This window comes from Anopheles coustani, chromosome 3 (assembly GCF_943734705.1).
Source record: "Anopheles coustani chromosome 3, idAnoCousDA_361_x.2, whole genome shotgun sequence".
In the NCBI taxonomy this organism is placed as follows: Eukaryota; Metazoa; Arthropoda; class Insecta; order Diptera; family Culicidae; genus Anopheles; species Anopheles coustani.
The window spans coordinates 58,244,798-58,388,976 of NC_071288.1; the positions used below are offsets into that span (position 1 = coordinate 58,244,798).

Below are 144,179 nucleotides of genomic sequence, written 5' to 3' on the forward strand. Positions count from 1 at the left end.
TCTATTTTCTATTAGCAAAAACGACTATTTTCAACCAAGCCTGCCCCTTATAGGCTAATTAGGGTTTTTTCCTTAGCTTAGGGTCTTCTAGCCCCATGAAGTAGACAGTGAGGCTCATGTACTATCAGCGAATAGCAATAAATTGAAATTTATCCACCAACCAAGATGACCAGTACTTCCTAAGACTTTTTTTAAGTTTACCGATCGTTTGTAACACAACGATTAGCTATTTCTAGCCCGAAAGACACCTTGTTGACCAAAGCCGTTGGCGGCCCCAATGTTCGGTTTCAATTAACTGCCAAATGGGTCTCATTGATTTGTAGTCTCGTTCGCATTCCCCACATTCTATGATTACGGGATGCTGCGGGGCGGATGCTCTCAACACTCAAACGAAAAGATCGTCAGTTTTGTTCTGCACCCGCGGTATTGCGAATAAACAGTTCCCTACAAAACGCTGTGGACTTATCTCTTGCCCTTTTTAGCATTTGAAATGTTGTATAAGCTCTTCAATTATTCAATATCACGCATAATCGTATAAAAATACAACGATAGGCGAGAAGCTAGCAGATCAAAACGTCGCTAAGAAACTAAATACTTGCTAAAGCATGTGAGCACATAAATAGAAAATAAGGTCAATTTCTCTGGCTCTTTTACTCTCTCTTTCTATACCGCTTTCTGTCCGGTCCTCGGAACACTCCTGCGCCCGTTTCTAACCCGTCCGGGTTCCCTGCAATATGCGCACGAACGAGCGCACCCCTGCACCTGCGATCGCCACCCCAGAGCTGCTCAAAAAAGTGGGCACGATCTTCGTCGCGGGTGTGCACTCTCCCGTTGTGGGCAATTGGACCACATAGACATAGCAGTGCGTTAAGGGCGGGAGAGACTTGGACACCATTAAACCAGTTGCGGGGGGATTTAAATCTTATTAGTGCGCGCGCTCGTAGGGCGGTTCAACGGGCCAACGACCGGCTAAACTATAAACCAGCACGAGTTAAGTTACAAGATTGAAAAGAGCCGAACAGCTGAGTTAGTTACAGTTTTACCCGAAAAATAATAAATAATGCCGGAGCTGCAAAACAAACTCTACGCATGAACTAAGCTCAAGCGATCGCGTACGAACTGAGGTCGTTCTGCTCAGACGTCATCGCAGCCCGATGAGAGAGTGTGTACTACGGCCGTCTTACGATTACGCGCCTTGAATGAATGAAGCGAAAGTGAGTCGGGCCCCAACGACCCGCGCGCGCTGGTCCACGTGCTGCTGTGAGATCCCGGACGACGCACGCGGTCTGACGCCGGAGAATGTTCACGCTGGTAGCCAGTATGCGGTTAACCGGTTTGAATAGACGCAACCGCTTAAGGCTGGGACGAGGGCTTGGTTGAACGAGAACGGAGCGCTCCCCGTTGTTCCAGCATTTACACCACCGAGACTAGTTTGCCTCGAAACGAGAGTGAAATCATTAGTTGGAGTCAGTTGCGCTCAAGACAAGTTGTGTAGGTACGACGCTCTGGAACAGGTGACTCAATGACTTAGAAGAATCAACCTGCTTTATTAGGCTTCACGTGGTTTGCGACATTGGGAATATAGAGTGGGATCATTAGTTTACAGAGGCGAACATTGTGAAAACATGTTTTACTAATATGTTCAAATTATTCTGCTTTATTTGACCGCTAAGAACGGTTTATGTTTGGTGTGAGAAGAGACAAAATATGCAATTTTAGTGAATTGCACTGGTAACAACCTATTGAAAGTGGAAACGTATCCGATTGACCTACATTTGAAAATCGAATAAAACCAAATTAGGTAACGAAACCACTAACAACGGGATGTGATTTGGTAAAGTCACAGTATTGATTAAAATGAAATGATCACAATCTTAAACATAAAATTAGCTTCAAAGTACAATCAGGAGATAAAAACTGCAAAATAACTGATCCATCACGGCCTTCCCTGGGATAGTTTGAGCTTTAAAATTATTGCTGCTATCGTACAGCAACAACGAAGCCTTTCTCCATGGCTTCGTGGACTAACCCAGACTAGCGTTTAAGTTAGTTAATTTGTCATTTATGGAGCCCACAGCAAACTATCCATCAGCCAACGACTCCACAACTCGCCCGACTGTCAACATCCATGCAAAGATCCCATCTATGATGATCGTCACGCCCTGAATAATTGCATGCACAGCTAGACAACTCGCTTGCTCAGCCTTAACGCGTCGCCGTCGAGTGGGGTCCAGCATTGTCTGGTCTTGTCTGGTGCGGAAACCCCAGATTTCAGTGTTAGTCGTCTGCTTTCTCCCGGAGATTCCCGGTTGTGCCAGATACAATGAGTTGATTGAAAAAAGAAACAAAATAAAGGGGACTCCGTCACATCACTTTCTCTTTGAAGCCCTGAAGAACAGCCGGGCCTCCGGGAACGGTTTGAAGTCGTCAAATATGGCACAGTACGTATAAAAAACTTTATTTCTATCTTTTTACAAATTCGCTATCCAGCTGTTCAATTATTTTGTATAAAATAAAGTTAATAAGATAAGGTTTTTTGCTTTTTGTTTTAGCTTCGTTTAAATATCGATTTTGTTTCAATGTCAAATGAAAGGAATACATAAATTAAGAAATAAATTACAAACTTGTATTAGGAGTTCAAGATTTTATTCAGGATTTTTTAACAAGACATATAGTTAAAAAATCTTTAATAAAATCTTGAACTCCTGGAGAGCATAATTCAAAGTGCTCAAAAGCAAACGTATTTTATGTTTAATTGAAAGAAGAAATCAAAATTATCTGTTTCAATCCCAAACCAGCTTATTGATGGAAGACATAATTCTTAATGGGTACGCATTAACAAAATTAAAAGCTAATCATTAAACGGTGAGCGGTGCGTCCTTATTAACGTATTACTAAAATTATTCCATAAGATATTATTGTATCAAAATAATTTGTATGATTTTTCCAGCTTTGTTCATACTGCAGACATGTTGAAGAGAGATTTCATTTTATCTGTAAAAGTTCCATTTCGTTTTTAGAAGGGTTAAAACTCCCCGTAGAATGGAGACATTACAAACCATGATAAATAAAATTCGTGAATCACCTCAAAACAGTGTATGTAACAAGAAGAGTTTGTTAATTTCTTGGTGTTAATGTTATGGTACCTACATTGGAAAAAAAAATTTCTTCTTTTATTCTCCTCACTATTATCTCACTACGCGCCCACATCATCCACACTTATCTTCTTCTTTCGCATGCTGCGAAGTAGCTTTAAAAGAAAGCGAATTGAAATATTCTCCTAACTGCGTATTGGTGGTGTCCCGCAGTGTGCTGTACGAACTCTAGTCTGCTCTTTCGCTATGGCGTTTTCCGATCCGCGAAGCATCTCTCTTTTATTCTTACCCCACTAGCGCTACCATCGTGTCAAACCAGCGATGAATTGAGAGCAAAATTAATTCAAACGAGGTCAATGAACTTCCATCAGAATTGTATCGGTTTATAGGTGGAAGTGAGGCGAGGCAAGGGTGCACACGTTGAATAGAGCTCCCGTGTCCTCTCCTCTGATTCGCTTTGTTGGCCCAACTATGATCGACGTATGCGTGCTGACTATTTTGCCGGCATGAAAAACAAAAACAACAAACAGTCGCTATACGCACGGTGGCGCGCAATAAATACTTCGCATGAAACATATTCATTTTTTACTGTATTTTGCTACTGATCCTATGATATGTCCATTCGATTTTAGGCATAAATATACTGAGATGCATTAGAGAATACGAGTTCGTTCCTCATGAGTCGTGAGTAGCAAGAATGAACTCCAAAGGGTCCATACAACCGCTTGCTGTGACGTCATGACCTATGTGTGTTGGTTTGGTTGTATTACCAGCACCTATACCAATCCATTTATCAAGGGTAGGAGAAGAACTGAACCGCGCTTCAAAATTCTCCCCAACTAAGAAACCACTTGCAACTCCTCGATGCAACTGCAGCGATGTCGAGTGCTGTAGTGCAACACCGCTGAAATTGAAATCAGCTGACAGTAGCAGATTTATTAACATTCCCCTTCCCTGTGTACAGCTGGCGAAAGAGATGTTAGCCAAGGGAAGGGATAAACTACAAATCAGTCGCACATAGCGTTAAGAGTCGGAGAGAATCGAAGCTTGGGAAATTCAATTCAAATACAGACATTTGTACGATTTTCAAAATTGACTACAAGCAAGAGAAAGCTTGAAATCACTGTCAGATTTGTGCCTCTAGTTCAAGGACAGAAGTTTATTTACGCATTGATTATTGAAGCAATTTGCTCCTAGTTCAAGTGGATGAGCTCTGCACATGTTACATAAAAAACTATTGTTCTAATAATTATACTATTTATACTAAACAAAAGATTTGGTCATTCTTGCATATAAACTGAAAATACCAAAAGTGTGGATGACAGTGCATTTAGAAAGGCAATCGCTCCTCACTCAATGTATTTCACGCAATAAGCATAGAAAACATATCAAAAATAAAAAGCTAGCAACACAAATACGAATTATTTTTTTTTGTTAATTCAACATTTCTCAACTAACTTGTATTAGAAAAGTTAAAATTGCTATACAACGAGAATAGCGTTGTGAACTTAGTGCTGAGTAGAATATAACATGTTAATTTTTCCTTCCTTTCTTCCTGACCTCAATGGAGACGCCCAGTTTTCCATGCAGCATGCAAAGTTCTCATTCTTTGGAAAGTGGTAGTTTTAGTTATTATTTTCGTTCCTGATTCAATTTTAAACATCAAACATTATACACTGAAAAATCTTCTAGCTCGTTGACAATTTATGATATATGTTTGAATTTTTGAATTATTAAAATGAAATATCTTCATGCTATACAGGCAGTAATTTCGTGCAGCACAGTTTTAACCGTAATTTCGATGTAGCTCTTGCACTTCGCATTATCAGGTAAATATGTACTGCATGGGCAAGAGAGGGTTAGATAACGGATGTAGGTTATCATTCAAATTACAATGATATAATGACGCCGATCAGTCAGGCTCAGTATCAGGCCAAGTGGCAACTTTCCAAACTTTCAAATCTTCGAAAAGGGAACAAACCGTCTCAAGTCTACCCGATCCAGACGGGCCGCGAAACTACCCAAACACTGATGGATCGCTCATTAGGCCGATCCGTGTCAATTACGCCATGGCAGCCCGCCGCTCCACGTCTCGCAAAATGAGGTCAGAGCAGCCGCGCGCCACTAACAGCTCTAGCAGGGGTGTTAGACCTGCAAGTGGACAACGACCGCAAGTTTGCAAGCGAGACAGAGCGAGATCTAGGCAACGCGAAACACCGACCAAATGCGTGGAGAAGGTATTGGCGCGATGGCGACTCCTTCCAGTCAGCAGCTTTGTGCTTCCGAGGAGCCCGACGAGGAGTAGGGGGAGGAACGAGCTTATGCAATGTGTGAGCCTTATGCACTCAACAAATCGTAAAAGGTCGCGGCTTAAGTGGGGATAGACCGTGCGAGAGAAAACTTTTCGAGAAGGCTTATGCGTGTTGAAACCGGTACCGTCAGAAGTTAGAAGTAGACATAAATGCGATATTTCAATGTTTTGTTTTAGTCGTCCTGTTTTAAGAGAAACAATTTTTTTTTTGAGTCAAAATGTGGTATGGACAAATGAAATATAAATTATTTCGAAAAATAAAAAACGAGTAATTAGTATGAACACAAATTATTAAGTAAATTGTGAATTAAACGTGTTAAGTTAAAAAAAACTTTAGAACTAAAAGACTTACTTAATACAGTGACAGCAAGGTGTATTTCGATTTGTTCGCACTGTTGCATAATGCGCCTCAAACCCGAACCACTGCAAAGGCCGATTGTGTGCGCGTTTCACTCTGTCATAACCTGTCGCACTTCCTTCGGCTAGTGGTGAGCGAAACCAACACCAACACTGCCGTCGGCGTCCGTTTTACGAACGGATGCTGCGAGGAAAGCGAGGGTGCCCGGCGATGAGCTTTCGTCAGTCAGTTTACTCTTTGCCAGTCTGCGATTTTGGATTACGCACATGCACAATGTGCATCGAGTGTCCGTTCATGGCGAGCCGAGTGTCACACTCTGTCACACGCAGTTACGCATCCTTCCTAAACCCGTGAATTGGCACCGGATGCTTCGAGACCGAAATGGATTTCGTGGTATTTAGCATTCAGTGGTGCAATTGTTTGCAAATCCGTTACGCATAGTTCAAGCAGTTTCATTTCAGTGCTGAAGCTTTACAACTTTCGAAACCAGGCAGTTGCAAGCTGCACCAGATGCCATGGATACTTCAGGCCTTCTTCCCCTTGGAATGGAGTACAAATGAGCGGCTACTGCATTTCTACGGCGCCTTTAGCGTGGGGCCTTCGAGTGAATCCCGATTTGTCCCAGTGTGAGCTCCGCCCGTTCATCTCTCAAGCCATTCGAGCCGGGCTGGTATACGCACGCGTTTTGCAGCTGCCCCATTATAATGTGGTTTCGTTGTGGAGGTGATCGGCGAGCGCTCGCGGAACGGTCAGCACAATGGTGGGGAGCCCCGGGTGCTATGGCGTAACGCCCCGGAGGGGAAGGTGGCAATAGTAAACGAGGGAGAACGCGCGACAAATCAGGTCACCGTACCGAAAACCATAACCCCCCTCAATGTGCTCCGCTCGCGGTGCGAACCTCCCTTAGGTTCAACCGACGGCCGGACGACCGCACGTGGTGGTGTTGGTTCCTTCGGATGGTGGTAGGTCGACGACTTCTACTTAGTGTTATCTGGCCGTTCGCTAACCATTGCGCTTTGACACAACCAGCGTGCGGTTGTCCCGTTGGAAAAAGTGCTGCAGTCGAACCCTTTTACGCCCTTCGCGCGCATTTTTGTGAGTGATGACTCAGTTTATTCCCCCTTTTTTTACCCCCGCCATCTTTTTAACCCTTTGCGCTCGAAAGCTTTTTCGCCTGCGCGAACCAGCAACTCGAGGCGAAATTTAACAAACTGGTATACGCAGTGGCGGATTTTACGGTGCGGGGACTGAGCGGCCGCGTTGGGCCCCGAGCTCGTAAGGGGCCCAGAACCTTCAAGGGTTCCCTTCATACTTTAACAAACATTCTATAGACTTCATTGGTTTTCTTCTATTATTGACTAGTAATAAATCGTAACCGGTCAATAATGGATACTTTTACTGTAAAATAAATAAATATTATTGCCAAGAACCATGAGGAAAAATGAAAAGATGGTTCGGTATATAATCAGAGTTGAAGAGTATCAATTGGAAACAATCCAATTTATCATTTTTTACGGTGTAGCGAAGGGACCCGGTGAACTTTACCGCTTAGGGCCCTAATGAGTGTGAATCCGCCACTGGGTAAACGTGTTATACGGGGGCACGTAAACTGTTTTCAAGAAAAAAACGTAGCAAAAGTTTACAGTTATGTAGTTTATTCATTAATTCATTCATCGTAAATATCAAAATATCACTTTGAACGTAGAAGCGCATGGATCAAGAACTCCAAATTGAGTAGGACTATAGTCTAGTACTAGAACGGCTCACCCGCTTCAAACGGCTTGGCGCCGTAGCAGCGCCGCTCGAGTTGGTGTTACGCTACGGCTGGGCGCCGTATCGGCGCCGCTCGAGTGCAAAGGGTTAACACACGCGGGCTCGATCACTCTCCATCGCGTTGGTTGCTTTTCTTTTATTTTACACTCTTCCGCACAATTTGTTTTCTCTTTCCTACCCGGGGAACCATCGCAATGCTTGCCCCACACCGAGCAAACAGATGTGTGCGAGCAGCTTCGAGCGAGTGTGAGTGTGATCAACATCGCGATCACCTGTAGGAATATATAGGTCAGTAATGTTAAATCTTCTTCGCGCCTTTTTTGCCCTTCTGCTTCATTCACTTTCCCACACGCTCCAATCTAGTTCTTCTGTTTTTCCTCTTTTTTTACATCGCCTCACTTTACACATGGCTACCAGTTTTTCGTCTGTGTGTGTCTATGTGTGTGTGTGAGTGTGTGTGTGGGAGGGGAGAGAAGCAATGAGCGGGTGAAAGGGGCGGAGGGGGGGGGGTATAACTCGCGTCTTCACATTTCATCGCTCCTCTACCTTCTCCGCCATCGCTCACCCTACTTCCTGTGGCCCATATCTTTGGATCTGTGCGCGATCGCGATCCGATCGAGTTGCGCTAGGCTTTGCATTTCGAACTCTTCGGCCATTGAACAGGCAATTGCGCCCGTCTATGCGCAGGGCGGAGAGATAAAAATGCGCGAAAAGTTACGCTGGGATGCTCCGTGTCGCAACTGGAGGAAAAATGATCACGCGGTCTTTCGCTAAACGGGCAGGAACAAAACAGAGACGAGGGGCGATTGAATGAAATACAGGCGAATATTCATGATTGGTTTGTTTCAGTCGATGTGGTTTTTTGCCTTTAATATATTGTACTTCTCTCATCATTCCTCACCTCGGGCGAGAAAATCGGTCATCGGACGGTTTTGCTCCATTTTTTCGCTTTCCTTTCCGTTTACAAGCCGAGCATCCGGACGAACAAGCAATTTATGGGAAATACACGAGTCAAAACGGAAAGAGGAAGATCCCATTTAATATCTTTCCATTTTACTACCACATACTTGTTCCACTGGGCTCTGCGTCCCTGTTTTATGACTCAGACGGTACGTTTACTGATTCAGAATAAGGGAAAGTTTGTCGCTCTACCACTGTGAGATAATGAGTCTACGTGGATCAACTAATTGGCTGTGGTATTGAGCATATTCTGACTATACAGATTAAAAAACCGTTGTCCAGGAACGTATACTAAGATATTTTTTCTATTGTCCGGAATCTTTTCGTAACCCACGAAACACGAAGCTTTTAAGAGTAGTGCAGCTTTATCGGTGATCGATTATTTGTGGGTTACAGAAAATCATTAACCGAGATCCATAATGCATAATCATAGGTTGCGCTGGTAGCTGAAGCCCCGCATACATACTCATCCCCTCTATGGGCGGGAAGCGAATCACAAATGCATCAAATTCGATCCCAGACCCACGTTTATGGGCTGTAGGGCAGTCAATGCCGCCACAGTTCCATTTTCAACCAAAACGATCCCAACGACACATTAACACACAAAAGCAATTCGTTCAAACATCAACACAGGTTTGATTAGTATATGTGTCTTTTTAGTACCTTCTTTTTTTGTTGGAACGATCTTATTTCGTGAGCATTTACATTCGAAATATCGAACATAGGCATGACTCAAGGTTCATCAGCTACCAAGCAAAACACATTTTTCTTATAGTAACAGGGATGTGTATTGATTGAATATGTAATTGTTTGTTTTAATTTGGGTAAAATAGAAATAAACTTTAGATAACAAAATGCTATAGTATGGTACCATTTTAATTCACATTCTGATTTATAATACCTGGTAACAAAAACCTATAGCGTAAAAATATTAGAAAAAAAATGACGAGCATTCTTAAAGTAAAAGTATACAAAATGTCATACACTCCAATTTTATCTGTTGTCTTAAGACTTATTGATATCAATTGCTGCAGCTTTTAGCGGAATACTCCCTTCCCATATTGCTATGACGGCAAGGATAGAGCAACGGCGTTACAATTAGCAGCAGCCAGTTTGTGAGGCATGTGGGATCAATTCGCCTCCAAATCAAAACAAACGTGTGCGCAAAAGGGTCACCAACTGACTGCTGGTAAAAGATGCGGCCATCGCGCTATTGCTTGCGGCCATTGAACAGGAGCACGCCACCATTGCAACACTCGCGTTGGCTATCGCAGTATTTCTTTGAACGGGTTCACTATGGAATGGGCGTGTATCGTTGGACGGATTTAGTAAAAGATGAAGATGGTGTTTTAGTTATGATTGTCTCGAAAAACACCATTGAAAACACTTCTGTCTCTCAATCGGACAATATTTTCGCATACAGTATAAGGGGCTTTACCAAATACAAACTAAGTTCAAAATAATGTTCGATTCAACGACAATCTAGACAATCAACGCAGTGTTAGTTAATAACGATTAAAATTGGCCCTTGTGCAATAGTTTTACCAAACGACCTCAATAAAAAAACAATTTGTAAGCACTTACCATAGCATAAAACTTTCCTGCTGGATACTGCGAGCGATGCACTTTAATAATCTAGTTTGATATATCTGCCTTATATTCCGTCTCCACAATCTCAACAATCACTGCTTTGGTACGGAACCATGAAAGTAAATATGTTATTCAATCGATTGAATTAAACAGTTCATGAAATGCGTATGCTCAATACAGCACACTACGACGTGTGAACTGTGCGATTGTAATTATTTTACTATTAAGATTTTTGCTCTTCCATAAAACGAACCTTCGGGCTCGACACAAATTATATACAACAAAAAAAATCATTGTTTTGTAGTGCGGAATATAAAAGAATTGTTATAAAACTGAAAATAATCGAACAATACCAAGCAGTTACATTTCACAAACAAAAACGCGCTAGAATATCACCTTCATTCCACTGGTGTTTACACGACTGCAATCATTGCTCTCTCATACGGTAGAACCGGCTCCAACGCACTTTGTGCACAGCATTCCAGTTCGACACACATGGCTACGCACTTTCTTGGCACAGCATTGTTTTGGCCTTGTGAAGAGATTCCTGGGCATGCTGGGAGAACTGAGACTCCTGAAACCCCAATTGTGTGCGGTTCGCGTCACGGCTAAACGGTAGGAATCGTTATCCTTCCTATGCTTCTCGGTCTGAACGGTTTCTCCGACATTTTACACTTACGGACGTAAGTGACTCAGTGAATGTAACTATTTAACATTTTAGGTTGCACTTCAACGTTTTTTAACTCGGGCTTAGTGCCGTATTAGAAAAGAATCTTTTATTTGATTTTATGGTGTTTTTCATCAAATTTTCCTTTCATTACACTTTTCTTTCTTCCCCTTCCGTACACTTTCGTTCTTTTTATATTTCACTATGATTGGTGCAAACAGTTCGTAACACCGATCAATTTTAGAAAACTATGTCACCTTCATATTGTAGGCGTGCAAAACACCAAAGGCATCAGCACATCACTGCATACACATAGAAATTGGGCGGGGAACTGCACGATGTCCCAGAAAATGATTCCTCTTTTTTCTAAACATTCGCTGCATTCACTATTGCTCTCGTTCCATTCTCGCTCGTTCCTGTGCTCTGTTTCTCTTTATCAAACGGTAGGCTCACTTTCCGTCGGGCTGCCACTTTTTTGTTAAACCACTGTACTTGTTCCTTTTTTTGTGTGCGGTGCTATTGCTTCGTCCTGCAAATAAATTCGCTCACTCTCCCATTGCTAGTACCGCGGAGCCCAAACGCCTGATTCCCTAGGCTGCACCGCGTTTTCCTCTACACGGTACCCATGCATGATCCGCAGGACGTTCGATACTAGATTTTGGGTGTGCTAAATAAATTCACCCATTCTGGTTGTGGAAGGACGACGGCAAACGATGACCTGTTTTCGCAGTAGTTTAATTTTTTGAGTTATCACGAAATCCATCCCCTGCATTGTAGAAGCAATGCCATAGACAAAGCATTTGTTAATAGTTTCGATATCAAAAAATACATTAGGTACAAGGACCCTTTCTACACGTCACTACGCGCACTGTTGGGGTAACATTAGTTGTCGGGAACAATATTTTTTCTTCAATAATTCTGTTCACCAATATCGAATAATCATTTCACTTTATCTTTGTACTTTGCTATTACCATGAGGTTTGATTCACGATCAAAGGATTCGGCTGGATGAAGTAACATTCACGCACATTCGCTTTTACCCATGTGATTTGGTTTCCTGCTCATTTTACGTAATAATGGCCCTCTATGCGAGTGTCACAATTAGCGTGGAAACACCTTCTACAATCGGCTGGTCGGCACCTACGCGCATTTCATTCCATTCGAAGCGCTTTTCGGCAAAGTTGGTAGGTAAACGTTGTAGATGAAATTCATAATTCTTGTTCCATTTTTCCTTTCGGCACCGCTTACAGACTCGCATGCACTTATGTTGGTTACATTTCTGCTCAACCTTTAACTATATCACAGCTTGGGGTTCCTACAGTTAGACGGGCGAGTCTTCGTCGTGTTTTTCTTTGGTCCGACATGACCCGGTATTATCGCGTTTTTTCCGGAGCTTGGCTCGCTCCGGCCATAGCTGCGGAGGGTTTTTCGGAGGGCATTTTCTCTCGACCACTTGGAACTGTCAGATCATTCCGTATGGAGCACACAATCATTCACAGGTTCACGGTAATAGGTACATCCGTGCTCACCAACACACTTCCGAAAAGGGAGAGCCTTACACTGATCTACCGAATTTCCTCCTCTTTGGCATGGTATTCTTTTAGTCGAATCGATAGAATCCCTGGACACCTTGAAAATTTGTTATGTTTAATATCGTCATCCGATTTAGGCGTACGATGTGCACTTCCTCACTGTTGGACTTAAGCAGAATGGATGGCTTTAATGCTAATGATCAGATTGATACTCCTCGACAAGCCTTCGTCAGGGCATTCGCGTTTTCCACTTTATGCAATTTTTGTACATTAGTGGCCACAAAAAAGGCCTAGTTTCATCCATCCATTTGCACTGTAACATCACTTTTTGGGCTGTGCAATGCAACACACATTACTCGTAGAACGAATTCACACTCTCCAATTGGCTTTCCCCTAATCAGCTTTTATTGGGACTTAGTAAAGCGACCCTTCACGTCCCATAGGAAGATAATCGCGAATCGAGCAAATACGATGGTACTGCAGTTCTATTAACGCAGCACTTGGCGATCGCAGAGGTATGAACGATGGTGTTTCTTCCATCATAATGATCCTTCACTGAAGGAACTTGAAGGTGGGCTACGGTTGGTTTGGGCTTCGGTTCGTCCCACGTTTGACAACGGGCGACACTCGAATAGTTAGTCGCGTATATCCTTTCAGCCACGGAACCATACGTGAGCCAACAGAATCTCCCTTGCACACTGGTACAGTGTCCCATTCGGGAGGGGGTGTCTCTCTATTTCTCTTTTTCGACCTCTCTTCACTACTCTCTATCTCTCTGTCCGTTCTCACGGTCGTTTTTGTTTGTCTCTAGTCGTGCCTTGCCTGGCACCGGAACACTACCGAAAGAAACTGCTCGAGAACTCGATTGACATTGGGCTCCGCATGTTTAATATCCTTTTTCTGATATCAGCTGGAATCGGATGACAGTCGAGCAAAAGCTTTCCAGTCATGCATTATTTTAAAATAATTAACTGACATTGAATCACAAACATGAACGTAAACTTGTCCCTTCACAAGTGTTTATGCAACTAAAGCGAGCCAACATGATGATCACCAACAACACTGATGGTCTACTTATTCCTACAAACACATAGGTTTTTTACTCCATACACTAGTTTTTGTTTTCTCAACAAAAGTAATTCAATTCGATCTAAATCGCACAACAACCTTGAATCGATCCCTGACGCGTATGATCAATAGTGGCCTACCGCTTTTTTATTATTGTTTCATAAAGCTTCCAGTTTCCACCACTCTGCTCGGCAGCTTCCCGATTAGTGGAGCACTTGCCGTGCTGCCTGCCTGGAACTAAACAGAAAACCAAGCAACGAAGCAGCGATCCTGCCCCTTGGCTGCGCGGAAATCCCCAAGAAAAACGCTCAAAACCGTCTCGTCTCAAGACACGTTGCCCGCCAGACAACCTGACAGCTAGCCGGTAATGAACACACTGAACGCAACGTGAGCTGCGATTTTCCCCCAAAGGGGGGTAGTATGGCGGGAGCTCACTTTCGGCGGCATTATAGTGCTGCGGGGTTGCGATTCGGCGAAGTGAGTGTGTGTGCTGCGTGAAAGTGAAAACGACCGTTCGCGACGCGCGTCCCACGAATAAGGGCAGCTCGTAGGGGAAATGGGGATCATGCTCTATAGGGACTAGATGAATCGTGCTGCTGTAGCACTCACAGACACTCACGGGTTACCCACGCGGTTCCCGTTCGACGATTGTCCTGGAATTGGGGTGTGCACGTGCCTTCGCCAATCCCCACCAGTGCCTACCATCTACGTCGCTTGCGCTAAGTGATCGCGATGCTACTACGTATACTTACGTCTGCTACGCGTAAATTCCAATCGACCATCATGCGCTTGTGTTAGTAGCACGCCATCGGGTAGGAGAAAGCGCCTCCATTCACTCTTGATGTTTTTGTTCGGATCTCAGCGTTGTGGGCATGCCGCACACATCAATGGGGGGAGCCATCACGTTTTTCGCGCTTTGCAAATGGAGGTACAGCAATGGAGGCGATGCAGAATGAACACAGCATTCTGCTGGCAGCACCATCAGCAAGGTTGTGTGGCTTTAGGATGGATATAGAGAGTTTCGCCAAGAAGCTTTCGTAACTGTCGAACCGGCACCAAGCCTGCCGGCAAATAAGTATTGAAAGTGAAACCTAATAAGCCTGTTTAGCGTGGGTTTTTCTTATTAGTAGTAGTGCACCAGAAAAGGGGAAATGAGTCTTTTTTCGGTAGGACAAATCTATTATGAAGCTCTTCGCTCATGAGGCCCAAACCAAAATGTAAACATCCTGTATTCCATGTAGCACATCTAGATGGGCATTTTGAAAGACAAATGATAAATAACAATAACGCGACAAAAAAAGTTTAAATTGAAATCCAAACATTTTGAAGATTGAATTCGGTTTGATTCTAAATGTTATAATGATTCATAGTGTTTAAATTACAGTGACCGGCAGGGAAAAGTGCCCACTTCGAATTTTGTTGATTTTCGCTCAATAATTTTTTCTCAATCCAACTAAATATACTGCAAGTATTTTTCGTATATTGATTTACATATTTCACATAAAATCCACTAATGAGTAAGCGAAAACAAACATATTTTGATTTTGAGAAAAAAATAATAAAAAAAAAGAATCTAAAAAAACTGTGACAAGAAAAAGTGCCCACTTTTAAAATTAGAGCTTCGCATAAACTTTTCCATTGAGGGCTAACCAATTTATTGCGTTTTAGTATTTTTTAGGTTCGTTAGCACCATTTCTGATATTTATACATGTATGATCACGTGTTTAATTCATATTTGGTTTTATATATACAATTTGTTAATATCAGGTTTTGGTATCTCATTAATTTGAGAGTTACAAGAAATTACCTTGCATAAAATATGTTTTATGACACTCATTTACATTGAAGTAATTCATTCAAAGCACTAAATCCACAAGGCAGCGGTAGGAAAAATCACAATGAAATTTTAAACGTAGGCAGATCGCCCTGGTAGGGGAGACATGTCCAAAACAGATGCACGCATGGACACTAAGATCATTCGTGAGATCAAAAAAATCCAAAAGTAACTGTCAGAGAGGTCATGGAAACACTTCACTCATCAGTTTTCGAAAGAACTATCCGTCGTCGGCTTGTTGCATACGGGTTACAGAGCAGACTTGCTAGGAGGCTTCTTTATATGAGCATGACCAATAAGGCCAAGCGTCTTAAGCTCGCTGAGGAACATGCTGCTATGCCTCTAGAGTCCTGGTAAACGGTTCTGTGGTCTAACCAATCAAAATTTGAACTTTTTAATCGAAGATGGCATGAACGTATACAGCGCAGATCGGAGAAGGCAATGCTGCAAGTTCGCCACATCCAGGGCACAGTATGCCATGAAGGAGGCAATATGGTGGTCTGGTGTTGTTTTTCGTCCAGTGGAGTGGGGAGCCTTGGGAACATTAACGGTGTTAAAACTGCAGATTACAACATAAACATAAACATCCTGCAACAAAATCTGGAGATTTGACTGATCCTGACGGGCCTTGAAGAGATGTTCGTTCTCCCGGCGGGGGCAAGTTTCACGCGGCCCGGCGGGGCCAAGTTCGACATACTGCCAAGAAGACGAAGTCTTTCTTCCCGTCTTGTCGGACAAAACTGTTGAAATGGCCTCCTCAGAGCCCGGTTATTAAGAATTTGTGGGCAGTTCTCGATGCCAGGGTGGACAAAACTGATGTATCGAATAAAAACGACAATTTTGAAGCTCTAATGCGCGCTTGAGAAGAATAAAATCCCCAAAAACTAAAAATCCTAGTAGAAAACATGCCAAAGCGCCTTCAGCAGGTTCTAAAAGCTAAAAGAGAACACATAAAATATCAAAATGCATTTATTATTTCTTATTTTTATGTATAATAATAAATAACTGAAGTGGGCACTTTTTCTTGTCACAGTTTTTTTAGATTCTTTTTTTTATTATTTTTTTCTCTAAATCAAAATATGTTTGTTTTCGCTTTCTCATTAGTGGATCTTATATGAAATATGTAAATCAATATACGAAAAATACTTGCAGTATATTTAAATGGATTGAGAAAAAAATATTGAGCGAAAATTAACAAAATTCGAAGTGGGCACTTGTTCCTGCCGGTCACTGTATATATGACATGAAGGGCTCAAATTTGGTTGTATTCCAAAACTACATAATTAGCTGTAATTAATTGTTTAGTGTTGTTTACCTAACATAATTTCCGAAAGGACTTAAATTACGAAAAGTAATGGTAAATAGTTTAAGACGAAATAAATCGAGTCAAAAACGATAACTTGTTTTACATAATGTATGATCACAGAAAAAACAAATAACATGAAATAATTGAAAACATTATCAAATAGCAATCAAATTTGATTGCATGAGATTTAAATTCAATTTTTGCATGTGTCAAATAATTACAATGATCGCTTTTTCTCAAACTTTTTTTTATCAATTGACCGGCCCACATAAACAAATATCTTAGATCGATTATTGATCTCCCTTTATTGTTGTAATATCAAACAAACAGGTGATAAGAATAGTTTAAGACGGACTGCGTTTGAAGAAAAATGTTATTAAAACCAAAACGCGTATGGCAGGATTGGTCATATAGCGGCGGTCTGTCACGGTGGCTGGCTAGAAGCGGACAGACGATTAAAATGGAAGAATGTCTGGAGAGAACAAACTAGTGCGGAAGCAGGATCTTATGAAGGATTGTGGGATAATACAGGATGATATGTCAGGTGGTGGCCAGTAATTAACACAGTCTCTATATTATTAGTTTTACCAGTAGATTTGCTGGTTTTGTACACAAAACATTTTATCAACTTGATTCCTTGAATCGAAAAGTATAATTTTACTAAATATCAAACTGATTTAGAAGTTTGCCATCTGCATTTGCTGACTTTTGTACACTTATGACAACAAAACGGAGCCTAATTTTCAATTTCAAATATGTTCAGTTTAAAGAAACAAATCAATTCGAATGTGTGGAAAATCATAATTTTTTGTATTTTAAGCTTACGATGTATATCCGTTTGACATATGTAAATAAAAAATTAAAAAATTGTGTAGACACTATAGTCATCGATTATTAATCAGGCTGCATGTCACGAAAATAGTACTCTATTTCCAGTCAAATTAAGAGCTCTTAAGTAACTGCTCCATTGGAGCCACCACCGAATACGCTGCGTCTCGTGGCGGTTGGGTCGATGGAGAATCTTTCTTGGTGCAGATTGAAGCAAATGATGCAGATGTAACCTAAATAAATAATATCCTTTATTTTATGCCCTCAAATGAAATTATTTCAAACGAAAAACAGTTTTCTACTATCTGATTTCGCAAAGCAAACCTACAAATTTGAGTTGAGAAGGTATGTAAATATAACATGGTCATCCAATTATTCTTTTAAGTTATTTACTAAAAAAATATATTTAAAGGACACGGTAAACGAAGCGTAATCGCAGGTCTCTCGTGTATCGTCGATATAAGTCAAGCGTCATCTTTGCTTATGTTTTGCAATTTGGTAAAAATGGCAACATTTCTTGTTTTATTGTTTATTGTTGAAAATAAAAAAAATACACTAAATAATCATAAAAATTTGATAAATAATTGAGAATGAATGAACTATTGATTCGTTTGTTTACGTTCTGATAAGATTACACATGCGATTATAGGCTAGGTAAGCCAAAATTCGTTTTGATAGATTGACCAACGGAATAACACGATTACGCTAGCGATTTCGCTTCGTTTCCCGTCCCCTGTGAAAGTGAACTGCTAAAGTAGACTGTACTTTAGTCCACTCAACGATAATTTAACGAGCTACTCCATTTGAACAACCATGCTTTGCACATTGCATACCTGTAGGCGCAAGCAGAAATGGATTGAATATCACATTTGATTTTTTACTGAAGTTTCGTTAAGTTCATTTAGAGCACCACTTGCTTGATCGTCAGTCATATTTTTACAACCGCGCAGTGAGCATCGTCGTTATGCTGTTGTTGTCAATTAGCTTTTTTTTCATCATCTTACTCGATGACCCACCTGTTTACGTGCACGCGGTTCAGTGTGGTATCCGTCAAATTAAAACCCGACATCTGCTAACCAACGGATATGACACACAGGCCGGTGACTATCCTTGGCATACGGCTGTGTATCAGATAATGCCCACCGAGCAATACATTTGTGGCGGAACACTGATTACTTCCCAGGCCGTTTTGACATCCGCGCACTGCGCTGCGCGACCCGGACTAAATGCGCCACGGCCTTTGGACGACTTGGTGGTCAAATTCGGCAAATACACGCTGGATGAAGACTCTCAGCATGTGCAGCATCACTCGATCGACCGCATTATCCTGCATGATGAGTTTAAAATGGAAGAATTCCGGAACGATGTCGCGCTTCTAATTACAACGCAGAAGGTCACATTCGGAGCCTACGTACAACCCGCCTGCCTGCCAGCAAGCCCTTCCCTGCGTGCTTCGCTTATCGGTACCGTCGTCGGCTGGGGCTACACGGAAGGGAAGAAAGTAGCCAATGTACTGCGTGCAGCTTCCGCCCCAATTGTCAGCCATCGTGTCTGTCTGGAGAGCAATCTTGAAGCCTTTGGGCGCTCGGTTGATGAGACGCTGTTTTGTGCGGGCTGGCGAAACGGTACCAACCCTTGCAATGGTGACAGTGGCGGTGGACTGTTCATTCGCAGTGCCGAATCGGGCAGCTGGACGCTCCTGGGAGTGGTAGCTTTCGCAGCGAGTGATCGACACGATGAAAATTTCTGTAGCACCTCAGACTACACCGTTTATGTGGATGTTTTTAAATATGTAGGATGGATTCGCTCGAAACTAATGGCTGACGGTAGGTGAATCCCCTGTCATAGATTGTGTTATGTATTTACTTACGTCGTTTGCGTTTCTTCAGCCTTTATTGTGGTTGAAGTGAGTTGAAGGAGGTAATGATCTAGCAACGATGATACTCTCCAAACGGGGATTCACAACAAGCGACGCACTCTTTGTTTGTCCACCATGCTTGAAAATTACCGTGATTCGAAGAGCATCGTAAACCTGTTTTCGTGCTTGAGTGAGAATGAGAATATTTCATACTGTCTCGTAAAGAGAGGAATGGTGTATTAGATTGAAAACATTGATAAAGTATTTCAGTGTTGTGCCTTGTATTTACCAGTCATCATCATGCGGAACATAATTCTACCCCAATTCTTACCAGTTTTGCTTGTATTTTGCTATGTGAAAATTATACACGCAATTGTAGTTGACTACGACTTTGAATGTAATATTTGACTTCAAAGGAGCTTTCGTAAAAAGGTTGTAAAGTTTTAACATATTTATTTGTTGTGTTTCCTTTTAGATCGTCCTCCGACCGGATGCAATACCAACGAAGGTCAGAAGCGTTACGTAGTGCATAATAATCGCAACGTTACATTCCTGGAAGCTTGGCGGCTGTGCCAAAGTTTAGGATTTCGTCTTGCTACCATAACCAACAAAGACGACAGTCAGGCGATCGCGGAAGCAATTACCTCATCGAGCAATTCTAAAGGACCCTGGTGGATCGGTGGGACCGACCTCGGAAGCGAGGGACTTTTTGTGTGGATTTCAACAAATCTGGTAGTCGGTTTTCGTTCAGGATACTTGGACTACTCCCCTGGACAACCGGATAATGCTGGAGGTAACGAAAATTGCTTGGAGATCGGACGTTGGGGTGGTGTAGTATGGAACGATGTGCCTTGTGATTGGAAACAAAGATACATTTGCGAGTATACAGTATAGTGAATAAATGTTGATTGCTGAATATTCATATGCTTTATTTTCAGCGAATTGAGAAATACCAAAAAGCCCCAGTACAATGCTAAATGAAAACTATAAAAAGTCATTTTAAACAAAATCTTTAAAAAAAGATGTGTATATGTGTACCATTAAGTATTTAATATTAATATAAGTATAATTAATTTTCAACTAAATTTACATCCTCACAAATACACCGCAACTTTGCCTCGCACGGCATATCATTCCAATTTGCTTTTCCAAATCTTCCTATCTCCAGACAATGTTCATTGTCCTTGTAGTTGTCAGGTTGTCCTGGCGAATAGTTAGAATATCCCGTCTTGTAGCCTACGGGAATATTTGTTGATATCCAGACGAAAGATCCTTCTCTGCCAAGGTCTGTTCCACCGATCCACCAGGTATAGCCCTCGGTAACCCCCACGGATCCATTCACAGCTTGCTCAAGCAGTCGGCTTTCATCGAGTGATGTAACCGTTGCAAGTCGTAGCCCAATGGATGCACAGAACCTCCAAGCTTCGAAAAATGTTCTCGTTTTATCGTTTAAAACAATGTATCGCTTCGCTTCCATTCGGCTATCGCATCGCATCAGCTGATCTGAGGGGAGTTTAGAAATAGTTAAATGAATTTAAAAAAACACTGCAACCAGCAATCTCACCAGACTGGTTCACAGTTTCGCTTGAGACCAGTATAAGAACGTAACTGGAAGCAAACAAAAGAACTACAATTCTCAAGTACGCCATTTGATAACTTCATTCACGGCGGTCTACACACAACTGTTTGTTGTATTTACACATCTTGTCCGACAGACGGACGTTGGATGAAAAGTAACTGTAATTGGTGATAACAAAAATCCCAGATCATTTTATTATTATTTTTTATTCATTCATTTTTCTTATTTTACACTCAATCTATAACCGTAATGATAACGAACTGTACGGCATGAAGAGGGAATGATTTATGCAATTAAACTGTTTTTTATACCTCATCACAGTTCGTTGCCAGAATGCTAAGATGTTCAAAACATTTCTAGTTTTTTTAATTTAATTAAATGGCTCTACTTTAGCTACGCCTGTAACTCACAGATGAACCTTTGCGACCATTCACACTGTGCATCATTCCAAGCTACGCCACCCCATCGACCAATCTCAAGGCAGTGTTCATTGCCGCCTGCATTATCCGGTTGTCCTGGAGAATAGTTTAAGTATCCTGTGGGGTGACCAACTAATTTGTTGGTAGAAATCCATACGAAAAATCCTTCCAAACCGAGATCCGTACCCGCAATCCACCATGGCCCTTTGGTATTACTTGATCGTTGAATGGCTGCGTCAATCAGTTTGCTATCTTCTACGGATGTAATCGTGGCTAGTTTCATACCGAGTACCATACAAAAACGCCATGCTCCAAAAAAACTACGCGGATGCTCGTTTATAACAACGTAGCTCTTTCCACTCGCACCATTGTTACTACTGTCTGCAATAGATACAATTTAAATATTGTTAACTATCATTGTTAGGATCAGTGCACACCATACATACTTAATCTGTTTGATTCTTGAGCTATTGTTCTTGTCGCCTGTAATATCTGCAGACACAAAATAAATATATATAGAAGCTGTGATCGACACCACATTTTACTTTCACCTTTGCTAGATCCTAGACCGGAAACTTCTAACTAAGCACTGTCTCCCCGACCGTGGAGCATCTTCTTAAATATAAGGGAGTAATGTTGACAAAAGCGATAAGGAGGATTTTTTACTGCGCCGGTAACCGCAGTTCTACACTTTCCTGTGATCGGGGTTTCTGCGACCACGGAAGTGTTGCAACGTAATCTAAAAATAGCCTAAGTCGGCCATCTCGTATATCAAAAGTGTCGCAGAAACCCCGGTCGGAGGAAAGTCGCAGGAAAGTCGCAGCAAAATCACTTGGCATGAAATTGCATAGTAAAAAAATCCTTCTTATCGCTTGTGTCAATATTACTTCCTTATATTTAAGAAGATACTACACGGGTGAGGAAACAGTTAGTTATCAAATGGCGTACTTTAACGTTGTGGTTATTTTGCTTGCTTTCAGCTACCTTGTTATTTCGGTCTCAAGTGAAACTGTAAAACAGCCTGGTGCGATTGCTGGTTGTAATGGTTTTTTCAATTCATTTCACTATTTCCAAAATCCCCCCAAGTAACATTTTAAGTTTTATCATGGTTCTAACGATGTTGTTCATGCTCATCATTAAGTCTCATCTTAAGAGTAAAATATCTTAAAGGCTGTGATAAAACCTTCATAAACCCGTTTTAAGTGTAAGAGGGCCCACTCTACAGAATGTTGTCAAAACCATCCTTTAAAACCTTTTCTAGACCTAAAATCACTGATTAGTTTTAAGAGAAGGTTTTAAGAAGGACTTAACAGCGTATTTACAGACTCTTCAAGTCTCCTAAGATTTTAGACTTAATGAGCGGTTTTATAGGTATCCTCAAAAGGTTTTAAGGATGTCAAAATTATTAAAACTATTTTGCCTGCTGAGAAACCTCTATAAAACCAATTGGACTTAGTACACCCATGTTAAAACATTGATAAAACTTGCTGAAGTCTAATAGGTCTTGGAAATGTTACTTGGGTATCCACGCACATATAGGGTAAAAAGTCTCGTAAGCCCTTAACGGGGCAGGCATGACCAATAATGTCGTTACGCCAAGAAGAAGAAGAACTTTACAATAAAATTTACTTCATTCAATTAGCTCTGTTAACTTTTTTCCTATCGCCGATGAAAATTTGTCTATTTTTTTATGAGGCCCCCTACTCGCCGCATCGTCGCCGTTTTTTCCATGTTTGCGCCTGTAAATTATGCAATAGGTGGCACATTAATTCATTTTGAATATTTGAACCGTTGAATTTCCGTTAGAAGCTGTAATGAACCACTCGGTTAAACTAGACAAGATGGACAGCATAAACCAATGAGTTCGACTGAAGAAATGAGTTTGAAACGGCGGCACGCCCGCAGCGAGCTCGAGCGAACTGCGCTAGGTCTACCGAAAAAGGGAGTGTGTTATAAATTTGTGAAATAAGGGGGGCCCGTGGTCCCCATCATACCCCACCTGCTAATAAACTCATGCAAGTAATGCATAAGGGAGTTCATGTTGTACATCCTGTCAAGTACAACCATAATCTTTAATTCAACGAGACATTCAATTCAAACAGTTCTCACGTCATTTGTTTCACCCATTGCATAGCTTTTAGGTACATCCGCCCACAAATGGTGTAGCCACGAGAGCGATTTTGGCTGGGGGGGGGGGGTTTCATTAGGGATTTTACCGGAGTAACGACGACCTGGAAAAACGAAGCCCGAAATTCGTTGTTTTTCAAAGGAGTACAATGGTACAACAGGATGCCGAGAGAGGGAGTTCAAACGCCTACGCGCCGTATACGTGAAGCGGGTAATCTGACGCTGTCCTTGCAATGTATTTAGTAAATGTTGTAGTTTTTGAGCGCGTAGTATTGCATTAGCAATGCAGCAGAATCAAAGAACACGGGGATGCGCAGAAGAATATCACCGGTTCAGACGAGAAGAGAAACGAGTTTTCAAGCGAAAGAAGCAATTGTGGGAGGACGCCAAAATGCGAAAACTCGAGGAAACCAGAGTGCGTTACGGACCCACAAGACAGTTTTACCAAGCGATAGCAAGCCACCGAAGCACCTTTACTCCGAAGGTGACCTGCTGTCGCAGCAAGAATGGAGATCTGGTCAGCAACCAGCCAGAGGTCCTCTCGCGGTGGGCTCAGTACTTCGATGAATTACTAAATGATCAGTTTAACGAGCAGCTGGAGGCTCCACCAGCAGATGAAATCATGCTTCAGCCACCTAGTATTGAAGAAACACGAGGCTATCCGTCGCCTCAAGAACAACAAGTCGCCGGGCACGGACGGAATAACAGCCGAACTGATCAAAAACGGAGGCGCAAATCTAGAGAACGAAATTCATCGACTGATATCTGAGATATGGGATAGCGAATCGATGCCTTGTAATTGGATCTACCCCATATACAAAAAGGGATATAAGTTAGACTGCAGTAACTACAGGGGTATTACGGTGTTGAATACCGCATACAAAATATTCCCCCTCGTTCTTAAAGAACGACTTGACCCATACGCTGAAGAGATAGTAGGAAACTATCAGAGGGGATTCCGAAGAGGGAGATCAACCACTGATCAGATCTTCACCATGCGGCAAGTCTTGGAGAAGATGGCAGAGTACCAACAAAACACTTTCCATCTCTTCATTGATTTTAAAGCCGCATATGATAGCATAGACAGGGTAAAACTGTATCAAGCCATGAGCGCATTTGGAATCCCGGCTAAATTAATCAGACTTGTAAGAATGACCATGACCAACGTCACTTGTTAGGTGAAGGTGGATGGAAAACTTTCAAGTTCCTTTGCTACCACCAAGGGACTGCGCCAAGGGGATGGGCTTGCCTGCATACTCTTCAACCTAGCGCTAGAGAGGGCCATCCGAGACTCGGAGGTGGAAACTTCGGGGACCATCTTCTATAAGTCAATCCAGATCCTGGCATACGCAGATGATATTGATATTATTGGTAGAAGACTCTCCTATGTAGCAGAAGCATACCAAAGGATCGAGCAAGCGGCCTCGGACTAACCTCGGACTGCAGATAAACGAGGGAAAAACCAAGATTATGGTGGCACCATCAGCGGCCCTGCCAACAATTGTCGAAAGCCTACGCGGGGGTGACGTACAAGTAGGTGAACGCAAGGTGTATAAATTAGAAGGTGAAGTCGTCCAGTGTAAAATGACATTTCATGACTTGACATAACACTTCTGGGGTATTCATATGGATTTTGAAGGGGGGTATCGGAAAAGGATTGGGCTTTTGACATAACTCTTCTCAAATATGGCACCCCTTCCAAAGCGACATAAAGTCACCTTCTATATTTATACACCTTGGGTGAACGCACTTTTGAAGTCGTCCAAAATTTCACCTATCTTGGGTCAAAGGTCAGCACCGACAACAACATTGAAGATGAAATTCGCGCTAGGGTGCTGGCAGCCAACCGGTCATATTACAGTCTGAGAAATCTCTTCCACTCACGATACCTGTCAAGACAGTCGAAGCTGGGACTATACCGAACATACATAGTACCAGTGCTCACATACGCCTCCGAGACATGGACTATGTCCAAATCTGACGAAACCCTCTTAGCCGTGTTCGAGAGGAAGATGCTCAGGAGGATTGTTGGCCCCGTATGTGAGGAGGGACAATGGAGGAGCCGCTATAACGACGAGCTCTACGAGCTGTACTGTGACCTTACTGTCGTACAGCGACATAGACTCGCCAGGCTCCGGTGGGCTGGTCATGTCATGAGAATGGCACCGGACGACCCAGCCCGTAAAGTCCTTTTAGGCTGTCCCCAAGGACAGAGGAGGCGTGGTAGGCCTAAATTGAGGTGGAAGGATGGCGTAGACGAAGCCGCCAATAAAGCCGGGATACAGAATTGGACCAGCGTGGCGAGCGACCGTGAGCGGTTTCGGATGGAGCTTCGTCAGGCCAAGACCGCTCAGCAGTTGTAGCGCCACATAAGTAAGTAAGTAAGTAAGTAAGTAAGTAAGTAAGTAAGTATTGCATTTGTCAACATGGTCTTTGATTATGATGATGATGAGTAAAAAAATGAACAGGGACTTTTTATTTTTATTATCTAATTTAACTTAATAGAATGGATGAGTCTACATAGTTTTGAGACACGCGTGCGTAAATGAGGACAATTTGTGGTCATGGCTGTACGAAAAGAACTAATAGTATCTACACATCTCGCTGTAGTTGGGTCCCTTTCTGTTCTTGATAGTGGCATCACATTATCAACCAACTTTAACACTTTGTTGACGGGCGTTTTTTTCCCAAAACTAGCTGCTGTCACCGGGGCCAGCCGCCCCGGTAACGAACGACCGATCGAAACGGATACGACGAAACGAACCAAAACCCGAATGCTCGGCTGTGCAATGGTATACGTGCGACGTACATGTCCGTCTTTCCGTCCTCAACGTTGAGTCAAAAACAGACGAAGATCTTCGTCTCCCGTCAACAAGGTGTTAATTGGCGGTGGGAACTACAAACAGAGCCGAAATATCCTCTTACACTCCGGAAAGTGGCGCCTCGTTAACCTTGGGGGACTCGGCGATTTACCTATCGAGGTGATTGCTCGGGGCCGTTGTATGGAAGGAACAAGATCAGGTCCCTTAAGTAGTACTGGTGGGTTTCACCACACTATCAACCATTGATAGCTGGCGGTGTTAGCCAAAACTGTGCGAAAATACCTGCCCTACTCCGGAAAGTGGTCTCCTTTTTCTAGTTGGGAAATCTAACTTGTACCCCCTTGTGTAATCGATGACGACCGTTGTATGAATGGAGCAGAGTTGGATACGACTGTTCTGGAGAGTAATGCCCCAATGCCCCCTCTCGTTTGGTGATTTATATTTAACCTTCAGGTCTACGACCAAAAATACCTACGTTAACATACGACCGCCTACCCGGGTAGGCCATACGTTTTGTATGGGGGTTTGCATTTTGCTGTGCTTCAAAGCTAATATCTTTTGTTCTAGATGCCGTAGTGAGTTGAAATTTTCAGTAATGATACTTAAGAATGTTTTCTAACACATCCCATTCAAATAATAATATTAAAAATTCGATAAGTAAGTAATTTTTTCATTCAAATATATTTTATCCCATGGATCTACAATCGCCAACTCTGTAAACCATACATTTTCAATAAGTTATTGTGTTTGTTTATACTTCTTAAGTTTCTGGTGAAGTAACTTCTTGGTGCCTTCAACATTTTTGCTTATAAATTGAAATTTCAAAGATGTAGAAATATTTTTCTATTAAATTTTACGTTTTGGAAATGTTCATGTTCCTCAGTAAATTCAGTGGCATATCTGGAGGAAATTCTTCATTATACATTGTTACAACTAATATTTAAGCCTTAACATTTTAAAACTTAGCTCATATACATAAATTCGATCGTTTTGTTTCAAACGATAACATTTTCTTTTGTATTTAATTCAACCCGTTGCATCATGATTTTCTTGCAATTAATAAATTATTATTTTGTGTAGAAAATTATGAAAGTTCACCTAGAATGCTTTCGTTGCCGCTGTGTGGTCCAAAATGTAGCATAATTTGCATATTTGTAGATCGTCTTCGAGTTTATCTCATTACTTATTGTTCGAGGAGTTCGAGGAGTAAAACAGTCTTTCATAGTGTGTCTTAGATAAATTAGGATTGTTTTCAATATAAATATAAAAAGAAAAACCCGAGGGGCACCTCCTTTCACCTACTGGTGGTTTGTCTTGGTACAGAAAAATAAAAACTCTCGTGCAAAACGTATGACTTACCCGGGTAGGCGGTTGTAGATTTAAGGGGTATAAATGGAAAAATGGTGTAAAAAAATACTTAGAATAAAAATAAAAAGTCGGTTTTCGGCAGAATGATACAAAACATGTTGCTTGAGGCATTCCAGGAATTTCGAGTCGATATAACTGTTCAATTCGAAGTAATTGCAAAATAAAAGGGCAAAACTTACCCAGGTAGGCGGTTGTAGATCTGAAGGTTAATATCGTAAGATACTTTCTTCCCTCTCAAACCTATGTAGGGGTAAGCGGTGGGACTCATCATCATCATCATCATCATCATGTAAACAAATCAATGTCGGTCTGGAAATTGTTTATCCTATTCTGAATCCCCAGAATCCGATGCAAATCCGGTAAAAAGGGTCTGGTCCTGATGAAATGGGTTTGGTTGGGTAGAACAACTCGGATAACCCAACGAGAAATTTTGGCGTTATTTTGGGGTAAAAGAATTCTCTTGAGAACTGATCGCTCTTCTTTTCAGAAGTGTTTTACCCCTTCTTTTGCAGCAGATTTCCTATGCAATTTTGGATGTAAAACACTTCTGAAAAGAAGGGTAAAACAATTCTCTTGATACTTGCGGGACACCGCAAAAGAGAACTGTTTTGACAACGTGACTGTGCAACGTGTTTATAACACCTATTTCTGGCTATACGCGTAAAAAACGTATACAGTCTGTTCCCGAGTTACGCGGATAATTGGGACCAGAGAAATCCGCGTATCTCGAATTTCCGCGTATCTCGAATATTGCTTGACACATAGTTTATACTAGGAGTTAAGAGATCGAGCTCTTGTGTACATGTATCATAGAATATTCAAAAATTTTCTTTGTTCATTAATATGAATGCAATGCAAGCGTATTCAAACAACATAAATTGCAACAAACGAAATAAAAAGCGTAAGTTATGCAAATGTGTAATTTATATATTTATTCGTGTGGTTGTTCATCTCGGGAATTTAAATCGATGTAATAAACCCAATCTACTGTCAAATTTTGAAAACCGCGTATCTCCGAATCCGCGTAAGTCGAGAACCGCGTAACTCGAGAACAGACTGTACCCATTCGTAGTAGATTATATGAGCTGGGTTCAGGATATCTTTTCTTTCCCAAAATAATTATTTTCATGCAGGAAAATATTTTTGATTGTTTTATTATTTTGATACAACGATGATATTATATACATATCGTCCGGTTCGGAAGGCAATCAGGGGAAATGTTCAGAAATCGTCCGACGCCTCCTCTGGTTCGTGCTGGCAAACAGCGACCACGGATCGTAGCAGGCTCCTTCAATGTACGATGTGCAGCACCACTCCGTCATGCCCATTGAAAACACGTAGAATGCATTCATGTTTATTTCAAGCCGCTTCTTCCTCCTTGTCGAGACACTGAAATGTGTGAAAAGTGCGGACAAATCATCATCAGTAAGAACTCTCTGCTGTGGGTTCTTACACACGTACTTACTGTCTGGTGCGAGTTAACCCGGCCCCGGTTAACCACCCCGAGTCGGTCGATTCAAGCGCTGCTATCGGACACGGGCCACCGATGCTATGTTACACCCGGTAACAACCGATGATCGCCGTGATGTCCAACCGACACCGACCAACTATTAACACTGAGTTGCAGTTTCGGCGCCTGTTGCTAAGGGTCATCGTCTCATCCTGTTTCCTTTCCTGCCCTTTTCCTACCATGTTTCATGATGTTGTTTAACACATTGTTTAATAAACTTCACTCCGATTCCGACACCCAAACCCGCGAAAGCGTTATTCTTAACTCGCAGCTTCTTCTTCTTTCGCTATGCGAGTCGGGGTATATCCTCCTACGCTAAGTCGAACGTTTATTCCCTTACTCGTAATCAGAGGCGTACCGACTCTGTCCGAACTCCTATGAAGGGGCTCGTCCTTTAGGACCGGCTATAAAAGCCATATGTCCACCCGCCGTCCACGGGAGGGATAATTCCTTCCGTTGTCAGGACACAAGAACTCGTGGTCCGCTTGATTGACTCAAACAGCACGAGATGTGCGGCAGCTAGGATTTGTCTGACCTGAGCTCCAGCTCGGCGTGACCACGCGGTCGTGCCGTAACCTTACTTTTCCGCTAACCCTTTCAGGAAACTTGTGCACTGCTAACCTCCGCTCTGATTCACTACCGAACTGGAACTGTAACTCGCAGCTAGTTGGCCAGACTTGCACAGTAAACAGTAAACAAACAAAGGTTTGACAGCCAGTACCTGTTTCCACTGCGGTGCCTCCCAAAACAAATTATTGGTAGGTTATGAGATGTCCATGCCTACCAAAAATACACTTGGCAAGGTTCTTTTAGGTAGGCATGGATACCTTTGGTAGGCAAGTGCAGCAGGGTTCTCCTTGGGAATGGACATTCTACTGTATTTCTTTGTAAAAAATAGGATCCAGGAATTTTTCTAGAGCAAAACTTGCGAATCGCGTAAAAAACTCAATATATGTCCATTGGACATTCTACCCAACGTTCGATTTGAGTAAACTTATATCAATTACATTGTCTCTAGATCGACTAGTTATGTGACTAATTCGACTCAAATCATTGTGAGTCGATTCAAACAGTTTAAGATCAAGTCAGAATCGAATCGAGTCCCAAACCAATCAAATCTGATTCGAAACCTAAACGAATCAAATCGCTAGAAACCGTTAAATGGGATTCGAATCTTTGGAATCCGTCTAGGGATCGAATCTTCGAATCTTCCGAATCCCGATTTTTGCCAACACTAATATTTACAATTAAGCAACCTTGGTCAATTCTCAAATCCAAAACAAATCAACAATGTGTAGTTGTTTCTTTCCTTAGTTCTGGATTTTATTGGAAGAATATAATTATCAGTGTTTATTTAACTTAACCGACATTGCTCTTGTGCTCTTTATCTCATTTATATAATCATATCATCATATAATATAGCCAGTGGATCATATAATCGACGATGTAAGCGTACATGCCAAAATGAGTTAACTTCGTGAATATTAAGTGTTGATTTTCAATTCTTTCTAAGGGCGGATTACTGGAAGTCCAACGATCGAAAATATTGCGACTTTTGCAAGTGCTGGATTGCGGATAACAAGTCGGTCAGTGTGTTTAACAGAGTTTATAGTTCGTGAGTTGAGTAATAAGTTCTATATTTTGTGTATCTTTTCTCAGAGTGTTCAGTTCCATGAAAATGGAAAGCGGCATCAGCTGAATGTGCAAAAACGCATCACGGAAATCAGCCGTAACAGCTATAAAGCCCAACAGGAGCAACATAAGATAGATGCCGATCTAAAAAAGATGAACGATGCAGCCATGAAGGCGTACATGCAAGATATTTCTGCAGGAGCGGACATCAGCTCACGCGAATTATATGAGAAACAAAAACAAGAAGCAGCCGAAGAAGCTGCTTCTCAAGCCATTGAAAACGCCATGCCATCAACATCAGGCATCGGCCCTGCAGCACCCTCTAAACCTCGTAAAAAAGGTCGTGAAGCGGATCCCTTGTACATGGCCGGTATCGATAGCGATGATGAGTCGGCAGCAAGTAAACGAAATGCGGCTACTAAAAAACGACGCATTGAAGAGGTTGCTAACGCAGGAAATGGATCAATGTGGGTAGAAGCGGAAAGTGACGAAGGTTATCCCTACTTTTGGAACGTGAAGACTGGTGAATCTGTTTGGGAAGCGCCGAAGGAAGGTTTCATGAAAAAGGCAGAGTATGAGAAGTTGTCGAAAATCGCATGGCAAAAACAACGTGAAACGGAGGAATCGACTTCGAAATATGAGCTGGAGAATGCCGATGAAATAGCCGCACGATTGAGGCGTGAAAACATGGCTCACATTTTCAAGCATAACCGAAAAGTTAAAGAAGATCTTGAAAAAATGATTGATCATAAAAAAGAAGCGAAAGTTGATCTTGAACTTGAACGTTCCAAAAATCCTTACGGAACGTGGAAAACTGTTGAAGCGAAGTATGTACGAAATTTTCTTTTACATATGCAAATTTGACCATTATTCCTTGTTTCTGTTTCTTTCTAGAGATGAGAAACCAATTGATTTAGAACTTCCTGTGGCCCCTGCGCCGTTGTATGTTCCTAATGTTGCTCCTGAAATTCCACAACCAAAATTTAAGGAAAAAATTGTAGGTCATATACCTAATGAAGTGAAAGCCACCGTTAGTGACACGTTCATGAAAAAGCGCAAAGTTCAGCGCAATGCTCGACAGCGGCTGGATAATGATTAGTGAAAAATAATAGCATTCAAAGAATATGTATTTAAGCATAAATAATAATAATTTGTTTTACAAAATTATCAAAGTTGCATTATGCTAATGCGGGTTTAAACTTTTTTATCGCACTTCAAAAGTCTATTTACCTTGTCTTGTTAAAATAATCGATGTGATAAAAATCGATTATCGACTGGTTCGAACGAATCGACGACACGAAAAACTGTTATTCGTTTTCCTGGTACCTTTCCTTTCAATCACAGTCGCCTATTGTCTTGTAAAGCACGTTGCCCGCTGCTGGTTCAGTATTGACTAGGCCGTCGCTTGCAGTGGTCAGTTTTAGCAAAACAAAGAAAGCTATAGCAATAACGAATCTTGCTTAGCAAGATGTCTGCGAAGAAAAGTAACTTTCCAAAAAAGGTGAAGGCATTGGTCCAAGCTGGGCCGATTCTAACAGAGGAAAACAGAATAGCAGACGAACAGCGACTGGCGGCGTGTAAATGTAACCGCGGCAAAACCACCATCCATTGCACTCGATGTGGAATGTTATTTTTTGGCAGGGTCCATCTTGAATGTTCAGTGCATAAGAATGTAAGTATTTTCTCCAAGAATAAGTTTTTTCGGCGCATAATTCAATGCATACTTCATTCTGTAACAGGTGGTATTCCTTTATGACTTGCGGCAATGTTCTAGCTGCAAATGTTCATGGAAAAACCTAGAGGAGCTGAATATTGATTTCGAAACGTATAAGAAGTTAATACGTGTGCCGAATCCGGATCTCAAATATAAATGATATGGAAAAATGCAGAATTTTTCGACGAATCATGATTAATAACGCGTAATAGAATTCGAATTTGAATTTAAACATTCTTTTGTGCTCCAACTAATAAAGATTTGTTGTTTGCGAAGAATATGTTGAACTTTATACCATGCAATCTATTTTTATTTAGCAATCAGCAACCATTCTAGGCATCACACACCCTAAAAAAAAAATTAAATTTGAGAAAAAATCGCATATTCACCCTGACTGTAACTTGCACCTCTTTGAAGCTTCTCTTCATTGAATGAAGGCGGGATCAATGTGTAAATATTAGAATAAAATGGTGAAACTACCATAAATCGTGGCGTACTAGGAGAAGATCTACCCGTATTTTAAGCTGTGTTTAGAACAAGTAGGCAGAGTATTATTAACACCCATTGCTATCGAACTATTTATTACGTGTTTATTACGAGGACAACTTTGTACAAGCGTAATTATTGTTTCAGAAAATGCAATCTGTTTTAAATAGAGAACCAACCAGGAGTCCCTGCTCGGTCTTTGTTTTTATCTAGAAATTTCTTATGGTTCTTTTTGGCGTCATCCAAGGATTTTTTATCGTCCTCAATCTTTTGTTTAGCGTCTGTCGGGAACATATCAGGAAACTCGAACTTCATATCATTGGGCTAGAAAGCGAATAAACCATTACGAAGAATCGAAAAACCCGCATAGAAAGCTAGATTCTTACCAGGGTAACGTATGCATATTTGGTATCCTCCTCTTTTGTTATGTATCCTAGAACCATATCGCGCTTCGTATTCCCAAGCGCAATGCGTGTGCGAACGTTGACGACTGGTATTTTGTATATTTTCTGAAGATAGTTCTTCACATCGTGTCTGGTCATTTCCATTGAACATGCAAACTGCACAACATTTGCCGGTTGCTCGTGTTCAGCGCGCACAAGCTTGAGCCAAAAGTTCGGTAAAAACACTCGCAGCTGGGGATTGCCTAGCTGATAAATCGGATACCAACGAGTAGACATTTTGCACCTAACAAGATATAAAACAATATTTTGTTATTCTTGTAACAGCATGCTATGGTAAATTCGATTGAATAACAAACCCAAGGTCCGGAGAAACAAGGCGTCAAGGCGTTCTGTTGTGTCATAAAGATTGTTTTGCTACCCAAATGTCAAACCCGGCATTCTACCCGCTAGGAAGCTCGAAATATCGTTCTAAAAACGTCCTACGCGCGGAACAACGATTGCTCGAAATTGTACCCGCTAGGCGATTTCGAGCAATCGTTCTAAAAACGACATAAAATGAAACAAACATGGAGCAGTTTTGTATGGGAAGTAGCACGAAGTAGCACGACTGCTCGAAAACGGCCTGCATTTGTTGCACCCCCATACAAAAAAGTAGAACGTTTGTTGTGCGTGTAGGACGTTTTTAGAACGATATTTCGAGCTGCCTAGGCTTTTCGAAAGTTGTCAAATCCCATACATTTTAGCATGTCAAAAGCTGACGCGGTGAAGCACTGACAACCTTAGTGAGTGGAGCTAGGTGGCACAGTTGGGCACCATCCAACAATAATCCGCTAGGCAGCTCGAAATATCGGACTAAAAACGTCCTGCGCACAAACAAACGTGTTACTTTTGTGTATGGGCATGAAACAAATGTAGGACGTTTTTCGAGCAATCGTTCTACTTCGTCCTACACACCAAACAAAACTGCTCGATGTTTGTGTCACGTAGGACGTTTTTTAGTACGATTTGCTCGAATTCTTCTTCTTCTTCTTCACTTCGTCGAGGATTTACTCCAGTACGGCTATTGAATCCAGCTTCCTGGGCCTTCGCAAGCTAACCTGGAGACATAGACCTCTTTAGGTTAAGGACTGGCAACTAAAGGCCATATGTCCTGATTTTCTGTGGTTTTCGATTTTCTGTAGGCGTCACCTTTTGACTGCCACCATGCGGCCAGGAGCACTGCTAGCCAACCACGCTAGTGAGCAGTCAAAATGCGGCTGTTCACCCGCCGTAACGAAAGGAATATTTCCTTCCGTTTGTCAGATCGCACGAAACTCGTGATCCGCTTGATTACTCAAACAGCACGAGATGTGCGTCGGCTAGGATTTCTCTGACTTGAGCTCCAGCTCGGCGACACCACGCGGCCGTGCCTAAGATAACCTTACTTTTCAGCTAACCCTTTCAGGAACCCTCGTGCACTGCTAACCATCCGCTCTGATGCGACGCCGAAACGGAACTCGGATTTGCTCGAATCACCTAGCGGGAACAACGCTGGTTTTGACAATTCGTTTCCAAACAAACTTTTAACACAAACAGGACGAGTAAGCATAATACCTTACCGCGTATCTAGAAACCTTGAATGAATCGTCTTTTTGACAAGTTGTTCGTCCGTGCCAGAATCGCTACAAGCAAGGTTTTGCAGGTTTGTGGGTTATATTTTTGTTACGAAATTAACCAACTTTTGCGAAATTCAATGAGTAAAAAATATTGGATATTGAAGAGCTGATTGTTTCCGGCTACTGTCTTACCTCCTTGTTTCATCTGTGCTTCTGGACTGATGTTGCGTTGTTCACAAACCTTCATTGTTATGTAATGATGTTGTTCTTTTAGGTAATTTTGCCAAAAACTCTTTCGGTCAACCATCATGGGTCACGGATTCGGTGAGCTTGCAAAGGTACGTGGAATAGTTACCCACAAAATCTCTCCATTCGAGCAACGCGCCTTTGCGAATGTGATCAGCAAGGGCGTACCAAATACGTTGCGACGAATTCGCTCGCAAATCTTCATCGTCACACCGCGTAAGTTTGGAATTGTTGATTTTGTCAAGTTCTTATTAACATGCTCGTTCAATTTTTCCCCTTCCAAACAACACCAGCGTTCATCATGGGATACATGGTCTACAACTATATCGAAAACCTGCATACCCAAATCAATCGCAAGAACCCAGCCGAATTTGAGAATGATTCGTAAGCTTACGTTCGTACTAAAATGTTGCAAAAGTGTAGCAGTGTAATAAAAATGGCAACAACCTAACTAAAACTGATGACTACATCATCATCTCATTGGTATAGTGATGAGAAAATCCTTTAAATTGTTCAGGACTTTCAGGAATTGTTTCCAAATATGCAGTTTTGCTACGTTGGAAAATCTTCTGATAGACTGAAAAAAATTGGAAATGGTAACTGAAACCCGAACACAGTTTGCCACGTTCCGCATGCTATAAATGCATTTATTTGAATCAGTTACCTCTACCAACGACGAATGCAACACCATCCATTTCCATAGCAACGTCCGACACCGGGTTGCTGGTTGCAACTCTCGCCATTTGTTTGTTCTGTATCTACGCTCAATAATTTGCTTTCATGTTAATAGTATAGTGTAGCCATGTACGCCCTGTAGGACCATTCATTCTTGTTTATCGCGTTCGCCAAATCGACCATTGGCAATTTGCATATGTGGGGCAACGACATTGCCCGACCTCCACCTGTTTAGTGCGTATAGTTCTCTTTAAGCTAATCGTCAATCATGACTTCTGGTTGAAGAACAGAACGACTTTCGATAGACCATTCAGCCGTTATCGATTCACAAGAATGGAGGACATTTTGATTTCCGTTGAATGGCGCTTCAGGATGTACAATTCAGCGTACCTCCTATGAAAAAAGAGCGTGATGCAAAGTTGCGTGACTCCCGTTTGGAAATATTCGAGTGGGCGTTTAGTCCAGCTGTCGGGACACTGTATTTGATGGTGGCACAAATTCACTCGTTCCCGCTGGTTTCTACATTCGGAGCATTCGAGCAACGGAGGACTGGTGACAACTGGTGGGATGTCAACGGAACCGAAGCGAGTATCAACGAACCTTGCCACTATGTACGGCAGGTAAGTCACACCGTCGTCTTGGGCAAGTTAGGTTGCATTAGGACGTTTATCGATTCACACTGGCCCACTGTGGGTGGTAAGAGTAGGATGACGATTTTGAGGTCATGTCTGTGCATGGTTTCGGTGAATACCACTTACCGAATTTCATGGCTTGCTGATTGGGCCTACGACGATTTGCATGAATCGTTGCACGAGTAAGAAAATCAAATCAGCAAACAGAGGTAGCAAAATCGATCTGTGAGTAAACAGAAGTCAGTGTTCGGATGGAGCTGGGTGGAAAGCAACAGAACGACGGTAGTCTCGGCCCAAATTATTACGCTACAAAGCACTGCTTCAATTTTTAGTGCAGCGCCAGCGTTGTTAGAAAGTAGATGAACGGCAGCAAACAACCACGCAAAATGAGAAGAGGTTTGTTTAAAAGTATATTACTTTATTTGTATTCATCTGTTTCGTTTGGGGTTTGAATTAAAAACACGCTAGGCTCGCCACAGGTCACGAACGGATGAAAATTTGCTTTTGCACCGATCTCGACAAGTCGGTACTGATCAGTAACTTCGAAAAGCGAGGCTGGGTGCAGGTAACGGCCGATGATGACTGGAATTTCTACTGGGCCGGGACTGGAACGTGTCGGAACATCTTTAGCGTGGACAGTGGCTATCGAATGCACGATAATCAGCTGATTAATCACTTCCCGAACCATTATGAACTTTCGCGTAAGGACCTACTCGTGAAGAACATCAAGCGGTATCGGAAGGATCTCGAGCGCGATAGCAACCCGCTGGCAGAAAAAACGGAAGCAAACATCCCGGGTGGTTCAAAGTACCTATATTTGGATTTTATACCGATCACGTTTGTACTGCCGGCGGATTACAACATGTTCGTCGAAGAATATCGTAAAAATCCACAGAGCACGTGGATCATGAAACCATGTGGTAAATCTCAAGGAGCTGGCATCTTTTTGATTAATAAGTTGTCGAAATTAAAACGTTGGTCGAGAGAAGCGAAAACTTCATTCCATCCGCAGATTGGCAAGGAAAGCTACGTTATTTCGAGGTACGGGAAAAGAATGGTTGTAAAATTTCGTATTTCTATATTAATTTCGTAAATGAATTTGTTCATCGCACAGGTACATCGAAAATCCCCTTCTCATTGGAGGAAAGAAGTTTGATCTTAGGCTCTATGTGCTCGTTACATCATTTCGTCCACTAAAGGCTTACCTGTTTCGGCTGGGTTTTTGTCGGTTCTGCACAGTGAAATACGATACCAGTGTCACTGAACTCGACAACATGTACGTTCATCTGACTAACGTGAGCGTCCAGAAACATGGTGTAGGTTATCAATCGTCCATAAGCTTACCTTGGGTTCTAACATTTTGTTTTTTATTCTTAAATGTGCTTAGGGCGAGTACAATAATCATCACGGTGGCAAATGGAGTGTACAAAACCTGCGACTTTACCTTGAAGGAACACGTGGCAAGGAAGTAACGGACAAGCTATTTGGGTCCATCACTTGGTTGATAGTACACTCGTTGAAGGCTGTGTCGAGTGTAATGGCAAGTGATAGGCACTGCTTCGAGTGCTACGGTTACGATATCATAATCGATAATACATTGAAACCGTGGCTGGTCGAGGTGAATGCTTCGCCGTCACTGACTTCGACCACAGCAAATGATCGAATACTAAAATATAAGTTAATCGACAATATTCTTAACATTGTGCTACCGCCTGATGGTGTGCCGGAGTAAGTATAAAATCAGCTTCATTGGGCCCATGAGTAGCTAAAGTTATGCCAAAATATAATCCATTCATCTTTGCTTATTTTGCAGTGTACGTTGGAATAAAATCCCTAGTCCAGATATGTTGGGAAATTTTGATTTATTAATTGATGAAGAAATTGCAGCTCAAGACGATAATCTACAAAATAGTGGCAACGGTAAACATCGATCTAACAGTAATCGGTGGAAATGAATTATTGCACAAATAGGGCAGAGTGCAGTTATGCTCGTTGTTTTCCACAGGCTTGTCAATACCGCATTCGTTTTTGTGAGTGAAATTATGGTAGATGTACGAAAGACGACATTGAAATATAAATTAATAAACAACAGGATATTTTTTCTTCTTTTTTGAAAAAAAAAAATTAAGAATTGTATGCATTGTAATGTTGTTTCCGTTAAAAATTGTACAAGTAACACAAAAAAATAATTGTATAAGTAACAACTTTTTGTTTTGTATTAGTTTATTAGTCTATAGATTTGGGTTTCCTCGTAACTATTTTTGTTTTTGTTAGAGTGTTTTTAATTTGCTGAATAGCTTGCCTATTCATTTTTCGAGGTTTCTGTAATGTTGCAGTCATCCAATTGCGTAGGCATAATATCTATTATGCTTGCATTATCTCAACGCAGCTCTATTATTCTTATTTCCGTTGCGGTTTTTAATTGATTCGCTAGTTTCGATTTTATGCCTTCCTTTGTTCAATAGTTTTTGTGCGTCCAATTTATTTTCCTAACCACAAACTCTCTCTTTAGTATTCATACTTATCCTCATGTCTGTATTAGTTGATTTGCGCCATGCTTCAACATGTTTCTAATACTACTTTTAGCGTCTACTTTAATTGTGCAAGAGTTTTCTTACGTGTATTTGCGACTCGTTTAGCCTTTCTTATTAGGTAAAATAAGTCATTTCATTCTTTGTCAACACCCAAATCCTAATTTTTCCTCTGTTTAGGTAAAGTTGCTGCGTCTGACTACAATAAAAAAAGCTCAGGTAAAAGTTTTTATAACTACCCTTTTCTATTACTACATGCAAACCTAGTAGGAACCAGCAGTAACTGAAATTCAATTCGAAAATATAGTAATATGAGAATCTCGAGAAATTTCTAACGATTGCACATAGCTTTCAACAAAATGTAAACTTTCGTTAAGCACATTATCGCTTGGAACTATAGACATTAATAATGTTCTAGTAACGAAAATTACAACGTTTTAAACATTGACACGAAAATAAGATTATTAATGAAAGGCGAAATATAGAAATAATAAACATAAAAATCTAGACAAATATATTGGGACGACTATTAAACGACTTTCGTTATGTACAATGCCACGAAATTTGACGAATGCAGAAACCCTGAAAACAGAAACAAGATCAAAGCGGCACATAAACTATTTCTCTCTCTCTCTCTCTCTCTCTCTCTCTCTCTCTCTCTCTCTCTCTCTCTCTCTCTCTCTCCCCCTCTCTCTCTCTCTCTCACTCACATACACACACACACACGCGCGCACATATGATAGCAAAAAAAATTAAGAAAGAATGTTTATTTGTTTTTCAAATTAATTGACTGACGTTTATTAAAAGAAAGAATAAATGTACGTATTCGTTTAAAATATAAACAGCACAATGAAATAAAAGACCTGCTATACAAATTACGCGAAAAATGGTTTCCCTAAGATTTGTCTGCTTATTCATTTTACAGTTTTGACATATTTTTAACTTTTTAAATACAATTTGGTTTTTTCTTGTAATTTGTTGTTTTAAGTCATATGTCTTGTCCGTAACAGGGTTCGTAGTAAGGGCATCATTTTGTTTCTGCTGATGTTTCTTTTCAACTAAAGGCAACATTCAATATTTAATCCATAAAAATATTTTTGCGTATATCATTAAATTAATTTCACTAAGTACAATCTTACCCCGACGTTATCTTGTTTTTTTGCTGCCCATGAATAATATTTTCACTCGTTGTGAAGCAATTTTGTATTTTTTCTAGATCTAGGTTATTTCTTTTGTTTTATTAGTTTTGCTATTTATACTTCCTCCTTCACACCTAGTGCGTTGTTTTTCATGTTGCACAGTTATATTCATCTTCCACTCAATTTATTTCAAATTTCTAATAACTTTAGTTTAAATATATTGGTTGAAAGATTTAATTTTGTATTGTTTACTATCTATATACATAAGGATCTCTTGCACGTCTCATAAGGATTACATTCCGTATGTGTAGGAGATCCTTAGTTATTCTAGTTGTTTTTTCACTATAAGCTGGAAAATGCCTAATAGTTTCCTCTGTATGAAAGCTTAGCTTATTTCTTGCATGGGGCTATATACAAAGAAATATTTTTTACATTGAAACAGGAAACATAAAACACAGCAAACAGGTGTCTAACAGGACGAAGAGAGCAAATAAATGACCAAGAATCCTATTGAACATTATCATTATAATTAGCATCTCACTAAGTTGCATTTATATTTATAGCAAGCCTTATGAGTGTACTTTGATACATGCTTTTGTATCAATTTTATATCAAATAATGTTAAAACAATATATTTGTACAGTGTACATAGATCAATACACTTATATACTGTTTTATCATTACTCATAAACGTATGTTGTGGTGGCAAATCTATTATATTGTTGCTAATCTCTATTTGTTGAGTCTTAATTGTTACGATTGGAAATAGAGATTCGACATTCTATACTACTAGGCGAGTCTTAAGGTATGTTTATGCTCAATTGATACTTCTGCAGAACTGTTTTGTTAGTTGGCGTTATTTACTACCTCAAGGATTCTTAAAAAAACGAAAGAATGTTGTCGTTGAAAAGCGAATATTTTTCTTCGCTCAACTGAAGCGTTCCTTAGATATCACTTTCAAACGGTATGCATTAGTGGCATGACAATTCAGTCAGCTCAAAACAAACACAAATTTTAATAGGAAAATCTTCTGCATTATTAGTCACATTAGATTTTGCATACGATTCAAAAAGCTAGAAAACAACTAAATTGGTATTTAATGCATACGATTGTTGCTCGTTCATTGAATGTGTTAGCTTCACATCATATGAATCTGTGTTATCATGTTGCGAAGATATCAATCGGAACTTACTATGATTGAAGTTTCTTCTTTTTTTCATAGGAACTGAGAAAATAAAATTCATATTTCATATCCATAAATTACAATTTATGTATTGTTTGGTGTGTGTTTTGATTTTATATTTTTGAATGTTCGACTGATTTTCTGAAAACCTTAATTAAAGAAAATTGCGTTTCTACGATTAGCGTGAATCATGAAACAGACTTCACTGCAGCTAAAAATAAAGATCTTTTGATGAGTGTTTTAAATACAAAAATCATGATCGATATTTAACTTAATTTTTTAGTACTATCTGCAACAAATGATATAGAGTATGATGTCTTATGCCTAAGTGAAAGGATTTTGTTTCAAATCATTCAAACCGTATGCAATAGAAGTAATGTGAGCTTATTTATGGTTGCATTTAAAGTTAATATGTTTTGATTAAGCTTAAATGCAACCATGAATGAGCTTAAATTACTTTTTAATGAAAAACAACCATATTTGAGTAGATATCAATTAGAATGAATACATTACAACTGAGTCATTCAAATAGTTATGGGATGATGAAATAAATAATTAAGGATTTTCGGTTGATCATGCCTTCCATTAATGACTAGAATCAAGCAATTCGTGGCAAATTTAACAGATTCCCCGCATTCAATTTTCGCTGTTTGTTGTTTTAAAGTTCGTTTTTGTTTCGTGCATTATGTGATTTCTCGATGTTGGTTTGAAACGCTGTAAATCGTTTAATCTTGGTATTGGCAATAGAACTAACTAATTTATGCTTGAAATCGTTGAACAAAATTATTATTTAAAAACATGGACATTAAATTCTGTATCGCCTCCTATCCTAATGTTAACTTAACAATAGTATATAACAATATCTTCATTTGATTTAATCGGCCAATGTATAGATTGGTTATGATGTATTTTAGTACCATCGTGCTAAAGCATTACATCCAAGCTTTCGATTTCCATATTTCCTTAATTCAGTTTTGTTTACGTCATTTATATGGGCTGATATAGCTTTTCTGCTTTGCACCCACTTTTGAGCGATTTCGAGCAAATCGTTCTAAAAAACGTCCTACGAAAAACAAACATCGAGCAGTTATGTATGGTAGCACGATTGCTTGAAAACGTTCTACTTATGTTTCACCCACATACAAAAAAGTAACACGTTTGTTCGCGCGTGGCACGTTTTTAGGACGATATTTCGAGCTGTCTAGCGGGCACTGGCCAATTAATGAAGGTGTTTCGCAGGGCTATTTGATTTAGAATAGGTGCACATCATTGTGTTAGGAATGTAAAATACTTGTGACTTGTAGATCATTTCTCTTATCTGGTTATAGGGTGGAGTTGTCTGATTTTAACAGTGTTATTTTTACATTTAGCAACGGAGTTCTTCGCAATCAGGTATGCAGCGTAAATTTGAATGCGATTTCATTGACTGCGGTTTTAAATTGCCAGATGTGAAAAGTGTAAGTATTTGCATATAATTTTATAACGATTTGATTTGCTATCAGAAGAAATGGTTAAAACTTGTGGAAGATGCTTCTACCATCATTCAGTAAAAAGTTTGATATACAGAGTCTATGCGATGGTACGGAATAGAAACGTATTTTGAATGGAACCAGTCATGCCATCTCTCGTGCGGTACCAAGATGGCATTTTAAAACTGTTTCTTTAGACGCCATAAGATATACAGTATGTTATATGATCGATGAACAGGTAAGGCTTTCCGATCGTTAGAGAGAATACCACATTGTATGTTGAAAAGGTAAAAGCGCGCGTTAAAACTTTTACTCTTCACACATCTTTTTATCATGTAAAGTAAAACATTGTGTAACTACACTTACATAAAAAGAATTCTATTCATTCGTTCCATAACTGATAAATGTGCGTTCGATAGAATGACATTAAAAAGTGGTGGTGTTACAGTTGCCGACTGCATTATGTTTTTCCTGGATGTTTTGCTTTATCGTTGTAATTATTTGATTTTCCATTTTGGCTCTAGCGACAATTAGAAACGAGTTCTGGGACAGTTGCGGGTTATGCTTGATTTCCTACACACTGCAATAATACGTTCTTAAGTAAACAATTAAAATACATTTTTCAATTAACACATTGTCGTTATGATTTAACCTCTTTCACTGCGTTTTTCTCTGCGTTTGCTTGAGGCTACACTAGCATAGTCTACGGTGCTCGATGGCAACACCTGCAAAAGTGATCGTTTAAGTCGTGTTTTCGTAACTGCAGTTAGTGTTCTCGACATGACTGCTATTGGCGTTGAAGATCGTTGTGTTGCAAATGAGCTCTCTTCTCGCAAATTATTTGTTCTGCCATGCACGCTATGATCCGGAGCCTCCGGGTCAGCGGCAACCGCAACGGGACTGAGTTGTTGTTTCTGCTTTGCGGAACCTTTTGTGCTCGAGAGTGAAGCCGATTCTTGTAGAGCAGGCAAACTGCTAGGAAACATAAAATCAGCTCGATCGGTGGTGCCACTGTTAACTGTTGGTGTTGTTGGAGTGACCATCGCTTCATCCGCTCCAACCGATTTTGCAGACATGGTAGAAGTAGCATTTTGTTGAAGACTACTGTTGCTTTCCTCAAGTGAGGCACCGCTGATTGTACCCTTAAACTCCGCTGCTCTTGCTGGTGCTGCTGGTGATCCTGGAGCTTGACGAATATTTGTGCCAAATGTTCCGATAGGACTTGTTTCCTGCATTCCGGATGATATAGATTTACTACTCCGGCCAATTCGAGTGCTGCTGGCGCTGGTGATAGCCTGCGTAGCAGAACCTTCTGCTCCGGTTTCATCGAGATGGTAAAGGTGATGTTGTTGGTGCTGCCGGGCGACCATCTTTGCGGTCGTTGTTTGCGATGGTTTATAACTAGCAACGATAAACTGAAGCTGATCGTTCGCATCATAGTCTTGCACCACTCGAAGTGGACCGCTATTGTCAGCATCAGTACAATTATCGTTGTAACGACAGGTGATTTTCCCGTTCTGATAATAGAGTAGCATTTTTGGCATCGTTGATGGGGCGAAGTTGGTGAACATTGATGTTTCCGTTGCCATCCGTTTTGCAAGAGATTGTGTGGATTGTTTTAGAACAAAGGATTGTGGACAGGTTTGAGATGTTTGATATCGTTGGGATTATTTAATATCAAAGAAAAATTTAAAAAGGTGCGTTTAGCGCCATATTTTGCATTTTTGCACATGTTGTTTCGTTTTGGTGTGTATGTGATTGTTTGTTGATAGTTGATTTGCAGGTAGTATACGTAGTAATGTTGCCGGTATTGTTATTTCAAAGTAGCGTTGTGTACGAGTGTTATTATCGGAATTGGTGGTGTTTTGAAGCGCAGGTGCGTGCATGTTTTGTTGATTTTGTGTTGTGTAGTGGAGCGCACAGCAAACGTTGTACACACATCGGTGTGACAATGGAAAGGAGGAAAAATAAGAGATTGAATTAAAATATTATTCAACTACGATGCAATGTTGATGCTTATACTATCTATTTTTCTATAAACTAGATTGTGTTCTACGCTTTGATTGGTAAGGGTGTAGAATCCTTAAAAGATTCCTTAAAAACTTTCAAAGCTGCATAGAATTATTTTATCTCTTTGGCAAAATGACGTACTTTGCAATGCAACAGATTAACGTCTTTTATGAGTGCACCTTCACTATATGTTGCATGAAATGCATTTGAGAGTACGCTATCCTTTAAGATCAATCGCAATAATGCAGTTTACATAATTTTCTGAACTTGGTAATTTCCTCTTTTCACCACATTACTAACAAAGCAATAGAAACTGGTTTTGACAACATTTTAAATGTATTTATGATTTCATAATGATGCTAATCGATTGTGTGAACTTATATTCGAAATACGCCTTTATTGCCTTGCGCTAGGTTCGACTGATCGGTACTAAACAGATTTATTTTTACAAAAGCGAATAGATTTATTCATGCGTGGGAACAGAAATAAAAAAGAGCATGCAATCTTATCGAAATAACGATTCTAATATACTAATAGAATTTTTTTATTGCTACTTTATAATACTTAAAATCAAATATAGGTGCGATTTTCAAAACTGAAATGAAGAAGAAAAAAGAACAGAATTCAAAATATAGTAATATATGAAAAGTTACAAATTTATCCTTAACTATATTTTTAAAGATAGAAACATAGAGGGTATCAAATTTGAAGAAATCAACAGTAGAACAATAAACTGTTGTTGTGAAGTGAAAAAAAATTTGCCTAAAAAGATATTTTTTAAGTTTGTTTTTAAAAGTTATTCTAATCGGACGAACACAAATTTATAGATGAAAATATATGCTCAAATTGATAATTTGAGATTGATGTTGTGCGTGGAAGGACTTAGCACTATAACTAAAAATTCCAAGTGATGCAAGTGTTGAAATAGAAAAACGTGTGATAACGATGTTCGAAAATAACATAAAATTACGACAAGAATTGAGGATATTCTTGTCGACATGAGACATGTACTTCAATGAATTAAAATAAATGTTTACTAGTATGAAAGATTCAAACATTAAAGAAATGTGATTTTTAATGTGCCCAGAAACAGTTGTGTGAATAAAAAAGAAAAGAAATAATCTAGAACATGGAACGTATTTTATAATTTCACTGGCCTATGTTGCTCTAACAAGAAACGTGATTGGTGCGTGATGTTTTTGTTTAACTTAATATAAACAAACACAACGTTAAAAAATTTTTAAAATAAAATATAAACACATTTCAGTTTTTGATGTAGGTTTTCCGATAATTTTTCATCCATAAGGTATTACATAAAGAAAGTTCAAAATCTTATGTACACTCCATCAATTGTGAAGATTAAAGTGATTTTTGATATTAAATTAGAGTACGGATGAACAAGTGTTTATTGCAACAAAGAATTCGTGTTTGTATCCCGAATTGTCTCGTGACATGATTTAAGCAATGCAAATGATCTGTTGCATGATCAAAATCATCATCATCATCATCAAAATAAAAATTTTGCCCGTATTTCTCATGTAAAAGTGCCTAACTGAAGGGATGAATAAGTAAACTTAACGAAGTCTAAGCCACCTGTTGAGATGGAATAAAATGTATCATTCAAAACACACAGGTTTTATGAACATTCTAAATATGGATTGATAATTAAATGGTTAACACAAATAACAAGTTCCATAGTAAATTGAATAAGATAGTATTCTCTTGCTGCATTTCGGCTTGTCTTACATGATTTATAATGAATTCTCCCTTCGATTTTATTATGACATGGGTCTTAGTTTTTAACATAATCGAGTCTTTTATGGTAAAATTTGCACAATTTTTACTTTTATCGTAAACGAGATTATTGCATTGCATGTTTCCAAGACAAACACTACTTTACTCTATTAAGGATATCATTGAAACAGGAACGGAAAATGTGAAGCAAAAGAAAGAAAGCGTACAAAATGAAAACTAAGTAAAGAATATTCAAATGTTTAACAAAAAAGCAAAACTTAAAAACTAGAAACTCATGTTTTAAACACCAGAACTGAAGACAGTTATGTTTTTTTTAATTTAAAACCAAGATAAAAACCAAAACCATACAATTAACTCGAATGTTAGTGTAGTTAAAGAGTGAATTTTTACCGATGCACACAACACGCGGAATTGCTCACCAGTTGGGCACAGTAGGGGACCTGGAATGTAATTTGTTCGCAGGTTGCAGTGTTAAATTAGTTCAGTTATGCAGGTTATTTTTATTATAATGTTTATAATTAGTAAAACATATGGTAGTGAAGATGTAGTAAATGTAAATGTAGCAGCTATAAAAAAAACGAACACATAGTATATTTTAAAACAAATTCAATGGTATGATTGATATAGCCACTGATCAATTTCTTGACCTGATCCGTCGCTAGGTTACATATGCTATCATGCCAATGTTTAATGATTTAACATATTTTAACCTTACCCAAATATAATGGAGCAAACGTTATGTTCAAACAAAATAAGGAATTTGCACTTAGGCTTGTTTGTCGTTAGTAAACAAATTTTAACCTACAAAAAAGTTATGGGTTGGTCACAAGTTAATTTTTGATACACTTAACTCATATATTTTTTTATTCAGTACATGCACATGTTCATATGCTATATTTGAACGGCACGCATGCTAACTAACACACAATATACTCGAAGAGATAAAAAGGATGAATCAAATAGTTCAGCTTTATATGTAATTTGATTATTAAAATTGAAAGATACCCTCAACCCGGTTCAGCAAACACAACAGTCAACAATATCTGAGAGTTTAAGAAGTTAAAACAAAGAAAAAAATGGAGTAAAGATCATACTTTGGCTTCTTCACGGTATCTAGCTTACACTTGCATGTACTAAGGGGTATTGTAGCAAAGATGCTAATACGTTTGAGAGAATATGATACATTTCAATTAAAATTAGCAGAATCAAGTAGGTTCTTGAGTAGAGTTATTTTTAGTCGTTGAATTTTGCCTAGACGTGATGTTTAATGTTGTGTTATGATAGCTGTGAGAATGTGTAATATAATGTTTGTGTATATATTCATGATATTGAGGATAGAAAAATAAAGTAATTCACTCTCACATCTCTTTAGAAGTGTCAATGATTGATGTAAAACGTGTTGTTAACTATAATTTTACAATCGATCCTTTGTACTAGCGGTTCAAAGTACATTGGATCGTTAAAAACATATGTTTAACCATATTTTTATTTTAGTTAAGGTTACGCATGGTTTCTAATGAATGCGTTGGATATAAAAGCTCGCTATAATTCATGCAAGCAAGAAATGCATCCAGATAAAACAAATGCATATCATAAAAAAAAAAACATTAAGCGAAACAAGCTGCCTGGAGAAGAGTAACATAGGGCTCCTTGTAAGTTGTGGTTTCGAAAAAAAATGAGACACATTTTGGTAATAATAATGTGTTGCTGTTAGCAACATTTGTGCAACTTTTTTCCTAAGTGTCAAATGCAATCTCCCATGGCTAATACTGTTTAGTTGTACCCTTTTACATTAACTTGCAATTTTTTCAAATACCATTGCGGACAGTGAAATAGTTTATCTAAAAACCATTACCCTCTTCACATCACTCTTGATATAGACATGACATAGATGTAGACATGAAACAAAATGCCCAACAATTAAAAACATTCAAATTAAAAAGTCACGCAGCAAAAACGACAAGAATGAATCATATAATGTACAAGAAATATTATTAGTTTATATTTATCGTAAGTATATTATGTCAACTGCATTCTTAAACTGTTAAACAAGAAAGTTTACAAAAAAGCAAGGTTTTGTAATGTGAAGAAACCTTAAATTGTCCCTTTGCCTTGATTTCAATACCAATGAAATCCCAATCTTTAAATTTTTATACTTATATTTAAAAAGATTCAAGTCCCTTGGAGATGATATAGAAAGCCAATCTGAAAGACGCTTCGAAGTAGAGCTTTCACCGTTTAACAAAATAAAAAAAAAATAAATATGAACCACAATATCCCTTATTGCTGCTGCTATGTTTCTCAAGGTGCAAGGTGCGGAACGCAGGTTGGAAATAAAAAAATACTCACCTTACAGGAGCAGGTGGTGCAGTCTCTGGACGGATACTTGAATGTCTGTCCAGATGCGTAGATATGCTTCTCGTACAAGCAAGAGCTGCCCACGCCTGCAAGCGCTGTGGTAGAGGGCGATATATTGGTAACGTTCTGGAACCCACATATATCATCAGGGCATCGGGGACAACAACCAGCCGGTCCGGCCGGCACAGGATTATCACAAGAGAGTGGTGGACATTCAAGTTTCCAGCAGTCAAATTCTCCGTACTGAAAAGAAAACAATGGTACAGATATCAATGGATTGCTGACTTATTGGAATATTTACCCACTTACCAAACATTCACACGTCTGACATTGGTAGATCCACTGTTCTCCACTGCGAAATGTAACCTGGTTTAATTCCTGATGCTGGCAGGATTGCTTCGGGTCACACTGAGGACAACACAGCTCACTCATGACACCGGGCCGCCAAGTAGAACAATTGCACGATGGTTCGACACAACTGACTACTCCTTTGGAGCAAGTGCACTCCTTGCACGGAGCGTTGTTTGGAGAAACCCTCTCGCCGTCCTTTAATTCGCGATCCTCAAACATGCAGCTTAACCTACATTCTGGACCACTGTCGGGCGGACATTGACATTCAAAGTGACCTTCTGTATTAACACACAAAGCAGACTGATGACAGCTGTGGGTGTTCAGAGCGCACTCATCTATATCTACACACTCTCTGCCTTTGGTTTCAAAACCAGGCTTACACTTGCAGAAGTACCTAAGGTGGGTCGAACAAAAAAAAATTAAGATTTATTTGCATTATTGCCTTCCTGTTGGGATTCTAGCATACTGACCAGCCTGGCATGTTAACACAGTCTGTTGTCTCCTTACAACGATGGAGACCGGTCGCACACTCATCCAGATCTCGTTCACACGAGTCCCCCACATACCCGGGACGGCAGGAGCAAATCCCTGGAGCTCGGCATTCTCCACCGTTCAAACAAGTTTGATTGCAGATAGCTAAGAAAAGAAATAAAATTTACAAATTGTTTCTAGAAATTGGGATTATCTCTTCACTTACGCTTGCAGTCATGTCCATCGCCAGTGTATCCTTTCTTGCACGTGCAATTGTAAGATCCTAGCGTGTTGGTACAGTCTGCATACTCGTGGCATCTGTGCTCTCCCGATTTGCATTCGTCCACCTCAACGCAACTAAATTTGTTCTGTCGGCGATAGCCAGGCAAACACTCGCACACGTATGATCCAAAAGTATTCACACAACGCGTATTCATCAAATGACAGTGATTACCATTAAGACCACCTTGTTGAGCACACTCGTCCACGTCTAGCAGAAGTGTTTGTAGGTCACAAACCGGAAACGGAAAAAAAAATTATTAAAAAAAAAGAACGGGGAACTAGAATTTCGATGAAGTCAATCACACAAACGCCATTTCGATCCAAGCCCAACAATCTTCCTTTTGTTAGTACTTTTCATTGCTATTTTATCTTTTATAAATGAGTATTACCATGGTAAACTGATTTGAGCCTTAATTCTATCTGTTACATAAGCCATCATTTGTTTTGTGTTGTGGGTATTGCTAGTGAATATACAATTTGTATAAATATCATTAAATTAAATGATAGCATAGAATGTACGTTTTGTAACTTATCTAATTCGTTAGCATTGTATGTGTGTTGTTTATGCTAATTTGTGATTTGTTAAAGAAAAACGCATTCATAAGTGTCAAAACTAGCTGTGGTAATGTATGTGAAAAATTAAATAAACTTATTCAAACAAACAAAAACACAAATTATTTCACCTTCTGCAACTTGTAATTGCACTGCCTGTTCGTGCTTCTTTTTCTTTCCGTTTCTGTTTCTGTGAGTAGAATTCTTGTGATGCTGCCTCCTACCACCGTTGCCGCCACTACCACCATGCGGTCGCTTATGTGGCCGCCTAGATGTAGTATCTTTTCGCCTAGGTGGATTATCTAAATTATTGAATTTATTTATTGAAGATTCTTATGAAGTTAAAGTAATTCATGGTAGCAGTTATTTAAAGGGCCATTACACAGCAATGTAGCAACAACAAGCTTCGTTTTGAACAGTTTTTGTTTGCAGGGCTCTGTTCAAACATTACAATAATGCCACAGAGGAGACACAGAACCCCCTTGATCAACCATCACGCTTTATGAAATGTATGTTATTTCATAATACTCTTACTACTTTCCACGTTTACAATGTAATTCAATTGGGTGATATTAAAATTAATTCAATTATCTGCAACGTTGCCAGAAAATGTTTTCCTCCTCATTTTTCTTCGATCAGGCGATGGTGAGAAAGAGTGTCGAACGATACAGGCACAGCAAAAATCATGGGACAAACCAACTGTTTTAAATATGCTTCACACACTCATGTTCTGATGACAGATCATGAAAAAAAAAACAAATCCAAAACGTTTCCAATTTTAGCATATGAACCGCACCACTGAATCAAGGTCTAACGAACCTTGAAAACGGGGTAGCGGGATTAACTTATTAATGTGTATGAGAGGGAATGCGGACATTATTGGTAAATATGGTTGCATCGCGCAATTGTTGCTAATGGGACAAATTTTTTTTTCGAATTCGTAAATAATCCAAATCATTTATATGGACAGCTTCAAAAATGATTAAAATTTAATTTGTTATGTATGTCCAATATCAAAAATCACAATCAAAATCATAACGTCGCCGCAACGATTTATCAAATAAATCCAATTGCTTTCGTCCATGCCCTTAGTGAATAAAATGCGTGATTATGATGTTATAAGCGATATTTCCGTATTGTTGGATAGCTGCCAATATCTCAATCGTGTTCATAATTGCGAGTCTTCATAAATGCAAGGTACATACAAATAAAGCATTGCAATGGTAATGAGCTGTCGAAAATGAAAAGGATAGCGTTGTGTATGAAAATCGATTCATCAAGTGTTGTGATGTTAAAAACATGATAAATTTTAACAAATGGGTGGCACTAACAGATCATTGAAATCTAAATGGCTGAGTGTACATTTTGATTCAATGGAAACAAATGTATAGTTTACGGCGCATATACTTTTCAATGAGAAAATGTCTCCGCCATATACTTTTTCAATGAGAAAATGCTGTTGTTTACGTGTTAATAAACCATGAACAAAAACCGATTAATAAATGCTGATAAATTGTAACGATGTATTTTTGCTAGTAATAAAATTAAAAATGTAAGATTGCTTAATGTAGTGAATATCAACAAGTTAAGCAGGATGTCCAATATACATTATTTTCTAGTTTGAGATGAGCGAATTAAAATATGCATGTTAAAAAGGAACTTCCATAGTTGTGTATGTATATGTGATAAATCACATCTGACCGGAACGGGCGCAATGAAAAAATTAAAAAAACAGTTGTATGTTATATGTGGTTATGTTTGTTCAATGAACGTGAATCTAGCTAAATTCTATAAATAACAATATGAATGCGTTTTTAAATTTATGAATGTGTATAAATATATATATTTTTACATGAGATTTTCTAGCTGTTTCCTATTTTATAAGATAAGACAAAAGGTTTAGCATAAGTTATCTAATCAAATGACCGAATTGGCCGTACCTATTTCAAAGATTTTAGTAAATCACTAGACAAAAAGTTTATTCAAAATAAGCATTGAACCTCTCGAACCTGGATAAAATGTTTTTGTTATACGTACGATGGGAATGCGCGTTTGCATGAATGGCGAATAATATGTTAGATGTTAAGATCTCTACTTACCGGAACAAAAATACCCATCTCCGTGGAAGCCCGAACGACAGGTACACGTGTACTTGGTGTTAAGATTAAGACACGTAGCGTTAGTGTGACATGCATGACCTTTTGAGCAATAGTCCACGCCTTAGATGTTTTATGGTATGGTTTATATTATAAACATATGGTGAGGAGGCAAAATGAAGCCATATTTTGAATAATTTTCATATTTAAGGGTGTTGGAGAGGACACGAAAGAAGGACGTAATTTTGATAGTAGTTCATATTAGTACATTTTTTGACCAGTCATATCAAAATCCGAATTTAAATGTTTTTCCCGCAATCCAGAGGCAGAATAGTTTTAAAGAAGGAGACAAGAAGCCAGACATGGAAAGAAAGGAGAAAAAAGTCTTGTTGAGTTAGTTGTTAATATAGTAAAATTTTGATCATAAAGCATGTTGAAATTAAGACAAGCAGGAAAGAGATGAGTAGAAGAGTATTAGAGCACTTTAATTACGGTTATAGGTAAAAAATGATCATTTGTACGTTAGTTTTCCATCGAAATTCAAACAGATTCAAACATTTCTCTTCATGTTCTTGTTAGATACAATCCGTCCAAGTACAGTTGTGCTTCCTGATTTGTCGTTGGGTTATGAAAGCATTCTCATTATGTACGATTAACGATTCCCATCGTAGTGATAGAAATTGATGATTGCGATTATTATATTAATCTATGTATCAGGCCTCTTTTTCATGGAGTTCGCAATCGATCACATTGAATTCATTTTAAAATAATCATCACTCAGCTCGCTGATGATCAATGATGGTGACATTAGAGATGAAAATGGATTTAAATTTCATTAATTTATGTCGTGAACGAAAATTAGTGCCACCGAAGATTGGCTTGAATAACAGAATATCGGCAGTCAAATGTAAACCAAGATTCGTTCTTTAACGTATTCAACAATTACGGTCATCGAAAAGCGTCGGTTTCTCTTGAAAAAGTTGGGTTTCGCTTGATGTTATCCTGTTTCTCCAATTCTTCGATATTCTCATCACCAACCAAGTTGAAGACAAAATCTTTCGGTAGTACTTGTTCACCTTGCTCTTCCACAAAATGTATCTGGGAATTAGAGCGATCTTTGGCAACAATAATCATTGAAAGAGTGCGATCATTAATGCTGCTTGTATCTTCCTCCAATTTCTTGTTTGCTTCATGCCGCCGATTGGCGATTTTTTCTCCAGCTGGATGTTGTTGATGTTTTCTTGCATGATGTCGTTTATGATCAACGAATGGAGCTCCGTCGGAGTTCAAACTTGTTTCAATTGTTTCGTCAACATGTTTCCTGCTATCGGGTTTAGTGCTATTATTGTGCGTGGATGGCTTAGTGGAACTCATTTCCAAGCCCGACTCGTACTGACGCAGTTGCGATGATTCCTGCGCATGCTCTAGCCTTTTCTCATGGTACTGATCATCCTGTTGCATCGATTGCTCTTGTTGCTGCTGTTGTTTTGGCTGATTTTTATAGTATCCCTCGGACTGATCGTCCTGGGACGATTCACCTAATGGGAACGATGAAATACCTTGACAAAATTTACAGCATTCATCAGTCACCGACATCTGTTGTTCTGGTGGACACTTCAACTCTGGACATTGTAGGAATTCACAGTGCATATTACCGTCTACACACGAACAGTTTCTACAGCCTAATATTTGGATTTCACCGTGTTCAAAATCCTTTTTTGTTATGTAACAGCTCTCTGTAAGTAAAGGAATAAGCAATAAAAGACAAATAATATAGTGTATTTCCAACCAATACATGAACGCAGTTGTTAGATCCAAAGAAATAATTAATTTTAAGGGTTCAGGAAACTGGTTCAGACTTCCGAGTGATGTAAAAAACAAATTGAATTGAACCAGACAAAATGAAAATTGATTTATAAAATGTCTGTGTGTGATCTTTTATATATATATACTCTATATATTATATATTATATATATATATATATATATATATATATATATATATATATATATATATATATATATATATATATCTCAATCACAAAGTAAATTTCTTGTCAACTGAGTTTTTATTGCGTTGATCTTGCAAGAATGAGACATGATCGTTTCAAATTTATGACTTGCCTATCACCAATCCGTTAAGTTAGTCAGAATTTATTGAAAAACAGTGCTGTTCAGGCTCGGCGTGAACCATTGATGTGTCGTTAAAAACAACTCATTGAAAAGCAAACCTTGATGACACGTATATCTATTCAACGTTCGATATCATACTAATATGCATTCACAAAGCACTGCCGGGGGTATATGCTGTATTACAAGCGGCTGACGGAGAACAGATTTTATTTTCTTCTTTTAAATGACTGTGAAAAGGTCACCAGTTGTAGATACTCTCAATCGACATACATATAGATGTAAAACAACTGTTTTCAACACTTTCAACATTCATTTTATTATAAACGTGTTTGAACGTTGAACAGGCCAGGGTTTTTAATAAAAATATCCAGACATAAAATGTCATGAAACAGTTTTATTCTTACTCCATCAAACAAATTAAATAAATTAAATTAAATTAAAAAAAAGTAAAAAAAAAATATTTGAAAGGCCTGGATATACAAAAACTGGTTCTTTGGTTCTTAGGGGATAAATGATAGTATACAGTATGTTACACAGTATATCTACCACGTCATGAGCGACAATCGATCTAAAACTGTTTTCACAAAAAAATCAATCGCAAATGCCTGTTATGAGAGAATACTAGAACATTTAGAGGGTATTCCTTGTAGTTTCAAAATAGATTATTTGCTTAAAAAAATACTTACTTAAACATACGGGGCAACACTCGCCCTCTTTTAATACTGGATGTTTACATTTAACTGCAGGACATGGTCTTGGACCACACTTAACTTCGCCTTGTTTGCACTCACATCGACTGCAACCTACATTCCAGACTTCTCCGTCATTTTTAGTTGTACCATTTATTAAACATGATTTTTTACAATCACATTCTTCAATATATGAGACACGCTTCTCCGCCTCCACTAGCTGCAAATTGGAAACGAAAAAACAATGTTTAATGCCAACTTTCCTAAATGCGGTTTTGCAGCAACTACGACAATACTTACCCTTTTTGTTAACAGCGACATCGTTTGTTTTAATTCTAATAAAGCGTTCTCTAATTCTAAAAATTGTCCACAAGTAGGACATTGTGCATCCATTAACTCACATTGTGATAAATAACCGTAAGAGCTGGTGATAAGACGAACATCTTTTAGCTCACCCTAGTTGCAGCGACAATATAGAGTGAAAAAAATTATTAGTATATGTTCGGATGAGATGTAGTGTCTGGATATAGTTATATCCATTTGCGTGTGTTTCAATGTTTACCTTAAATAAATAATGACTATTAGAGTTACTTTGTCCGACGAATAATTGCATATTGGAAGCACTAAAATTTCTATCTGGTAAAAACTTCGTCACTCGCTTATACAGTGGATGGCAGTCGATGAAAAGTTGCATTTCGGTGCCGCTGACCGTTAGTGACACCTTGTGCTCGGTATCGTCCGCAAGTCGATACGGAAACGTTTCCACTTTTATATCCGTTTCACCCGCTGCTGTTATGTGTGTGTAATGAAAACGTATTTCGTCACGTCTTCCACTTGATTGTAATTCTAAATACCTTAACATTAATATTAATTATTACAATGTTTCGATTAGGATTAGAGAAAAAAGAAGAAGAATAGTAGACAGAAAAAAATAGAGCAACAACAAGGACAAAAAACGGAAGATACGAGAGGATTGGATGGAAACAGAATATTTGTAGTAAAAGGGACATTCAAGGGATGATTAGAACGCCGAAGGATTTTAAGTTTTTTTATCATCGATAAGTGTGCCTGTTTTTACAAAAAGTACCGAATTGAAAAAAACAATTCAAATTGTGTCTATCAAAATACACCAAAAACTATGTAGTTCGCTAGTAGCTAGAGGGTGCATTCTATTGAATTGAAAATTATTTAACATTAAAGATAAACGTGTAAACGTAAACCATGGATTGTGTCTAGGTAATGTACTTTGTGGATCAGGAGTTTGGGAATGTCGGAAATGGAATGATAGCAAAAAAAAAATAGTGAAAGAAAAGGAAAGAAAGAGGAAAGTATGAACAAAATTGAAACCTACCTATTGTTTCCGTTGGAAAAGGATACTATGGTCCCAATGTTAGATTCTTCTTGCTTTACTACAGCAGAAAATGTAAATTCTGATGATTTTTTTATCTCTTCCACTGCCCGGTGAAAAGCCGCAGCCGGAAGAACAAGATTTCGATTGGATCCTGAAAAGAAGAATATTTCATATTATATTTAAGCGTTGCCAAACGAGTTTATCTGGAATCGTGTAAAATAGCTATCTGTTCTTTGAAAGGTAAAGCCAGTGGAGCTGTGCGGAGAACACATAACGCCCAAAGGACATATGGTATGATTTAGAGTGAAATTATCAGAGGTTAGTAAACAAACATAAGCAAAAGTACACAAATGGTCACGAATTAACCATATGTGTGCGAGTCACAAGAAACAACCTACATATTGTACTTTATGTCGGTCAACATCCTCATCAGATACTAAATTAGTCTCGTCAGTCAATGTAAAGATAAGTGTACGAAAAAGCCGACCAAAAATAACATTACACACGCAATATTATTTATTAGTAGGTAGATCGTACACTTACAGATATCATCCGTATAACCCGCGTTAGCTAATTTTGTCGCAATTTGTCGCATTTTTCGAGGCTTACAATTATTCCATTTGGAACTTTTGGAGCCAAAGTAGAGAAAGTGTTGATTTGTACGCCATGAACTGTGATTGCTATTGCCTGTAGGCAAGGGAAATTGTTTCATATTGCCCTAGGCTGAAGGCGTTTTTTTGGAATTATTTATTTTCTTACTTTGGTATTGAGAAACGTGACATGTTGTAACAATAAAATTGCTAACATTGCAGTCGGAAATAACGGTACATCACAGATCATATTCAGATCCGGCATAGGTTTTTTGAGCAAAAAATATTTAGATTAACTGTTGTCCAAGCAACGCCGTTGCCAAAAGGAATGATTAAAATTGGTTTAATGTAGCAGTTTTGATAGATTCTCCAAAATCTATTATCGCTACTTTTCTGAATATTTCGAATTATTTCATCAATATTTTGTTTTTAATTCTACGATGCTTCCACTTAATTATGTGTGTGGAACTTAAATGTTGGTTTACTATGTTTTCTATCGATTTTGGTATGTAGGAATCCACTTTGGATTATCTGTGTAAGTTGCGCAACTTTTCCAAGTAGCATACAGAATTGACGATTGGAATGTTACCCGGCCGTATCAGAAAATAGGTAAGGACATTCGCTTCCGAAGTCATTATTGCAGCACTATTACCAGTGGCCTCCTGGCATCGGCAGGAGATTTAGCTTGTCCGAGTCATTCTTTGGTCAAAGGCATTGCGATTCAGTTGGTGCCAACTGTCAACAAAACGGTCCGAGTGCATGCAATATGCAAATCAGTACTAGATGACAGTGATAAATGGTTTGGTGGAAGCGGTATTATCTTAATCGAAAAGCACCACTACGGTTGCTTGCCCCATTAGGAGTGATCCTACATTTAGCTTTTTATTGTTACGTTGATTAAGTCGACTGTCTTGCATAGGTAAAGGCTTCCTTGCGCCACTGTAATCTGTGTTTATGGTCACAAAACTGTTCCATCTACTGGTATCTGAGGCAATAGAGTCAATATGCGGGGTTCGTTCAACAGTAGTCAAATACGCAGCTTTACGGAATGTCAATTTCAGGAAATTAAACAGAATATGATTTATTTAGTCCCAGGTTGTCGGACTGCAATGAGTTATGCTTTTCTATTAACAATGCATCCGGCACCAAAGCACATTCAACGAAGAGTATTGTTCTGTACCATATGCAGTTTATCATTACATTGTGAATGACAAATTGTGCACTAACACCGCAGCGACAGATGGTGCCGTTTGCACAAACAACCAATATATCAATTATCCTGTCACGAAGAATTGGTTTTATTCATGTTTTGTCTTTTTCTTAAAGCTACGCCTACAATATCGGAAGCCAATGCATATAAACAAATATAACATACCGACAATTAGGCCTATTGCTAAGAGTATGGTAAAAACAATTTCAAACGAATATTTTACAATAAATGGAACTTCTGCAAAACCTCCCATTACGCTTTCGGTGTTTTTTTGATTCCTTATTACCCACTCGATTGTCCATAAAGCTTTTTTTTGTGGTGGCACTTGAACGTCACGAATAATTTGTGACAGGATGCGGGCAGAACGTCGGTACCTAGAAAAGATCACGTACAGAAACTCTCTTTTATTCTTTCATCTTTTTTTGGTTAGTCTGTTTTGTTTTTTTGGTTAGTATTAACTCTATTTTTATTTAATTTATGAACTAACCTTTCTTCATGGATTAATTCCACTAAGAGTTCTTTGAATGCTTGCGGGCTTACATCTTCTAGATTCAATCGTTTTCCTGCACCCAGCCGCACAATTCGGCGTATATTTTGATATTGATCTCCATAGTTTGGTATTCCCAGCATAGGTATTCCGTACCATGCTCCTTCCTGCACACTCAGCAGTCCACCATGTGTCACAAAAGCATCAATGTTTCCACTGCTGAGAATGTCGTTTTGAGGGAACCAATCCGCAGTGAAAACATTTTCCGGAACAACGCCATCCAGTTGATTGGTTTTCCAAAGAAACATGACGTATGGTAATTGTCGGGCGACAGTGATTAAGGACTGGGTAAAAGGGGTTTCTACACTTATAATTTGAATGTTGCTGCCGAATGACACGTATACATACTTTTCAAAACTTGCATTTTGTGATAGGCCCATAAGATAAGCTTTGCCTTCACGAGGCCTTCGTGTTTCGATATGCAGTCCACCAACATTGATCACTCGCCACAGTTTTGGTTCTGGAGGTGAAAGAATGGCAATCGAATTTAAAAGGACCACAGCAGTTTTCATCTCCAGATGCGATACTGATGACATGCTGGGATAATAGCTTTTGACGAGTTGATCGATCCGAGGATTTATGTTGTATTTTCTGGACATCGATTCAAGGAATGTAATGATAAAGTTGTATACTCGCTCAATATATCCCATAGTTATTGACAAATCGGTTAATTGATTAGGAATTAATCCTGGGAACATTGGAGAGCCAAAGAAGTGTTCCGTGCTCTGTAGCACATCTGAAGCAGAGGCCATTATTAACGGAGGATGATTAAATCGTTCCATTAGAAGCAACAAGCACGGGCCGGCTACATGGTCGTGGATGATCAAATCGAATTTGAAGTTTTCTGGATAGCCCATCAACCGCAAGAACTGATTTGATGTGAGCGCAAGGTGGCAAACTGTAATTTCCAGATCCACAAAAGAAGCATGCAGCTCGGGTAGTGACAACCGGTGCAGTTCCAGATAGTCAATTGGGTCATCCAATGCAAGAAACTCGTCGACTTCGTTGAGTTTCATAAAGTGTAGATTCTCCTGTCTTCCTTCTTTAAAGATGTTCAACAGAGTTACGTTGTGCCCAGTTCTGGCTATTATTTTCGATAACTGCTCACTCCTAAAGCGAATAAGTTTTCAATATTATTACACTAGTCTAAAGTAGTTTAAAAACCACTCACCAAAGAAAATGGCTCGGAGACGCAACAGAACTTATGTAAAGAATATTATAGCTCTGGTAGCCACGAACATTTATCACAGTTAATACTGTTAAAATAGCAACAACTGCCACTACTTTGTTCGACGAACGCTCCATTTCCTAGTGCTGTGCTATGTATGGATTGTTCAAGAAAACCAAAGCATCGTCTCACTTGTTGAAAATCCGCAATCAAACTGACACCACATGTAATGTGTCCGTAAGGCCAACCAAACACCTTTGTCCAAAACACAGTCATTCACAGACGTTTGGTGGACAAAACTAGTAAAACGCTGTATACGAAATAAACGCAATAATCGTTATAACTTTTTTTCTTTTTATCGTATTATTGAACAAAGTAAGTAAGACTGTTTTTATGTCATAGCGTCGAAGCAGAAAAAAAACAAATATAAAAAAACCAAAAGTGTGGTAGTTAGTGTATACATCTTTCCACAAAGGATGGTTCTCATCCAGTGCAATGAAGTGGATGACCAATAAAAAGGGGAGAATGTATAAAAGATTACCCAATTTGAGTCAATTGTGAATGCCAACCATAAGCGTGACTGGTAGTTCATCATTCCCGTGTGGATCATACTAGTGATGTGCGTACTCAGTAAGAAAAAGTGATTGAGTCGAATCTTACTATTAAATGATTGATTTAAATCTTAACGGATAGTGTTTTTTACTCCTCTTTGATTTGAATCTTTCAAGGGATTCGATTCCCAAAGGAGTGAATGTGTGAGTAAAAGAGTAGCTAGTCGTCATAGAGATTCGAATCCCAAGTTGAGACTACTCGCAACTTTTACTCACTGATTCATTCTTTTGGGACTCGAATCCCTGTCAAGAGAATCTCTGTGACGACTAATAACTCATGTTACACGTTTCAATTCGCAAAAGAGTGAACCTCGTGACGATTGTTCACTCTGATTCAAATTCTTAAAAAAAAAATTGTTATTTTCATCACTAGATTATACCACTCCAGCAATGATCCGTGACTGAACGTTTTTATCCTTTTTTTAATAAAACCGTTTCCAAAACATTTGTATTATAAAACTTAAAAAAAAGATTTTGATTAGCATCTGTTCAACACTTTTGCAATATTTTTTTCATATTTTTTCCTAATCTACACCATTACTTTAAAAGCAACCACCTCTCCGTGTTAAATATGTTTGTCTGGTTGATAGCAAATTTTCGGTTTTGGAATTTCACCGGTCCCCCATATGTTTCAATTCTCGTTTCATAGACAGCGATGTGTATGCCGCTCATTTTGGTAATGGACCGAAATCGGTCATAACTGTCAACAAGTTGATATATGAATAACAACAAATTCAACAACAGCGCGCATCTCCTGACCGATGTCAGCGATGTTTCATCAGAAGGCACAGAAGTAAACTATACCAGGAACGGTAATCATTACTGCGAAACAAATGAACTAAATTGCTTGAACAACTTTTTATTGGTGTTCGAATAATAGGTATTTGAGAATTATTATATTTACAAACTTATTACCGTTTTGGTCTAAAAAGTTAGTTTCAAGGCTTCATTTTGACATCTGTTCTCAGCTAATTAAAATAGTTTACATTATATACCATGGAAGAAAACGATGTATGGTGTGTTGTTAGAATTTAAATTAATCATATTCTTGCGTACTTCATACATATTTTTATACTGAAGATTGGGATAGAAGACTATAGAAAATCATAGATAAAGAAATCGAAAGCCGTCAGAAATAGGAATGTACTTCATTTAGGCCTATGCATAAAGAGTTGGTGTATGGTGTATGTAAAATTTTCATATACCAGTGAAGGTGGTGTGTAAAAATAGTAAAATAATAAAGGTTTAACACGTTGACTGCCAAGCCTTTTTAGCACACTTTTTTAGAACAATCTTTTCTAATCAAATTTGTTTATAACATTCAATAAACCGACGGTTTTTGAAGGCTAAACAAAAACTTAGCTTCCCAGAGAATTGATATTAAATATTACTATAATTTTTAAATTACATGTTCATGTATTTATCGGACAAAAACTTTTTAGAACTAATGACAGCTGGCTATCAAAAATGATAGCCATGGCAGTCAACGTGTTAAAAGGTTGAATATTTTTAAAACCTCACTTAGTTCAGTAATCAAATGAAGTTCAAATGAACGTAAGATCGGTGTTCAGAGTGCAAAACGAACCCTGCTGGAATTTATGGGTCGAAGTGTGCGTTAAAAACCAATAAAAATAATCTGCCGTTTCTTTTCACTGTGGGACAAAAACCTTTGCAAGTTTAATGGTATAGTATTACCTGCTTCTAACTAGTGCTACGAAGGACCACTGGTAAATTGTTAAACCAACTCAAAAATGGTCAAGGTTATAGTTGATAGCATTCTTATGACGACTCCTAATTGCAAAGCCTTGAAAGCTTCAATATAAAAAAATCTCTGAATAAAGTTTTGTACTAAGCGCCTTGAATTTATCAATTCCATCCCCAACTCATCAATAACATTTTTCAGATACATCGAGAACTGACATAGCATCCAATGAAAAATATACAAATGTTATAGGGTCGGGTACGTCTATTCTCAGTAACACCTGAAATGTATGAGCCATATAGGTTTCTCTCATCGTTTTTTATTGTATATTTCATGTGATGTGGTAATGTGTCACCAAATCATAATGAAGTTGTTTACAAAAACGTCTAAAAACATTTACGCACAATACTCCAAATGGTGTATGATGCTTAGGTAATGATATGCAATGTGTAATAATTATGTATTATGTCAAACCAGGCGAATTTCACAGAATATTCTGATAATTTTATTATACCCTGTTCTCAGAGTCGTCCATGTCTCTCCATTCACCTGTTATATTCTACAGCAAACATACCATCATGTCTGCTGCCGGAAACACAATACTAAGTCAACATTACGAGCCTGGAAAATGGTTGTAGTCCAGGAAAAAATAATACTGACTTCAACCACCATTCCCGACAAACGGCAAACTAGACGTAGTCTAGACGATAACGCAAAAACGCACAAACGCGGCACTATCGTCTAGACTACTTCCCCAATAGCTCGGCTAGCAGAAATGTTCCAACCAATATATAACATGGATACATAAACCATCCAGCCTCATACGGTTTGGGGGCTGTTTATTTAATCGTAGAACCTAAACGGGCGATCCATTGAATGACACTCCGATATGATACTTGATTTAGTAGCCAAGTAGAAGGAATACGTTGATAAAGATGTTCTATCTAATTTCGATAGTTTGTGATTTATCTTCTTGTTTATGTCGTACATATACGAAAAAGTTTGTCGTTAAAAAATTGAATGAAGACTTTAAAAGGAAGTTAAATTTTTTTAGTTATTATTGTACCGAGACTATTAGTAGCAATAATTCGTAATATATTATAAGTAAACAGAGCTTGCTTTAATTAAAATCCAGGACTGATCTGTTTTTATTTTTTGTAGCACGAAATCTCTAGTGGGACATGGCCACTCTCCGAAGAGAGTTTCTACTGTGACCGATAGACGGTATATTATAGATCAGTGGTCGGTCAGTTGTTCGTAATACCGGAGGGTGTTAAGACTCAAAATTCGATCCTACACTTTTGGCGTGGGGTTTCCACGCGCTACAGCTGCGACATAGGAACCCCCTAACATGAAAGTCTGATAAACCTTTAGATATAGACTGGATGAAAAAATATTTGTTAAAATAAGTTTAAAAAAAAAGAACTGAGCAAGTAGTTTCATTTCTTTAAACTTTTCTGCTACTAAATTCATCCAGTAAGTGGAAATATGTATAAGCTTGAAACTTACCTGTCAAACGAAAAATTCTTGTCGATGGGAAAATCTCTACTCCTGGGTATTGGGATAAGTTTGAATGTAGATTTAGTGCTTCTAGCAGATCGATGCCGGGGTCCAGTGCACCATCTAGGAAGGTTAAAAAGAAAAAAAGAGAGGCAAGATTAGTTGTTTTATATTTCAAGTATTCGTGATTAGTATGAAAACTAAATTGCAAAGAGTATGCTGTTTTTAAATCAAATATCTTATTGCTGCTAATAATTTACGGTTAGATTTTTGAAGGGCCACTTTAATTAAAATTATGAATATCACTACCTAACAAGGCAATTTCATGCAAGGTCAGTCTCGCGCTATTTCAATATTGTATAGAATTGGTAAATTTATAGCTTTTTTTAAATCACTGGTGCAATCACCAATGACTACAGTTACTGGCGGTGTAACCACTCCACAGCCGCAAATTGTACGCTGAAATGTTGAAGTGTGTGAATACGCCAAACAGGAAAGCATGCCTGTATACAGCGAATGGGGTTAGCTTCCATTCCGTATACACTATTTTAATTGAAGCTGTCACAAGGAGCTAGATTGCAAGTTCGAACGCTCGTAATGTATTTGTGTGCTACGACCTATTATGGGTGAAGTTAAAATATACATTAAAATGGAGCCGGAATTTGTTCATAACCTGTGCTAGATACAATTTATTCGTTTTCAAAAAAACACTCGTTGCACTTTCTGAAATACAGATTGAAAAAATCGGATTGTGGTGTTTTGTCAAAACTATTTTTATTAGAAAAATATTGTTTCTATAATCAGAAATAAGTTTTGTGAACGAAACCTCCTAGGTAGGTAATAATTTTCAATTAAGCAAATGACTGGAAAAGTATGGGGCAAGTAAATGTTTGAAATAAAAATTATCGCCAGTAAAAATAAATTCGATTAAAAATGTCTTTGTAATTCGATGTAAAAAATGTTTACCTAATCAATCCATGGACTTAATACACTGTATGTACGTTTTTTCTCAATGAATCGTTTAAACTCACGCGCTTAGCCAAATCCACGCGCCGTTAATGTCTATTCTATCTCACCTTTAGCTTTTACGCTTGGTACAGGTTTATTGGCGTCGAAAATTGATGACATTTGATATGCTTCCCATACAAAATCAGTCGGTAAGAGTTATGTGTATCATGATGTCACAGAGTATGCAGAGGGAGGAATATTTTGTTTGTTTATTTTTTCCTTTATGTAGCTCTTTCTACGCGGATTGAAATGATAAATATTCTTCCTGGTATTCGCGCCTCAAATACAGCTTTTGCAAATATGCTGATTAACTATCTGAATGGTCAATTGTTTGATTCAAATACCAAACACACCAATTTGTCAACTTGTCTACATACATGATAGAGGACATCACGCCTTACGTATTGCCTGGCGCCTCAAAGCTAGTGAGATTTTTACGGTCGAGGTAAAACAAGGGCACGCAGCCGGCACTGTGCACCATCATTTCTTAGCGACATTCTTTAAGACATTCCTGCGATGTACTGCCTTCAAGACTGTTTTATGTGTGAGTGTGTAGTTAAATCCGACAGTTCATTGGCCTTCAATGTGCTGTCTACAGTCTCAAAGAACTGTAGGCTAAACAGATTGTTTTCAGTAATAGACATTTTCGATACATGCTCTAATGATTGGAGCATATGGCGTTACTTGCCTTGTGTCATTCAAAATCTGTTGTGTTTTAGCAATGTGCTGTGGTGTACATACAACAATATTTTCTTATTTATTGCACCTATTAAGTATTTTGAGCCATATACCCTCAATTAGCTTTGCAGATAAATTTTATTTTTGCTTAGTTTTTTATTCGAACTAATAGAACAATACTAAATTAAAATTCAGTGGTAAACAATGTTATTTCGTATCACACACTCTAAAGATACAGAAATGCGCAACATGCACAGACAAATCTTTCCACATAGTTTGAAATTCTGCTTGAAGGGGTGTTGTATGACACTAGATCGGTGCAGAAAAAATGGAAAGAATTATGAGTATCATAAAAAAAAAACGAAAATCATGTCGTCGTTATGGTCGGTCCCGTAGTCGCGGCAGAGAAACAGCCATGGTCTAATTCCAGTCACCGATGATGATGGTCATGATTATGATGATATCCCAGCACTTCACTTCGGGAAGGTCCTTAGTTAGTTGATTTATGCCACATTCATAGGTTAAAGTTGTGGTTTTTGATAGCTTTCTGTCTTTGCGTTTCCAACAAACACTCAAACGCCGAAACGGCATAGCAACATTACGATTGTCGTATCGCACTTCCCCTGAGAAACCCACAGAACGGAACATGAAACAGTGATTTGCTAAGAATCATTTAATTATGCAGGATATCGCAGGTTCTTTACATGTTTAAACTGTTTGTTCATAAGAGACAATTTAGAATTAAGCCCTACGTAATGATAGTTGGTTTTATTTCTAGTTTCTTCTTCCAAACGAGTTAAGAGCTCGCTTATCTGTTCGCTAAAACTGTTTATAAATACCATTTTGGACAAGTACCATTTTGGTCGAGTTTTTCAACTTTTCATAAAAAAAGCATTGAAACGAAAGAGAGAAAAAATTACAAACGATACTCTCAACAGACATCAATACTTTGAAAACACAGTTCCTACTTTCAGTCTGCCGACTTTTCAACATAGTCCAAAACTGAACTTTCTCCACTTATACACTTACATTAGAACTTGTCAACAGTTTTTGGATGTACCAGATATCAAATCTCTTGACCAGACTGCAAGGCGGTAACCAGAGAAGGGCGCCGCATTCAGTTTGAAGAAGTTATAAGAGAAAGCAAGATAAAAGAATGGGAAAAACTTCCAACACTACAATAAATCTGTTTATGGTCGCCCAGGGGGCGCCAGCTTCCGATACTGAGCCGGATGATAGAGCTAGTTCGTAGTTTCCGCTATAGAAGATGGTGCTGTTTAAGACTTAGTTCCGCTTGGCAACAGCGTCCAATCTACCCGACACTGCACGGTGGCCATGATCCAGCCTCATCGGAATCTGTTAGAATTGTTTACTTGGCTGGGGGAACGTCGTCTTCTTTTGCTGTGGTATGGAAAATAGTAGCGAATTCAGAACGAATTTTAGATGGCGTCTGCAGTCGTTTATATGCTGATTGAAATTAATCATGCCTTCTTCGAATGGGCGTACTTTGTAAAGAGCAAAGAACAATTTTACAGCTGAGAGGCTTACTAACTAAATAGAATATCAATACCAGCAGTGCCCGATTCGCTAGCTTCTGTTTGTTGAACAATTTTGTCGCTAGACGTAATTGAAACCACTGCTGTAAACTCGAACCACCAAAATTGGAATACTGTTAAAAAAAATATTTTGAAAGTACACTTATCGCACTTCAGCGAGATAGGTTCAGCACACATGCATGTTAAATTTTACACCAATGCACGGGTGTGTATGATGTTTCTCTTGATATATGTTGCAATTGCATTCAATTATAACCTCATGATATGACATTGATCATCTTACCTAGCCTAAGGGGTACCACGCAAACATGGTATAGGAAGTACTGGAGAACACGGTATGGAATGAAAAATATGATCAGCTTATGGAATCTATTAAGCTTTAAGATTTGTTCTCTTGACCTCACGCTAGGTTGTTACATAAGCGAGCAAGAAACGAGCGAATGCTTATATTCGATGATCCGGCAGCCTGATGTAGCCTCAATACACCAACTGGTTATGACGATAAAGACGAGGGTTATAAAAGACTCGATTCTTGACGGATTATAAAAGCCGTGCGTGAATCGACGCTTACTGGGTCACAAAGTGTTTAAATAGATTTCTGATTGAAAACTGGTTTGTCTTACTTTGAAATGTACTCCTAAGAGCGCTTCTACTGTAAGTAAGTAAGTGTTAATGAAATTGAAAACTAACACTTGTAATAGCACTAAAAAAAACTCATACTTTTTCCACAAAGACACAATCCTGAATATTTTGGATTACAATATCAACATATACTTTTCACATTGCGTTCATATAGTGCATATAAAAAAGTATGAAGTACGAAGTTCATCACTCAATTTAAATCTAAAGTAACAGTGTAGTTCTGCGGCTTATTATCGATCGTTCTTTGTCTCGCTGTGCGTGAGGTTTACGACGTGTCTATCAAGGTACTTGATTACGTGTTTAGAAAGTACTTGAGTTTTGATTGGGTAATTAAGTAACATTGAAGCAGTCCTGATCATGTTAATACATTTGAACCCTGCTGCCTCCGTTTCATAGTGTTGACTGAGTAATGGTATGTGTCTTCAAGAGAAAACTATAGAAGAAGAGGAATGAGATGGAACATCGATCTTCCGGAATAAACAGGTCTACCAAGATGTAATGGCAAACCATTCTAATTAGTGTTGAAACTAGCTGGGAAAGGTAACATTAAGACATTAATCGTACGGCGATTGAATTGATTGTTTTTTTTTAATTTGAAAAGGAGAGAATTTTCTAAGTTTTGTAACATTTTATATACAATGAAAATTGTATTACAAAATTGATTCCTTATAAATCACATTTAGTGAAAGCTTTAATTACGATGAGAGATGTAATAACATAAAAAGTATACCCATATGATTTTGTACAATAATGATTCCAAATGGTACGACTTCCGCACAGTCTACGTCACTCCATTATGCCTTTTTCGTTCGGTTTCTTTGATAGCAAGTCACCAAACCAGAAAACAGGTTATGTGAAACCTATCGTTCGATTCTCCTGTTAACTTTCCCCCCGTCGTCTTCAGAAAACTTACCATTTTGAAAAATAAACCATTTTATAACCACCACAAACCCTCTGATTCTGCTGAAGAGCTTTGTTGCACATGTTATATTTTACAGCGTTCTTGCAAACTACACTTGGAGACAGTTGGAGGCATGAGATAATAACCGTTGTGTGATTGATAAACAAAAATAAAATATTCATTATATTCACTCTCAGATGGAGACGGACCGCCAAGGATGATTGTGCCTCAATTAGCCGTGATAGAAAAACCTGACTAGCTTTATTATTGCTAGGATTAGCGGATCCCAGCAGCACGCAATAAAATTAGCAATAATTTATTGCATTGGTTTTTGAATTCCTCCTCGTCTTAAGCTTCCATATAACTGGAAGATTCGGAAGTTCAAATTAACTATATTCATTTTTCTAATATTTTTTATTTTGAACAAACTAATAATATAACAATTAATCATAAAAACGAAATGCATAATTTATATGGATCATAATAATGTTGTTCATTAAAAATCAAACTTCATATATTTATTTTGATATGTTTAGGATGAATTTAACATACTGAAAATTAAGTCCATGTTATAAAAACCATCCCAAGCAGTTTCAACAACATGCTAACGCTAACGGAATTTTCAGATGAAATTAATTTTCTTTATCTTGCAACGATGTGTCTTTTCTCGCTTTTGAGCAATTATCTCATCTTTTACTGGGCATAATATAACTATTAATTTGCACCGCAACTTGTATGGGGAGAGAGAGAAAATAAATGTTATAAACGAGATATTGTAGTTTGCATTAAATCCTAATGCAGATATTTAACATTTGTGAGAAAACCACGCATTGTGGGTTCAAATCCCAACCAAGACGGGAACCTCTACTGTACGAGAGGACTGGCCGTCCACATACGCAGAGGAAACATTTTAGAAAGTTCTCAATAGGTAGGCATGAACAAATAATGTCGTTTGGTCAAATAAGAAGACAAACAGGAAAGGAATGCTAGTGATAATGCCATTTTTGCGCAAAATAACAATGCATAACATAACTACGCTGGTTGTATAAGTAAATCTGCTACAGCAAAATTAAATTGTTTTCATTCCCGGTTGAAAATACCAGGACCTTTGGATGTTTTCAATAGATACTGTTGGCAACAAAAAGACTATGTCACTACCTTGATGTGATGGATTAAAAAGATTGTGATTAAAATTTCTCTGTTGAAAAACTTCCTCATCCCATTTTTCAAGAGCAAACAAATACCATGACTTATGTAATTTGTTTTTCACTAATGTGGAAAAACTTAACATAACAGATGTAAAGCGGTCAATTCTGGATTGTGCATAAAAGACACACGAATAAAGATGGTGCCACAACCGAGATACACCATATTCCACATATACTATTCAGTAACACGCCCCGTAATTTTGAATGATTAAATAACGATAATCATTTTTCAATTAGCCTTGCAGAGAGATATCCTTATAACGTAGACAGGTGCGTACTTCTCAATTTGCGGTCATTGCGCTAACAGCTTTTTGTCTGAGATGGTTTGTGATTTCTCCCTGTCACTCATGCTTGTTTTGCACTAATTGCATGAACTATCAATTTCTCATTTGTGAACAAACTAGTACACAAGCGCAGTTGGAAATTATGAATCGCTCATTAAACGTTCGGGTAATTAACATCAGCCATAGCGAAGTTGGATATTCCAGCAGTCTCAGTGTATGTGAGATTAAAAAAAGAAGAAGACTAACTTGAATCTTTAAAGTATACACAAATCGAACCACATTTTAAATGAACATTTCATAAATGTAACTTCTACAGTTAATAGGCTTAGTGAGGGTTTACCTTGAAGTATTTATACAGTCAATCCAATGATCAGTTGCAATTCAAATCGCATAGCTTTTTTCAAAAGTGAGTGAATCGTAAAAAAATTATCTGAACCTAATGTATTAAACATGTTTGATTTTTTAAAATTTTACAATAAATGTAACAAACTACATAAAGATTGTGTTTATCAAGGTAAATATGGACTTTTGCTGATGATTGTCAATACCTTCGCAGCCGTTTTGATTTTTGTTTTTTTTTTTAAATAAACCGAATGGGGTCCGCGACAGCCGAGCGGTAGCGCCGGTTAGAAAATCGGCCCATGAGCGCCGGGGCTCACCACCTCGACGGCGTGGGTTCGAATCCCAACCGAGACCGGACCCTCCCCTGTACGAGAGGACTGACTATCCATGTACAACAGGGAAACAAGTCTCGTAAACCCTTAACGGGCAGGCATGACCAAGAGGTCGTTACGCCAAGAAGAAGAAGAAGAAGAAGAAGTAAACCGATATCGTTTAAGTATAGCGATAAGAGCAACTACAAATTCAAGACCCTTCGTGAAGCTCTACATGTCAATTTAGGATTAAAATTGAAATTTTATTGTTTCTACAAAAGAGAATACAACTTAAAATACACTATGTTAATGAAAGCCTATATCGCAAAACATACCCAGCACGTTGTCAGTAGCTACAAAACTTTACGTTAATCCTATATAGTCCGTTAATATTACATAACCGAAAATGAAAAGGTCAAATCAACAAAATGACTGTACCCTTTAACCATCATTTTAAGCAGTGCTTGCTGCCTGTATGATTATGCCAATCCATATAGCATTTACTATTGTATAATAAAAACAATCTTAAAATATTGCGGCAATTCAATAACAAGGAAAAAATAAACAGGCTTTTCTCAATGTTATATAATCGTACTGGTTCGAATTGAAGCATAGTAACCAAGGAAAAGAATATTAATCCGTGAATGATGGTCACTATTAATGTGATTATTTGGAATCTGGTTGATCAAGGATGGTTTTACCGTGATCTACATAGCAAAGTTATGTGTTTGAGTATTTTGAAAACCCCTTCATTTTTTAACGACTTTACTGCAACATTTGTATAAAATATAAGTGGTTTTTGTATATGTGTCTAAAAGTTTAGCGTGGTGTTAACCTTTCTCATGGTTTTGGAGTTGATTGTCAAGCAATCAGCAAACAAATTTATACACAGTTAGTCCATGTGATTGCTTAAAACTGTTCAATTTGCTTAAGAAAATGTTCGTAAGTTCGTTTACGTTACGTTACTGTGTGTTTTTTATCATATCAGGTACGGGATAGTTACTACGGAAATGAAAAGCAATTTTATGTCCCGATTTTTTTAAATTTTGATGCATCGGTACTCTTTGTTATACTGAGGAAACCTATTTAAATTGGTAGTTTTTTAGATAAAATTAGCAGATTTCAACAATACCAGGTAAAAGTCGAATATACGACACTTGGCAAGGTTGGCAAATTTATTAGAAAGTTTCATTATATCTAACATTCATATCTTGCAGGTTTATGATATGCAGGGTCACCCAACAAAGCGTTATTTAAAATAATTGCTATGGTAGAAAAAGGTCAGTGTGGAGTTAAATAATTATAAGTCATATAATATAATAAACAAAAGGAAAGGTTGTTGTTATAAAAAGTTTGAAACAAAAAAAACGAACACTTTGATTCGTAACATACATGGTAGTTCCACCATAAAGTATCAATCTTTTTATAAAATGTTTTGAGAACGCTTACTGCATAGTTGATAAAGCTTTTAAGTTGTTAATCAATTATATTCTCTGTTCAATAGTAAAGCAAACAGGAGTTTATAAAACGACATAAGTCAATCTTTTACATAGTGTTGTCACCAACCTCAGCAGGTGTCCGTCATTAAATGGGTAACATCCACGCGCATGTTTGTCGTGTGTAAGTCTTTTTCTTACCATATGGCCTAGAAGGGCGCGAGAACATATTGTTAGCTCGGCGGAAAATAAAAAGGCACACAAGGGTGCTAATTCGTGATCGTATCGTATTTCTTCGCCTGATTGTCACCAGTGGACAGTGGACACCTTCGGATTTCTATCCTATGCCGTTACGCAGCCAGCAGAAACCAGCGATGTATCAATGTGGACCCCGTAGACTCCGGTAAATCGGGCCGTTTCGTTGCGGTTGGAGTATTTTATCACTCAGTTATATGCTGTTTCTGCCTGGTCAAACCCAACAGTTGTCCTCACAAGTTGCCGACGGTAAAGTGTAGCGCCATAAAATAACGTCCGAAAGGCAGTAGAGATAAGAATTCCATCGGATGCCATCGGTGAGCCTGACGCATCGTAAACTTATGCAAAGGAGGATGGAGAAAAATGCTGTTGAAGAAGCTATGGTGGGAAAGCTGATGCTGTGACCGCCTGTATTCTTCGCTTGGTTTTTTGTCACTGTACCAATTAATTTGGTTGAAAAGACCATCTTCTGTGTGAGCTATCCGCAGCCACCACCACTTAGTTTTTTTCCGGTAAACTGACGAAGAACTGACAAAGAAGAAGCGACTGTCGGTAATTTATATATTTCCTTTTTTTAGAGAGTATTAAAAAAATACTTGCAGCTCGTGTAAAGGCACACCTGTGCTTTAAAAAAAACATTTCGGATACTGTAGCTATCATGTTTTATGAACACTAGTGATTTACATAATGAATTTGAAATGTATAGAATTTGAACGGTACGTAAGTTGTTTACAAATGCAGTTCTTACCGTTACATACATACATTTCATAAATATATATATTCATACGTTCGAACCATTCTTCGAACGCTTTAAGGCGGTATTACAGAGAGCAGTTAAAAGAGATGGTTCTCTCGCTGTGTGGGTAGCTAATTTGAATTCGATTCTTAACCGCCAACCCCTCATTAACGCCCGATCTTCTCAGGAAAAACCTCGATAAATTTATTGCACAGCAGGAGTTCTCACCAAGTTGGGCTTTGAAAAGGCTCAAACACTAAAGGAAAGGTGAGATAATGGAGCAACTATAAAAAATAAATAAATAATTCCTCAATACCTCGTAGTTCCTCAATACATATTTCATCAACCACGATTATTCAATTTTTTATATATTCAACGAAGAATATATAGACTAACGGTAACTAGTTAAACTATAATTGAAATAAAAAACAAATTTTCGCAAAAATTAAACTATTATGGAACTGGTAAAACCTGTTTTAGCACGGGAACATAAGACATATATATATTCGGTATGGATAATGTTATTTTGAGAGAAATGAAATAAATTCGCACCAAAACTTTTTTATTCTCGAATGACATAAAAAACAAGGTGATAAACTGAAATACGTGTTGGGTATCTTTCTGCTCGTCAGAACCAAGGGAAGATATTTGCATGATTATTTCAATATCATAATCAAAATAAACCCGAATGGCTTAAAGAAATATTTTATTGTCTGCCTATTGATGTTAGAAGCAGTACTATATTAAATTTAATGGAAAAAGGTCAAATGCCAGTGGAGGAATATGTTAAACATAAAACCCCATGAATCTCGATGAAGAGGGAGAAAAATGGATTACAACTGTATTTTATTTTAGCTCGCTAAACTATCTTCAAACATCGTAAAATGCCACACCTATAGAAGAAAGAATCAATCAACATCACATCGGTACATTTCTGTTCAGTTGCTGTATCTATCCATGGGAAAAAGCGTGCCCACAACATAGATGAAACGACAACTCGGAAGAGCAGACACTGTGGTCAGGTAATAAAACGTTGAATTTATCGACACCCTTATTGAATGATATTGTTAATTAAAATTCTTCTCTCAATCCTCTAGGGGTAGTAAAACGGTGGTGATGTTCATTAATGACCGAGGTGGGATTTCGTTCAGTAGAAACTTTCGGTCTCAGGAGACTCATCAATAGTTTTCCAGAATCATTGATACTGACCATCGTTCGTACCAGTTACATTATGGGCTGCATTATAGCCATTCCCGCTTAGCGACCAGCACCTGCTTGAATGAATGATACCGTTACCAAATTTATCGGAAAGACCGGTTTCAAATGTTCCAGATGGTATGGATAAATTTCTCTTTTATTTGCTAACAATAATTTTATTTTCCTTCCCTACTCATAGGGCTTTGCGGCGTTAGTCAACTCACCGTGACCATTACGATGAACGAAGTATCGAAGAAATGACACATGCTGCCTGTTGCAGGGTATGGATAATTGAATTCAGAGAACATTGAATAAGCTATTATGTACAGCCCTACACGCAGCTGGGAATATGTATGCTTCTACTTCACTTTAACCTTAGCCCCTAAGTTTCTTTTTTATCAAATATATATGAACTCCAAGTGACCTCATCATTCACAGTTTGTGAGTCTAAATGTAACCTGCCTTTGAGAAAACATTAGCTAAAACCTCCGATGTGAGATATTGCTGCTTCTTTCGCTATCGGTAGACAAATAAAATTAGGCAAGATTTATGGTCATTTATCACGTGACTATTCCCCATTAAGGAGCGCCCAAGAAAATTCGGTATGGGTTAGCATTGCGTTTTCTTTGAACCTTTAAAAATATATTTCGTCGAGTCTTGAGTAAACAAGAATTCAAAAACATGGATTCAAAGGTAATGTTGAACAGATTGGTTGAAAGTTGGTTTGTATGTTCGCATATATAAGATAAAATAATAATGAAGGCTACAATATGCTAATTATACTTTGATTCGGCCAGTAAAATTTAATCTACAGTACATTAGAAGAACAATTAAATCTGTTTAATGGTATAGATTGCAACAATGACTTTATTTCGTCATATACATTCAACTAATACAGATTTCCAAAGCTCAACATCTGGAAGTTAGATCTGAACGGAACGTGCCTACACTTATATAGAACGATCACTAATAACTGCATTGTCATGGAACTCAAAGCTTCCAGATGGTTAAACTCGATGATCGATTTATCAAGTAATCACTTGCGATAATAACGCGTGGATGCCGATAGGAATCGTATAAAACATTGACTTTCCGACGTTGTTATTGGTGCACAACTTCATTTTTCATGAGACACCTTCCATACAAGTTCACCTCTAACACAAAATTCCTCTTAGGATTGTGCATGACATTAGCTTATTGATAACTTCATAATCGTCAATCTGATCACGCCAACTCGATATGAGTGTAAGTACCACTGCATTGAATACGATGCAACTGCTAAACCTCAAACAGGAAATTCAACGTCCGGCGCCAGACTGTCCTCTCAAGACTTGTTTTGCGAAGCAATCCATTAAAATCATGCCCACAGTTGGAGCTCTTGCATGTCTACGCTATGGAAAATATCATTTATGTAAATTTGTTTCCAGCAATACGGGTAGTACCTAAGTTTTCGATCTCAATAGCTCGATACCCTAGAACACTTAGTCAGTTGCACACTTCGACAACACAAACTAAAAAAACAGACGGGTGCGTTTTTATTAATGATAATAAATGTCGGTATTCACTCAACACCCAATCATAACACGATCTATATCGTGTACACTACGTTACTGTAAGGAGGTGGTACCATTCTTTGAGCACCTTCAAATAAACTGCTCAATCATTTCAAATGATTTATCCGACAGAGAGTATTCCCAAAACACACCACTCCTCTCGATCACCTGCAATGAGGGAAACTAACGAACGACTTGTCATACAATGACAGATTGCACCGACAAGATTGCACGCGTTAAGCTGATGAGAAATGTATGTAAGCAATGCGCGAAGGATTTCTGTATAGAAAAGAAGTATGCACCCATGCACATACGTGTCCTGCGAAGAAAAGAATAAACGAAGCATATGAAAATGTAACAAAAAAAAGGGTGCACCATAGAGACCAGTCACTGGAACGAAGACCAATTCAAAAACTGGTCAAGGAGGTATTTTTGCTTGATCAGCCAGCAAAACACGCTAATGGCGCGAACAAATTCCACCAAATAAACTCAGCGTACGTAAACAATAGAATAACAAAATATGAACTCTACAAAACCGGTAAACATCTATTATATAAAAAGGTACAAAAAGATTTATTTAACATAACTTTATTGACCTTTTCACAAAACCACGATATTTATTGACACTGTATGTTAAAAAGGTGGTATATTCATTCTTTACTTTCAATGGTTAAATCTGCTAATTGATTGTAAGCAAACAAGTAATCCACTTTGAAGATTAAACTGTTAAAGTTAAAGGAAATTAAGTTAAAATGATACAATCGTTCAACAAATTTTCTTATTGGATAGTCTTACTACACAACTTTCTACAATAAACCACTTACGTCTAGAAGTTGTCGCAGTATGGTCTTTTATTTGTCTGGCTACGTTTCGAAATGTCACCAATTCAAGAGCAATAAAATGATGCTCTCGAATAAGTAAGAGAAAGTCTGGATTGTTTTCTCCGACAGGCATAGAGCGGTCAACAGTACTCTTGACTACTGCATAGCATTAACGTTTATTTTCAAGATACTTTATTCCATCTAAATCTGCAGTAATTATTCACCTGCATAAGGCAGCATCACGTTCGAAATCAGACAAGACCATTGTGTTTGCACACGCTTTGTTTGTTCACTTCTTCAAACCAAGAGATAGTTTTACAATTATTAACCGTCATCTCTTGCAATGAAAGTCGGAGAAATGTGCGGAGCCTCAAACCGCACCCGAATGGTACCAGATACTTATGGTTGAGTCGCCACTGAAGAGATAGTTTAAGAGTTGCTTGCATTGTAGTATCGCAGCAAAATCCAAAGCAACGACAACAGGCTTTCTTATGAAGAGTGGACTTGGCATATGCCTTCGTTTACCGTCGTTAATGTGAGACTCGTCACACAAATGGACACATTCGAAACACACGTAAACACGTGTGAAAGAGGTGGCCAACAAAATAACTACATCAATCATATTGGAATATAGCCCTCTGGGGCTTGGACACATGATGTGCGTATGGAATGATGCGTCGGAAACGAACCCACGGTTTGAATTAGCAATAATTCTCTCCTTTGAAATACATAATCTGAACAAACATTTCTCAATAGGAAACACTTCATCGTAAGACTAAGAAATATGAGCAAATTTATCATCCTTCTAATAATGATCCTGTCAATAATGCAGCTGTGATGGCAGTCATTTTGCTTTCAGTTTTATTTTAAAAAAACGAACAGTTTTATACTCACGACTATCTTTTCCGTTAAACTACACTGCACTATTATATAGTAATATATATTTATAAATTAACAGAATATTGTAATAAGTATCATAGATATACATTAGAATTATTTTCATCTGAGTGACTAAGGAAAGTAAAAAAATTAAAAGAAGTTATAGTTCTACACCATGTTGCCCCTCGAACTGGAATTTGAAAGATTCATTACCATTTTATTGCTTGGCACACACAGTGTATGTTAATTAGCATACCAATAGCTTCAGCATGTGGAAAGGGATTTGATCCTTTAAGTCGAGGCTATTGTAAATGTTAACAACAGCAGAACGGTCGTGAAGAAGTGGCGTAAGAAATGTCGGATGATTCGTGATCTATATTTTGTAGGAACTCCACTACTGAAACAACATTAAATGGACCTGTTAGGGCTGAAACCCGTTTTAAATAGTTTCTAGTATAGCACCACAATTCTGAACTAACATGTCGAGTAATAAAAAGAAGCAACTTATTCGGTATAACAACACGCATTTGACTTAACCTACTATTTTACAACACACTGACCACGGCTAACAATAAATATCGTGACAGAACCGACAGACTGTGATTTTTTTTCTTGCGTTGTCTGTCCAATCTAATCCTAGTATTGGAACAATAAAAAAAATTTCAATTCATCACACATCACGCGAGCGTGTCAAAAAGAAGGATGACTGAAAATAGACCAATAAAATCTCAATTTATGGTTACCGTATGTTTACTTTTGATAAAGTGGGTTCATAATAACATTTTGTGAATTTCATTAGTTTGAAAGTTTTGATATATGATTGGTCGGCATTATTAAACGGAATTATCACGTCATCCCAATGAGATGATCAGTGTAGGAACAGCCTATGATTTATACTTTAAAAACAAAATACTGATATATAAAACAATAATACTTCCAAAGCTACTTTATGCATCTCCAGTGTGGTCGTAAGTGTGCGAGTACACACAAAAAGAAGATGCAAATCAGAACAAACAAGATACTAAAAATGATGGTAAACCTTCACTGGAGGACCCCTACCAATCATGTTCTGGAGCTTGCTGGTGTGGATCGAATAAGCAGCCAGTTGCAATTACATGATCTAGTTTTAAGATTGATAGATAGAAGGAGTCGATAGATAGGGAGGTCCGCGACAGCCGAGCGGTAGCACCGGTTAGAAAATCGGCCCATGAGCGCCGGGGCTCATCACCTCGACGGCGTGGGTTCGAATCCCAACCGAGACCGGACCCTCCCAAATCACAAATAAGTGTTCCATTTCTTCTATTATGTTTCTGAGTAGCCATTGAAACTCCGTTCGCAGAAGTCACCCAGATTATATTGGCTTTGGATGATGGTCCGCACTGTTGACTGTGGTGGTTTTATTTGCCGGGCTACTGCTCCATAACTTTTTCCTTGTTCGAACATCTTCTACCTTTTGTGTAATTGTTATAGCACTTCTTTACGCGACTTTTATCATTTGATGCCATATTAATTGCCTCAAGATTATCCTTTCAAGATTGTCGCTTCAAGATTATACAGCTTAATGAAACAAGAACCAGCGTGTCAGATCGTGTGTAATTCAGGCCGTTGCAGTCATGACCTTTAAACGACTGTTTAAAACTGCGTATTAAAAAGTTCATTCTACCAAAACAATGCAAAATTGATTAATTACAACTTAAGCAACAACGGTAAACTCTATGAGCTGTCATTTGTAAAACAAATTGCGTATTGCGAATTCGCGTATATCGAGTACGGCGTACTGCGGGGACTTACTGTATATTGTAATGGCAATGATATTTTATTAACAAAACTGATAACTAATTATGGAATCGTACGCAATTATTATAAATTCATGAAGTCAGTGGAATAAAACAACTGAAAGGAATAAATACAGAACCAAAAAGAACGTTTATTGAACTACTTTGTTTTAACTGCAATGTACGCAATCATTCTACAGCCTTGAATGTCCTTAGGTCTTGTAGTAGCGTAGAATTATGATGAAAAGAAATCAGACCTTTCTTCACAAAAATAAACAACAACATCCACGAAGAACTGGAGCTAATACCGCACTACACCCTAGACGGCTTTGATGCGGATACGATATTACGGATTGGTAGGTAGAACACGTATCAGGCGTGAAATAACACTTGCTAGTACCGTATCGTTGCGGCAGTGAAAGAAGAAAGACCTTTGTCCACGTGCAATTTGCGACCTTTTTTATGTGTATGTGCTAAATTAAAAAAAAAATGCGACAATATGGTGCTATTTTATAGCGTGACTTAAGGTCGATAATGCTGATGACGATACTTTTGGAGACGAAAATTTTCCGCTATTTTCGCTCTTATTAATGCGCCTTCGATTGTTCCGTTGCCGTTGTCCCACCAGCAATAAACACCTTTTAGGTGAACTGGAGGGGTCCGCGACAGGTTTGCGGTTGAGCCGGTGGCCCATTAGCGTTGGCCCTCCACGGCATGGGTTCGAATCCCAACCGAGACCGGACACTCCCCTGTACGAGAGGACAGACTATCCATATACGCAAAGTTAAAAGCCCTTAACGGGCCCCCCCGTCAAGGGCTCAAGGCCAAGACGGTCCTTACACCAACAAGAAGAAGATAAACAATCAGTATTGAATGGCAAAGAAGATGTTTTAATATGGGTGTGTTGCATTTCCAATACGGTTCAGTAACATTGTTAACTGTTTGTTTCGTTCGTCGGTGAAATTCACCGCACAGGACGTTTACAAGTTTTCAGTCTACATACATAAGATGAGCAGATTTGCGCAAAAACTAGAAAATGCAGATTGAGGCTGCAGCCAAGAAATAAAGTAAACACTCTTCTTTCCTAGCATGTTTTTAATAATATTTCAGACAATTGAGAAATAGGAATCGCTGAGGAAAAAATATGTCCCACATATGTATAATGTATGTAACATATGTTTTAATTTGACTATTTTTGCAAAAGAGTTTCAAAAACCAACATTATGCGACATGATTTATTAAAAGATGATATGCAAAGAGAGCGTTGTTTTCCTCATGAAACATGCTTGGTTTAAATATTTTCTCACAACAGTTTTTACGAATTTCGCAACATTATCCAAACGCCCACCGTCGCGCAGCGGTTTACCACATGCAGCACAGGAAATTCATGATGGGACATTCTTCCTTGCTGCCGATAACTTAACAAACCTCTTTCTTGTTGATCCAAAATGGAATTCGACTACGTTGGGTGGGATAGCTCATTAGCATACTTGTGAAATCCAAAATCTTCAATCTAGATCACGAGAAATGTACGGCTGTGTTTCCTCTTTTTTTTTTGATAATGAAATTCCTTAGCGATGCAGACAAAGTGGCATCATTCGATAGATGTGAAGATAAGGACCTATGTAAAAAAATATTTGAATTTACAACAAAAACAAGTTTTGATATTCATCTATGCGCACAGACACGATTTGTTCCGGAAATCTTTTTGGCGCTTTACAAAATATAATAAATAAATACTGCTTAATTTCGTTCACCTTTTAATTAGTTGCATGAATCGTCTCCAATCTAAAAAATCTGGCGCCAAATTTAAGAAATATTACCGAAAATCAAAGCAGAAAGAGAGGTAATTATTTTCGGGTTTCTTGAGTTTATACTTCTCTTCCTCTGCTTTTATATCTATTTCCTTCGTTTTTTGTCTATACTCTCAAAAGATTATACCTTATCCCCTTACACTTTATTCAAATATTCCAGCCCGTTTCCAAGTCTCATTTAATGAATATCTTCGAGCAGGATTAGTCGGTCCGTAATGCGGCACGTCTTTCAGACTACTCATCTCCCGTGAACGAGATAAGAAGTCTGCGCTATGTAACATAACCGCTTTCAAAAGAGTCCAATATAAGCAAGACTGCGATCGGTAAAAAATCGTGCCACCGAAACGAACTCACCAGGGCAAGTTTTACGATTTTTTCTCAATTAACTAAACAGCTGATGCTAGCTGTTGTGAGCCGTGGGCTGTTGTGTAGAGCCTTGGGTGAGTCGTTCAGCCGGTGGCCTTTTCGATGGTCTGCACACTGCTGCCGATACTTTGGTACTGTTTCGTTTCAACTCTTCATATTCTGAGCCATCTTTAAAACCAGACATTATGGAGATGAAGCCACTTCGCCGGATTTTATATTGTTTTAAGTGTGACAGGATGTGACACGGCAGAGTTGCTCTGCCTTTTCGAGCCTGTCCCTCCCCTCGATTTACCTGAAAAGATGCACATGTATTGGTATATTTTTTATATACATTTATTTATATATGTATATATTATGCGCCTCATTTTCTCTGAGTTTTGCGTGGCCATTTACTCGCCAGTTCGTCTGATTCGCTGACTGCCAAGGCCTACAACAGAGTTACAGAATTTTTCGATGGGGAAAAACGACGATTCCGCACTTATTTATTGATTGGAGTATTCAATTTTCTCCATCAATGGGTAGGAATCGTTTTTTGTTTTACCTCGATGCTCACAAATGGTACAAATTATTGTAGAGATTGTACTACCACACATTTCTCTCACACATACTGATTTAATTCAATGAAGTCTATAAATTTAATCAGCATGGAATTATTAACATTTCAATTATATGCGAGCAAACCGGTGAATGTAAATTATCGGAATTGTTTATTGCATAACACATTTTTAGATGCTTTGTCTAGTATTGACCGACTTATACCCCAAATTATACTTGGCGTACGTGCTAATCTATCCTTTATTTTATTCCTTTTTAATTTAGAGGAGGTAGGGGGTCCGCGACTGCTAAGCGGTAGCGCCGATTATGTGTTGGAATCTCAACCAAGACCAAAACCTCCCCTGTACGAGAGGACAGGCTATCCACGTACACTAAGGAAAAAAGTCTAGTAGGCGCTAGGCGGTAAGCATGACCCAACCCGATCGTAAGGCTCAAATAGCTGCTAATTTTTAATTTGAACGGCATGCCCACGTCAAAAGTGTGTAACAAGGAAAAATATAGTTCAAGCTGTTCCCTTGATTAAGGAGAGAATTCTGGATTTAAGGAGGAAGAAGTTAAGTGGGAAGCTCGTTTCCTTGGATTTCTCACAGGCCTTTGATCGCGTCGATAGAGATTATCTATGGAAACCCATGACATCTCTGGATTTCAATTCGCAGCTGGTGAGTCTTTTGAGAACAATTGGAGAGCTTTCCTCATCCCGTTTGATGGTAAATGGTCAGCTCTCTTTCTCCTATTATTTCCAGCAATCCGACAGATAGAACAACCCTTGTACAATGTTTTTGCTGCGATCAGGACGACCTAGTGTATGACGACCTGACATATGCTGACGACATCATAGTCGTGACTACAACTCTTTCTAAAATCGGGAGGGTTAGAGATGCGATAGAAGCGTTTGGCATATGCTTGGGGGCAAGGTTGAACGTTGGGAGTAAGACTATTGCTCTGGATATCGGTCACATCACTGTTACCAACAAGATCCATATCTCATGGATTCGGTTACTTGAGATTCTGTTCTCCAACTATATTTGTGAGGCCATAGGACACATCTGGGATGCGGTGATACAAAGCTTTCGACGACTGGTGTGTCTCCATCAAGTGAGAGACCTAAAAATACTGCAGAAGGTCATTCTGTTCAATGTTCTTCTTCGCGCGCAATGAACATAGGTAGTTTGTTATTAGCCTGATTGGATCCCTTCTCTGGAACGGCTCCGGCGGGAAACGGATCCCTGCCCAACAGCTAGCGGTGCCTCGAAACCGTGGGGGACTCAACCTCCACATCCCAGCTGAGACAACCATAGCCTTGTTGACCAACTGCTATGTGGTGGAGTCAAGACGCTAGTGGGACGGCTAACCGCGAAAATCCAGGAACATTCGCCAAAACTGAATTGGAAAATTGTGTAGAAAAACATCCACTCCACAAAATTGTCATCGGATAACACCTCAATATACCTTGTTGCGAATGGCAAGGATCCACATGGGTTGCTGCTGATGCGCATGGGACGTATAACTTCATCGTAGTGTATATTTTGTGTTGAATGTGATACTCTGGAACACAAGTTCCACCGTTATTACCACCTGGGACCTGCTTCAGCAGTGCATCAGGAATGAAGTTTCAGGTTGTCAGTTCACATTTCAGTGTCTCCGTTTTTCAGTGCCCCGAGGAATGAGCACTGCGCAACGAGTAACAGTTCTTTATATATAAACGAATAAATCTACACTTTTCTTGTGATACTAAACTTTAAGGTCCTTTTGTTATTACGTTTGCTATTTAAAATAAATAGTTTGTTAAAAAAAAGTGAATTGAGCACTGCCTGTGACTGTACTATATACTATCAATCATTCTCGCATCATAAGAAGGTGTTTTTGGGAACAAATGCATTTGAAAAAAAAAATGCGGTATTAGCAGTATTGGCAACTTCTTCTTCTTCTTGGCGTAACGACCTCTTTGGTCATGCCTGCCCGTTAAGGGCTTACGAGACTTATTTCCCTGCTGTACGTGGATAGTCAGTCCTCTCGTACAGGGGAGGGTCCGGTCTCGGTTGGGATTCGAACCCACGCCGTCGAGTTGGTGAACCCCGGCGCACATGGGCCGATTTTCTAACCGGCGCTACAGCTCGGCTGTCGCGGACCCCCCAGTATTGGCAACAGGAAGGATTAAAATGACGTTTAATATATGTACCGCAAAGGCAGATTGTATTCCATTAAAACGAAATTCGACTAATAAACATCGTGCTTTGGGAAATGCTTGCAAAAATAGCAAATTACTTTGGAGGATACAATATGGAACATATGGAACAAACTGTACATACAAATACATCATTATAACATAACATCATAAATACCATAAAATGAAACTATTTTTCCATAGTTAATCGTTTAATAATTTGTTTTCCACAGTTGAGCATTTTAAACACTACTCATCGATCTCGCAAAATCAGTGATGAAAACAATTACCAACCAAAGAATGGACGTGTTGATGGAAGGCAGGTTACACTTTAGTACAAAATCCAATCAATACCGCCGACAGATCGCACAAGCCCTACATTTCCCACATTGCCATGTAATATTAAAGTGTATGGGCGGCTGCAACTTGATGACGCGGTTGAACAGTTTCGTCCCCCAATCAACGCCTCCGAATAATCAATCCCGTCAGGGTTTTACCCTGATACCCCCGGCATGCAAGCGTTCGAGGGTGAAAAATTGCTGCGGTAGCACCGAACGTTTCGTGCCGCGAGTATTCGGTCCCCTTCACACAGGATTGTGTTCGATGGCAGCCCCTAGATCAAGTGACCGTTTGAAACCGTTCGATTGCGTTTGATTGCGTCACTCAACTCAAACGTTTTTCACGACAGCTACGCCACTCCCACAAAAATCCTTGTTTGTGGCATTCCAAAGAAACCGGAAGTATCTGAAACATAATAGATGAAACTAAAGCAAAAAGTACTCTCTGTGAACTAGGGACGAACGTTCCAGTGAAAAGTTGTAACAATGAAATCCATTCTGTTCGGCAACTAATGATAGGATGTTGAAAAAAAGAAAGGAGACAGTTCCGATCCAAACAAAAAGCCGCTTCGTTTGGTGTAGTTTGATAAAACCTCTCAAGGCACACTAGTAGAAAAGCGGTTTACCAAATTAATTCAAACAGTCCAAGGAGTGATCATCAAATCATCCTTTGATCCGCAAACAGTAAGGCGAATTTTACGTTTACGTTAACCAGCACATCATTTCTATTCACTTCACCAAATCGTCGGAATCGATTATATAAAAATTATAATAATGAAATTGATGTATTCGAGGCCGCTTGGCTTTGGGGGACCCATGAGCTTATAAATAAAGAAGGGTACAAAAGGCCGGTTTAGTTATATTTCAAAGGGATTCAAAAGGGTCGAAAAATGTGAATACTTGATTAAAACTATAACATATGCGAAATTCATTCATCATTGATTAAATTGCCAAATTTTGGTATACTAAATGTAGCCCAAGCAGTGGTAAATTTAACGGTGCGCGAACTGAGAGGCCGCGGGGGGCCCCGAACCTTCAAGGGCCAAGTTTGTAAGATTTATAGTTAAAAAAATTCTATAGAATTGATCAATTTTCATCAATGATCGACATCATATAGTAGCCGGTCAATATTGGATAATTTTAATGCAACCTATAACAATTCTTGCTAAGAACCATAACGAAATAATGAAAGGATGGCCCCGTATATAATCAGAGATGAAGAGTAACAATAGGAAATTAGTCTGTATTTGCATCAAAACAACATAATTTTGGATTATATCAAGCATAGGATTTAAGTAATGCGTTGCAAAGCTTAAACTTAATACAAGCAATGCGTTTTGATATATCCTGTTAGATTTTGCCATACATTTGAAAAAGCTGCATAACATTTTGAATAAACATAGTTAGTCTTTAAAATCCTGCGTAAAACGAGGTACGTGTTTAAACTTATATTTTACACGGATTTGAATGGCTGAAGTAAAATTATATAATTGTTCTACTCTAAATATTGAGTAAGAATTGATATAAGATTGATAAAATCAAACTTCGAACCGCCTCAGAGCCCAAGGCATTATATAAAAAGATTTTTGTTGTTTGGTTGGTTTTCAAAACAGTAACAAGTTTAATTATAACTTAAACAACGTTTTATTATAATAATATGCTACAAACTTATGAACATATTTTTCAGTTTGTTAAAGGAAAATAAACATATTGAAAATGTTGTCAAAAAAATATTAATTTTCATTTCAAGCCCATTTCTTAATACATCCTTTTGAAATATTGGTTAGTTTTGTATGTCAACTATCTACGATAAAACCAACAATCATACCTGCCTCTGATTGGCTAGATCGGATCAAGAAGATTTTACACGATCGTAAGTGATAGTATCTTGCTTGGGTGAATCCTCTATGGCCAGAAGCATTTGTAAGCGGTCTACTCGAAACAATAGGCGGGGATAACGATTTGACCGATTAGCATAGTACGACGCCAACGGCCAATCGTTTGGCTCAAAGCACTCTGTCGAGCTTCAGCGTAGCCACAGCTTCTGCTACCTTACAGCTATCGAAGGATTGTGCGCCGAGACGATGGTTTAAGTTGATCAATTCAAATCAATCGAATATTCATTAGCCCATTGGCCCGCGCGGCCAGTTAAAAAGATTTAGCGATTGTGACCACTTTATCTATTCGACAGCTCCCAGCACAGCGAAATAAATTTTAAGGTTGCCTGTTTTTTGTCACTTACAAAGAAGAACCTGAAATGGTAAAATACGCAAAAGTGGTATATATTCCTTCGCTGTATCCATTCTTAAATGAAGTGAAGTTCCAACCTATCCACTGCTACTCATGCTGTTGATTCATGGTTGGCACGCACTTTCTATGGGACACATAATTTGTGAAGAAGTAGATAGTAACGTGTTGGCTTTGAAACTAACGGGTTCGAATACCGTTGGTTTGATGGGGACATTAGTACTTTCATAAGATTTTTCAATACAACGTTAACGGTAAGAACTTTTGTTTTTGAGTGTCTCACTGCTCTATCTCTCAATTGTGACATTTTCTTTATTACCGTGGTCGATTTGCATCATTCTTTTCTTTTCAAAACGGATATTTCGTTTTAAATGATAAAGCCACGAACGGCGCTCAGCAGAGTACACATAAATTTTTGCACCACGCATCAGCCCCGTACACGTAGTTCATTTTTCCCACGTTCGATGCTATCATTTTGCACCACCGCTGAAACGTAGGTGGGCGCTCGGCAGACTCCCGGCATCATTCTAGATGCCGTTACTGTCGCCGTCTTGGGCGGAGAGTCGCCAACGTGCCTAATGAAATGAAACATTAAATCGCGGCGCGACAGTAAATCTTGACGTTCCTCAGCAGGATGGGCCCGCCGAGGGAAAGGGGAGGGGTGAACAAGTGGGGTGGGGAGGATGGGAGCAGGGACGAGATCCACTAGCAGCGACGCAGGTTCCCGCTGGAGACGATCGAATAAAGCTGTGGCGGAAGAAAACGAAAAAACAGAGTCCCGACATCGTGTGGCAACGGTACTACCGCGTGGTTTGGTTTGTTGGTGGATCGTTCCAATAAATCTGCTTGCTGTGGCCAATTTTTCTTATTCTATATCGTCCACACATCGTCAAATTTTAAAGAAAGGGAAAAGAAGCGCCACGGCCGCGAATTTGCAACTAGTGCTCGACTCGATGACAAGTAATTCATTTCCGCTGCTAGACAATGCTAGACAGCAGCCTGCCAAAAAAAAACAAACAGACACACACATACACAATTTGGGATACAGGCAGATCCGTCCGATACAATCTTTCATTTGTCACTGTAGTCTTTCCGTTTATAGAACACGCCACTTGGTTACCATTGCGTTAGGAGTGCGCCGGGAGACGTGAAAGTGTGTGGCGGTGTGGCTATGAGAGCATAAATTTGTTATGACATTGCCGACCTCGCCTTGTTAACAGTTGGACGCTTCAATTCTTTTTAGCATTTTGTTTGATGCTAGCTCTACCACCAGCGAACAGTTTGATTCGTTTGCTTTGCCATATTATCGACCGAAGGTTTTTTTGCTTCACATTGCAAAAAATACTTTAAAGCGAGGATGAAAACGCGCCTCGAAGTAGCGAGACGTATTAATTCTGTTTACAATTTGAGCTGACGTTAAAATGTCAGCAACGCTACATCCAGTCCCAAAGATGTATGCAAAAATATGAAAACGATAAACAAAACCACCACAAGACCCTATCATCGCTCTTGGCGCTGAAAACCATAAACTTGCTTAAGCAAACCTTTTTTTCAACTGATTTTTATACCGGCGGAGTTTTGCACACAAAATGCAGTGCTCTCAACCGAATGCATACATTCGAACGTACATTGGAACAAGTGTATTGACAAAGTCACAGAAAACAAACGACCGCTGCCAATGGATATTTGATCCTCTGGTGCAGAAGCTTCCGTAACACAACGGACTCCTACAAGCATTGCGCCCATTGCTAAAACATGTCACTACTGAACAACTGCGGTAATGAGCAAAGAAGAAACATTCGCAAACTATGATCAATTATGCCAATACGGATGGTACGTAAATGTGTAAAAGGACAACCGGGTTCTACAAGCACTACAGGAATCGAATAGAATTTCCTCAGGGTAGTGGGGAGCATATTGTGTCGGACGATCGGCAGACAACGTCTGATTCTTAGAGTTCGAATCACCAGACACCAAATCACTCGACTTTAATGTCAACGGGTGATTCTGACAGGTGAGGAAGCAGCCGAAATGTATCGTAGGGCACACGGGCACCATGCCCTCGAAGTGTGCGTGTTAGTCCCGGTTTGTCGAGTGCTTCCGGATAGGGTTGCCTTCTTCTTGGGGTTGGAGCAATGTTGCGGCATTGGCGGAAGCAGTTTCGCTGCGTGTCAGCATAATTTTCCTTGCTTTCCCCATGCTTTTCTCTATTTTTATCCATTCAATTTCTTTTTCAAACCCAAGTAAGGCTTAGAGATGGGTTTTTATGATAGGGGTTGCCTCATGCAGCCCTGAATTTATGAGTATGCGGCCCTGAAATCTACTTCAAAAATCGATCCAATTTTCTTTTACCATTTACTTTTCATCACTTCTTTTAAGCTGGTCTACTTTGCAACCGCTGAGTATTATATTCAGGATTCATCTGTATAAGGCCCGTTAGCCTGCGATAACATAGGAAGTAAGTAGACGCCTTCTGGAGACCTAAGTTTTTTCGCAACAGTCCTTTACCGACTTTTATTTTACATTGGCTTTCGCGTGTGCGGATTTTTTTATCCTACTCTTAATTTCGCTTTCCATCTCTATCGCAATTTCTTTCATTATATATTGCATTCTCTATCTTTTTCTTCCCAGCTCTGTCTTCCATTCGCTCTTCCTTTCTTACAGCTTGCATCTCTGTTGCTCTCTCTTTCTTTCAACCTCTCACACTCTTTCGTTGATTGCCTCTCTCACTTTGATCTTCTCTCGTATTGCACGATTCTTTCTCACTTTCACATGCAGTCACTTTTCTTTACCAATGACCACCGCGATTTTATATTCAACTCTTTTTAAATTTTTTTTTGTTAGGCTGTGTTTCCTTATGAGTTTTTTTATTTTGTCGTAGTCTTCCCTTTGTCGTCGCGCCCTTTGGCAAATTCTTTTCGCGTGCTATCAACGCTGCAGAAACCCGACCAAAGCCGAAAAGATACGAAAGCGAAGAAGGAAACAAGCGCATCACATCACGTGTTCTGGTTTCCACGAGTTGGGTTTCTTCGCGGCCCCTTCTGTCTGCCCCTTTACCCCTCCCTATCGCGCGTGCCCTCACGGATCCACAGCACAAAAATGCCTATGTTTTGTCCTTCGCTCACTTCTTTCTAGGCTTCTGGTTTATTGAGCGTATGACGTACCAATGACTGGCTCCTGGATGCTGTTTCGTTTCGTTAAACGTACCGACTGCGAAAGAATCTGACGGTTTTACCGCGAAAGTTGAAAGTAAAGAAAATCCTAACCGGCGTTCTTCGCTCTTTCTTATTTATGATTCGCTTCGTTTCTGTCCAAAGTGTTCTTGATATTCTGGACGATCGCATGGGCAGGCAGAGTTCTGTGCGACAATCGCGAATCGCGATTTTCATAAACACGTGGTCACATTTCAAGCACCAACACATATCCTGTGCCACACATATAAATCCTTGTCTGCGACGCGAGCAAACGAACGAAGGCTGATGCTATGTTGTATGCATATACAATTCCGGTACAGACACGCCGAAACGTCCAAAAAGCATTAATTTAAACCCTTACGGGCTTACGAAGACCGGCGGTCTGCGTTTGAATACTTGTATACGAAATAACTAATACAATGTCAAAAATTGATTCTATGAAAGTTTGCCTTTTGTTTGATTCCAACATAATTCAGATTCTACTATACGGCTTTTACAAATAAGTTCAAAAATGCTAAATCCATTTCATGAACGAAAACTGGGAGTTATACATAAGGTTGCCACCTGTTGGATGGATCACCCTTGGGAGCGGATGTATCAACACGATCTCAAAAAAAAACAAAAAAAAATAAACTTTAAATGTTTCGAAAATCGCTAACGTCTATCAACGCACCATACATCTTTTTTATTTTCTCCCTTTGTTAAATTCGCATTTCGAAATAGCGCCAAAGCGCACGGTCGGTTCGCTGTTTGAATTGCAGATTTTGTTGGCGGACCAACGGTGATTTATAGCCGAAACGCTACCACAAATTAAATCACCGCCAAATTGGCGTTCGTGGAAATGGAAGCAACAGACAACCGGAAACTTACCTGAACCGGGCAACAGCAGGATGGTCAGGATCACCGCCAATGCCTGGACACATCGCCAGGATGTATCGCAATTCCAGAGATGCTTGGTCATGGCAGAGCTACACGAGTCGCGGCTGCCTCAGCCGGTCGGGCTCCTTACGATAAAAATTCTGCACGTCGAGCACCATCACAGTTCAACGGTGCGTTGTAAGTTACTGTCGACCTGCGGTCGTGTCGCGCTTTTGCTTTGGTTGCGTTTCGTTCGAGCCACTATCGTTTCCTACTGAACCGGTAGTACCAATCATTCGAAACAGTAGACGGGTCCAACAGAGGCTACACCAAAGGAATCTGATTCTCGGGCAATAATGAATTGGATCTATATGTGTGCTTTCACGACCCAATTATGGCCCAACCGATCGGCGAAATACATACACTGGTACTTTCGCTTGACAACTTCAACTAGCAAATTAATCCAAATACCAATTTTGTCTTTTTGATTATTTATTCATTGATTCATTAATAGACACTCAAAAACATCACACTGTAATAAGCATGCTTCCAGCTTCGAGTGACGGCTAGAAATTTCGTTCTGAAAAATTCAGACTAAGTTGTATCACTATTTACACTCATCAATGGAACGCAATGAGCAAACGCATCCTTCAACCCGTGTACCACCTTTGCACACGCGAAACAGAGTAAAACTAAAACTGTATACCTAATACGATGGCACGCAGCATTGCCACACAAATTTTACACAAAAAATCACATTCAAAGTAGGTTGCCGAATTTTGCGATCCTTTTTCTCGCGGATCGGGGGACAACTCTTGCTTCTTGCTTTTCCTCGTTCACACGCCCCATCCTTTTCTTACTCAAAACGATGCGGCTATCGCAGATCCTGAATTCAATCGTGACCAACTTCGATCCAATCGGAATGACACTTGCAAAAATATGTTTTGTATATGTTGCATGCATCTTCGTTCTTCTTACAGCTGTGTTCTTTGCTAACATCAAGTTCGAGTTCCGAGCAAAGATGCGACTCGAAAAATCGCCGTTCGTTTCATCAGTCCTGTGGAGCATGAGCAGCTCCGTTTTATTTTGAAATTCTTTGGGTGACAGGTACTGTGACTTACATTCTGGTGTAAAACTATAGCTTGATAATTTGTGCGAAACACTCTTTCAGACCACTCTGTTAAGCAAGATCGCATCCAGTTAAACCAGTTCTTGCTCAAAGTTAAAGCACAAGATTAGCCTTCTTCGTTGGATTTTTATGTTTTTAGTTTTGCATATTTGGTTGGTATTAGTGTAAAATATTCTGACCACTGATGAGACAATTATAACAGGTGCAGGGTTTTTTTTATTATGCACAAATACAACTGTTTGTATCTTCAATGACGCAAAATGTCTCACAAGTGCGTGATATATCCAGAAATATTTTATCTAGACTACAGTGAGCTTTTCCATTTGTTTCTCACTAAAAATATGCAACTTAGAAAATAGCTTCTAAATTTTCTAGTACAATTTAGATGCAAAATTTCTATTTATTTGAAACCGAATTCCACAAAAATCGTAATTTAACTAGTAAGTGCAAAGGGAAAACGTCCATGAACTTATGACATGAAAAACATTTATATCAATCATCTGTGCTTCATGTACTGCTTTAACTCTTATATGTTCCGGTTAAGGGTTTTCACTAAACTCCTGCACTATTTTGAATGTTTTTTAAAAATCAAAAACTAGTTAATGTGGCGAGTGACGGATAAGCACTAAAACTATTTCCTTATATAATGGCTAAAGCAAGGATTCCACGATCGCGATTATTTTTGGATCCATTTACAAAAACATTAACCCGTGCGCAAAAAAGGGACCTATCCGCATGTTCTAGTGGGCACACTGTTTAATCGAACACCGCTAACAATTGATTTTTCTTATTCACACTTCGATATCATCGGCGAAGTTGAAAATTTGGCAACCACTTATTTATGTAGGTTCCTACGGGTAGCACGTTTTCGAATTGATTCTAACACCCAATTTTCACTTTCACTGAACGATGATCAATAGTTGTCGGTTTGGACGTCGGAAAACCGGAAATCAATACCGAATATCATACTGGAAGTTTCGTAGAAGTAACCTGCTTGCCTTTTCCGATTTGCATAGAACGGTAGGTACAATACACTGATGCAACGGTTCAACTTCCAGAGTTTTGATGACAACTGAGCGTTGATAAACCACAATGAACTAGTTTGAAACGCCTCGGTAATCCGTTTTGCAATTAAATTTTTCTCCCAAACGGGCAACGATAATCGCGCTAAGTTGCTAGAACGGCACAACCACCACAGACCACGTTCCGGCGACAACTGAGCGATGTGTAGTCCGTTCGAGTGACCGAAAGCCTGGACACTCATCGTACCGGTAGACACTCACGGAGCTTCGTGGGAGTTTTGCCGTTTCGATGACCTCTGCTCGAACAAACCCAGGAACAGGCGGCGGTCATTTGACCGTTTCGCAAACCGGCAACTTAAGAACATTTAAAAAAGCATGCTTGTCGTCATTCTTCCCCATGCATTATTGATTATTAAATATCTTAACTATTTGTCATGATTTACAATTATTTTCCAATGCCTATGCAAAAGAAAATGATTAAATGGACAAAATATACTTAATTATCCTTTTTCAGGAACTCATTGTCACTCTCAAAATTCTTATGCTCGCAACATGCATTTTCTATGGAATTTTCTCTCGAACAGTTCTCTCGAACCACTGCTGTTGTGAGGTTTTCCACACCGATGGAAACTTTTTTCTTTTGTCGTGTTTAGTAGATTTTACCACGTTGTCGGCATCCGGAGGCCTGTCAGTTTATCGAACCGCTTGTTCAAGCGTTTGACGTTTATCAATACTTTGAGCAACTATATGAAACTGCAAATGGTCAAGAAACCCGCTCCACTCATCAGCCGTGCACTATGGTGACCTACTTATGACATCAAAACACTACTAAAACTCATTTTTAACACTACTTCCTGTTGAAGGGTATCCTTCACATATACATGAAACACCTATTGTATCACAATCGTTTAGCTATAATTCAATTAACGAATTCACGCTTATCCCTTTTATATTTCACCACCTGTTTTGATATTGACTTTGATAACACATCGGTTAGTGCATAGCTGTTGCCACCTGAAACTTCCACCTAGGATAGTTTTAAACTAGTTTCGGAGGGCAAAAATTGGAAGGCCACAATTCGAGTCGGGCACCCAAAAATCAATTATGCCATATATTGCAATCCTTCCTTCTCCAGCACCATCATCACATGGGGTGCTTATAAGCTAGGTATACCTAGCTGAGTGTTCCACAGAAATTGAACGAGGACTATCCGCATACTGCTTCAACCGGACTCACACACGTTATTTTCAATCCAACAAATGAATAAATGATCTAACCCACCGTTCAGGATCGATATCAACAAACCCTAAAGTGGTATGTTTCCAAAGAACTTACCTATTGCCAAATCTTCCAATTTCGAGACAAACAATACTCAATAAATTCAGCAATCGGCTTTTTATACATTCAATCATTGTGCAGGTCTGCTCAAATTTCATTCTGTAAATTACCATTTGAATATTCTTGTAAACATCGGTATGATCGTTTTACTTTATTAAAGTTTTCATTTTCAATTCACTTGTCCATGTCGGTCCAGGTCACGAACCCGTGAACTGAATGTTGAGTAATGAATTCACGGACTCGAAATACTACACTTGAATGTCCCGTATTTTTACATAACTACAAAAAGTCTACCTAGGACGTTACCTCTCATCACTTGGAACAAACACAACGTGTACATGTGTACATACAACATCATATATACACGGTAGCCCATGTTTCTCTTACAACTTTTATTCCGCGTGGCCTAGTGGACCACTCGCTCTTTAACGTACACTCCATTTGGTTCTTCTTCACTCACTACGGTTCACTTGTTTTCTTTATATATTGCTACTGTAAGAAACTAGATTCTATATGCACGTTAGATGGTGTACAATATCAGCTGCTACAAGGCTTGTATTCGATCGGCTCATTCTCAGTGCTCACTTATTAATTATATATTATATTATAACACAGCGTTTCAACTGGTGCTTCGAGCTTATACCCAACAGAATTCTTTCCAATTTTTTAGCAAATTCTAAACATTTCATTTCCGGTCAGTAAGCATTTTGCACACCATACACTGCACCGCAACTGCAACATTACCTCTTATTTCACTGTTTTTAATCTTTGTTCTTCTGTCACTTTATATTTCTCTTTCTATCTCTTGTTCTCTCGCTCTCTTTCTCTCTCTCTCTCTCTTTCTCTCTCTATCGCCCTCTATCTCTTTATCTCTTTCCTTATCTCTTTCTCTCCCTATTTTCGTTTCTCCGTTGTTCTTTTGACTTGCCTATCTCTCGCAAATACTCTCTCTCTCGGAAAATTATTTATTTGTTTTTCCCTTTTCATACCTTTTGTATCGATCTATCTATCTGTTTCAAAGTTTGTATCTCTTTCAAAGGACTCATGAAAAATACGATGGGGCTCATTTTCCCCAACAATTCACACCAACATTCTCACATGCATCTGCAATCAGCATTTTACGAAGGAACCGAACAGATCGGATTGCCGTAAGCAACCCCATCGTACGATGTTGCTTGCTAGATTCCGATGTTTTTTCAACTAGTTTTCCCCCACTGGTCACTGCCACAAAACTTAAAACACGAGATTGACCTAGTACCTTATCTCTGAAAGCTTCAGTTTTCATGTGTTTCATACGGAAGAGGTGCAGATAATGAAAAATATGATGACTTGTGGTGATTCATCTCACTACGGTTAGCATACTTTTAACACACGATTTCATCACAATTCACAGTTGAATAGAGCATCTGATGCATGGGGCATAACATAAGCCGCATGATTTACACATTTTTCACATACACGGCCGCTCTATTCACCAAAAGTTAGCTGGACTACTATAGGAACGGACACGCAGTGAACTCACGTAACATTCGTACAACTCTGAACGAGTTTCGATAAAAATTCGATCACAGTGTGGACAGCGGTGTAGTCAAACGGAATAGCACTAGCTAAGAAGATGAGGCTCATGCATCACGATGAAGCAACCCGCGGTTTGTCGTTGTATGAAAGAAACAAGAACTTAGCCGGAGCCTAAAACTGTTTCTTTCTAGTACACTTGTGATCCGTACTGAGGCAAATCAACCGGGCCCCGGGTATTTAAACCTATTGTTCGTGAATCCAAAGTCCTAAATGAACTTGAAATGAATCTGTTCATTGGATTGACGTTCTAGAAACGAGAATTCATCGAGTAGATGATACGAGCAGAAACACTAGACCAGGAATGCCAAACATACTTGTGATCTTGTAATCACAGAATGATCGACGATTCGTAAATCTCTGACTCGTAACCTCTGTAAAGAAATTAAAAATATTAACGATGCGAGATAAATGTTGATAAATTCCGAATAGCGTGCATTTACATATTGTCCAGTAGTAAACAGAGTCGAAAGGAAAATTACCCGAAAACGGGTGTCATTTTTCGTTCCGTCCCTCGAGCCAAAAAGAGTTAACACCACTGCATTAGCCGAAGTGGCTTTTTCAACAATTTGCACATCATTTATTAACTCTGAGTTCGGCGTTTTATATAATGACTTTTGTGAGAGAATCAAACAAATAACAAATAAATGCATGATCGGAAAATGGCTCAGAACAACTGTATTCAAATATAAACTTCTTTGTATGAATTAAATTTCAAAACAATTTCCTGTTTTTGTTAAATAAGCTATGTTTTTGAGCATTTTTTTCATAAAGTGTGATTATTTTTATTCTGAAAATTTAAAACCAACAGTAGAACACAATGTTCAACCAATAGAGCTCATTATTTTTTGTTATGTCTCAAAATTTCACTTATTATTATAGAGATAAATCATTTTTACAATTAGCACAGGACAAGCATAAAATACTTATATGTATGTATATAGTTTACACGGACTTGACAACTTATAAGCATTACAGCATGCATTACAGTTATCGCCTAAACAAGTCAATATTAACTATATTGCATTATGTGAGTGTAGGTACAATAATTGTTCTATATAGGATTCTGGCTAAAGACTTTCAAATTTAGCGTAAAATCTTTTATACGCGTAAAGAATTGTCTTTGGTCATGTCTTCCATTTCCTTTTCCGATTGCTGTTTGAACAGGGAAGGCAAAGAAAGAATGCCAAAGCAAGAATACAAAGATTGTGCAAGCAATTTTCCAGCATTTCTCAATTAACATATTCAAGTAATTGTTGAATACGTACATGATTTTAATTTCTTATTTCAATCACGTTGTGCTGCTTCAAGTAAAGAAAAATGGTGATTTGTCATGCAGATAGAAACGAATGCAAAAGACACAATAGGTGGAATAAACAAACACTATGTTAAAAAAAAATATACATATATCTTCAATTCTTTTCTATCAAAAAATTGGATCTCTTTTGAATTCATCGTTTAATTATGGTTTTGATATTCATATAACTTTTGGGTATGTGAAAAGAATTTTTAGTTGATTATTGTGTGTGCAAGGCTTCAAACATACGCTGCGAACCGTTCACTTGTTTTGTTTGTAAGTCATTCGTTGCCGTTGGTTACATTCTGGGGTTGCAATGTCGCAAGGTTGCGGTCTGAGGTCCAGATGGTTATTTGAGCAAATTGTTGGTAGCAGCACCAGCAATTCATGGATTTCTAAATCCAATTCTACTGTGTTTGAGCATGAGCAATCCACATACATATATAGTTTTTCATAAAAAGGGATACATAATGTATTGGTTGTCTTTCGCCGGCTAAACTGAATGTCGGTCTGCACGTTCTATGTGGCGATGCTTTCAAAAGGGTGCGTGGTCGCTCCAGGTGACCATCGAGTGCACTTGTGTAAACGAATACAGGCCGACGAACGGGCAGTTTGATGTAACCAGTTAACGGACTTGAAGATGGTTAGATGGCTGTAATCGTTTTTCCCTGTATTCGTGAATTTACATACCGCTTACCACCCCAACAGGTACCGGTGAAATCCACAAAAAAGCCTTCGTGAAGCAGTAAATGTAGCTGAAAAAGAAGTGAGATCACACCTGCCTGCAACTTAGAATATTATTTCTCGCTTCATCATGTTGGGGTGTTCAGAGCAAGTTCGCTGGTAATGCCCGACGCGGCCAAATGAATATGATAGAACACTAAATGCTATCAACTTTAACTTATTCATCATCAATTGGCTTCATACGGGGTCACTAGGTCTAGTACGTAAAATATCCATATCGGTCTATGTAAATGATATATTTGTGAGTTTCGGGGGTTCAATGACTTTTTTTAATGTTAGGTTTTTCTCCTAGCGGAGTGTATGGTAGTGTATACTAGAGTTTTTGTTTATTGTGTTAATGTTGTGTTCGTTGGCAAATTTTCCATAGCAGAACCAAATAATAACATTATACTAGCAAAGACTAATTTATTATCATATATCGTTCATTTCGTCCTGGACAAATAAAAATTCAATATGTTTTATGCGCGGCGAATCGGTTTGTACCATCAATGGGCTAAACTTTTGTCTACGAAGAAAGTTTTTTTGTAATATTTGTGCAATTAAAGTATGTCCTCCATGCGATATTTTATGCATATTATAACAATCGGTATCACGCTGTCTGTTACATTTGATCATTTTCCACAATATGAGTGGATGTAAGACCAAATGAATATGAACACATCGCACAATGCACAGTTTGCATGATTATGCTAGTTTTTTGTTGATTCTGTATTCAGTAATTTCTTTTTTCTATTTAAACAATGATACTTCGTTTCACAAACTTATAAAGACAAATCAATGTGTGAATAAATGCGTTTTTCTCATCAGCTTAGCTTTCTTTTTAAAATTGTGTTTAGATCAGATCGATATTCCAACACTTGACCATAAGCTAACTTTTTATAATATGACCATTCCTAGTGCGTATCTAAACTCACAGTGAGGAAAACATCGTCGACGCTACCAAGTATCATTGATGATAACTAGAATATTGTAAAATACGTATCCAAATCATTTCCGATTCACTTGCCCTGTCTGTCCCCAATAAGAAATGAAAACACGTTCAAGGGCAATCTTTATGCAATTGCTTTCTCACATTTACTCAGGACAACTGTCGACTCGTTTCCATCCACTTAAAATAATTTGAGGGAAACGGAGGCCGGTCTCTCGTTTTTATTGCGATCACAGTTACGATGAAATCATTGGTAACTGAATAAGATGCTAGCGTATACGCCCTCGTAGTCAAGGGAAGTAAAATGTCTCAATGTATTATCAAATTTCACTGTTAAGACTGGGAATTGAATAGTTCTCGTATTACTCGCATTGATGATGAACTACGTTGTCAAGTGAGTGGCTCTGCATGTGCCGTATGTTGTATCAAAGTATTTGATGGAAACTTTGTATGACTTTCCCCTTGGCGTCTGTATATTTTCCCTTGGGACGGTAGCTTATACTATGACTAATCAACAAGACAGTTTCCAGGCGTTTTCCCCGTAAAACGCTCCCTAGACAATAGTGTTTCACTAGAAAATCGAGCATATTCTATCCCCAATTTACTCGATCGTTGTAACCCATCCTGAATGTACACAAGTTTTCCGGTTACTATCGCTTTATTCTCCAACTCGGTTTAGTTGCGGTAGTGTAAATGAGGTGATAAATTGTGTTGGTCTGTTATTTTAATTTTTATGATAATTGAATCGTAGATAATTGAAACTAAGAATTATGGAGCTTTTTATATTTAATTTAACTGAGAGAAACATGGAGATATATCTTGCGATACTTGTTATACACTACAATCCCAGAGAAACCTCTCCAATACTTAAATCATTTCTGCCCATATATGCTGCACGATCGCGTATACCAAACATGGACGGCAACCCAAAAAATCTACAACCCTCGCAATTTTGATTCTTTCGAAGTTAATTCAAATTGCAATTGGAAACCGCAAAACCGGAATCAGCTTTTAACAGGTCAGCCAACCAAATAAATATTATTATGCAAGAAACTACTCCGATACCAAATGGTGCATACTTTTGCAATTTTGAAGAATCCTCATTCGCTTGGCCTTCCGCCGATACTCGATATCGAAGCGCCAACTGCGGTATTTTTTTTTATTTGGACGATTTCACACATCATTGAGCAAACTAAGTACGATCAGGTACCAATTTCAGCCATTCAGCAAACAGCCGATTCGCACGACTAAATATCCGGAGACAAAAATAAAATTAATCCTCGAAAGCGATGACCGGACGTATGTGCGCCTGTGATGGATAGAGTTACCGTTTCGGTCAAAGGTTCAGCACGTTTTCAAATTGTGCAACGTTCAGTGTAAGTGTTAATGAATGTGGAGACGGTTTTCGCCTACAGAACTGTACCATAACAGCTATGCTCAAAACTGCTCCTAATCAATTTTTGGAGGGGAAATAGTTTGAAAATGTATAAGGCAGTTTTTCAATCCCCATTTATCGTTTGTGCGTATAGCTAATTAAACGATAATATTCATGAATCGTTAAAAACTTCGTTGGAATACGTACTAACTACACACATGTTACGAGCTGATGAAGTTAATAATAGAAATAAAAGGATGCCTTATCAACGTGTGGTGAAATTCGATCTTTAATGGTGGACTTCAGTAGTCTCAATGTCAAAAGTGAATGGCAGAAGCAGAACAATATTATTAATAGAAAAGAATTGAAGTTTCTTTCCCATATAATAAATTAATCTAGCAGCAGTTTACCGAAGAAGGAAGCCCTTTGCGCAACATCTGTCTTGCACTGAATGGTACGATCATTGCAGTGTTGGCCACGTGCCGAAAAAGGATCAATTTTCTATTCCCTTCCTTCCTACCGGAACTTACCGGTTGCAATGACTTTGTACGCGGTCCGGTTTCAACCCGTTGTATCGAAAGATACGCACTTTTCCCAACATTTCTTCCCCGAAAGGCAGGACATAGGACACCGCTGCATCTTATGTCTCACACATACAATCTGTTTGTTTTAAATATTCTTACTCTTCAAGGGAAACATTGCCTTTCATCATTCCTTTTTGGCACCGTTTGCAGTTCACGAAGCAGTTAGAGACCTAAGCACTTGGTTGGTTTCTGTGACATACGACAAAAATATTTTCGTAGGACCAAGTAAAGTTTACGAGTTGATAAAATGTTAATTTACAAACCCAAACTACAACTACACTTTTACCTTACCACAACCACGTCGGTTGGTTATTTTACTTTTATCATTCTGCAAAACGTCTTATGAACGATAATTTATCATAGACACAGAGCACTGCATTTCGTAGATTTGGTACAAGTTGATTTGACTCTTTCTAACTGATTATCTAAAGAAGATAATCTATTGTTCAAGAGGTATTTGAAAGCCTCATTTAAACTACATATATCAAATAATGTATAATACATCATTTTATACAGTTGAAATGAGGCATTTCGGACCTAGTTTGGGCAAGAGCAAAAAAGATCAAGTTGGAGAGGACGTCGATTTCCAGGACATAAATAGCTTCTGGAGTTAAAATGTTCAAAGTAAAATGTTCGTGCTGCATAGCTGATTCCAAAAAAACGCATTGAAGGTCGTATAATTATTGATTAATTTCACAAAATCAATTGCACCTCATGCAAAGCAATTGAATTAATTGTGTTCAGTTTCAATTGTAAATTATTGGGAGCACATGTACATAGGAAAACACATGAGACAGCTGCACGGGAACATAGCAGATAGATCTCCCTTGTGGCTAGTGTGCACTGTGTTACAAACGAAAACCTTAGTAATAAAATATTCTTTGCTTCGTTCGTCTGCTGTTTCATTTAGTTTCTTTCGTCAACGTTAGCATTCAATATACACCTTGCCACCAGACGATTTCATGATTTATAAATTGTTAACAAACCAGCCGGAGGTTTCATCTCCGGGAAAATCCCTCGAGAAAAGCCATCCGTGCTACCGACCGTCCTAGGCTGCTATGCTGACAAATGCTTTGCCAATGTAATTGTATCCTTTTATGAACTGTGTGTGAACAACACATGTTTGGCAGTAGAAACAAAGTGAAAGTGAAGCTCCTCAAGGTCCCTTTTTCGAGCCTAAGTAGCCTATACTGTGTAATGATTGTAATGAAGATAGAGATGATACGTGTCTTGTCGTTATTTGTTTTCCAAACTGCGCCTTTTCTCATATATCGGGGTGCAAATTACCCAAGGATTCGTTTATCATCCTAGCGTTAATGTTGTGCCAAAGCAGCGTTACGCACAGATGCCTTCTGGTAGCACTTCCGATAACCGGCGCGGGCGACAAGGGCGGCTGCCAGAGCCAGTTTGGACGTGCGGGTGAGAACATGGGAAGTGAAGCATAACGATCCTTATGCTCTAGCACAGGGGTCGGCATACATTTCCTAAAAGGACCAGATGATTAAAACGAAACTGAAAGCGCGGGCCGGATGCCTTAAACGATGATTCAATGTTTTCAAAGTAGTACCCTTTTGATTGGAGTGTTAACATTTTAAATAGTAAAGTTATATAAAAAGTGATAAAAGACAATATATTTTCGTTAAATTTTGATTTTTTTACAGGAATACCTCGTTCAACAATTTTAACCTTCAGTTTTGTGAAGAAATTAAAGTTGGATGAATTTTTAGTTGGATGTTTTGTATGAAGCACTAAAATTTTCTTACGGGCCGGATGAAATCAGTTGGCGTTCCAGATTTGGCCCCCGGGCCGGACTTTCCCAACCCCTGCTTTAGCAGCAATACGGGACGGAAAATGTACGGCTCAGCTCGTCCCTTTTTCCAAATGAGCTGTTTTCAAGTCGGGTGGAAAGCCAGCTGAATGGTGTTGATTGCTTACATTGCTACTTTTCCATTGCTGCATTTGATTGTTTAAAGCTCCGTATTCCACGGACGGTATATGAAACGTTATTTAAAACATCAAACAATCATTGATGGCAGATTCGATTCAAAGGACTTAAAATCAGCAACTCACCATCCTACACAAACTTAAATTAAATATGAGGTTCGTTTATGGGATGAATATCTAATATGCACATAGTTTTTTTTAACGCAACAGTTTTATTTAAATGTAATTATTTTATAAATAACCGGGCTCTTCAACATTTATTTTGTAAGAAGATTTCAGATGTTACGGCGTTCATAAAATTTCAATGTTACGTAGCATTAAAACTTGCAAACTACGAATCAATATTTCAAACATGAACATCTGAAAAAGAACTAGGTAAAATCACCTTCTTCAAACATACGTTTTATGCTAAGGTCGTATAAATAATATCAACTCATTTTTCACAATTTTTAGCCTGGCTTTTATTGTTACATTTACAATCCTTTGCGGTGTCATTTCTCTTCGTTTGGGAACAGCAAAGAGTCGTTGAGAGAAATGTAAATAAGGCGCGCACATGTTCCCAATCTGGCGATTCATACACATTCTCTACGATGTAAAAAAATGATTACGACTTTCAATCATTAAACTAAAGTATGTCAGTTTGATCGAGAATGTAATAAAACATACAGCCGAAAAATGGATCCAATGCCTGGTAAAACGTGTTTTATTAAAAAAATAAAATATACCAGATAGTATAGAGGACAAACGCTTGATATTGATTTTTCTGACAACGGGGTTTTGCTCCATTCCTTCTATGTTCAATTTAAGATATACCAACAGGTTGATGTTGGAACCAATATGAAAATTTTAAGTAATTTGGCTCGTGTCCAAACACAGTGAACATTGAAACTTCAAAATCTGTTCCTAATCGCCATCGAAATCACCAACTACCGCTTTTTCCACATGCTTGTATAGATATACGATTAGTTTACAGTGAAAAACACCGCAAGCAAACTTCTATATCTATAAAAATGGATGTTTGTATGTTCGTGAACTCAAAATCGGGTGAACCAATCTTGATGACGTCTTCGTATGGTTTGTTCCTTTTTACCCAAGAAAGGTTTAGGAAAAAAGAGAACGTCAAAATTCCCAAGGAAAAGCCGTAAAATTCTAAAATTCGGTAAAAATGGCTTTTTTTATATTAACAACTAAAATTTACCTTCTCTAACGAAAACTAAAAAACGGTTGAGCTCATCTCTACAAAGTTTTCTGATGATTTGTTTCTTTTATCCCAATAAAAACAATGAAAAGTTAGAAAATTCCCCAGGAAAATCCAGAAAACCAGAAAACTCGATGAAGGATTTTTTTCATACAAAAATGGAAACTTAAAAAAATGAGTGTTTGTTTTTAACGCTGAAACTCGAAATCGGCTGTGCCAATCTTGATGATGTAATCGGTATTTGTTCGTTTTTATTCATGGAAGGTTCAAAGAAAAGAAAATTTTTAAATTTAATTTTTTAAATCCCTAAGGAAAAGTCGGAAAATTTCCCATACAATCAAATCAAATATACGATTTATAACTAAAACTAAAGTTTTGGGATGATTTTTTCTTCCTTACCCAGCGTTTAAAATTCACCGAGTCCGAATTCACAGATAATCGAATTATTTCATCTCGGTTAATCAACAAGCGATCGCCCAGATCACGTGTATTTGGTGAACAAGATTCCTTCCGAAGGCGAACATTTTTGATCCAATGGTGCATTGAGCCTGCGGACTTTACAATCCCACTTCGTTAGTATGTTTTGTCCAATGAATTTTCTAAAAGCTCTCCATGTGCATTATTTTCGAAAACACCAACTTCATATCATATTGGCCTTTATTGTGTAACGCATGCTAAACACATATGAATATTAAGTATTTAAGTTCAGGGAAATCTATCAAACAAGTTTGCAAGTACATCGCCGGAAGGAATATGGGGGTTTTGGTATTGAAGGAGATGAAATAAGTATTAAATGAGCCGATAAGTTGTTGTGCATTCCACAGGTTTTGATTTTTATTTCAATGTTTAGTTTATTTGAAGAATGGTTAAGGAATTCACCAAGAACTCTTAAGTCAGGAGTACAGCAAGCAAAAAAAAACATAAGATACACGATTCCAACTTGCAGCAGCTTTTCTATTCCGAGATTATTGCTTGATGCCAATGGCTCTAACTGGATCATTGCTCTCATATGAATTGATTAATCGCATTGAAAATAAAAACTTTACTAGAATTTTAGAATTATTAATATTGGACGAGGCGAAGTTCGTTGGGTCAGCTTGTCAATGAATAATATTGCATTTCGATAGTTCGTACATTAAAAGCAAAGAGTTGAACACGTAATAATCATCAACATGGGATATCGGTTGTCCTGCTAGTATAAGTGCATCATACTGAACGACCTCCATTATACAACATTGTATACAGAATACAGAACACACGATACTGTCAAAACCGTTATTGCTAAACCGATTCCACGGTACGATACATCGAACAGATCCATGCATTACCTAAAGAAGGTTGACTGTCACAGTTAAAAACTCCCAATTGTTAAGTTTTTTATAACCTCCTTTGTGTGTATAATTCTTTCAAACCCATATTCAAATTATCGTAAAGAACAATTTGTAAAAAAACTGTTTTTAATAAATTTGGTTCTTTCCAAATCGATGCTCTTTATATGACACTCGTCATTTCATAATTTGTGGATTTTTGTTTCATTGCAGAATTTACAAAAAGAATAGCAAATAAATGTTTGCTCAAAACTACTCAACAACTTCAGTAATCATTCCTCTACAATATGTCTATACTTTAATACATTTGTGGAACATTTGACCCTTTACATATCTTTAAAATGAATTTAAATGCAATCAATCTAATTTCATTGTTTGATGAGTGGAAATTTTACAAGTTTTTGTGAGTCTATCGGTTTAAGAAGACTGTTTTATGGTTTTACAATGTTTATTTTTTCATACACTGACCGTGAAGATTGAGTTTGTGTGAATTGAATTTTTCTTAAATTCACACAAACTCACATGTACTTCTGTTCGAATTGGATCAATTTGTGAATGAAACACAATCGAATAACTACCTGAAGCAATCCGTTACGTTACACCATTTCGATGGTCTCTTCCGCTACCTGAGATCTTCGTGATGATGGAGAAACCATCAAAACTCTTGGCTTGATTTCCGCACAACTATGTTGCAATTCTGTTTGATTTATTTTTCGTACGTTTTGGTATCGTGGCGGATGGATATTGCACATCAATCAAATTTGCATCTATATCGAATATAAAGTAAGTAGCCATTCTATGGTAATGCATTACTACGCCCGTTTTCTCTACGATCCTTTCAATTTTCGTTTTGTTCATGATTGCTATCATCAGTGTATTTTCAATTAGATAAATTAGAATATAATATGATCTTGAAGCGGAATGTGAAGTTAATAGCGACGAGGGCCTGTAGGAATGTAATTAAGGGTAAACGGGTAGTTAAAATACGGAAATTGGTAACCGTAAAACACGCCACGATATTACAGAAGTGCTTCATAAGACTAGACTTCTTCGTTAACACGTTAAAAGATCAACCAATTATTTAACTAACTCATTACAATCTAGTCAAACTATACTATAGAACATGCATTTGTTTGTTGGTTGGAGAACTTCCGAATTTAATATATTAAACCAATGTAATCAATTTAAACAACGCCGGCAAAACAACAATATAAAGGTGGTTCTTCTCACGTGTCTCGCCGGCCGGTCGATGCATATAAGCTAGCACAGAGTATCTCAGTCATTTCCTTTCCATCAAATGACATCAAGTCCACGGTGTGTGGCATAAGCAAATTTGAATTTTTATTGATATTATTGTGTCCTCGGCCGCCAAATCTACAAACAGACTACGTGAAGGAAATAAGAAATAACATAAGCGCCTGCAACTCTACCATAGCATTAGATAGTTTTGTCGCAAGATAATTGCCCGTTCAAGACAGACTGACTAATAAATTCAATAAGACTACTAGAGTTACCAACATAGCACGATTAAAATTTGGAGTTTGTAGTAACCCTGCACTTTCTATGAAAGCCATCAGATGCTGAATCGAAAGGCAGAAGGCGGAGAGGTTATATTGTTCCGTTCCGTTGAGCCAGAAGATCGCAACAATAAGCGAAACATTTTAGAAACCCTTGTGATAATTTATTTGGCATAAGATGACCATATTTTCGACCGTTATGATCGTCGTTGAAGGTGGTTGCGAAGATCAGAAGGGCAACTTTGGGAGGGCTATCAGTTTTGGTTACCACGAAAACTGATAACCCTCCCAAAGTTTCTTAAGTTAGCAATTGCAAACCCTCACACGTCGGATCTATTTCAATCATTTTTTAAATCAAATCGTTGCACTAACGGATTGTGATGGTCTCAAAAAGTCTGGAAACGGTGGGAACATGATTTAAAAAAATTAGCTCATGTATCATTACTTCATTTTTTTTATTTAACCTAGTTTGTTTATGTACACGGTTTTTAATGCACACAAGAACTTGTAATTTCATATATCAGTATCTCGTAAAAAGCCTAATACAATTAAAAACCAAAAATGTTGGTTAGACAGTATGCTCCAAAGTTTACAGGAACCAATGACAATATGCTCCAAAGTTTACAGCAACCAAATTGCTTAAAAGGTGTTCCTACATCGAGACTCATCAGTGTAAGTTAGAATAAAAAAAAGTCTCGGAAGTACTAAATGGAACATTTTTTCTACTTCAAATTAAATTAAATAAATCTGAGTACCAATATATGTAATGTGACACGTTAATTGAAAATTCAAATTTATTGTATAGTAAAAATACAAGACTCACGGAGCTAATTTAAATTAAAAACAATTTACGATGAATACAAATTTAGTGACAGAAATGACTTATTGGCTCGTATTTCGATTTTAACATGCAGAATGAGCCTTAAGTGTGCATCATATTTTTACCTGTATTGTGACTCTTGGAAAGATTGATCATCAAGATACTGATAGAGCTCTTTTGTTTGTTCATTTTGACCTTGCTTATTTTGCATGAAGACAACGCCAATCGCGCGAAAATAGTTTCTTTTTTCTTTGTTTCTACCAGGGTCCCCAAGGTGTGGCTGTCTACCATCCTCTGTCTCAGAAAAAAAATATGGAGATATCACTTTTCGTACTATTAATCAAAGCCTGTCGTAATTCTGATTTGGCTGACCATTCTGTGAATATTTTTAAACGGATGCTTGCAATTCAACGCACGACTGAATTACAAATTTTTTGAATTGATCGATCTTATCAATCGTGCTGCAGTCGGAAACCAACAGACTGCAATGTTTGGTTGCAACTTTCTTTCTTATTTATTATTGATAGCTTTAAAACATGAATAATAGACTTTTCAGTATAATAATCAACATATTTTTTACATAAATTTAATTTCAAATAGTCACATTATCGCTGATCTTTAGCAGATCCCCGTCTCACTATTCAACCAACCCGGTTGACAAAAATTCAAATTTTTTTCAGTTGTCATGTAGTTACAGCTAGTTTTTCTACGACAGATTGCTGGGACTCTTGCTAGAACTACGTGATAGCAGCAAAAATTTAAATTTCTGTCAATCAGGAATTATTATTGCCTTCCTTGGCTAGTATTTTTGAACAGTATCCTACGTTTCGTTCCCAGAATCATACGATTACCATACCTCTTTATTTAATTATTTTAAAATTTAACGTCATCGTGCGTGCAACAGTTTTTATAAAGCAATATTTATTATTAAAAGGGGGTTACACTTATCTGTCGAAATTTTACAGCCTTCTACTAAATATTTTAACAAGCTGACCCAACGAACTTCGCCTCGTCCAATATTTATAATTCTAAAATTACAGTAAAGTTTTTATTTTCAATACGATTAATCAATTGATATGAGAGCAATGATCCAGTCGCTGCTGCAAGTTGGAATCATGTATCTTATGTTTTTTTTTTTTTTGCTTGCTGTACTCCTGACTCAAGACTTCTTGGTGAATTCCGTAACCATTCTTCAAATAAACTAAATATTGAAATAAAAAACAAAACCTGTGGAAAGCACAACAACGTATCGGCTCATTTGGTACTTATTTCATCTCCTTCAATACCAAAACCCCCATATTCCTTCCGGCGATGTACTTGCAAGCTTGTTTGATAGATTTCCCCGAACTTAAATACTTAATATTCATATGTGTTTAGCATGCGTTACACAATAAAGGCCAATATGATATGAAGTTGGTGTTTTCGAAAGTAATGCACATGGAGAGCTTTTAGTAAATTCATTGGACAAAACATACTAACGAAGTGGGATTGTAAAGTCCGCAGGCTCAATGCACCATTGGATCAAAAATGTTCGCCTTCGGAATGAATCTTGTTCACCTTCCATAGAAAAATGTGTACGTGCAACAAAGCTCTTTTTTGCCACTCAACAAAATAAATTCAACACCTATCAAAACCAAATACACGTGATCTAGGCGATCGCTTGTTGATTAACCGAGATGAAATAATTCGATTATCTGTGAATTCGGACTCGGTGAATTTTAATCGCTGGGTAAGGAAGAAAAAATCATCCCAAAACTTTGTTACGGTTGGTCAAGCGGTTTCTTAGTTCTTAGCGGAGCTTTTAGTAAATTCATTGGACAAAACATACTAACGAAGTGGGATTGTAAAGTCCGCAGGCTCAATGCACCATTGGATCAAAAATGTTCGCCTTCGGAATGAATCTTGTTCACCTTCCATAGAAAAATGTGTACGTGCAACAAAGCTCTTTTTTGCCACTCAACAAAATAAATTCAACACCTATCAAAACCAAATACACGTGATCTAGGCGATCGCTTGTTGATTAACCGAGATGAAATAATTCGATTATCTGTGAATTCGGACTCGGTGAATTTTAATCGCTGGGTAAGGAAGAAAAAATCATCCCAAAACTTTGTTACGGTTGGTCAAGCGGTTTCTTAGTTTTAGTTATAAATCGTATATTTGATTTGATTGTATGGGAAATTTTCCGACTTTTCCTTAGGGAATTTAAAAGTTTTCTTTTCTTCGAACCTTCAATGAATAAAAACGAACAAATACCGATTACATCATTAAGATTGGCACAGCCGATTTCGAGTTTCAGCGTTAAAAACAAACACTCATTTTTTTAATTTTCCATTTTTGTATGGAAAAAATCCTTCATCGAGTTTTCTGGTTTTCTGGCTTTTCCTGGGGAATTTTCTAACTTTTCATTGTTTTTATTGGGATAAAAGAAACAAATCATCAGAAAACTTTGTAGAGATGAGCTCAACGGTTTTTTAGTTTTCGTTAGAGAAGGTAAATTTTAGTTGTTAATATAAAAAAAGCCATTTTTACCGAATTTTAGAATTTTACGGCTTTTCCTTGGGAATTTTGACGTTCTCTTTTTTCCTAAACCTTTCTTGGGTAAAAAGGAACAAACCATACTAAGACGTCATCAAGATAGGTTCAGCCGATTTTGAGTTCACGAACATACAAACATCCATTTTTATAGATATAGAGAAGAAGAGATAGAGAAGAGAAGAAGAGAAGAAGATGTGTTTGCCGTTTTTCTTTCTTGGCAGAGAAAACAACTCGAATCATTAATGAAGTTAAACGTGGTCTATTCTGAACTCTGCATTAGATATTCTTTGGGTCATGGTGCAAAAAATGTCGTAGATACTATTTTTTCTTTCAGTCACTAATCAAATGCTGCTGATGCTAAATCGTCTTTGATAGTGACTACTAGAAACAAGAAAAGACGGCCAAAACGTAATAACAAATTTGAGACAAAATTACATGTCTTGAATAGATCATCCGTTTGAGGGGTAATTTATGGAAATCGGTTTACTAAAAAGTTTTGCGAGAATTGACTTTTTTTAACCTAAATTGCAAATCAAGATTGGTTTACCTTTTTACCCTTCGGGAGAACCCGTTCCCAAACAAGTTTTTTTTTCTCAAAAACAAGAAACGATGTTAACATTTTACCTTCGAAAAATTTGCACGTCTTGAATAGACCATTCGTTTGAAGGGTCATTTGTGGAAATCGGTTGAAGAACTAAAAAGTTATGTCTGAATTACCTGTTTTAAGCAGTACCTATCTTTCGTGCAACATGTGCAACAGAATGACCAGAAGATATGATTTTTATTTAAAACTAGCTAAACACCCCGGCGATGCTCGGTGAAGACGGGGTTGGGTAAATAGTTGTGTGTTCTCTTTTTTAATTGAGAGCTAAGTTTTAATGTAACAGTTACAATAACGGCATATTTAAATACGTTGATATTTCATCGATTTTCCCTTGTTGTATAAACCCTGGTCTATTATTTTTTATGAATACATCTTGACACATGCCGCTGTCATTGGGTTACAGTAGCGGTCGCTGCTGCAAACATAAGCGGGTTGATGTTTATTTTAATTAAAACCTTATATGAGCCTTAAGCAAGCCGTACACGCTTTCCAGACTGCACCGTCGCGTAACGCGACGTCGCCTGACAGGCGCTGAACTCCATGCAAAAAAAATCTAGCGCGATTCGCGCAACATCGCGCAAATTTTTTTTATATGGAGTTCACCTCCTGTCCGGCGACGTCACGCTGTAGTGTGGACCCCGAGGTAGACGTCGCGAACTTGTACGCGCGAACAATTTGACTACCATGCATTGCCTATGTTAAGGAAAGGAAAGGAAGATATAACTTGTAGTGATGAGAATAACAACTCTTTTTAGAGATTTGAATCAGAGTGAATAATCATAACGATGATTCGAATCTTTAAGTCACTCTTTTGTGATTTAAAACGTGAAAAATAATTTATTAACCTTCGAGATGATTTGAAATCTTAACTGGGATTCGAATCCCAAAAGAATGAACGGGTGGGTAAAAGAGTCACTAGTCGCCATTGCGATTCTAATCCCAAGTTGTGATTCGAATCCCAAGTTGTGTTTCGAATCCCAAGTTGTGATTCGAATCCCATTTTGGGAATCACTATATGGGATTCGAAACCCAAAAGAATGAACGAGTTGGTAAAAGAGTCACTATAGACTATAGTCGCCCATGTAGTGATCCCAAACTGGGATTCGAATCACAACTTGGGATTCGAATCTCTATGGCGACTAGCGACTCTTTTACCAACTCGTTCATTCTTTTGGGATTCGAATCCCAGTTAAGGATTCAAATCAAAGGGAGTCACAAAAACTATATATTAGGATTTAAATGGTTCATTCAATATTAAGATTCGAATCACTCATTCATTCGCACTCAGAGCGCACATCACTAATAACTTGGGGTCCACACTACAGCGCGACATCGCCTGACAGCAGCTGAACTCTATATAAAAAAAAACTTGCGCGATGTCGCGCTAATCGCGCTAGGTTTTTTTTGCATGGAGTTCAGCGCCTGTCAGGCGACGTCGCGTTACGCGACGGTGCAGTCTGGAAAGCGTGTAACTCGGGGTCCACACTACAGCGCGACGTCGCCTGACAGGAGCTGAACTCCATATAAAAAAAACTTTGCGCGATGTCACGCGAATCGCGCTACATTGTTTTTGCATGGAGTTCAGCGCCTGTCAGGCGACGTCGCGCTGTAGTGTGGACCCCGAGTAAGAGGATATCTTCCGTATACAGTCTGTTCCCGAGTTACGCGGTTTTTGCGTTCCACAGAAATCCGCGTATCTCGAATTTCCGCGTATCTCGAATATTGCTTGACACATAGTTTATATTAGGAGTTAAGAGATCGAGCTATTGTGTACATGTATCATCGAATATTCAAAATTTTTCTTTGTCCATTAATATGAATGCAATGCAAGCGTATTCAAACTACATAAATTGCAACAAACGAAATTAAAAGCGTAAGTTATGCAAATGTGTAATTTACACATTTTTTCGTGTGGTTGTACATCTCAGGAATTTAAATCGATGTAATAAACCCAATCTACTGTCAAATTTTGAAAACCGCGTATCTCCGAATCCGCGTAAGTCGAGAACCGCGTAACTCGAGAACAGACTGTACCCTTATTAGACGAGGAATGTATCTGTCATATTTTTCCAGAAGTTTTCTGTCAAACGCGTTTGACAGATACAATACTTCCTCAAAATCGGAATGGGATATGACCGGTTCCGATTTTCTTTCGACTGGAATTTATATGTCAATGTGGCGATTTGTTGACTTTTTGCTCTGTTGTTTGCAACAGATTTTGTTCATTAATCTAGGATGAACAATACGCTAAATTCAAACGAGAAAATGATCAAGTAACTGCAAAACATATTTTGTGGAACTTTTCGTTATTACACGGGCGGATATCATTTTTATGTCAAACGCCCTGCCAGAGCCTACTTCGACAGTAAAAGTCTGGAAAAATAGGACAGAAAAAATCCTCGTCTAATAAAGGTATTAGGCAATGCATGGTTGTCAAACTGTTCGCGCGTACAAGTTCGCGACGTCTTCGTCGGGGTCCACACTACAGCGCGACGTCCCGTCACGAAACACGACGTCGCCTGACAGGCGGCTGAACTCCATATACAAAAATGTCGCACAAATCGCGCTAGACGAAGCTAGTGTAGAAACAGCGAAAAACGCGACGTCTCGCTAGCTCTTGTCAAATGTCAATTCGAAACGTAAACAAACCGACAGCTGGACAAAACGTAAACAAGTCGAAACACAAACGCGTACAAAACGAGCAATATTCTTCACGAAAAATCGGATTTTTCATTGTACTACTTATTTCTAGCCTTCACAAATGTAATTCAGTTATCAAACTCAGTTTTAATTAATACTCGGGGTCCACACTACAGCGCGACGTCCCGTCACAAAACGCGACGTCGCCTGACAGGCGGCAGAACTCCATACAAAAAAAATGTCGCACAAATCGCGCTAGTGTAGAAACAGCGAAAAACGCGACGTCGCGCTAGCCCTTGTCAAATGTCAATTCGAAACGAAAACAAGCCGACAGCTGGACAAAACATAAACAAACCGAAACACAAACGCGAACAAAATGAGCAATATTCTCCACGAAACATCGGATTTTTCGTTGTACTACTTATTTCTAGCTTTCACAAATGTAATTCAGTTATGAAACTCCGTTTTAATTTATATTTTTACCAAAGTTTTTTCGGGTTCCGAAACGTAAACAAACTGCTCTAAAACAAGTAGGAGATGACCGAGAAATATATACCTCCTACGGCGGGCCAAAATTTCGTCGTTGTCTGTTTAAGTTTGTTTTCTCATTGAATTTCAAATGTAGAAGCGCCAAACTCACTCAGGGTGCATAAAATACGTAGCTAAACAAATATCATGCATTACTACCTCAAAATTCAACAAAAAATGTTAGCCGAGTTTGCGCCCCAATGTGATACATATTTCCACATGCTCCCCTACCTCTGTCGCGCTTGGCTTGCGCGATTGTTCTGCCGAAACTGGGCTACTTTTGAAACGGGACGTCGCGCTGTAGTGTGGACCCCGAGATACAAGGAACAAGTAGGAGAAGACGGAGAAATATATACCTTCTACGGTGGAGCAAAATAAAGTCGTTGTCTGTTTAAGTTTGTTTTCTTAGTGAATTTCAAATGTAGAAGCGCCAACCTCACACAGGGTGCATGAAATACGTAGCTAAACAAATATCATGCATTACTACCTCAGAATTCAACAAAAAAATTTAGCCGAGTTTGCGCCCCAATTTGATACATATTTCCACATACGCCCCTACCTCTGTCGCGCTTGGCTTGCGCGATTGTTCTGCCGAAACTGGGCTACTTTTAAAACGGGACGTCGCGCTGCAGTGTGGACCCCGAGTTACAATGTTTGCCTCGGCACACGGGAAGATGTGCCATGATTATGGCAATCTGTGCCCCTGAAGCCCTAACTGTGGGCGGTAATGCGGTTATAATTGAAATGCATTTCTCATTGAACAAATTAGTCTGAAGCGGGAAACCTGCACCACTCGTTTATTAGTCTATGTTCAAATTTTCAAAAAATGTATTGTTTTTATGTCAAGCAGTGTAGAATGTGTACATGCTTGTTTTGTTTGTGTAACTAAACCTGAATTTAAAATGTAAAATTAAGATTTTATTAAAAAATTGTGATCAAACAAATCTTCAACAACATCTGTACTACTTAAACTTAATGTTTGGGAAGTTTTAGAATCGATGGTTCAGTACAGTGTACTATTTGTCCAGTTTTTAGTGTACACAAAACTCCATACAAAAAAACTAAAATATATAATACATTGTAGTAAAACAACTTCCAAAGGAAAAATTACATTTTTTCTATCCATTTATACTTTTCAGTACAGTTAGCCTTTCTTTTACTGTAAAAAGTATGTTCGAGAAGCTTCTCGTAAAATCTCGAAACGTCACATCCCTTCGCGAGTTCATGTCGTTCGAGAAGTGACAGCTGTCTGCTAGACAGTTTCGGTTTTGTATCGGCAAAGGAAAGATCGTGTAGTGCAAAAACTCGAGCGATTACTTTGTGCTTGTAAAAACTGGTTCTCTTCTGTGTAGTTTTGCGATAGATACTGCTAATAATAGTTTATCGTTCTGATATCAGTTCAGCTGGCAGTGTTTTGAGTGCAAAGAAGCCTGTGTGCCGTTGTAAATTCCATCGAATTTACTTGTGCGCTGGACTGTGTGAGCAACTTGAAGTTTCAATACGTTCGCAAGTAAATACTCCTACCAAAAGGCAACTGCTCCAAAATGTCGGTGATTGGAATTGATTTTGGCAACGAGTCCTGTTACGTTGCGGTAGCCAAAGCTGGCGGCATTGAAACCATCGCCAATGACTACAGTTTGCGAGCCACACCGTAAGTATGATTTTGTATATCCACGAATCAAAGCGCTCAACAAAAATCGCATCACCATGGTGGGACGTATGTGTAGCCGCGTGCTTAGAAGCATGCACGCTCATCGTACAAGTCATGTTGCGATTACATAAAATTGTAAACCAAATTTTCCAAATATTGGCTTGGCATCTGGGCATTAGAGGTATTCGAACAATCCATCAGTTTCTGGGGGCTTTCTTTTTCGCTTTCAATGATAGTTGTTCTGTCAGATCCTGCTATCATGGACCACTGTACACAACATAACCTAGAAATATTCGAGAAGATTCTTGTGGAGATTATCGATTTTTCCTACCGCGGTATAGTATGCGAGCCGGAAACTTGCTCAACGACCAGCTGATCGGAAGGAAAATTAAACTTATTAAGGAAATGGGCATTATCGCCTGTTTTGAAGTACTGAAAAGATCTGAATCGGCTTGGGCGTAACATTAAAAGCTCAAATTTTGGAAGGCAAGGGCCTTTTTTGTTATATTACTATAATTCATTGGTAGAATGTTATCAGATTAGACTGCACAATAAGAACAGGAATAGTAAATTATATTTTTGATATATACATTTAAATAATGCACAGAAAGCCCAGCGACCTCTTGCATGAGATGGCCAAATTTAGTTCAGCACTATAAAAAAAACCCCAGAGTTCTTCAAAAGGTAATACTAGCTGTATGAAACCGAAGCTAAGAACGACCAACAGTTTTATTTTTCTATTCCACCATTTTTTAATTGTTTTCTTTGCTTTTACGGTTGAAAATACGCACCCAATCCTGTCCATTATTGTTTTTTAAAGGGTATAACTCATGATCAGCTCGGTTTGAACGTTTCAAACAGCAGCAGCGATTGTTTTGGATTACTGCATAAAAATCTTTTCTATCATGGATCTAATCAAAGGTCTCGCATTAGGGCAAACCTGAGGAAAAAAAGCATTGAGAAACGTATACATTTGATTGTATCTTCATGTTAACATCCCCAAACATGATCGATTTCACAAGTTAGGGATGCTCCCTTCCACAATTTGGTTGATCAATCTGGCGTTGAACCAACAACTGTGCAACATGATGTGTCCTTATATGGGATGTGTTTTTTATACCCAATTGTGGAACACAACAACCATCGCCTGTGGCTCGAATCGCCTCGACAGCTGCGCATAGCCCCGAGTGTCAGATACGTTATATTTTATCAAACTAATAAATCACGCTAACCGAATGTTTTGATTCGCTATTATAACTGCCGATTAAAATGCTATTTATCGTATTATTCATTAAGAATTATTATTCATAATTAACTTAATGCAGTTTAAATTATCTTTTTAATAGAATCATTTCCTATTGAGTATGAGTTTTTCACTGTTTGAGCGTGTAATGTAAGTTTTCAAGGTCGCAATATTGTTGCATTTTAAACAGGTGGGCGTTTGCATCTTGCTTTAGCGATTTAAATCATGTAAAACACAATATAACTCGCAGCTGGTTTACCTCTTTATCCGGTTAGTCCCAAAGCGTGACATATGCTTTCAAAAGAAAGGACGTCTGACCACTTTCCTCCTCTCAATCGAGCAAGTGGTAGCTGGAATCGAAGATGAGAAGGACAGTGCAACAAGGCGGCCGGTGGGGTGACAACGACGCACGCTCCACTACTGCGAAGGTGTGCGTTATTTTGGCGCGGGATTACTCACGGATCATATTTTTAAGCGCGCAGATGTCTGCGACCATGCGATGCCACGATTCTGACCCCCGCAAGTTATTTGCGGCTCCTTAGCAAACGCAGAGTACAGGGTGTGAGGTGGTTCCCATTTCTACAAGTCTGTATGGCCGTTCCGTTTTTGGAGCGTACAACGACCGACCGGTCGGCTTGGACGAATGTTTCTTTTTGGCCTATAGATTGATATCCTCGGATGTTCTTAGTGATCACAAGAATGAGTCATATTGACATTGAAGTTTTGACTTTCATTTTATTTATCATTTATTGTTTGCAATTGTCTATTAAATATGAGAAAGCAATTATCTATTAAATATATCTATTATTTCAAAATGAAGCTTGGTTTTGATTGTTTATACTGAACAGGATTAATCGAAATAAAATTGAAGTTAATTTAATTTATTCGATAGAAAATGAAAATATTCATAGGTAGATTCGTGATTCTAACAACTATAGTAAAAACAAGTCTATAATAGATAGTGGACAACATGCTGCAACGTAAAAGGTCATTCGGGGGCGGGTTGTTTTGTATTGAGTCAACGCAAGTTAGCTGAACCTAGCGAATCACACTACCATAACATGTACAGCGATATATGTATACCATTTACTTCGGAACAACTCGCTCTTGGTTACAGATGATTGCGGATAGAATAATGGGTGTTTTTTACAATGTTTAAACTTTGCGATAGTATTTACAAGAGGTTTTTTATTTAGAAGTTATAATATTTATTGATTGTACCTATGGATAAGTGTGCTATCAGATAAAATTTGGGGTATTCTATTATGTCGCAAATATTCGCCAACACAATACCCGCCATACGCATATATTCATTCTTTACTGGAACAGCAGAAATGCAACTTCGAAACTAAAATTCACTTGTCTCAATCATTCTATTTTTAGATCGTTCGTTGCGTTCGCCGGACGCAATCGAGTGCTTGGTGTTGCCGCAAAAAATCAACAAGTCACAAACATGAACAACACCATCGGTGGATTCAAGCGTTTTCTAGGACGCAAATTTAACGATCCTCACGTGCAGGAAGAAATGCGCTCATTGCCGTACCAGGTGGAAGCGACGTCGGACGGTGGTATCGGTATACGGGTGAACTACCTCGACGAAGAACACGTCTTCACACCGGAGCAGATCACGGCAATGCTGTTCACTAAGCTAAAGGAGGACGCTTCGAAGGAGCTGAAGACACAGATCAACGACTGCGTTGTTACGGTGCCGTCCTTCTTTACGAACGCTGAACGTCAGGCGCTGCTCGATGCCGCCAGCATAAGTGGGCTAAATGTGCTTAGGCTTATGAATGAAACAACAGCCACTGCCCTGAGTTATGGATTCTACAAGCAGGACCTACCGGGCCCGGAAGAAAAGCCACGCAATGTAGTGTTTGTGGACTGTGGCCATGCCTCACTACAGGTTTCGGCCTGTGCGTTCCAGAAGGGTTCGCTGAAAATGCTTGCCAGCTGCTCGGACTCCGTTGGCGGGCGGGACTTTGATATGAAACTGGCCATGCATTTTAACAAGGAGTTCCAAACGAAGTACAAGATTGACGCATCGTCTAAAAAGAGGTAGGCGTTGAAAAATGTGTGTTTATCGAAGCTTTCGTTGCGATATTCATTGATTTTTATCTTACAGAGCATTTCTACGTTTGTTGACCGAAGTTGAAAAGCTGAAGAAGAACATGTCGGCTAACAGCACAAAGCTGCCGTTAAACATAGAGTGTTTCATGAACGAGATTGATGTGCAATCTTCACTACAGCGTTCAGACATGGAAGAAATGTGCAGTCACCTGTTTGCCCGCATTGAGTCGACCATGCGAAAATTGTTATCAGACTCAAAGCTGGCCCTTGAGGATATACATTCCGTGGAAATAGTTGGCGGCAGTAGTCGCATTCCGGCTATTAAGCATTTGATCGAGCAAATTTTTGGAAAACCGGCGAGCACGACGCTTAATCAAGATGAGGCAGTTTCCCGTGGAGCAGCCCTGCAGTGCGCCATCATGTCGCCTGCGGTGCGGGTGCGCGAGTTCTCCTGCACGGATGTACAGGCCTATCCAGTGCTGATCTCCTGGGACGACAGTGACGGGCCCCATGAGTTGAAGGTATTCGAACAGTATCATTCCGCACCGTTCGCTCGTATGCTGACTGTCCAACGCAAGGAAGCCATGACGATCACATTGAAGTACGAACCGAACAGTGTTCCATTTCCGGACCCGTTTATTGGCTCGTACCAGGTAAAAGGCATCAAACCGGATGCTAACGGAGAGGCCCAGGAAGTAAAGGTCAAAGTTCGCATCAATGGCAACGGAATCATAATGCTCGCCAGTGCGACAATATATGAACGCAAGGAAAGCGAAGAGCCAGCTTCGCCGGGAGCAAATGGCGAACAGAAGGCTGGAGATGCAAGTGGACAACAACCATCGTCTCCCCAGGAGGGTGACGATGCGAGCAAAGTGGGCGAACCAATGGATGTGCAAGAGGTAAGTCAGAATCTACCAACATATTTTAAACGAAGACCACATGATTATCCATCCACGAAATTGTTTTCAATTGTTATTAGTGCTTTATCATTATTAATCACTGGTTTTGATTTTTTAACACTTCATTTTGTGTAATACCGGTGTAAGCTGCTAAAAAACAAAAATAGGTTAATGGAAAAGTACATTCCACCCTAGCAACCGGAAAGCTTATTTCATTTGCCTTTTTTACTTTTTTATTAGAATACTCAACGACTAAAAAAAACTTCGTGAAGCGTTTTTTTACGAATTGGTCCTAGAAATGAATAAGCCATTTTGGAGCAGGATGAAGTCCTGCAACACAATCCTTGAACAATCGATTAAGTCAAGGTTGGAGGTTTTAACGGGAGGATTCCCCGCTATATGATAGAACTTTTAGCCTCCCTATTTTCGCGATTATTATTAAGATCACTCTTTCAGGATGTAAGTGTGGGGTTCGTTAAAGCACGACCCCAGGTTATTTGTTTTGTATTCACCGAAATCTGGCTCATGTTGATGTTGTTGCTGCCTTAACCCTCCTCACTCTTTAACAAGAATACAAGCCACATTCGTCTAAATTTACAGCACATTTGTTTCTGAATGAATAGAGAATGTGCGTCCAATTACTTCTGTTTGTTTTTTTCCTGTATCGACTTTTTTGATTCAAAATGTTTCTGACCAAACCTCTTTCTCTCTTACTGTCTTTTCTTTTTCTCTCTCTCTCTTTCTCCATATCTGGCTATCGTTCGCTTTCACTTCAATTATCGGGATTTTGCCGTATTCTTGTAGGGTAGCGATGATGAGCAACCTAAAAAAGACTCAAAAGCCAACGAAAGTAGTGGAGAGGGTTGGACGCAACGTGTCACCAGATGGTTCACATCGGTATGTGCTACCTTGATATAATTCGTGTTAACAAATTGAGATAAGAAAATCGGAACATGTTCGATGCAAAACTCCAGAAGCACGCTTCACATACTATTGAAACCATCATATAATTGGGAAAAAAGTTGCTATTTATTTAGTATGGAACAACTTTTGTAAACATTATTGCCCAACTTCACTTTCTGAAATGTATGTTCCATATTCCAGTGGTTTCACCCTTTATTTATCCCTTACTGTTTTTGTTGTGCGATTACATAGTTCAAAATTAGTAAACATACTTTCCCATCCATCATATGGCATTAGACAGTTTTAGGCTACTTTAAAGAAATATTTGGAAATTGCAAAAAATCATTTGATTTGTTCGATAAAATCGCGGAAAGGTGATTCATTACCTGGAATCGTTTGCCAGTAGATTTACTAATGGCTTAGAAATCGGAAAAAGACAGCAATTCGGCGTTTTAAAACAATAACTATAGATATCAGGTTTATTCATCTGAAAAATATCATGTTTACGTCTGTATCATTGTTAGTTAGAGTTTTTCGTTTGTGCTTAAATAACTTACATTTGGTATATTCTTGTTTACTTGCAGGATAAGAAGAAAAAAATTATAACTAAGCATGTAGAGCTTACGATTGAATCTAAGGTTCATGGCTTTTTGTCTGCAGATCTGCACAAATTTTTCGAAGAAGAGGTAAGATTGTGATGAAAAACTGGTTGTACATGCTGCTTGACAAACGCACATATTAATTCTGTTTTCGTACATAGATGAAAATGATTGCTAATGACCGCCAAGAGAAAGAGCGCATTGATGCCAAAAATGCCCTCGAAGAGCAGGTGTATGAGGTCCGCGAAAAGATCCAGGAAGATGGGGCACTGCATCAGTACATCGAACCGCAGGAAGCATCGGAAATATGTCGCGAACTAGAAGAAACCGAAAACTGGTTGTACGAGGATGGTGAATCGTGCGAGAAGGGGGTATACAAGGAGCGGCTGGAAAAACTTCACGCCAAAATGAACCCCGTCCGAAACCGTTGCGAAGAGTATAGCGGACACGAAGGGGCATTTACTGAACTGGGATACAGCATCCAGCAAACCTTGAAGGCAGTCGAGCAGTACCGTGCGAAGGAGCCGAAGTATGATCATCTGTCTGAAACAGAAATTTTAAACATTACCGAGGCTGCTCAAAAGGCACAAAAATGGTACGAAGACGCTCGAACGAAACTGGTCGGTGCTCGCAAGACGCAGGATCCTCCCGTGAAGCTTGCCGATATTCGCCACGAAACCCAAACCCTTACGACGTGTACGAACTCGGTACTGAACAGACCGAAACCGAAGCCACCAACCCCGCCAGCAGATCAGCAACCGAATGGGCCATCCAGCAATAACAACGCAGGGGCGGCGGGTGGTGATCAACAAGATTCAAATGCACCCAAGCAGACTACAGAAGATTCAATGGACGTAGAATAATCCGCTCACTCGTGGAACCAAACTCTAACGTACACTCACAGGACACAGATCACAGACCTTCCCAAACACAACGCCCGTGTAGTTAAATTCACTATTTCATTCGTGGCTTTCTCCTACTATTCTACGCTCATTTGTCCTACAGCATTACAGTTACAGATTGATCGCAGGTCTGGTAGTGTTTTCAGTTAACTGTGCTACAGATGAAATTTAAAATACAGATACGATAACATAAAAATATTTATACGGCATGGCATTGCAGGTAAACACACTGTGAAGTTTTAAAATGCAGGACAACAACTTCAAGTTGCTAGACGTAACCACGGGGCACGCGAACTGCGAACCTACGTACACACGTTTGCATCACGGATGTTTTGCTCAGACGTATCATCGAAAGCGAGCGTTGCTTAACTGGCATGAGCTAGTGCTATGTCTAATCCATTTCGCTTTCTCATAAGAATAATTTATAATGGCATTGAAGCCTTCATTAACCTTCCATTAGCAAGGCTGCGAGAAAGCCGAATGATTTGTTTTATCGGTGTATTCTGCTTTGCTGGTTTTCTCTGTAATAAATTAGATATAGTGTCAATGTTTTCCCACTTTATTCGCAAATTGATTGCGTGTTACACACTACACTCAGTATGTACCGTGGAAAATAGCCTTGCTGTGTGACAAAACAAATGAGGACGTAGAGGAGTTTGTATGGACAAATAAATTAATAATTCACGAAATATTTGCATGTAACTTTAATTTATCACATGATAGTAACTTTTTCTCCCTCATTATAACGTCCTACTAATGAGCGTCTTAGAGAATGATTCAATTTTGTGTGTTTTGAGGATAACACATGCAGAAGATTCATGCCTTTCCAGTTCTAGACAACTATCCAGTAATATGGCTAAAAAGTAGTTAGATTTTTTTGTAAATTGCGTTGTTTTGCAAACATCATCCATCAATATCGAATAGAAGGTCCAACTGTGTTGAGAAGAATGTCCCAGTATATATGAAATGTATATGTGGTGTTCTATGCTTTGCTGTTCCACATGACCGCACTACTGTTAAAGTGAGCTATTTGGATGAAGGGTGGGGTTGGGCGAATCAATTGTAATGAGGAACAATGAATTCAAGAATGCAGATCGGAGGATGACAGGAAAGATGATGAAATTCAATAAATTTCAAGATGTGTACGAAAATCTATTGCGTTTAATGCTTATAACAAACAATTATTTACCGATCACCAAGACTGATAAATAATATTACGCTTTTAGTAGCAACTGTTAACCCTTGCACAGTAATGCCCGAGCCTGGCTCAAACTTAAATTTACTGCAAAAAATCGTCACACACCCACAGGGTGAATTTTTGAACAATTTTCTCGATATGGCAAGACTGTGAAAGGGTAGTATTACTTCTTGTTACAAAGTTAAAGTTAAAAATAACTTTACGTTTTTAAAGTTACTTAGTAGGACCCTACATATTCCTCCCTTTCAAAATATTTTCTTTTGTACCCAGACTTTTTACGACTTGCTGGGGTGCCCGGCAAGTGTGTGTGTTCTATTACTTAACGATATGATTCATAGCATGTTTCCCACACTTCAGCTTGCGCTGTGCAGCTTGACTGATATATGAAGGGTTTGATCATGCAACAAGTAAAGCATAAAGTGAAAAGGGAAGAGAGAAAAATATTAAGTGTCTTCTCGTAACCAATGTACAGGTTAACAGAAACGGTTATAATCTGGACAGATATCCGTTAATTCGAAATTTCAAAATGAAGAAAAAGAGAAGAAGGAAAGAAAGAGAAAGAACGTTTGGGGCGAAAACGAAAACGGAAATTAAGCGAAGCGAAGTGTGCGTAAGGGAAATGGAATGAAATACAGTAGATATCCGACATACGCGGTACTCGACATACGCGGATTCGGAGATACGCGCCCGGTTGACAAAAATTCAAATTTTTTGCAGCTGTCATGTAGTACCAGCAAGTTTTTCCATGGAAGATTGTTGGGACTCTTACTGGAACTACATAGTACCAGCAACAATCCCGGTTGACAGAAATTGACATTGTTGCTGGTACTATGTAGTTCCAGCAAGAGTCCCAGCAATCTTCCATGGAAAAACTTGCTGGTACTACATGACAGCTGCAAAAAATTTGAATTTTTGTCAACCGGGATGTCAATTTCTGTCAACCGGGCGGTTTGCAAAATTTGACAGTAGATTGGGTTTATTACATCGATTTAAATTGCTGAGATGTACAACCACACGAATAAATATGTAAAATACACATTTGCATAACTTACGCTTTTTATTTCGTTTATTGCAATTTATGTTGTTTGAATACGCTTGCATTGCATTCATATTAATGGACAAAGAAAAATTTTGAATATTCTCTGATACATGTACACAAGAGCTCGATCTCTTAACTCCTAGTATGAGCTATGTGTCAAGCAATATTCGAGATACGCTGATTTCTCTGGTCCCCATTATCCGCGTAAGTCGGATACTGACTGCCCAAGAAGAACCTTGCTGCACTTTCCTACCAAAGGTATACATGTATTTTTGGTAGGCATGGACTCCTCATAACCTACCAATATTTTTTTTTGGGAGGCACCGCAGTGGAAAGAGGTACTGGCTGCCAAACCTTTGTTTGTTTACTGTTTACTGTTTACTGTGCAAGTCTGGCCAACTAGCAAGCATTCGACCGTGTTTTTACCAGCGTATTCGTTGTTTCATTAGTTGTTAGATTTTTCTTATAGCCGTTGTTACCTGGTGTAACATAGTATCAGTGGCCAGTGTTCGATAGCAGCGCTTGGATCGACCGACTCGGGGTGGTTAACCGGGGCCGGGTTAACTCGCACAAGAGAGTAAGTACGTGTGTAAGAACCCACAGCAGAGTTCTTACTGATGATGATTTTTCCGCGCTTTTCACACATTTCAGTGTCTCGACAAGGAGGAAGAAGCGGCTTCAAGTGAACATCAACGCGTTCTACGTGTTTGCACTGGCCATGACGGAGTGGTACTGCACATCGTACATCGAAGGAGCCTGCTACGATCCATGGTCGCTGTTTGCCAGCACGAACCAGAGGATGGGTCGGACCATTTCGGGATGTTTCGCCTGATCGCCTTCCGAACCGGACGATAATTTATTATTATTATCGATATATCAAAACAATAAAACAAACAAAAATATTTTCCTGCATGAAAATAATTGTTATGGGAAAGAAAAGATATCCTGAACTCAGCTCATATAATTTACTACGAATGGGTACACGATTTTTGCACGTATAGTCAGAAATAGGTATTATAAATGCACAGTCACGTCAAAAGCGTTCTCTTTTGAGGTGTCCCGCAAGTGTAAAGAGAATTATTTTACACTTCTTTTCAGAATTCTGTTTACACCTAGATTGCATAGGAAATCTGCTGCAAAAGAAGATGTAAAAGAATTCTGAAAAGAAGAGCGGGTAGTTCTGAAGAGAATTCTTTTACCCCAAAATAACGCCAAAATTTCTCGTTGGGTGTACTTTGATAGCAGTGAAGTTATGGCGATCAAGCATAAACAATCATAATCGAACATGCGACATTTAGTCATTTTTATTTATTTCGAGTTCGGTTGTTAGTTTTGCAACAATTGTTTGCATGAAAAAAGGAAAAATAAGTGTTTAGTATTTTAACGCTTCGACAATGTTAATTCGTTGGGTAAAACAACCACTGTGCGATGTTGACTAGTTTGGAAGTGTCAAATTTCCTTATTTACTTTGCATGAGCGATGTCATAATCTCTTATGTTCCACTACCTCATTCAGTGTATCACATACATTGGTTCTGCGAAGCCCGCACATGAACAATCAAGAATGTGCGGTAAATTGTGTTCTCGATGCTGAAAGTGGCCTTTACTCATTAAAAATGTCCTCAATGCCATGCCGCAAGTGGTGTGTTCTTTGTTTACACGATGGCTCTGAGCACGAGCTATTCGATGTGTTTTCGGTGAACGATCTCCGCGAAAGAGTTGCGGAAGAATATGAAATACAGGTAAGTGCCAGGGTTGGAGCTTGGAAGAATGAAGCACACAGTTATTTGTTCACATTTATTCACTTTGTTCCAGATAAAAGGGGGCAATGGTTCTCCAAAAATCTGTGTTCAGTGTTTTCAAGAAACTTTGACCTTCCGGAAACAACGCAAGTCGTACGAAGCAGACAAGGAACGCGTTTTAAAAAATCAGAAGCACTTGGAGTCGCAATTGGTTCGTGGTGGTAGAGAAAAAACGTCTTCTCGTTTACGTAGTATTCTCGATGGAACACTAACATTGATACCAAATGCCAGCACTGAGAAGGTGTCATCTCCATCGAATAAAGAGTCTTCGAGTAAAAAAAGCGATCCTCGCAGTATCAACACCCAAAGGAATGATGGGCTGGCGTCAGGCAGCAAACAAAACAGTAGCCAGAAAATTAAGTCTAAAGAAAAAACTAATTCTACCTCTGGGAGTACGAACGTGGAGAGAAACAAACATATTAGCGGACATGATACAAGCGATTCACAGAAGCGAAACAATGGATCAATGACAAAAGACGGGATCGCTGCCTCTGGGTCTAATTCCAAGTCTACGTTGGAGAATAGGAAGCGTGTGCGATTTAGCATTAATGATGACACGTATCAGGATCCGCAGAAGAAATTGAAATTTTCGGAATTTGTAGCGAAATCCGACGCATCTTCCAAGAATCAAGGGCCGCAAAAGTTTCATGATAAGAAACTATCGAGTAACCGTGAACATTCTGACCTACCGCCAACCAAAGGTCCAGATTCGAAGAAAGATGAGCCGAAACATCCCACTCCACTCTCAAATATCTCTGGACAAAGTGCTGAAAAAACGGTAACTAAATCTACCACGGACAAAAACAGCTTTGGATCCGGCATGAAGCAACAGCAGCAAAGTAACAACAGCACACTCACTCGACAACGGTCGGATTCGCCCGGTAGTGCTTCAAAGAAAGCAACGGGTTCGAAAGAATCTTCCAAAAAATCTTCGTCAACTTATTCTGGACTTAAAATTAAACTACAGCTAGGAAAACAAAAAACCTCCCCTGCTTCATCCAGCAAAAGCTCTTCGAAAAGTAGTTCAAATGGAACGAAGCAAAAGAGACCTGATACTAACACAACCAAGGTTTCCACCCCGGTGAATGTGGGTGCTTCTGCGCCGACTTCCATTCAACCTAAACCCACTTTAGTGCCAATAATAAGTGGGCCCACTCGTTCTATCGACCTTGTTCCCGAAAATAATCAACTACACCCGGCACCGGCAATGAATACACCATCGTTTCCTGTTGCGATCGGACAAATCCCGCCCAGACCCACCAACGATCCCTCTAGCGATAGTCAATTACAACCGGTGTCAGTTGCAAATACTCCCAAGGTTGTAGTACCGATTGGCCAAATTCAACCTAGCTCCACACAGAGTTTTACTTCTGGTGAAAGTCAACCAAACTCGATATCAGTTGCAAATTCTCCCAGTGTTGTGGTTCCCATTGGCCAAATCCAACCCAGATTCCTTACAAATCCTGTTCCAGGTGAAACTCAACTACGCCAGATAACGGTAGCGAATACAGGCACGGGTTTGGTACCAATTGGTCAGCTTCAAACCAGCAATACAGCCACAACAGTGGCGGTTTCGTGGAGTTTCAATAGTACTCCAGCAATCAGTAACGTATATTCCAGCGCAACAGTTCCACTGCTAACTTCCTTGGTAAATGCAACCAATTCAACACCTCTCATCGATCTGAATCAAAACATTTCGCGTGGCGATGTTTCTGCGCCGGCCCTGGTATTGAAACCTGCATCCATAAGCACGACCAGTGCAGAAACTAACCCGATGGGGTGCTTGACACTTACATCCGTTAGCCCTTGGCAACCTTCAAATGTGTCGACCATCACATCGTGCCCAATAGTTACTCCCGTTTCCGGGAAGCTTCAACAACGAAGCAACGTAATAGTAACAACGACAGCGTTGCCACTGACAAAGGTAGCATCTCCAGTGTTACCACTGACAACAGTAGCATCTCCAGTGTTGCCACAGACTACGGTAGCATCTCCAGCGTTGGCACTGACAACGGTAGCACCTCCAGCCGGCCAAGTATCGACAAATGCAATGTTGGTTTCTTCACACCAGGAAACAACAACTACATCCGTCGCACCAGGAGAAAACACGGACAGCCAATCGTCGAATGTGGGAATTAAGAAACGTCGACACAGTACCTTCATAAGAGTTAGCACAAACTTGTTTGACGAACCGGATGCGCAGTTTGCCAGTCTTCGGAATAATTTGTTTGTGCGCAATAACGAACAGGCTACTACATCGTTGCAAAATAGACCTATTATTTTAAATAGCTTGTTGCACTCGACAGCGAATGCTCCAGGCCAGACCAGTTTACCGATTAGAACGCAGGCAAATAATTCCTATCAACTCGGGGTATCCTCTGGAGGTCTCCTGTTTTCAAATGTTTCGTCTCAGCATCAAATAACCCGAACCAGAGTCCATGACGAAACTACAATACCAGTACATGTCCTGTACAAACCCTCCAATAATCGACCTCAAAGTACAATCTCCAATCGCATGGTTACGCAAAATCAAAATCCGCTACCGCGACAGGTTGTTTTGAATCAACGGATGAAAGTACCCGTGGTTCAAACTGCAGCTGCCACTAGTGCAAATCCAACTACTCAGGCGGTACAAATAACACCAAGAATGCCTATTCCGACGCAAACAAGCAACACCAATGCTACAACCAACAGGTACTTTATTGTAAAGCAGAGTACGACAGGCAATGCAGTCAGTACAACAAACAACATTAACAATGTGCTACCAACTGGAGTAGTTAGAACAAGTACCGTGACCACCACCGATGTGAATCGATCTGTCCAAAATGCCCCCTGGAACCCTGTGAATTCTGTAACCAATCCTCCGCAGCATCGACCAATTTTAATGTGTCAACTTTGCGCTGAATTCTTCCTTACTGAGCCATTGATGGGGCAACATTTAAATCAGGTGCATTTTGTCGAATTCTCCCGATCATTGTTTTCGACGGTGTACGATGAAAGCATTAGAAAGTTATTAGTTGCCCGTGCACGACGTAAGTCGATCGCTACTCCTGATGATTTGAGATCTGAACGTTAGGAATTCTCATAAAGCAGTATGGATACGGTTTGACAAAACTGTAAAAACTAATTTGCTTTGCATAATATTATTCAGACTTTTTTTTCTATCATTGTATTTTTTTAATTTTTTTTATTTGCAATTGCTCTCTAGAGTAACTTAATCATGAATTTTAAGACAATAGCAGCAACCGGTTCATGTTGATCGCGAATTTTGTAACACGATTACATTTTATCTTTCCTGTTACTGTATCGCAAATCGAATACTCCTGGGACGTTAAGTATTTTCGGGGAAACATTCCCAGGTGTTTCAACCTGGCGAACATTTTCTTTACCGGTTGAGATTAGATGATGAAATGAAATCGAAATATAATAATGAATTTGTTATGATCATTTAAAAGGAGTCTTTTTATTTTCTACATCTAGAGAGATTTAAAAACATTTGCTTTATCAGTTGCTTTTAGGTTTGGTGCTGCAGATGTGAAAGAAAGAAGAAGAGTATAACGAAATTGATTGCGGTAAAATATTGTACATGTTGAATATTTTAAACCAACAATATATGAAGGAAAACTGTATAACTGATTGCTTAGCTGTTTGAATACACATTGTATTGTGCGCAGCGGCGACTCGTGAGGCAATGAGATGGTTATGCTCTTAAAAAGTAATACCTACTTAGGTAAATTATAAAACGTAGTTTATTTGAACCAGAATACAAATGGTCCGACGAATATTGTCAGGATGTTGAGGGAAACAATAAATAGCTTTAGGAAATGAATGGTATATTTGGTTCGGCAATCTTTAATTGCTACTAAATGAATCTTCCTGAAAAAGGAGTTCAACAGCTCATCTACGATGTCCTGCTCCATACCGATGTACAAATTTGACTGGTAATGTTACGCTAAATAGAACAATTACAACAAGAAAGCCTTTGAATGCAAGTGTGTGCACCAGCTGTAGTGCCCAGTTCAGCGTGCCTGCTTAAACCTTTTTTTAATTAGCTTCTAAATGTTGGCTATATTTGGGCGTTTATTTCCCCGATTTTATTGAAAAGTTTACTTGCTTCTAAATTAATTGAAAAAAATGTCCAAATTGTATTTCCAACTGGATTTTACTCTTTCTAATAAGAAAACTGGACATGCCCATGGCGCAGCGGTAGCGCGAGGAAACACCACGGTGTGGGATCGGAGTATGTATATATATTTTATAGAGGTTTTGGCTCAAAGCCTCTATAAAATATATTTACTTTTTGCTTCTTTCACCTCTCGATCGTGTGGGATCGGAGCTCGAGTCTGGTCTTTTGGTCACCGAAACTCTCTTCGGAGAGAGGCCTTGTCCCACTAGGGGATGTCGTGCCACATAAAAAAATTAATAAAAATACTAGCGCTACATCATCGACCGTAGTAAGAATGGTATTATGAGAACGCGGATAAGTGAACTGTTCTTATTTGATTTAAGATGCTCATTTGTAGCAGCGCACCAGCAGAAGTGCACAGCGCAGCGTTACAACGAGTTAAGTAGATTTTGAACGCAACTTTTGCAGGTGGAAATTACAATGCTATAGATAAACAAATCATTAGTGATTCATTTTAAAAATTCATGACTCTGCAGTGCACAGTTTGCTTAGGTGGGCGAGATGCCACTGATTGTACCAAACATTTTGTGCAATAAGGCATTTGTTCCGAAATCAAGTAATAATGTGATATTTCGATTTGTTGTGCCAAAAACAATACTTTGGAACAATAGATATGGTAAACTTTCATCAAATTAGTTTAACGTGTTCGTTGGACTGTAAAACTAAGGATAGCACCTCAATAACACAGCCTTGAACTTGCCTTTTGTAGGTTATTAGGTGCAGTTCACTGTTTCATAAACCGGATATGGCGTGTGTAGTGTATTGAAACTGTCCATGCCAGCCATAAACCTTGCCCTGCAAAAGCGCCACCGTGTTAAAGAGGGCATAATAATGGTACCATCGCATTAGGCCAAATAAAGGATGAAGCTTTATTTCATGTGGATCCTAAATTTTCTCAAATCTATTACTCTTCTTGTAAGCAAAACAAGAACAAACTGCTTGCACCACCTGCAAAGCAGCACAATGAATCAACAATTTCAATAAAAAAATGTATGACTTACTGGAGTATATTCGAAAAAAAAGAATAAAATTATGCCGAATGGCGTTGTATCAGCGAGAATTGAGTAGGCATTTTGAATAGTGTAACTTTATGAAAGATGTGATAGATCGCGCAGCCTAGGAAATAAACTTTCCTCTTAAATTGTGTATTGAGAACAATGTGTGAAGGACAGGGCGAATATAACATTTTTCTTCGCGCTGGTTATAACGCGTGCTATAGTTGTAGCGTGCTGCTATACTTGAAAGGCCGGGGGAGAGATTCGCGCAAAAGGCGCAATCAAGTGACTGAAACAAAAAATCGTTCAAAACATGACGACCGCTCGAACGCACTGTGGGCACGGGCACGGTTCTTTATAGAAGCCGAAAACAGAGCACCTTTCCATCAGTGAATGATTTAAAATATGAATCTTTGAATGAAAAAAATTAAAAATATTGAATATTTGACTTCCGAAAATGCTAGATTTGAAAAACAAGTATTAAGTTCTTATGTAACTTCATGATTTTACACATTTGTCTTGTGAAAGACTAATTGGAAAGACCAACTCAAAAGGAACAAACATATTTCAAAAATGTTTAATCGATGTTTTCAATTATGATCAAAACAGAAAAGTCTAAATAAACTGAAGCTCATTTTTTGCTCTGTTGACATTATGCAGTTTTGTAAGAGAACAAATAAATTAAATAAATAAGTAAACAAATAAAAATCTAACTACCCATTGTTTTATATGATACTAAAATTGTAAAGTCAGCCTAAATGAACTATTCACATCCCAGGAATTGCTGGAACATCCCCATTGCTGGTACTGAAGGAATTATTCTCTTGGAAAGCGTCCATAGTGCAACATAGTCATCGAAGCAGGGCACCTTAGTGATCAGTGCGTAAAAGGCGCAAAGGGGTGGGAGAGAGGCGCTACAGCATGGCCCAGAGACCCATTCGATCCGTCCGGTGGAGGTTAGTTGCACTTGACGAGCGGTGCCGTACGGATGTGGTAGATCGTCTTAACGACGACGAAGATTATACCGGCCTAAGATAGTGGTACAGTGGCGCTAAAGAAACGTGGCGATCGCCGTTTTCCCATCGACGGGTAGCAGGTTTGAGATCCAATTTTGATGCGTTCGTGGGACTTCCCGTAGTGATTCGAGCTGATGTACGTACTTTCGCACAAACGTGTGGCGGTGGGGAATTTTTGATGAATTTTCATGATCCGGTAACCGTTAAAATCGATAGCGAGGCTTGTGTGGATAGTTTGGCAATCATGCCGATCGTTTTTGGATATTGTTGCTAAATATTTTACATCAGCTTGATCGCTACGCAGTCTATGGTGCTGAGTGTCAAAAGTTCGGAATAAACGGTGAAACCATTCGTGGTCGGCGATTCGTTTCATAAAGCCTTTTGGGTGTTTTGTCATGCGCATGGTATGTAATAGTATAGCGATCGCTTAAATTTTGTTCCATCTTGATGGAAATGTGAATATATTTCTTCAGTTCTAAACTTTGTGGAACCTAAGAGCTGGGTGTGATTATATGTAGATGTATGTTCTGCTATAGGTATGTGTGTGTTATTGTGTGTAAGTGCAACAATCCTTAACGATATAGTTAAAAATAGTTTTCCGTTGTTCCCTTATTACCTCGATGGTGAACCAGCGTGTTGAGTGCATCCGGTGAAAGGATTATTCCCCGTGCTGAAAAACGAGTGCGAGAAAGGGAATCGATCGAGTAAAAAGTGCTAAGGATCCTGGTTGAAAAAACGACGCACCGATCGCCGAAGGTTAGCAAGTTTTAAAGTGAGGCAAGTGAGAGGAAGTACATTTGTTCGGACTCCCAAATGTAAGTTTTCCAATTAAAAAAATATTTCATATACTTTGATGAACGGAAACGTATTATGAAAAGGTACCTAAGGTGGTTTATTTAAAGTACTAACTTGCCAGTTGTTGTAATTTTTTGGCTCATTCTGGTTTTGTCAATATGTTTGCATACTTCGTTATAAATCTAATAAATAGTATGCTTCTTTCTTATCGGAGTGCTGAAATGTTAGATGGATTTTCCTCTTCGTTACAAGACTTCTTCCTTTTATTCTTATTGTTAGTTATGATAATGGCATTTACGCAGAGTTTTCCAAAATTACCTTTGACGATATTTAGTGTCTCTTGTAGGGACTTGTAAACATTCCTCCAGTCTTAATGATAAATAAATCCTATTACAATTCGCTGCGTCTCTCTTAAATACTAAGTTACTTTGAAAGTACGTATGTAAGTACTAGCTTGAATACAACCCATAACCTGGAGTTATTTGCCTTTGTTGGGAAAATTAAACTATTTCGTATATTTTTTTCAGTTTTAACGCACTGTGAAAGCATAACACGAAAGTCAGTTTATTCTATCCATTTAAAATCATTAGAAATCGGTACTTTCTTATTTGCTCGGTACTTATTTTATATTCTGCTGTAGATAGTTATTACTCGGTTAGCAAGTTTATTTGGTACTAGCAGTTTCCATCTTGTAACTGTGGTTGGTTGCCCGGAGATAACATAACATGTCTGATGCAATTGCATTAAACCGGTCCCTGGTGGACACGCTTACTCATGTGCGTGATCTTGCCCGAATGCGACCCGGGTTGCCCCTAGTCGGCCTTTAGCAAGTAGTAAGCGCCAGCTTCGACCAGCTCTGACTTACTTTTCGACTGCTTCGAACGTAATACTTTCACTAAGTTTGGCGTGGCGCGCTGGTAATAGTATCAGATTATATCCGTCCCATGCAAATACGTGTCGACGCTCCTTTTATAAAAAACATGCGAGGCGTGAATTTTTAATCTCTTTCTTTTTTTCTTACCTATTCCGGTTTGTTACTCAGTTCTTCTATGCAAATCGATTGTTCAATAACTTTTTTGTAACAGCATCGAACAGCTGATTTGGCATGATCATTATCAACCTTGTTTGCTTCCTAGTTTCAGACGTTGAAAGAAATATAATCATGTTAGTATCTGTGTCAGCATTGCTCTTATATGTTTACTAAAGAGAGTTGTAAATGTACAAGACATGTTGGTACCTAACACGTTGTTTTAAATTATGGCAGTCGGTTACAATAAAGAGTTTTTGCTCTCATGTTTAAAATGTGTATTAAATAAGCTAAACAAGTTTGAAAGTCGTTGGAAGGAGTGTGTGTGTTTGATTTGTTTACTCTTTAGCAAACAGCAATTTATACTTGTTGCTTAAAACATAAAAGAGAAAACATTGCGAATACATAGTGTAGGTGGATCGGCGTAGCTAGACCAGTCGATTGAATAAGAGGCGCGAGAGTTTTTAAGATAATTTTTCTATTTTTTCCAAATTCAAATAGTGACATTTATAACGAAATAGCCCCAGTTTCGCAACGTGTTTGGAAAGATGGCAACATCCCGACGGAAAAGGAAGAAAAAAAAAACTTTTATACGGCCAACCACGTAGCTGCATTCAAAATGGTTTGGTCTGGGGGTCCAACCAATCGGTTGACATACAATGTTCAAAATCAAAAGACTTCAACCGAAAAACCCACAGCGAACGGCACAAGCGAAATAGAAAGTGTGGCCTTGCAATTCCTGTCTGCCGGATTGAACGGATCATTGGCAGGGTTTGTATCTTTATCGTGTGACGAAGTCTTTTGTTTCGTGTGTTAATGAAAACCCAATGATCTTTAATAGGGGCTTATGAAATGTCAATAATGGTTTATGAACTGAAATCTTTCTTTTCGACTCAAGATTAATTTAAATTGAATTCTTGTAGTTACATTAATGTAAGAGTAATGTTAATTGATCAATGGCTACATGCATATACATTGAATGAACTTCTGATTCTTTCTCTGTCAGAATATTTGCTGACTAAATGTAAAAAGAATAAGTTTATTGACGATTATTGCTCAATACTTTGGTAAGAAAGTGATAACTGAATGAAAAATAATCTATTCTTCTACAGCAAACAGTACCGTTATTTATTTTTAAATTAATTTTTATTGCTTCCTATCATGTTCGATGTATGTTTTGTACTGTGATAAACGCAAGATAAGAAACAAAATTCTAGATTGAAGATTTCATTATTGCAAGTTCATATGTTTTAAAGAATCGGTAGAAGGTACTGTTTTCACCTTATGATACTTTCTAGATAAGAAAAAAAAATGATACGTCATTGGCTGGTGGGTTACTGCGGCTTGGCGAAATTTACCGATAAGATGTAGCAATGGACAGTGAAATTGTACCGAACGGGGATCGAACCAACGCTGCACTGTTGGTCAATAAATCAGGCAAGCGTTCGATTTTTCCGCGATCGTCAACCGTTGGGCGGGCCATTTTACAGCGGTGAAACGCTAAACGAGAGGAATAAACTGGAAAAAAATACTTGGCTGGGAGAAGATGATGGTGATTTGGTTTTAACGGCAGGAAATGCAGAGCTTAGAGCAAAACTGGAGCTGGTTGTTGGATTTTGCGTGGTCTTGATGCAAGTCTTGACCGTGAGCCGCTCGGTGTGGACAGTTTTATGCAAGTTTTCGTTGCGCATGGAGGAGTTCAGGAGTATGGGCTGTCACAACTATGCCGTCATCTTCGGCTCACGTTCAGTGTTTTGTCATCTTTTTATGATCCTCCGTTCGGTTGGTCATGTCACAGCACTGGGAGGATAAATTGCATACCGACTGTTGCACAGAGCCGAACACTAGCGTCAACGGAAGATCTTGGGCATTTGCAACGTTGGTTTGAGATATGTTACGGCATAGAATTCAAGTAAATGTCGTCTTTTCTATCCTTACCATTTCAAAATTAGAGTAAATGCCAGTAAACGGACGTAGCGGACGTTTAAACTCAACTTGAATGTGTTTGATAGCAATGAGCCGGTAATGAAGTTTAATCAGGTACAATCACACCCTCGACGTGTTGTCCAAGGTTAACATGTATTGTATGCTTCATAAAAACTTTTCATAATGAAAATAAAGTTGTTGTCAAAGAATGTTGTTTATCACTCATCGTAGAGATCGACATTTAAAATATTGATAGACAACCAAACATGTACTATTTTTTACTAATTATTTTTATTGTTAACATTTCATCTGTTTGTTACGCTAATATCATAGTCATTCCGTCAAAAATGTGTAGATTTAAAATTGTTGTAATATGCACAATAAAACTATTACTTTCTAATCGCTCTGTCCATGATGAAAAGCTCGGCCTTGTTAATTCCATTCGCCTTATTAGATTGAACCAGCTTTAAATATTTTCTGATTTTTACATCCATATAAGAATGCTCTTGAAATGTATGTCTAAGGCAAAGGGCAGCTAATTGCGGTAAAGGTTAGGCTATGCCGAAAACTCTGTTCTTTTATCTATGCCAACGACAACGGAATGATTCAGTAAAGCACGAGTTTGTTTCTAAAAAAACATTTTACAAATGAACCATGGAAAATTGGAAGCAAATGCGGCTTACATTGACCAAAGTCTACAGGCACGCATATTGTGGAATTTTGCCAAAAAAAAAAGATTTACTAACACATTGCACATTGTTCTCTTAAATACATGCATAACAAGCCTCTGAGCGTCAAGGTTCGTTCATTTGAATGGTTATGTTTTTATTGAAAAAAAAGTTGACGGAAATTTTTGTTTTGTTTCATTCATTAACAGATATTGGTACCGTTGGTCGGCCGTACAGAAGGCCCGCCTCAGATCTACCGATGCGATGAAGTGGAGCAGTCTACTAATAACGACAGTATTGTCGTTATTTTTCATCCCTGGACTGTGGACGGTAGCTCAGGTAAGGCTCACTGTAATCTTATAACCGAATCTTTCTTTCATACTAGTAGATATAAACTGTTACTTTAACATTACATGATTCACAGTTGTAAATGATTTTCACAAAGGAATAAAAAGAAACCTTAATGTTTGTTGTATACATTCGTGAAAAGTTAAAGACTGAATTAAAAGTTGAATCAGATTCACCGTGCGCTGACATAAAAAGTCAACTGTTTTATGTTCTTTAAGACTACGCAACTGAAAAAAAACGAGTGACACCTATTCCTAAAGAAAACCGTTTCCAAACGGTGAAACGATATTGATCTACTCTAATTTTTGGACGGCTAGGACAAATAGTGCCATAGATCAGCTAAGTTTGTGGGCTACCAATGCATCAATGAACACAAAATTTTAAAAGTAGGCCATTCTCTCCGAACGCCCCGTTTGAGTTCGTTGGGTCGTAGCGGAAACCACAAAGCATAGGAAAAGATTGTCAAAACCTGTAATACGATCGTTCCGAATCGTGGCGTGAGAACGCCACACCGTTAACCCAGGCAAACGGATACCGTAGGCCGTTCCAATCGGTAGGTAATTTATGTGTGCTTGCCTCCGAGGATCGATGGACACAAGTCACCCTCAAGCACTCTCAAATGCAACCTTGAATCTTCCTGTCCGTACGACCTTCGTGTTGCGTAAGATAACATTTCACCATATCTTGTGATTCGTTGTATGTTTAAATTGATGGATTATTATGGAAAACTTAAAAATAGTTCAAACAAGTTGAACCAATCAAATGTACGTGCACGATGTAAATCTTTTTGCAATTCGACTAAACAACAATCTACGCAATTATATGTCGATCGATCAGAATCACGATTTATAAATACTCAACCAGCGAGGGGAACCCGTTCTATGACTTGAAATTTGGTAGGGTTTTCCATTGCTCTTGCACTAACTAGCATAAGTTCGTGACCAGCCAAGGTGTCCCGGTGTCGCTGCAGCATTCAAACGAGGGGCGTATACGTGCGTGCTCGTGAAAAGTAAAAGTGTGCCTAAAGTAACAACGGGTGCTTGTGGTTGCCGTGTTGTTCGACGACGTCGTTTTAAGCTGTGGTACCTTTGTTTTGTTGGTGTAGCATATTAGCTTAGCGAATGGATGTTGTACATGACACCTTCATTGGAGATTACCCGAACGGTCATGCCTGAAGGGTGCGGTATGGCTCATTGACGACAACGAGAGTGACAGCTTCACACGTAAAGGTGGACACATGTGTTGCAATCTATTGTAGTTATTTTTAAATGTAGCTTAAACCTGCACCCTTCAGGCATGACCGTTGCAAATCTTTGTTGAATTAGCTACCATGCGCCAAAGTAGATTAACAAAGCGATTCAAACTTAACGTCGGTAATAAAGAAAATTAGTGGACTTCGGTTTGAATTCACGCTCTAAACTTCAAAGGAGCAAATTGCCTAAAAATGTCGTTCTATTTTCAACGAGAAGAAAGAGATCGAAAGTAAACTGCCCAACACATGGCGAAGCCTTCGGAATGGCGTCGATCAGTCAGCAGCATTCATTGTTGAAAATGCAATTATTATCCGTTCACGAGTTTGGGGCATGGTCATGGGTGACGGTTTGCGGTCGGGCACCTTTGGAGATTAGCCAACAATCTCCTGATTGGCTGATGCCGGTCAGCATGGGTTAAATGCTGGAAATAAACTCTGGGTGTTTCATGTCGCCGATATCAATTGCGAGATAAACTTTGTTCGAAAGGCACGCCAGACCAAAATGCTGCTGAAGGTGCACTATTTTTGATTTGTTGACTGGGCTCGCACAAAATGAATCGAAATTGAATCAAACAAGCGAAAGGGTCATTGATTTGTGTGTATCTATCAAAAGCGAGCTTAAGGGTGATGCAATCGAAGAAGTTGGATCTGTTTTTGAGATAATATACCTACTTTTTATAATGCCTATCTTATGATTTGGCTTGTGATTATTTTTAAATTATTAAAATTGAATTATTGTAATTATAATTTAAAGATTATCTGTAATAGGACCCGTTGTCAAAAGTGTGTTAGAGTAAATTGTGTTAGAAATCAAATTAAACAAAAGGGGACTGAGCAAACAGGACCAGACTAAGGGTGACACCCTAAGCCCCGTAACACCTGAAACACAGACGGCCTTTTGCAAACAAATCATGCGATGAAAAATGAACTTCTTTAAATTACAACGGACCGCCGCGCCACGCGGTCTCCTTCGTCCCATTCGGAGCAATTGACGCGGAAAAGCCACCGGAAATGGTCACGGCGTAATGAAATGACTTTCCCGCGAGTTTTCACGAAATCTTGTACCGATAAGGGTGCGGTGTCTGCATTAAGCTCTCCTAATGCGACATTTTTACGGAACAGAGAGTAGTAAACTTTTCCCGAAGCCCTGCGGGGAGCGCTACTCCCTCCAAGGGCGTGCGTTTTGCTCAAATCTGCTTACCATTAGGATCAGCGAGATATCTCTGGATGGGTATCTTGCGCAAAGTTTTACAAAGTGGCAACTTGGTAAAATTGGATTATCCGCCGGCGCCCGCAGTCGCAACCTTCTTCTAATTTGCTCCATCAATCTGTGCCCGAGTAGTATTGTCTCTTTACTTTTGTTTGCAAGGGTCTAATGCGCGAGAAGTAGCGAAAACAGAGTACAACAACTTGCACCGTGGCCGGCCGTAATCAACTTATGATACTTTCACCGAAAAAAGGGAAAAGTCGTTTCATTTGGCGAAGGGAAAAAGAAACAAAGTCAATCCAGCCAAACGTAATCAAGCTGCGTGTTGTACGGTTCGAACCTGAGGGTTTGTGTGTATAGTAATCGAAGCGTCATAAGAGAGCATGCACGCTCAACGAATGAAAGTAATTAAATCGATGATTGAAACTAACTTTTTTTGCACTTTGTTATTTGTGTTTTGCATTTGTTACACAACTCCAACGAGTAATCAAGTGCGATTTTTTGTGCTTCTGCTTGCTCGGTGAACGACTGGTGAGTGATATTTTCATTTCCAACTCATGAACGTGAAAAATTCAGTGGGCATACAAATAGGATTTAATAGGTCCCGAAGTTTGGTTAAAAACCAAGTATTGCTTTAAAAAAAAATATTTAAAGTAATAGTGAAATATTGTGCGTGGAATAGAGTGATGGAAAAGTTAATGAACAAACTCACTCCTGAGCTATATGAAGAATATTCTGAGATTTTGGTCTCATTACAACACGTTGAATTGTTCTGATTTTTTTTAAAATTAATATTTACACATGTACGGTATACAGAAACAAAAAGCGAGTTTAGTTGTAGCCTTTTTGACCGATAGATATTAATGTTACTACTGTATTCTCTTTTTTCTAGGTCTAGTTATGTTTTTCATAGCAAATTGTTGAAAATGCAATTAACTTTTCAAAGACGATAAGCCCTGAGGCATATTTAATTAACTTAACTCACATAGTTCTTCATCCATTCAAACAGCTACAAAAACTAGTGTAATTTTGGCTATTTTCTTGCATGTTAGTCTAAGTTAATGCCTTCTGCACTTTCTTCATCGCCGGCTTGAATGGGAAAACCTAACCGACCTGCAATGATTTACTTTGCACGTTGCGGTTTCCATTAAAGGTTCTTCACAGATACCTTTTTGGGCGGGCTTTTGTGCATTTGCTATTAAACCGCAGAAGTAGATTAAAAGGCTCCATTTCTAGGTGTTCAAACCGCAAAAAAACTGCATCACCTGTGCGAAAACTGAAGCTTACAAATGTTGCATTTTGCGTCTCCTCACGTCGTACCTATTTTACGTCGCGGGTTGAAGCTTGCTTCCTGAAGTCATTGGCACTACCTGTTCGACAGCAGCCCACTTCCTTCTGGCGGCCCGTTTATGTTGGACAACACGGAAGGTAGTACCGGCTACGGGCGGGTTATGGGCATACATATGCGCGTTTCGGTGCAGACAACGTTGCACAAACCCCGCGGAACGCCAGCAATGCGCAATGTCTTACGCGGGCATGCAAAGTCATATCCTCCAGGGGAGTTGGAGCACTTGGGAGACCCAGACTAACGACGGGGAGCGGCGGGGAGACGCTCGACACCCAGCGTCTGGAAAATGCATACGCCCGATGTACGAAGGGAAATGCTAAAACCTTCGCTAACCGTATGCGAGGAGAAAGGAGAAAATGAGCGTTACGCGAGAAAAAGTAAGGAAAAATGGAATATGCAGTTGCGCAACCACCCAGGTCTGGTTGCGTACGGTCCTTTCCTGGCAGGAGTAATTGGTTTAATCGGGCTACGGGTATTTAAAGACGACTCTTTGCAATATCGGTTAATGCGTAAAGGGGCTACAGGCTAAGGGAAACTGTTCCCGAACGAAGCGTCTCCGATTATAGGGGACTAATATTGGAAATGCGATTCAGACCAGTAATCGTTTAATGTATTTGTCTTATCGCCTATTCTTTCCTAGTTTTGTGGTGTTAAAAAGAAGTGGTCCGTTCTACAACATTAATTCGTCTTTTCGTACATTAGCATTATTCACAATTTACATTTTCAAACCCGAATAACAGAAAACTAAGGCTATCACTAACTATCATCTTCAGGCAGTGTATTTCAACTTCATTCGTTATTTTAGTACATCTACTGCGGCTGTTGGCATGCTGCGACATTTGCGAAGCCATAAATCTCGTGTGCATTAGCGTAAACACCTGAGAAGCAATACCCCGGATTACTGTATTCTAAATTTCCATAGGTATTCGTATGTTTTTTCGTCTTGCGAAAGATTATTAATAGCCTTTTTTATGCTGAATAATAGAGCCCACATCAGTTCGATGCTGATCGATCACCAAACGGAACGACAGAAGAAATCTCCCCACCATAACGACTTTCTTTGTCAGGAAGGGCAAAGAAGTGGAAATTCGAACGAGAGTGTGATGGTGCAGGAGTTCATTGTTCCACTCAATTTCCCATTTAGGGTAGAACGGATTTTGCTGCTGGCGATTAAGTGTAAAAATAAACGATGTTTAAAGCAAAACAGTTCTTGCAGGAAAGCCTTGCTGAATTCGCGGGCGCTCTTGTAAGATTATGTAAAAAACAAGCGGGCCCGTCGAACCAATCACTCATCGAACTGCTCTCACTTAGCACAGGATTTAAATGCTAATGATGTTGATGACGATGTAAATTATGCCACCAAATACACACAGGCATAATCAACCAGGACGGCTCGCGCCAACGAAGCGCGGAGCCAGCGCTAATGATTGAACGGAAATGAACAATAGAATTAGGCGCGCGAATGGTTTCACGGAGCATAGTTTTGACCCCCGGATGGCGCCTGGGCGGAGTGTCATGTGCACTGTACAAACACTGTTTTCGGGCAGCGTTGCATGCTTTCTCTGCTACTTTGCATGTCGGCTCGCTTCCATCTTCTTTTGCCCGTTCAATCGGGTCGGATGGATGGCATTCCTTCGAATCAATCGAGTGGAAGTTTTCCTCACCAGTAGACATGGTACGGTGCGCTCGCGGCGTGGCACTGATATGCCATGTACTGTGCATACTGTACCTTGATAGGTGCTCGTTTGCCCGAGAGGTGTCGTTGACATATACCAATTGTATCCGACCAGCCCTGCAAACTGAGCCGTGACATATACTCCCCCACCACGGTTAAGAGGTCTCAGATTGCAGCGGCTGAAGGTATGCAGTTCGGTGCAGCCATTGCACCTTACCTTCGCCCCCTAGTGACAACCTTGGGCAACTGGCCGCTGTGACCGGCGGAGCTCGGTTGGGCGTAGTTTTTGCGCTGGAAATGGGAACATCGCCAGCTAATTGCAGAAAGACAAACTGACTTTACGTGACAAACAATCTGGCAAGTGTTGTGCGTGTATTGGCATGTTTGTCAGCGATTGTCTTGATAAATGCTATCTGATTTTGTATGGTGATTCAGGCGGCTCTAGGAGTCGTTGTATGTTTGACTTTGTCCGTATTATATTACTCACCAATTAAAGTTTGGTAGTTTTCCGATGATACGCTTGCCAATTGCGTGCTGCAATTAGTACAGGAGTATCAGAAGGGAGAACATCAAAGAAACAATTTCAGGGATAATTACAGAATGTGCAGTTGCAATTAATATAACCTAACATATTAAAACGGGGTTAAATTAATGATTGTGTGCAAATTGTTACGCTATGTTATGTGTAAAATGAAAATGAGAAGCACACTTTCCTGGATACCTAATTTATAATTCGTTTTCCATAGGCCCATCAAATAAGCTACTATTAAATAATACCGGTTGGTTTCGATTCGTTAGTGGTTCTTGAAGCGTGAACTTGTTTGAAACCGCTCACATAAAAAGAAGTGGATCATAAGAAAAAAAGTTTGTAGATAATTTTAAGTCGCTTACTGCTGCTAGCGGTTTCACCACTAATAGAACAGGGGACTGCTAATAAGTTTTGTTTATTCACTGTGTTTTTATTGAATAAGCACAGTTTGATACGCACGACATGTCATATCGACTCTTGGCTGAACTTATTTTTGAAAAGAGTTAACATTAAAGTTGAAACGTATCCCTTATGGTAAAAAATATGCTTTGTAACTCTCTCACCACCTTAATAATATATGGTCATGAACAG

General features: G+C 38.9%; 11 protein-coding genes across 14 annotated transcripts; 7 read left to right on the forward strand and 4 right to left on the reverse strand.

Annotated features, from left to right (window-relative positions):
• Positions 1-18,457: 18,457 nt before the first annotated feature.
• Positions 18,458-19,156, forward strand: LOC131263647 (chymotrypsin-C-like). Its single transcript, XM_058265882.1, has one exon. It carries the CDS (start codon positions 18,458-18,460, stop codon positions 19,154-19,156), a length of 699 nt encoding a protein of 232 aa, XP_058121865.1.
• Positions 19,157-19,480: 324 nt separating this feature from the next.
• Positions 19,481-20,074, forward strand: LOC131263658 (perlucin-like). The gene is made up of 2 exons (XM_058265893.1): positions 19,481-19,577; positions 19,656-20,074. Exons 1-2 carry the CDS (start codon positions 19,481-19,483, stop codon positions 20,072-20,074), a joined length of 516 nt encoding a protein of 171 aa, XP_058121876.1.
• A 175-nt stretch (positions 20,075-20,249) lies between these two features.
• Positions 20,250-20,883, reverse strand: LOC131263668 (perlucin-like). The gene is made up of 2 exons (XM_058265905.1): positions 20,880-20,883; positions 20,250-20,683 (listed from the first exon to the last, which is right to left on the reverse strand). The coding sequence occupies exons 1-2, from the start codon at positions 20,881-20,883 to the stop codon at positions 20,250-20,252; spliced, it is 438 nt and encodes a 145-aa protein (XP_058121888.1).
• A 95-nt stretch (positions 20,884-20,978) lies between these two features.
• LOC131272123 (perlucin-like) lies at positions 20,979-21,752 on the reverse strand. The gene is made up of 2 exons (XM_058273762.1): positions 21,625-21,752; positions 20,979-21,559 (listed from the first exon to the last, which is right to left on the reverse strand). The coding sequence occupies exons 1-2, from the start codon at positions 21,716-21,718 to the stop codon at positions 21,153-21,155; spliced, it is 501 nt and encodes a 166-aa protein (XP_058129745.1). The 5' UTR covers positions 21,719-21,752; the 3' UTR covers positions 20,979-21,152.
• Positions 21,753-30,296: 8,544 nt separating this feature from the next.
• On the forward strand, positions 30,297-31,930 carry LOC131272121 (WW domain-binding protein 4). The gene is made up of 4 exons (XM_058273760.1): positions 30,297-30,451; positions 30,519-30,591; positions 30,665-31,464; positions 31,532-31,930. Coding segments are annotated over exons 1-4 (1,080 nt in total). The 5' UTR covers positions 30,297-30,449; the 3' UTR covers positions 31,737-31,930.
• Positions 31,931-32,780: 850 nt separating this feature from the next.
• Positions 32,781-33,594, reverse strand: LOC131272124 (large ribosomal subunit protein uL23m). The gene is made up of 2 exons (XM_058273763.1): positions 33,224-33,594; positions 32,781-33,161 (listed from the first exon to the last, which is right to left on the reverse strand). The coding sequence occupies exons 1-2, from the start codon at positions 33,515-33,517 to the stop codon at positions 33,000-33,002; spliced, it is 456 nt and encodes a 151-aa protein (XP_058129746.1). The 5' UTR covers positions 33,518-33,594; the 3' UTR covers positions 32,781-32,999.
• A 1,260-nt stretch (positions 33,595-34,854) lies between these two features.
• Positions 34,855-35,539, forward strand: LOC131272125 (cytochrome b-c1 complex subunit 8). The gene is made up of 3 exons (XM_058273764.1): positions 34,855-34,922; positions 35,111-35,298; positions 35,376-35,539. Exons 2-3 carry the CDS (start codon positions 35,145-35,147, stop codon positions 35,468-35,470), a joined length of 249 nt encoding a protein of 82 aa, XP_058129747.1. The 5' UTR covers positions 34,855-34,922; positions 35,111-35,144; the 3' UTR covers positions 35,471-35,539.
• A 785-nt stretch (positions 35,540-36,324) lies between these two features.
• On the forward strand, positions 36,325-38,344 carry LOC131272120 (polyglutamylase complex subunit TTLL1). Its single transcript, XM_058273758.1, has 5 exons — positions 36,325-36,377; positions 36,858-37,430; positions 37,504-37,705; positions 37,777-38,117; positions 38,203-38,344. Exons 1-5 carry the CDS (start codon positions 36,325-36,327, stop codon positions 38,342-38,344), a joined length of 1,311 nt encoding a protein of 436 aa, XP_058129741.1.
• A 5,014-nt stretch (positions 38,345-43,358) lies between these two features.
• Positions 43,359-91,308, reverse strand: LOC131263677 (protein kinase C-binding protein NELL1-like). The gene is made up of 14 exons (XM_058265918.1): positions 91,218-91,308; positions 64,097-64,210; positions 56,760-56,910; positions 55,971-56,262; positions 55,709-55,864; positions 55,406-55,628; positions 54,146-54,322; positions 50,622-50,792; positions 49,883-50,146; positions 49,656-49,821; positions 49,144-49,579; positions 48,826-49,077; positions 46,896-46,916; positions 43,359-44,228 (listed from the first exon to the last, which is right to left on the reverse strand). Exons 1-14 carry the CDS (start codon positions 91,306-91,308, stop codon positions 43,359-43,361), a joined length of 3,384 nt encoding a protein of 1,127 aa, XP_058121901.1.
• A 24,273-nt stretch (positions 91,309-115,581) lies between these two features.
• Positions 115,582-123,138, forward strand: LOC131272115 (heat shock protein 105 kDa). 4 transcript variants are annotated; one of them, XM_058273745.1, is made up of 6 exons: positions 115,582-115,965; positions 118,592-119,263; positions 119,331-120,174; positions 120,979-121,071; positions 121,662-121,763; positions 121,838-123,138. In XM_058273745.1, exons 1-6 carry the CDS (start codon positions 115,859-115,861, stop codon positions 122,537-122,539), a joined length of 2,520 nt encoding a protein of 839 aa, XP_058129728.1. In that variant the 5' UTR covers positions 115,582-115,858; the 3' UTR covers positions 122,540-123,138. The 4 variants fall into 4 exon arrangements, with proteins under 4 accessions (XP_058129728.1, XP_058129730.1, XP_058129731.1 ...); XM_058273747.1 differs by lacking the exon at positions 120,979-121,071; XM_058273748.1 differs by lacking the exon at positions 120,979-121,071 and having other exon boundaries at positions 119,331-120,165.
• Positions 123,139-126,388: 3,250 nt separating this feature from the next.
• LOC131263685 (mucin-5AC-like) lies at positions 126,389-130,070 on the forward strand. Its single transcript, XM_058265930.1, has 2 exons — positions 126,389-126,556; positions 126,630-130,070. The coding sequence occupies exons 1-2, from the start codon at positions 126,431-126,433 to the stop codon at positions 129,690-129,692; spliced, it is 3,189 nt and encodes a 1,062-aa protein (XP_058121913.1). The 5' UTR covers positions 126,389-126,430; the 3' UTR covers positions 129,693-130,070.
• Positions 130,071-144,179: the final 14,109 nt, after the last annotated feature.

Excerpts from the sequence above, each read along its gene's own strand:
- LOC131263647 (XM_058265882.1), top strand. The coding sequence starts at position 18,458 with ATGCCCACCGAGCAATACATTTGTGGCGGAACACTGATTACTTCCCAG.
- LOC131263658 (XM_058265893.1), top strand. The coding sequence starts at position 19,481 with ATGCGGAACATAATTCTACCCCAATTCTTACCAGTTTTGCTTGTATTT. Across the intron at positions 19,578-19,655 it reads AGTTGACTACGACTTTGAAT|ATCGTCCTCCGACCGGATGC; the intron begins GTAATATTTGAC and ends GTTTCCTTTTAG.
- LOC131272123 (XM_058273762.1), bottom strand. The coding sequence starts at position 21,718 with ATGTGGTGTCGATCACAGCTTCTATATATATTTATTTTGTGTCTGCAG. Across the intron at positions 21,560-21,624 it reads TCAAGAATCAAACAGATTAA|ACAGTAGTAACAATGGTGCG; the intron begins GTATGTATGGTG and ends TATCTATTGCAG.
- LOC131272121 (XM_058273760.1), top strand. Across the intron at positions 30,592-30,664 it reads GGATTGCGGATAACAAGTCG|AGTGTTCAGTTCCATGAAAA; the intron begins GTCAGTGTGTTT and ends ATCTTTTCTCAG. Across the intron at positions 31,465-31,531 it reads TGGAAAACTGTTGAAGCGAA|AGATGAGAAACCAATTGATT; the intron begins GTATGTACGAAA and ends GTTTCTTTCTAG.
- LOC131272124 (XM_058273763.1), bottom strand. The coding sequence starts at position 33,517 with ATGTCTACTCGTTGGTATCCGATTTATCAGCTAGGCAATCCCCAGCTG. Across the intron at positions 33,162-33,223 it reads AATATGCATACGTTACCCTG|CCCAATGATATGAAGTTCGA; the intron begins GTAAGAATCTAG and ends TTCGCTTTCTAG.
- LOC131272125 (XM_058273764.1), top strand. The coding sequence starts at position 35,145 with ATGGGTCACGGATTCGGTGAGCTTGCAAAGGTACGTGGAATAGTTACC. Across the intron at positions 35,299-35,375 it reads AATCTTCATCGTCACACCGC|CGTTCATCATGGGATACATG; the intron begins GTAAGTTTGGAA and ends AAACAACACCAG.
- LOC131272120 (XM_058273758.1), top strand. The coding sequence starts at position 36,325 with ATGTCAACGGAACCGAAGCGAGTATCAACGAACCTTGCCACTATGTAC. Across the intron at positions 36,378-36,857 it reads CTTGCCACTATGTACGGCAG|GCTCGCCACAGGTCACGAAC; the intron begins GTAAGTCACACC and ends AAAACACGCTAG. Across the intron at positions 37,431-37,503 it reads GAAAGCTACGTTATTTCGAG|GTACATCGAAAATCCCCTTC; the intron begins GTACGGGAAAAG and ends TTCATCGCACAG.
- LOC131263677 (XM_058265918.1), bottom strand. The coding sequence starts at position 91,308 with ATGACCAAGCATCTCTGGAATTGCGATACATCCTGGCGATGTGTCCAG. Across the intron at positions 55,865-55,970 it reads ATAGTCATTATTTATTTAAG|GGTGAGCTAAAAGATGTTCG; the intron begins GTAAACATTGAA and ends CGCTGCAACTAG. Across the intron at positions 50,793-54,145 it reads ATGCTGTAAATTTTGTCAAG|ATAATCCACCTAGGCGAAAA; the intron begins GTATTTCATCGT and ends TCAATAATTTAG.
- LOC131272115 (XM_058273745.1), top strand. The coding sequence starts at position 115,859 with ATGTCGGTGATTGGAATTGATTTTGGCAACGAGTCCTGTTACGTTGCG. Across the intron at positions 115,966-118,591 it reads TACAGTTTGCGAGCCACACC|ATCGTTCGTTGCGTTCGCCG; the intron begins GTAAGTATGATT and ends TTCTATTTTTAG. Across the intron at positions 121,764-121,837 it reads ACAAATTTTTCGAAGAAGAG|ATGAAAATGATTGCTAATGA; the intron begins GTAAGATTGTGA and ends TTTCGTACATAG.
- LOC131263685 (XM_058265930.1), top strand. The coding sequence starts at position 126,431 with ATGTCCTCAATGCCATGCCGCAAGTGGTGTGTTCTTTGTTTACACGAT. Across the intron at positions 126,557-126,629 it reads CGGAAGAATATGAAATACAG|ATAAAAGGGGGCAATGGTTC; the intron begins GTAAGTGCCAGG and ends ACTTTGTTCCAG.